Here is a 144,179-nt window from a genome sequence, read left to right on the forward strand (position 1 = left end):
AAGACAAATATTTTTTCTTCAGATAGAAGCAGGCTGTCCCCACATCCTCCAGAGGCTCATATGTATTCCAACCACAACACAGCTAGTTAGCGAGGAAACTAACAGAAACAAGCAAGATAATGAGATACTTTCAATAAATGCTATCAAGGAAATAAAGGGTGGTGATGGAGAGCAGGTGGGGAGGTTAATTCTGCAGCGCTGGTTGTGGAAAAATTCTCTGCAGAGGTGGCACCCAGGGGTGACCTGAGGGGGAGAAGGGGCCTTCCAGGCGGAGGCCCACAGGTTCCAGGTCCAAAGGTGGGAGAGGCTCGGTGTGGCCAAGGGACAGAAAAGAGGCCAGTGCAGCTGCAGCCCAGGGTGAAGGGGAGAAAGCAGGAAATGAAGGGAAGACGAGCGAGGTTTGTCAGAGGCGAGAGGAATTCACATTTATCCTCCAATCCAGGGGAACCCCTGCACATTTTACCAAGGCCACGTCTGAAAGCCTGAGCTTCTGGTTTCGGGAATGGGAATGGACAGAGCTGAAGAAAGGGGTGTGTTTAAGAGGAGGTTCTCGAGCAGGTGAAGTGGGATGCCCACCAGGCACACATGCTCGGAGCTCGACTCCCAGGAAGCCTGGGGAAGGACCAGCCACGGAGTGAGAAGAGGTGGCTTTGCCGGTGGGAATCCATGCACATCCAAAGTGGTGAGACCCAGAGGAGCCAACAAAGGACTGAAGGAGAAGAACAAGGCCAGTGCTGCCCGACTTCGAAACTTACTGTCGAGCTGCAGTGATCCAGACAGTGGGGTGCTGGCTGGAGAGCAGACAAGTAGGTCAGTGTAACAGAATAGGGAACCTAGAGAGGAACCCTTATCAAGAGAGTCACCTGAGCTTTGACAATGGAGCAAAGACGGTCTCTTCAACAAATGGTGCTGGAACAACTGGATGTCCACCTGCAAAAAAAAAAAAAAGAATCTGGGCACAGACCTTACACCCATCACAAGTAACTAAATGGACCATAGACCTAAATGTAAACACAAAACTAGAAAACTCCTAAAAGATAACATAGGGAAAAATCTGGATGACCTTGGGTTTGGTGATGATACAAACCCAAGGTTTGTAGTTTGAGTTTGGGTTGGGTTTAGATGATGATCTGTGAAAGAAAGAAATGACAAACTGAATGCTTTAGTCCGAATGTGTCTCCCCTCCAGGTCCCAGAGCTCGGCCTGGGGGTACATATGCTGGGGGTACATATTCATGAAATGCTGCAAGGGCAGGAGCAGGAGAACCACTGGACAAAGGCCTGCAGCTGACAGCGCCCTGGGGAACCAAGGGCCAGCATCACGATGAAACTTGTGCCTGACACTGTCCCGCTGATGGACTGCATCCTGCCTCACCTACGAAGGGTAAGTGGACAACAGGTATCTGCAAGTTTCTGGGTCATGGCCTGTGTTCTTCAAAAAGACACGTTGAAAGGGAGCTCAGTAAGGGTTTTAAACAGAGTTGCTCATGACTCACAAGGCACAGGGCTGTGACAACTAAATTGTTGCAACTCGCTGGTTAGGAAACTATGACAGAGGGAATGTTTTTAATTTGCTGGGCTTCTGTATTCTCCCCCTGCGGCCTCTCAGTGCACTGATTTCTTTCCCTACAGCATATACTTGTGGTCTTAGGACCCATTTAAACATTTCAAAATTACTGGGGACTCTAAAGAGCTTTTTAAAATGTCTGTCAATATTTACTGGGTTTGAAATTAAAACTAATAAAAATTTAAAATATTTAAATATATTTTTATGTATTTATAACTTTTAAAAAACAAAAAACCCATTACATGTCAACACAAATAACGTAGTTTTATAAAAAAATTAATTATACTGTATGAAAAATAAGAGTGGTACCTAAAAACATAATTTTGCAAATCTCTTAATGCCTGGATTTATAAAAGCATGTCTGCTTCTGCACTTGAGCTGTGGGAAGATGTTTTGGTTTGAAGTGCATGATAATCCAGCTTCACACAGCTATGCACAGCTGGCAAAGGAGAGAGCATTTAATGACTCTTTCAGGTAACTGTGGTTATTCTTCTTTGATACCGTATCAAAATTTGACAGGCGGTAGCTTCTTAAAGGTTGGTTATAGTGTGAACTCTGAAACCGTGCCAACGAACTTTTCATCCTGTTACATTAAAATCCATTGCTCACTCCTGTGCTTTGAATGGATCTTTTACCCATGCATGATTCTGTGATGCTATGCATTGGTCATTTGGAAAATACTGATTTACTAAGTTCTGCAGATCTTCTGAATGTTGAATCATTGTATGTATAATTTTAAAAAATCACATTCATTAATATTACCACCAATCCCATTAGAAAAGCTTTTAAGTATTGGGAAGTCTCAAGCTCACAGTGGCAAATACAAAATCTAGAAAGTTCTAATTTTCATTTGGATGCTGAAATTTTATTATTGCAACAAATACTGTCAGTTATTTTCCTTGAAGTGCCAGGCTCACTTCATCGCTTTTTGAGAAAATGCCAAATACCAAGTCTGAGTAACCAGTTTGTCTATCAGCTGTTTTTTCCCCAAAACTGGCATTCCATGAAAAAAGCTTACCTTGTGACTTAAGTATGCACACAAGTGCTTTTCTTACAACAAATCATACTAGACTACTCAGCAGAGTATTAAGGTTGTGCATGCAAGGGTTGAAATAATTTTACTACTTCTGCAAGAATGTTCTTAAATGAAGCTGGCTTTTTAAAAACTTGAGACCATGTGGTGGTGAAGACTATAATGACTGCTGGTACAGGAGCCTTGATTCTTGCTAAGGGGCTCGTGATTTCACCCACCAGTGCTCTGAGCTCAGTGCAAAAAGCTGACACGGTGAAAGTGGCAAATCGTGTCTGGTATTACGAGAATAGTTTTGACCACCCAGGCTTCCTGAAAGGGTGTTGGGGACACCCTCCCCTCAAATGGCTCCATGGAACACACTTGGAGGACCACAGTGGTAGAGTTGAGAAGCAGGAGTGAACCCGGTGTAGAATTGCCTGGGTTGGAGGTGAGAAGCACCGAGGATGCTGGGATCCTGGTGGGGACAGCAGGGTTGGCCTTACAGAGTATAGTGTTAATAAGGACCTCAACAGACCCACAACGAGGGGACGGCCTGCTGCAGCTACTTCCTTAGAAGAGCAGATGACCCTAGGTCTTGCCTTCCCCGCTGAACTGGTGCTACCATAGCTTTTGTTAAACAGAATTTGTGCCTCTCCTGCTGGGTGCTATAGAGAAAGATATAGATTGGGATGCCTAGTCTTTTCAACCAGCTCCATTCCTGAGCCCTCCTAGAATGGGTGTGGCCGCAGGCCTCTCTCTCTCCTTCTCTCTCTCCCTCTTTTTCTCCCACCCCCCAGTTCCATACAGCCACTCACCAGCCCTAACATTTACTTATCTACTTCCTTTCCCCCCAGTAAAATGCAAAAACCTTGTCTTAGTGTTATCAGGTTGCTATAACAACATGCCACCCCCTGGGGGGCTTGTTAACAACAGAAACTTATCGCTCACAGTCCTGGAGGCAGGAAGTCTGAGGCCCCCGGGGGCAGCCTGGCGGTGGGGAGGGCCCTCTTCCAGGTTGCAGACTTCTTGTGTCCTCCGTCACTGGATGGAAAGGACCTGGGCTCTCTCTGGACTCTCTTTAAGGTCACTAATCCCATTGATGGAGGATCCTCCCTCCAGAACTCATCACCTCCCAAAGGCCCCGCCGACTAATACCATCACCTGGGGGTTAGGATTTCCACATATGAATTTGGCGGGGGCACAAACACTCAGAGCATAGTACACCTTTCCAGTGGAATATTTATGGGTCAGCTGCCTGTTCATTGGGCGGTTACTCTGTGGCAAGCATGTATCAGGCACTTTCATTCCTATTGTCTCGTGTCTCCACGTTACAGATGAAGGATGTGAGAACTAGCAAATGCGTGAAGGTCAGATGACCAGCAGGCTGAAAACTCAGGAACTAGACCTTCCAAATCCTACAGCTCCCCGCCTGTGGCTGTTTTCTTCGCGGTTCTCCCCAACTCAGTCTTAGACCTTCTTACTCGGCACCTGGAAAACCCACTCGGGAGGCGGGGGACTCACACGCAGTAGGTATCCTCCTTTGTGGGAAATGTTGGGACACACCTGCTGGTGCAGAGCCCTCCTGCCAAGCTCCTTGGGGATCCAGCTGCCAACTGAGCCCCTGCGTTTGATGTTTGGAAAGACCCTCAAAGTTAACATGACAAAGTGGAGCCGTTGGTCCTTATCTGAACCTCCTTCCCCTCAATCTCCCCATCTCTTAAAAAAAACCCATCCGGTTGTTCAGAACCAACCCCAGAGCCACATCTAATTCCTCCCTTTCTCTCACACCTCATACCTCATCTTTCAGCTTCACCTCGATACATCCTCTGCGCCAGGCCGCGTCATCTCCAGGCAGGACCACGGCCCCAGCCTCGTAATGGGTCTCCCTTTTTATGGTATTCTTCAGTGATGTCATTTTCTGCTGAAACACTATAATGGGCTTTCTTTGGGTTTCAGTAGAATCCAAACTCCCTACGGTGGCCCTCTTGGCCACATCACCACAACACTCTGCTCCAAGCACGCTGGCCTACTTTCTGCTCCTTGAACGCTCCCATCCTGATTTCCACCTTGGTATCTTTGCACGAGCTGCTCCATCTGCCTGGACACTTTGTCCCCGACCTTCAAGCGGCCGCTCCCTCTTGTCACTTCAGTCAAAAGTCAAATATTGTTTCATTGCCAAGCCTTCCCCAACCACCCACTTCTAATTAACCACCCTCCTCCACCTCATCCCTCCTGTCTTATTCTTCTCCTTTATTTTCTTCAGAACTTTTACTTCTACATTGATCTTGTCTGTGGACCTGCTTCCTTTCTGTTTCTTCCCATGTAATTTTCACAAGAGGCAAGGCTGCTTCTGATTTCTTCCCCTGCCAAGCCCTCTGCGGTAGGATGGCCCCCGCGCCCAGGAGATACTTGCTGAATGAACAGAGTACAGGAGGGTCAGCCTTGCCTCTACATGCAGGAGGATTGGACCCGTGTCTCTCTTCAAGCCCCTCCCTGTGGTTCAAACCCCATGGGGTGCCTCAAATGCTCTTGCCCGGGTGCCCACTTTATCCACCGTGTGGTCTGTCATCTCCCCTTACTCTTCGCAGGTTTGCCGAGTGGCTCTGTGGGGATGGGTGACCTCTGTGTTGACCCCTGGGAGCAGCTGCTGATGCTTTACCCACTGTACCTCCACCTGTGGCTTCTCCCCAGTTTCACACCCCTGCACTGATGCTAGAAAGGTGCACTCCGCCCCCATGCACACAGTTGTGCTGTCTGGGCCTCAGGAGGATGGACTTACCTCCCAACTCCCTGCAAGCCGTCTGCTACCTGGCACTTTTGTCTGACTTGCTCTCTATTATGGGATGCCGGCCCGGCTCCTTAGAGAGGCCTGGCAGATCCAGTGGAAAGCGGACTTCTCCCCTCAAAGCCGAATGTCCAACTGGAGTGAATCTAGAGGGACCAGGCGGAGGGAGGGCTCAGGACAGAGGTGGGAAAGGGTCCTGGGAAGCAGAGCGTGGCCCAAGGACCTGGGGTAGGGCCTCCACCTTCTCCCCTGTGGCTTTAGGGACAATCTGGAAACTCCCAATAGCTCCTTGGGGTCTCCCCGATTCCAACCCACTCTTCCCAGAGTGAGTGCAGGGCTATCCCTCGTCTCAGGCTGTCTTTGGGGTGTCTGGTCTCAGCAGCTAAAGTTCCTACCTCTGACTTTCCATCCCTAAATCTCCCAGAAATGACGAGACAGGCCTGGGTTTGCAGAGAGCATGCAGCTTGCATTGCTGTTCTGGGATCTTTGCAGTTTACAGTCTAAGAAGCAACAAGACTGACAAAGACAAACACAGGACATGGTGATGAGACACCGACAGTCGAGTTCAGGCTCACCTGGGGACAGTGGTGGCCTCTGTACCGCGCACGTAGTCTTGACCAGCTCCTCTCCTGCTTCTTACTTTCCAAGGCCGGGAGGGGCTGGTGACGCTTTGCTCTACTTTCCCACTTATATTGACCACGGGAAAAGCAACACCTTCTTAGTCACGCTCGTTGCCAGGAGAGGGTCTTCTCAGCTGGGGGGATGGGGGGGCTCTTTGTGTGGGAACCAGGGGTCCTGGGCCATTCTTTCTCACCTCCCACCGAAGGCCATTCCAGCCTCAGAGCCTGAGCCAGCTCTGGGAATGACGTTTGCTCACTCTTGGTCTTGTGTGAATCATCAAGATTCCTCCAGGCCTGTCCCGGGCTGGGCTGCAGTTTCAGTTCAGGGAGGAGACCATTGATCTGGATCGGAGCTGTGCATCATTGAACTGAAGTCTGACAAATAACCAGGTACGTCATCTTCCAGGGCACAGGCACTGCCTTGTGCCTCCTGCTCAGGGATCATACGCTGCCAGGTGGTTTGTGTTTATGATTCGAGGCCTCCCCTGCGGAATGAAGTCCACCAAGTGTGGAGGCAGCCAGAGGCCTGGATTGTTCTGAGCGTTTCCTGGGTCTTCCTGGGTTGGCGGGTCCTCCTGGCAGGTCCTGCTGCTTTCTCCAGGCGTCTGGTCTTCAAGTCAGCCTCCAGGGTACCCCCCGGGGCCCCACCTGCCTTTAATCCTTCCACCTGCACCCTCAGTGTCTCTGGGGGCCTCATCGTGCTTTCATGCCCAAGACGACACAGGGACATAAAGTGGCCTGTGTTTAACTGCTGAGAGCCACTTTGATTCACTCATGATTAAACCATCACCCAAAACCAAAGCACATCAGTGCTAAATCTCACAGTAAAAGTAGCCGAACAAGTCAAAGTCTGCTTTCCTGGGAAAAGGACGATGTTTTGTGATTCCTGAGGGCTCAGTAATTTTTCCCAAGTAGCTCGTCCTACAGTCACTCACTGCCTGCCCTGTCCGTGGGCAGGGGAAGGGGTTCTGGCCTGGCCTTGGGGCAGAGGCCAGAGGAGAGCAGGCTGAAGGGGCCAGGGCTCACGTGTATGACCCACCCGCCTTTCAAACTTGTATCTGATGTTTTGAAAAAAATTGACAAACCGAAACTATGACAGGGACTGATGTTGCTGAGGCGCTAGAACTCCGTGCTACAAATCTTTTGATATCAAGACGCACTTGGTAAGTGGTTAAGGAGGCCCATCTGTTCCTCTAAGTCCCCATCGCCACTGGGTGGGGTGGGTGGGTGGTGGTGGTGGTGCTAATTACATTGAGGAGAACAAGCTGCTCTCCCCCGAGGGGTCTGGGACTCACTAAGAGGCCAGAAAGGTGTTGGTTCCAAGTTCCAAGCCTTTGAAGTTTACGGTGGTGATGAAAACCTCTGTGTTTAATACGGGAAGATGCGGGTGCGTGCATGCGTGAGGACATGCACAAGGCTCAAGCCTTCGTGTGTGAACGTGTGTACCTAATGGTGAGCCCGTGAGGTGTGGAGGAGCAGGAGGCTTGGGGCGTGAGCTGGGCACCTGGACAAGCCATCAGAAGGAGCAAAGTGGCTTGGAAAAGCACAGTTCCAGCTCCCTTTGAGGTCATTCATCCAGTGGATTTGAACTTGGTCTTGGAGACCCTTGGACTCTGCAGAGGTCCTTCCAGAGACACCAAGGAAGCAGGAGAAGGTGAAGTGGAGCAACTCGATTTCCTTCCTTTCCCCACCGCCAAGCAGGAAAGTCTGCTTTTAACCGCTTCATCTGTGTTGGCCAAATTGCGGCTCTCTGGTTCATGGTCCTCACCTGTAAACTGGGCGCAGCGTGGCCCAGGGCACTGTGCATCAATGCATGGAAGGTTCAGGAGGGTAGCTGGAACAGTAAGAGCGCAATGAATATTAACGATTATCTGTCATACGAATAGGATTTCATTTGCAACGTGGCTCGACTGCTAATGAAATTCTGAAAGCTACCACCCAGTGCAACACCCTCATTTTCCAGACGTTGTAACCCATCAAATGTGAGCAGTTACCCAGGTCTGTACTACTGCCTAGTGAGGGACAAAAATGGGCCTTGCAGTAGGATCCCCTGGCTCCAAGACAGGTCCTCTTTGTGCTGCCCAGGACGGCTGTCCCTGGGGAATGGACCCGAGGGCATTTGCAGCTGCAGAGGGAATCTCTCTCCAGCCCCAGTCTCCCTGGAGGAAGGGAGAGTGTCTGGTCACTGCAGGCTCTCGAGGTCCAGCTTGGCTCCGGCACATCTGTTGAATGGATGACAAAGTCTCTGACCAAGGTCACACGGCTGGGTGGAGGCTGTGCTGGGATAGAACTCAGGTCTCCTGGGACGAGTGACCGACCGGAATTGGGTGAAGGTGGGGGTGGGAGGGCGGGCTTGGTGCCACACGTGGCCTGTGTGATGGGGAGGATGGGGCGAGAGGGCTTATGATGCTGTGTCATCAACTGTGTGGTCCCAGCATCCCAGGGAGAACCAAGGTCCAGTCCTGGCTCTGAGAGCCACCAACAGAAAGCCCTCCATGCGCCTGCCTGGGGACGTTGAGACAGGAGGGGTGAGCTCAGTGCAGGGTCTGTCTGGGGACCTGACACCCCACCCCCAATACCCCCTCCATCCTCCATTTCCTCGCCCAGACCCCAGGCTTCGTACCTGATCTGAGTTCTTGGGAGAGAAGGGACTAAAGGCTGGAATCGCTATTTTCGCTCGTGGGGCGCGAGCAGAACCAGCATTCGTGTGGTCTCTGTAACCAATTGGATGCAGGAGAGATGGGCCTCCCGGCACCTGGGAAAGCTGGCTGCTCGGTGGTCAGCTCTGGAGAGCATCCCAGGGCCTGGGCAGCCCCTGACCCCTAGACCTGACGGGGTGAAAGCCAAGGCAGCCTTTTGGAGGGAAGCCTCGGGAGAGAAGACCCTGGGCGGGCACTGTTTTCATTCCAGAAAGGACATGGACGATGCATGATACGTGAAGTGCTGGGGAAGGGGAGGGTGCTCCGGGTTGTGGGGGGAGCTCTTCATGGTGGCCAGTAAGAGAAAGGGCCCCCCAGGCTGTGCCCCAATCCACCCAACACCTTACTAAAAATGAAACAGGGGATTCCAAAACTGTGGCTTCTAGATACAAATAAAGTCCACTTGGAGGAAGGAATTGCGGATGCATCTCAGGGGTAAGTGGTGTAGCTTGAGGAAACAAACAAAAAACTGTGAACCCAATATTTAGAACTGGTTTAGAGCACTTTTCACTGTAAATGATAACAGCTTGGAATATACTCCAAGGGAAATGGGCCAGTATAAATGACAGGCTCTACTAACAAGAAAAAAAGAGAGAATCACAGAACAGCAAACACCTGCCTTTTCTGATCCTGCTGTGCTGTGGAATCAAGCAGGAGAGTCAAGCCAGGATCTGGGGGAGGGCGTGGAGAGCAGGACAAGGAGAACTCCTGCCAGAACAGAACAGAAGGATGTTAAAATTATAATAAAACGGAGGATCAAGGAAGGAGAAAAAGCTCCACTCTCTTTTCAAGATGCCAGAAAGTGGTCAGGCATGCTTTTAAAAAGTGAAGAAAGCTCTTAAAGGAGAGTTAAAGGCTAGAGATCTTCAAAAAACCTGCATTGTTTCCACATGTTCAGCAAGCACAGCCATTACTAACATGGGTGAAGAAATTGGAATAAAATTAGGGCAAAAACCTCAAGTTCAAAGAAATCTGCGTAGCCAGAGACCGAGGGTCTCAAGATAGAGAGGAGGTCAAGCTAGAATCAGAGGGCAGCTTGTCACACAATGTTCCGGAAGATAGGAGAACAATGGTAGACTTAATGAATACTGACGGCTGCCCGTGATGCTGAAAGGCTATTGCAAAATGATGGCGTTCTCGGTAAAACTGTTTCCAAGGACTTCACAGAGATGTCCTGAGAACTGCCTGTGTACCAAATCCACTGACCCAGTTAGCTAATTTAAAATGTAAAACTGACTCGAATCAGGTAACCAGCATCAGCTGGGCTGTGCCGCCCAGCCAGGTACTTGGTGAGAAGCAGAGAGCGGGGATTGAAACACATCGCCTTCAGGCTCATCTGTGGTCCTACCATCCATCCACAGCCCCCGCCCTTCTGCCAGAGCAAAGCCAGGTCCCTGAGCAGAGCTGTGCCCGTGCTTTGCCACAGTTCATGCAGTCAGGTGTTGATGGAGTGGTCAAGCCTGGCTGCCAGATCTCACCAGGGCTCCAAGGGCTGCAGGGGCAGGGCCTGGCTGTCCTCAGCGGCTGGCTGGTGTGTGAAGGTCGGTTATCAGAAGCTGAGCTGTGCTGTGATGCGGGACAGAAAGGGTTGGGCTCTGCAGTCGGGCGAACCCAGATGCAAATTCCCGGCTCGTCCATGAACCTGTTTTGTGACTTGTCTGAGCCTCAGTTGCTTCATCTGGAACATAGGAATAAACAGTGAGGACAAGATGAGATCACCCTTTAGAGCCCTTTGCATGACACCTGGCACACAGTAGCTCAGGTGTGAATATGAATGTCATCCTCTCCCCCAGATAAATGGGGCAGAGGCATGGGCGTGGCTCTACCAGGTTAGGCAATGAGGTATTGACAGGCGGGGATGGATGTCCAAGGAAAGGGTAAAGCTGGTGGCAACTGACATCACTGAACACAGATGCAAAAGGTCCTCATCAACCCATCACCGAGGGTGGCAGGAGTACCAGGGGCCATGTTGTATCGTGCACAGAGCTCTTCCTCACTGTCTACCAGTTAAAGCTGATACGAGGCTCCAGAGCAGGAAAGAGCAATTTCCCAAAAGAAAGAAACAGTATGAGAAACACATTGTTTCTAGGAAACTTGGTTGGCTGGACAGGATTGTGGGAGGGAGACCACAGCTATGGTGGCACAGAAAGGGCTCCTAGGGTCTCATGATGAGGGAGGACGGAAAGGAGACACACCAGCTGTGGAGGTAAGACAAAAGCCTCAGGGCCAGCGGACGACAAGCACTTCTTAGAATGTAAAAGAGTTAAGAGAGGAGGTGGGTGTAGGAGTGAATCCCATCAGAGGAAAAAGAAGGCTGAGATTCGAGTTAGGGGTGAGAGGTAAAGGGCGTCTGGATTGGTGAGACCGTGAACCACAGCGGTTGGGAAAATTGCAATGATGGATAATCATTGCAAATATGTAGATGGTTTTAATAATTAAACATCTGTCCAAGAAGAGACCTGGAAATGTATCTGTGGCTTATATACAGGCTTTGGAAGCAAGATGCTCAAGGGACCCAGGGCGGTGGTGCTCAGACGCAGGATAACAATAAGGGTGGGTGAGCCTGGGAACCATGAGACGGCTGGTGGGAAACAGGACCCAACATCTACCACAGGGGAGGCGAAGTTACCCGCCCCAGGCTTGTGGGGAGCCAGCCCTGTACCCACAGCTTCCCAGGTCCAAAGCCCGTGATCAACCACCTGCTTTGTGGCCTCGGTGGGAGCGCTGTGTTCAGGGTGTGGGCCCAGCAGGGCTCCTGGGAGGGCAGCCCGATCACCCGCCGTCTCTACTGCCCCTGAAGAAGGGCGCGGAGCCAGGGGTGGTCTTGCGGGATGACAGCGACTCCCACGCGGTGTCCTCTCTCGCTTCCCAGGGTGGATCTCCCTGGGCAAGGGCAGGGCAGGGCTGTCCCCGGGGAGACTGGCACAGGGGGAGGGACAGGCAGGTCCCTGCAAGTCGAGGGAGGCAGAGGAGCCTCCAAGACCTGTCCTGCTGTTTCCTCGGTGTTTCACCCACAAAACCCAAACAGCAGTGGACGCGCTGGCGTGTGTTCCTGGGTCAGGGCCCTGGGAAGCTGAAGCCACCCGCCCTCGCGCTGGCTCTAGAGGCCTGCACACACTCATGCACACACGTGACTCTCACACAGACACACGGCTACTGCGCATGAAGTCTCTCCCGCCCCAAGGGCTCACCCAGCCGCCTTGGAGGGGGTCACCCGTCCTGTCACAGCTGCAGGGGACTCAACATCCTCCAGGAAGGGGATGCCCCTTCCTCCTGCAGGGTCCCCACGACCCAAGCTCTTGATCTAAACTCTGCTATGCAGAGCAGTGGGAAGAGATGAAACAGGTAAGACCGTGGGTCCAAGGAGTTTCCTAAACAGGTTTCTGTGCTTAGGGCTGACTTAGTAAACCCACGAGCCAGGCCAAGTTCACAGCTTCAGCCACCCGATTCTACATCCTCCTACCTCCTGGCATCTTCAGGGGCTGCCTACTCCAGCCCAGTGCTTTCCAGGCTTCCCGCAGCTCCCAGGCAGGACCCCTCTGGGATTGTAAATGAAGGGTCCCCTCCTTCCTGGTGTCTCTGTAGAGAACCCTGGTCTTAATAGAACGGAATCAGAGAAACTGGGGAGCTAGAGGAGGAGTATTCTGCAGGGACACAAAGCCTTCCCCTCAGCTCTGAAATCACACTTTGAACATTCAGTTAATAAACAAGTCTCAGCACCACCTGTGCACCAGGCTCTGCATGCAACCGGCTCCCCGCTTTCCCGAAGCTAAAAGGCAGGCAGCCGCATCCCCGCCTAAGGATCTGCCAGCCACGCCGGGCTGGAGAGTGATGACGCCCGCAGTGCCATTCTGGGAGAATCCCACTCAATTCTACCACCATCTGCCCTCCACCAGCCCCGCCCCATGGGATGAGGGCTGGCCAGCAGCCCCGAGAGAGGACAGGAACGCTGGACACAGCCCTCCCACTCCTCCAGGGCCTGCCACGTCCACTGCGGGAGGCTCCTCTCCCCTTCCCACCCCTGTCTCTAAAACTGGGGAAGCCCTCTTGAGCCCCCCTCCCCAGCTTGGCCAGGGTCCCTGTGAGAGTCACATGGGCAAAAACCTCTGGGGTGCCGTGGCTGGCCATCGGGAGTGGGTGAGGCCAGGGTGCCTGCCACCTCTCCTGGGAAGACCGGCACCTCCAGTTCCTGCATTTCTCGTCTGTGGCCGGCTGTCCCTCCCTAGGAGGAGGATTTCACCCCAGGACGTGGGGTGGGGAGGGAGTCTTCCTGCTCCCTTTGCTCGGATTTTCAGAAAAGGAGGGGGTTCCCATCCTGTGGCAAGGCTGCCGCTGGAGCTCTGTCCTCAGACCGACACAGCCTCGGTCCCGCCGCTTGTCCCAGCTCCGACGTGAGCCCCTTGGGCGGGTTGGCAGCAAGCTCAGAAGGAAGCTCCGTAGAAGGTATGAGAGACATGGCTGAGCAGCTGTCTAAAGAGCAGGTGGCCGAGTTCATGGAGGCCTTCGACAGATTCGACAAGGACAAAGACGGTGCCATCGACACCCAGGAGCTGAGCGCCGTAATGCAGGAGCTGGGCCTGGACCCGTCGGAGGCCGCGCTGAAGAGCTTCATCGCCAGGGTGGATGCGGACGGGGATGGTGTCATGTGCTCCCAGGAATTCCTGGCAGTGATAGCCAAGGGGGTTCAGGCCCGGGCCAGAGCGGATGACCTGAGAACAGCCTTCCACGCCTTCGACCTGGATGGCGATGGCCACATCAGCATCGATGAGCTCAAGCAGGCCATGACCCGGCTGGAGGTGTCCCAGGAGGAGCTGGACGTCCTGATGCAAGTAGCTGACGTGGACCAGGACGGGCAGGTGAGCTACGAGGAGTTCGTGCACGTCCTCAGCCCGAAGTGAGGCCTCCCGACCGCCGCCCCCTCTTGCCCGACGCCGTGCCTGCTGCAGGGTCCGGCCCAGCTTCCGAGGCGGGGACGCTGAGGGACAGTCTAGGTGGTGGGTGGGAGGGGCCTCCCGTGGGGACCCCTGGCTTCTCCTAGGCCTGGGGTCTGCTCTCTGCCCGGCGAGACCTCGTGCACTCGTGCAATGGGGGTGCTCCCTACCTCGCAGGGCTGTGGTGAGGACCCCAAAGTGATGTGGTGATTGGAATAAAAGGGATCTGAGCTCCGAGGTGGTGACGCTGTGCTTGAACGGAGGGGGGGGGGCGGTGTCCAAGGGCACCAGACGGTGGGGTTCTGTTGAGCCTCTCCCTCTTTCACTTGGCCTTAGTGGGGGACACGGCCAGTAGACCTCCCTCTGATGCCCGTGGACGAGGAGGCTGGCGAGCGCCATGGGGTGGGAGGGGGACGGAGGGGGACGGAGGGGGACAGAGGGGACCCGAGGGTCTTCCTGAGCTTCTGGTCAGGACCTGAGGCCAGAGCCTGGACCAAGGGCTGGGACATACCTGCACCACAAACGAAGTTTATCATTCTTTGCATGTAGCCAGCTATTCTTCAGGCTCAAGTTGAAAGAAAAAAGTGCATGCGTGCCTGTGTGTGTGTGTGAGCACGTGCACGCACACGTGTGCTCGTCCTGCCTTTGAGACATGGGATCTTCTACAGTAAAGGGGGCGGCTCCGGAGGACCGGCCCTGCCCCAGCTGAAGGAGGGCAGGACAGTCGGGAATGGGAAGGACAGAGATACTATGATGGGTAAAGGGCAGGGGCTGCACTGGGGGGCGTTTCCCAGTCAGATCTGAGGAGGACCCGGCTCAGGGAGGAAGGGGCCCCCCAGACCCCTTGGCTGCAGCCTCTCAGGGCCTTTCTGTGGTGGGGGGCTCTGAAGTGGCTCCCAGGCTGGGGAGCGCCCATAGAGGAGCTGGGGGGGAGTCCAGACATGGAGATGGGAGACGAGGGTCTGCCTGCAGCACCCACCCCCCCACGTCAAGCTGAGGTGCCATTTGAACTTGGGTTTCTGTGCTGTTGCTGTGTGTTTTTTAAAAACTATCTTAGCCGGGGAATTCCCTGGCAGTCCAGTGGTTAGGACTCTGTGCTTTCATTGCCTAGGGTGTGGGTTTGATACCTGGTCGGGGAACTAAGATCCTTCAAGCCATGCAGCACGGCCAAAAGAAAAACAACAACAACAACAAAACACAAACCAAAAAAAAAAACCAGCAACGAAAACTCTCCTAGCCAGAGCCAAGGCAAAGGTTCTCAGCGCAGGGTGGGGAAAGGCAGAGCCCGCTTACCTGAGGAGTTATTGCAAAGTACCTGCCCGGCCCTTTACCGCCCGCCTCATTCCGGCACGTGGGCGGGTGAGTGACATCACTGTCCCAGTGCAGTGGGAGCGGGATCAGGCCACCCAGGTGCAGCTATGGTATCGATGAAGTTGTTCCATTTGGGGACATTTTCAGTGGGTCACTCAGTCTCCCGTGACCACACAGAGGGCTGCCGCGTCCATCCTAGCCCTGACTCAGGGTCTGGCCGAAGTCGTTTCCTCAGGCCTGGGTTGGAGGGTGGGAAGACAGAGAAGAAAGGCAGGAGGCTCCTGTCCCTGAGGGTTCCGAGGTGGGGGAGGGACTGTAGCATCTGGAGGAGATAAGATGGGAGACAAGAAGTGGGGCACAGAGCGGAGGAGGACGGCAGCAGCAGGCACCCATCCTGGATGGGGGTGGTTCCCCCTCCACAAGAAAGTCCCCATCCTCTTAGGGACGCAGGTCATAGAAGTTAGTTTCTAACTGAGAGGTTCCTAAATGCCAGGCTGGTCCAAGAGGAAGTGTTCCAGGCTCTGTGTGGAAACGAGAAAAATAAAGACGTTTTGATGAACCTAATGTATTCAGTTTTTTAAATTCTGAGAATATGCTCTTTCTATAGTTTCTGTGTTAAATGTCCTTTCTTTCATGAAGCGACTATGATGGTAGGTGATAATTTTGTGAGTTTTTTTTTCTTTTATGTACTTCCTCTGCAGTGTGGGAAATTCCACAAGTGCCCAACATTGAATTTTGACATCTTACTGTCCCATGAGACCCAAAGTTCTGAGGACAATGGCTCAAGTCTGTGGAGTATAAAACTGGTTTTCTTTCCTTAAAAACACTATTCAGTAAACTCCAACTTTAGGACTAGTGCTTCCACTGGAGGAGGAGGAGGAGGAGGGATCCAGGAGGCTCTCAATCAATGCCTCAAGGTTTTGTTTCCTAGGCTGCCTGGTTCTAGGATGCTAATACAGGGATGCTATTTTATTCTCCATATTCTCGTGTGTGTAAAATATGTTCTACTGAGAACAACGCAAGCAGTTCATGGACGGTTAGAACTTAAAGAGGGAAGGAGAGAGGTAAAGCCACCAGCAGCCCAGAGAAGTGGGGGTCAGGCTGGGGTGAGAGGCGGGACCCCTGAGGCTCATCCCTGCCGAGCTGTTGCCGAAAAGGGTTCAATGGGGCCACAAGGCAGAAAGAAAGCAGCAGAAATACCTCTTCATCTATTGCCTGGGGAACAGAACGGGAATCTGGGGGTCTGGGAGAGAAAGTGACTTATTTCAGGCCTCGGATGAGAGAAGGACCTTGATGGACCGCAGGGCTCCACCTGCACAGCTGCTTTCCAGGGGGCGTCCCGGTGGGCCCACCCTTGGAGGGAGGAGCCCTGGGGAGGGGTCTGGTGGGGACCAGGGCTTCACCGTCTTCTTAAATCTGCCGGCCTGTGTTTTAGTGACTTTCTCTTTACACCTGATACTGCAGGGGACAGAAAAAGAGCTTCACATTGGCTCCAGGTGGCCTGGATGACCTTGGTGGGGGTGTGTGTGTGTGTGTGCCAGGTTACCCAGCCTCTAGTCCTGAAGCTTCCCTGCCGAGAGGATAAGGAGAGCAAGCTAGAAGCCTCCCAGGAGCCAGTGCGGCTCGAGGCCACATCAGGAAACCGGGGGCTCTGAAAGCCACCTCTCTGAAAATCCATTTGCTGAGACTAGTTCTGCAAATGGTCCGCTTGCTGGTATTTCCCAATTTCCCAAAAAATTATTTCTAAAGACACTTCATAGGATTACAGAGATTCACATTGGATAAGATGTTCTTAGCCTTTGCTGAATATTTCTCTGAAGTGCTGTTTAGTTTGATATTTTATTTAGTTGGATTGTGGCTTGGAAATTGTTCGAGTTAGTGGCAGTTCACCTAAACATTGAACGATAACCTGACAGAGATGAACAGTCTTTTTTTTTTTTTTTTTTGGTGGGGGGGAGGATCTGATTTTGGGGAAGGGGAACCAATTCACTTCAAGACGGAGTAGTTAAACCCTTGGAATCAGAGATGTGTGTAAGGATTATAGATGGGGTGGGTTTCTCTCCTCTAATAGGTTTTCAACACAGACTGCTGCTTTGTCACTTCTTTCAATTCACAGATTTGTTAACTGGCTCCATCAAAGGGATATTTTTTGCATGGGTTTTAAGTATTTGGTAAATATACCAAAGTGCCTGGAATGTGAATCACACACAAAACTGACATTTGGCTGAGCAGAACTGAACTGATACATTTACGGGAACTGGTTGGGGTGAAACCACTTTGGTGAAAACAAAACTAATCTCAACTAAAGCAAAAATTCCTCCAAATCCTTCCAGGCATTAATTTTAATGAATTAGGCTACCTCCGGTCAAAACAGATGTTTCAAATTCTATATACTAAATAATACATTTTCTTCACTGAATTGCCCCTGTATCTTCTAAATCTTAATTTAAACCTATTCCTGACAGGCCTTCTGAGGGCCATATCAAATGCCTCCTCCTCCAGGAAGCCCTCCCGAACAGGACCTAGCATGTTGTGGATCCTTAACATATACCCTTGGAGTGAATGACTAAACATCTCCCTCATAGTATGAGTCTCTCAAGGTGCATCTCGTATTGTAATTCCTTGTGAACAAGGCCAAGTCTCCTTCCTCAGGACCCCACATAACACAGTAAAACTCATCAACATTTACCCTACATTGTAAACCCATTGAGCCCAGGGCGTGTGGGTTTCTGGATTGGGGTTGGTTTAGCACAAACCCTCCCACCATCTGCACTAGATGCCAGGAGACCTGGCAGGCTCCCTCCCACATGAGGCATGACCTCTGCAGGGAGGAGGTGGCTCCCGTGCTGCCGATGGGGTGAAAAGAGATCTCTACAACTTCACACTCGACGGGAAGATGTGTGACTGGAGAGAGAGGGCACCTTATGCCCCGGCTTCTAAGAACCATGAAGACAGTCTGCATAGGATCATAACATCCCAGCTGTTCTGTATTCCGGTTCTCCAGAGAAACAGAGCCACAGAACCGGTAGGATCTGTAGAGACACAAGGAGATTTGTTATAGGAATCAGCTCACGCATTACGGAGGAGGCGGAGAAGCCCCAGGACCTGCCTGCTGTGGGTGGAGACCCAGGAGACCTGGGGACGTAGTTCAGTCCAAACCAAAGCCTGAACCTCGGGAGCTGACAGGGTAAATCCTGATCTTAGTCTGAAGGCTCAAACCAGACCCGTGTCCGAGGGCAGGAGAAGGTGGATGTCTCAGCTCAAACCAGGGAGTGAACTTGCCCTTCCTCTCCCTTTTTGTTCTGTTTGGGACCCTCAGTGGATTGGATGATGCCTACACACAATGGGGAGAGAAATCTGCTGAAGCCGGTCACATGCTCACGGCTGCTGGACACACCCTCACACACACACCCATTAACACTGTTTCCCCAGCTCTCTGGGCATCGTTTAGCCCAGCCAAGATGACACATTAAAGTCAACCATCACAAAGTTCTTTCCCTCTCGGTGTAGGAGGGAAATAGATTCCAGGGCAGGTAACTGGTAGGACAGACAACGATTTAGATGTCAGGCCACTTGTACCAGTTGATAAGATTTCAGATCAATGCTTCTCTCTTCACAGTACCCCAAACCCCCCCAAAAAAGTTGTTAAGAGTATGTTCTCAATAGATACAGGCTATGCTCTAGATTCTCAGGAACAATCTAGATAAATTATCCAGCCCCATTTTCTGTGAACCTGTTCGGGTTCTGAGTTCTGGGGTCATGAATACGGCTGCCCTACCCCTCCCCTTCACCAGGACTCTGCTGGGTGGTCACGCTCCAGAGGGAGCAGCCCACGCCTGGGAAACCAGGGCCTGCCTCCCCGCCCCCCTCCCCCGGCATTGCCCAGCACAGGTGACCTCACCTGCCCCTCCTGTGCTCTGCTCTGGCATTACCACAACTTGGGAAAGGGCCCGAGTGCCTCTGCAAGCTCCGTCTTGCTCACCTGCCGCTGTTTGCTATCTCGGGCGCTTGGGTCTCTTTCCCACTCAGATGACCCCGCCCTAGCGCGCCGGCACGGGCTTCCTGCGTCACCTCTGCCGTTCCAGCCGGAGCCTTCGTTATAAGCTGTGATTCTCGCTCCTGGTTGCCAACTAAAGCACTGGAGAGCTTTTAAGAAAGGCCACGTGTGGGCCTCCCCCTCCATGATGCTCTCACCCTCTCCTTGGTCCAGGGGTCCCAGGCTAAGCCACCTGCTTCATGCTCCCAGGTGCTTGTGTGGCCAAGGTTGAGAAGCCAAGAAGAGCATGAAGCCCTTAACCTGCCCCGAAGCCACGGTTCTGCCCAGTGCCCCAGGCCTGAGCCTCCTCTGGCCCGCTGGGCAGGGGGCGCAGTGCTGGGGGGCAGAGCGGGGCGGCAAGCACAGGCTCTGCAGCCCACACTGGGAGGCTGCTGTCGCCCAAATCCAGTCTGAGTCACTTTGGGAACAGATGGTGCTCTGCTGGGTGACCCATGTCCCCCCACCTGCTCTGCCCCCAAAAGCCAACATGGAGCCCCCGCCTTTCTGACCTTTGGCTCAGACGGAAGTCAGTTCTCGGGGAGGGGGTGCCAGTGCTCTCGAGGAGTCTGGTTTTCCTGCATCCAGACCCGTGGGGTCACGACAGCGTGGTGGTGATGGCGGTGACATTCACTCACTCACTCATTCCTTCCACGGTGTTTCCTTGAGCCCCATGCCTCCCCGTGGGCCTGTGAGGATGGGGGGAAGGTCACAGCAGGCTCAGGGGGAGATGGGAGCCGCCCGAGTGTGCAAACAGGAGCCGACACTCCCCCCGAGAGCCGGGCTCTTGCTGGAGCTCAGGGATTCCTCTGTCCTTGCATCTTCCCTTCCTTCCCTCTTTTCTTCCTTCACCGTTATTTCCTGACACAGTGTCAGGCGCTGGTGATGCAAGAAAGCCTCTACTTTGAAAGCTCCCTGTATCGGGGACCAACGCAGGCACAGACGATCGCTGTTGGGGAGGGGGTGCCCACTGGAGAGCTGGTACCCCCTGGGATGGGGACTCATCCTGCCGGGGGCAGAGGCAGCTGGACATGACGTCTCAGCCGGGTCTCTCAGTGTCCAGGGCTTTGAAGACCACGTGGGTAGTGGGCATTTCAGGCCTGGGGAGAGTTCGGGGTTCACTAGAGCCGGGGCTGCAGAGCCTCCCTTTTAGGCACCCTCTGTGCCCACCTTTGGGCTCGTGGTTCATCCTGCTCAGAAGCAGCCTCATACCTTTGGGGAGGGCACCAAACATCCGGACCCCATGTTTATCCAGAGAAGTGTGGGCTGCCTAAACTGCTACATAATCCTCTCTCCTTGAAGCCACTGAAATTCTGGAATCTCTGTCTTTAAGGAGGAGCCTCCTTCCCAAGGTGATGACCTTGGGTGGCCCCGCAATGGCTGAGCTGCCCCTGGGCTGGCCCTGCTTCAGAGGCACCTGAAGTCTGGAGAGAGAAAGGAACCGGTGGGGCCTTTGGGAAGGGGGTGCGCAGGAGGGGGCTCTGCTACCTTAGGGACTTTGCCTGAGCTGCTATCCTTGTCATTGGATCTCAGCCCAGAGCGCCTGCCTCACTATTGACGGTCGTGCTTCCACTCCAGGGAGCAGGCTCTGCTCTGGCCCTTGCTTGTCCCTCTGCACCCACCATTCCTCCCCCCCGCCCCACCCCCGCCAGCTGGAACATGAGCATCAGGACCGCTGGACTCCATGTGTCCTGCTCGCTGCTGTTATCCCAGCGGTGGGGCTGATTTCATAGGATGGATGAACAGCATGGACACGGCCATCGCTTTCATTTCCGGGCGCCTCACTTCTCAGTGAAGGGTAGAGACGGACTGGAAACTGCCCAGAGAAGGGTGACCAGGAAGACACTGCAGGGGGGGCGTTCAGCCCGGAGCAGGAAGACCCGAACAGCGGCTGCTGCACAGCTGAAGAGCCGCCCCTGGAAAGGGATTTGGACCTGCTCCAAGCGGCCCCAGGGCCGGCATGTGTGCTGGGGGCAGGGGGTGAGGTTGGGCGGGGAGCCGGACGGCAGCTCTGCAGGACGACGCTCCCAGACCTCAGGGCCACCTGAGGGGTCTGGGGCTGCCTCGGGAGACGGGGGACAGAGGCGTTCCCAAAGATGCTCGGGAAACATTTGGGAAGGACCGTGGAGGAGTCTCACCCATCCCGTGGGTCCTGGGCTGGATGGACGTTGATGTTCCTCCCGTTTCTGAAGTTCAACGGTTCTGTAGTTTGGGAATCGTTTACGAAGGTGGGTCTAAAGATCCTTGTTTTACTGGAAATACTGAGTGTTACGGGCTGCATTTTGTGTCCCCCCCCAGATTTATGTGTTGAACTCTAACGATGTGTGAATTTTTCTCTGGGAAACAGACCCTGGACAGAGTGGGGAAGGCCAGGGATGGAAGGGTTGCTGCTACAAGCCAGGTGTGCCGAGGATGCTAACAGCCACCAGCACCCCGAGAGGCGAGGAGGAGACTCTCCCCGGAGCCTCATGCCAGGGACCAGCCCCGCCTGCCCACAGACACCTGGCCTCCAGCTCTGTGAGTACAGAGCCACCAGGCTTGCGGTCACTTGTTCCAGCAGCTACAAGAGACAAATATAAGTGGGTAAAAAGTGTCCAGCACTTGCTCACAAATGCAGGTCGAGGAAGGAGCTCCCAGGCTCTCCAGGGCATCACCCAGCAGAGCCAGCAAGGTTCTCCTGATGCTCGGGGACGTCTGAGCAGCTCCGCCCATCCTTGATCACATCTGGAAAACAAATGATGCAGCAACTGTGGTTTGTTTGGTAAAAACACAGTTTGGGGAATAACAGGGGTCCGGGGTGAGAGAAAAGTTGGGAGGCATTGGATGCGAGATTCTTGAAGACGCTCCACTGCGAGGCCACTGCAGTGGGGAGGACAGAGGCCTCCCAGGCTGTGGGGCAGCCACACGCCAGGCCCTGGAAATGAGAGCCAGGGGTTTGAGAAGGGCTGGGGGGGGTGGTCTTCACCCCCCACACACACCCGAGGCCGAGCCCCGTTTGCCCCGGGCAGAGGGGTTGGGTGGCAGGTGGTCTTTGACGCAAGGACCCAACCCTGTAACTGGGGCCCAGCTGTTCCCTGGGGCTATGCCCCAGGCAAGGACGGGGGTCACGGTCCCTGATGGGAGAGAAGGCAGGACAAGGCTCCCCGTCACCAGGACAGGAGGCCCAAGGAAGTCTGTGGGCATGGCGGGGCGGGCTGGGGGCACCAGGGCAGAGGCCAACCCAGGCTCTCCCCCTGCAGCTCCTCAGAACCCACGAGTGGCCTCGGGGTTCTAGAAGGAAGGGCAATACACTTGGTGAGGACTTACTCATGCCCACTGTGGGTAGGGGAGCGAAGCTGACCTTGTTAGATCTCTGGCAGAGCTTTGGCCCTGGTTTTCTCGTTTACAAAATGGAGGTAGCAACAGCTCTTCCTCTGTGGGTTTTATCAAGTGGTAGTTGGACTCCAAACCAGCTCAGATCTGGTAAAACATGGTGCAGAGGCAACCGCATGGGGCCTCGGTGGTGTGTGTGTCTTGTCGCAGGCTCCCGGGTCCCTGCAAGTATGTACAGAGTCCGTGGGCTTCCGGGCCCGAGAAGATGGTCTGGTTTCACTCCGACAACTTGGGGTGGAGCCTGAACAGTCCTCGGGGCTCCACTTCCTCCTCTGGGTTTTCCATGAGGCAGAGGGGATTTCCTGGCAGGAACCACCGCGGTATCTGTCAGGGCCAGTGGGCAGAGATATTGGAAACACAGCCTGTTATCGCTCCCCAGACAATGCTGGTGTCTTGCTCCGTGGCTGGTACTAGCAAAAAAAGAAAAAAACCAAAACCACTTTTTTGGCATATGCATTTTTAGACCAGAGGATTGTGTTTGCATGTGTGTTATGATTATTACTGGGGGGGGTGCGGAAGAGAGGGGAGAAAGAAACAGAAAAGTAACTGGTAGATTTTTTCTTTTAATTTTTTGGCCACGCTGTGTGGCACGTGGAATCTTAGTTCCCTGACCAGGGATCGAACCCGCACCCCCTGCAGTGGAAGCGTGGAGTCTTAACCACGGGACCACCAGGGAAGTCCTAAACTGGTAGATCTGAAAGGGAATCCATTGTTGACCAAAGTTTGGGGCCTGATGGTACCTGAGATGATTTTAGGACTTAACCTGGCAAAGAGTAACAAAGGAGAGAGGTGACCTCCCTTTCAAGTCAAGAGTGTCTCGGGCAGGACTTACCGTGTTGCTTTCAGGATGCTGATTGTTATTGTTTCCTTCTGGTTATAGCGAGGGAAGCTGGTTTTCCACTTATAATCACCATCTTTTAAATACATTTACTAAATGCAGAATGTGTCGATTAAAGAATAATGGGTAGAAAATGGTTAAAAAAAAGCAGAATTGTGACTGTGGCTCTAAATGACTGGGCCTTGGAGACACGGATGTGCTCCAAACCTTCCATTATACTAAGGATGGGCTGAGGCCACGGAAGGGGTGGGCTTGAGCCGAGTCCCAAGAGGGAAAGATGGGTGGGGGGGATGGTGTGTGAGTGCCTTGGAGAATGAGAGAGACAGAGGATAAGTGATAATGAGGGATGCGGGAGAGAACTTCACCTACATAGACTCTTCCAGGGGGAGCCGGGGGCAGGGCAGGCGCAGGTGGAGGCAGAGGAGCCCTGGGCCTCAAGCTCCTGCAGGTGCAGCCAGCCTGCCTACCTTGGCTCTCCCTCTGGGGAGGGGGCACAGCACAGCCACCTCCTGACCCTTTCTCAAGACCAGAGGGAGCTCAGGACTCAAGCCAGGGGCCAAAATCTGGCTGCAGCCACGAGGGGACCTTTTTAAAGATTCAGCTTTCAGAACTTCTGATTCATTTCCAAAGCTTTGCAAAAACTCCCCGAGGTCTCAGAACTTGTTTTTGCTCATCAAGAAGAGCACCAGGGACCACTTCCTACCTCGTGACCTGTAGGTTTCCATCCAACCCAAAGGGAGGCGGAGAAGCAGGGGCTGGGAGGGGGATGGGCACTGTTTGGCCTGAAGTGAGGAGAGAAGAGAGAGGACTTGTTCTTCAGGTCCAGGGGAGGCGGAGAACGAAGGGCTGGTCCAGTAACTCCAGGAGGGAGCTCGGAAGGCATCCAGAAAATGTTCTCAATATGAATGAATAGGTGACAGCCGGCAGGTCATCTGGTAAACCTGCCCAAGCTCTGAAGCCAGGGGCTCAGCCAAGTCACTGCTGGAAGCTTCTAGTGTACACAGAAGTCTGGATGGAAATGTAGTGTGGAGGTACAGAGAGAGAGAGAGCCTTCCTGAGACTACCTTGCAGGCTCTCCTCTGCATCTCTTTCTCCTGCTGGGCCTCCCAGCACGATGGTGACATGGCTGCAGAGGCTGGGAGACAGCCCTGCTTCGGAGGAAAGGGTCTCTCCAGAGACTGAAGAAAGGACGTCTCCAGGGACTGGGTGGTGAGGGTCCTGCCTGGGCCTGGGGGTGGGTGGGAAGCTGTGTAGCTGAGTTTAAGGGGTCCCTTGGGGAACACCAGGTAGAACCTGGGAGAGATTGCAGACACCGCCCAGGCTGGATGTTGAGTTACCTCCGCAATGAGGTGCAAGAGCCACCAGAAGCGTGAAGGACAGGCCGTTGGGGGAGTGACTACCGTCCTGTCCAGTAGGCAGGGGCAGGTGAGGCGTGGGTGAGGGAGGCGGTCAGCCTTGAAGCCAGTCCGTGGGGAAGTGCAGCCCGGAGCAGCTCGGCTAGAGTCAGAGGAATGGGGCGCAGCTCTCAACCCCGCGGACAAGTCAGTCCTCCGCTGTAAAGTCAAGAGATTGAGTAAGACCGGGGCTTTCAAGGTCAGCTTGTTTGCCTTGTCCAGTGGGATGTAGGATTCAGGGACAGAGGGCAGCAGGCCTTAGACCACAGCTACATCTGGTTGATGTTTATGACCTACTCCCCTGTTTGGGGCCCCGGGAGACGAGCCTTGGTTTCTCTTCCTGAGGTTTGCACTAACTTGCTCTCTCGTTTGGTCCTAAACCCCAGGGCCTATGAGCCCCCTCGGACCGGGCTCTCCCCAAATCTCCCCATGACAGCTCCAACCTGCTGTCAGGGTCTGTACTTACCTATCGCTACGATAAGAAATTCCGTAAAAACTGTTACTAAACCAGGCTCAGTTTGCGTAGCAGCCAGACACCGAGGCACTGAGGTTTGCAGCCGAGAAAGGGCAGAGACAGCCAGGCGAGGAGACCAGAGAAAAAAAGCTCAAATCTGCCTCCCTGAAGGCGAGGGCCTGGGGTATTTATGGGGTAAGGAAGCAGCGTGGTCTGAGGCATGGGGCGTGGCGGAAAGGTGATTGGAAATAAGAAAAAGGTGAGTTTCATTGTTGTTCTGAGCAGGTGTTAAGCTGCAGGCTTTTCCACGGGAGCTGGTTCAGAAAAGATGGAGGAGTTAGCAGTTCTGAAGGTGGCGTTTTGGGCTCCTGATGACAAAAGGTTACCAAGCAGATACTTGTGCCTGCCCAGTCGGAAGGTCAGTGGTCCTAAGCAGCCTTAAGTGGCTGGGGCTTGAACTAGACACAGCTGACTCCAAGTTCCTGGAAAACAGCTCGGGCAAACGTCTTATTGTTTGGGCTCCGTGACATGTGGAGGACGTTCAAGTCTTTCGTGGCAGCAATGAAAGTGAGCCTCCTAGGTGAGGGCAGGTACAGGTGCAATGGACTTAACTGGCCGTCACCCTCGGCTTCAAAACCTTCATCAACACACACAATCTCACGATTTCTCCAGGAGCAAATTAAAGAGTGGTTCTGGCCCAGCATCTTTGATGACGTTGCAGTCAAGAAGCCAGCGGCTGAGGCTGCATCATCCAAAGGCTTGGCTTGGGGCGCAAGGTCTGCCCCCCACCCCGTGTCTCCCGCACGCGGTGGGCAAGCTGGTGTTGGCTGTGGGCACGAGGCGTCAGTTCCTCCACCCGCGGGCCTCTCCACAGGCCAGCGTGAGTGTCCTCACAGCATAGTGTCTGGCTCTCTCCAGGACCGAGTAAGGCAGAAGTGGCTTTAAAGTCACATGCTGTTGTGTCCATCTTATTCTGTTGGTCATGCAGACCAGCTCGGATGCATTGCGGGAAGGGGCTGGAGAAGGTCTGAATTCCAGGATGGGGGCTCACTGAGGCCTGGCTGCCACAGGACCCTCGCGGGGCTGGAAGTCTTCAACCAGATCGTTTCCTGTAACACTGACTCTTGCTGAGGCAAAGCTGAGATACTTTAGCCTTCCTGGTTCCTTTAGCAAACACGTCTGAGCACTTTCTCTACGTCAGGAGAACTGGTGGGTAGGACACAAAGACCAGTAATCTTACAGACGAGTAGAGAAGGTGATGCTCACACTGGAAAGTGTTAAATGTCTCAGGGGCAGCCACAGACCCCGGGTGCCCTGGGGACGCAGCGGGGGGATGGGTCTACAGGGGTGTCAGGGGCGGCTGCCTGCAACAGGGGAGGCCTAGCTGGGTCTGAAGGATCAAAACCGAGGGTGATCATTAACTAACTCCATCGCACCAGCCTTTACTAATCAAGGTGGTTTTAATTGTTGCTACAAAAAACTTGCTTGTTCTCCAGGCCGCATGGAGCCTAAACAATAAGATGTTTGTTCCAGTTTTTTTCCAGAAAGTTGGAGTCAGCTGCGTCTAGTTCAGCTGAGCAAGAGTCAGCTGTGTCCAGTTCGAACTGAGCTGGTTAAGACTGGGTGGGACCACTGACCCTTCAACTGGGCAGATGCACGTGTCCACGTGGTGGGTGACCTTTTGAACGTGCAGAGGCCTGAGCTTAGTTACCCCTGCGCAGAACGACTATCATCACACCTTTTCCCAATCAGCTCTCTCCGCGCTCCCCATGCCTCAGCCCACCCTGCTTCTTTAGTCCTCATCCCTTAAATGCCCTGGCCGCTTGCCTTTGGGGAGCCGGATTTGAGATTTGTTTTCCTATCTCCTCGCCTGGCTGCCTTGCGAAAAATCCCTCTCTTTGCTGTAAACCTTGGCGTCTCAGCATTTTGGGTTGCTGTACACGGGGCAAAACAACCCTGATTCAGGATGAGTAGGAGGTCACTAGACAGAGGGAAGGAGAGAGATGGGGAGGGAGGGGGGAACAGCTTCCCAGGTTGGGGAGCCAGCCTGGCTGCTGCAGAGGAGGGAGGCTCAAGGTGCCGGCATTGCCGGGTTAGGGTGTCACTTTTCACTGTTCTGATTTCAGCACCTTATTTCCCATCCCTTGGACCCATGCTGTTCAGCAGGCATATGCCAACAGCTGCACTTGTTTGTTACTGCAACAAAGAAACTCACTGGGAAGTTTTCAGAGATCCAGCCCCGGAGGACCTAGCCTGTAAGTTAGAGCAGCAGAGAATGACTGCAGAAATAGTTTCCTCTTGTAGAAAAGATTGTTTCACGCCCCTGCTGTGCAGGCAAACATCATTTCGTGTTGCAGGGACTCTGCCTAGTTGCTCTCAGATGGGAGGTGCGGGAATGTGTATTTACCTGCCTGTGTGTCATTTTCCTTTGTTTTGGGCGAGTGTGCTGCCCGCTGGGATCAGGCGTGCATAGGTCTGAGGGAACACACCTGACTCAGGCCTGCCGGTCCCCGGACCGCGTGAAGGCTGTGCTGGGTTTCCAGCTACCTCTGCTGCCCTGTAAGAGGCATGTACCTTTGATGCTGCAGAAACATCACCTGCTGGCTATTCGTCTATCCCTGTGGTTTGTGACGTTTGTCCCGTGTGGGTTTCATTGCTGGCTGTCTTGGGCCACACGTTCCTTTGGGGCAGAGACTCTGTGCGAAGGTGCCCCCTGCCCCTGTCCCTTGCCTGGAGGGCACTGAGTACAGGCCCTGGAAACAGGAGAGGAGCAGGAAGAAAGTGGGGGCGAGGGCTCCACCCTACACCTCATTTGCCTGTATCTGCAGCGTCGACCTCGGGGAATCGCCTGCCCTTCCCCCCTTCCCCATCATCACAGCTTCCACGTGTTTTCTCTGACAATTGGGTGAAAAGCCGAGGGCTGAGCATCACACCTGGAGATGGCCCGAGATGAGCATCCAGGTGGGCCCGTGGGGGTGCCTGGTAGGCAGAAGGCGGACCAGCTTGAACTCGATGCTCGACGGTTGGCGAAGGTGCGCGATGTCAGATAACAGCCTTTTTCCAGTCCTGGGGCAGTTTCTAGGAGCGGAGGGGGGCCTGGTGCCAGCCTCTCAAGTCACGTTCAACAGGCAGCTATAGCCCGAGCAGCTGGAGGGGGGCCTGGTGCCAGCCTCTCAAGTCACGTTCAACGGGCAGCTATAGCCCGAGCAGCTGGAGGGGAGAGAATTACTTCAACCAGAGGGCTGCAGCCTGCTCCTTCCTCATCCCGTCCCCCAGCGCTGCCGGGGAGGGGGCGATTGGCAGCCCTGGGCCTCTGTCCACGGGGCACGGAGGAGAGGTCCCACTCGGGCTCCAGGCAGAGAGACAGAAGAGGCAAGGGCCTCTGCCCGGGGCTGGTCCACCCCTGCTCAGCTGGAACAGAGGCGGCTCCAGCCCAGACTCAACAGGGGTGGACAAAGGGCAGTTTGGAGCCCCTCCCACCCAGACTGTGGGCGCCCCGGGCACATGCATGCCTTAGATCCTGACCCTTCAGGAGCTGGAGGTGCGGCTGCCCTGGGTGGGCGCAGCCTGCGAGTAGAGCCTGAGACCTGGCCTCTGGGTGCACAATGTCCCCGAGCAGCCGTGGGCTGAGAGCAAGGGCTCCTGGCCCGGTCACCCAGGCAGACGGGCCTGAATCCCTGTGCTAGGTGCTCGCCGGCAATGTGTGCAGAACGTGTGCTCTGTCACTCCAGTTTTGATCTCTGTAGACAGTCCTTGAAGGATGTGTGCTCCTAGTGGCACATTGGGTCTGGGTAATTTTTTTCTTTCTCTTAAAAAAAAAAAAAAAAGACTATTTTCTTAGAGCAGCTTTAGGTTCACGGCCAAATGAGGTGGAAAGTGTAGAGTTCCTGCATCCCTCGTCCCTCATACCCACGGCCTCCCCCACCATCACCATCCCCACCAGACGGCACATTTATTATAACTGATGAACCTGCATGGACACGTCATCCTCACCCAGAGTCTATTGTTGACATTAGGGTTCACTCTTGTGTTGTATATTCTGTGGGTTTGGACAAATGTATAATGACAAATGGATACACATTTGTATAATGTACAAATGTGTATCCATCATTACAGTATCATTCAGAGTAGTTTCACTGCCCTAAAAACCCTCTGTGCCTCACCTATTCCTCCCTCCCTCTCCGTTAACCCCTCAAAATCAATGATCTTTTTACTGTTTGCATAGTTTCGCCTTTTCCATAACATCAGTATAGTTGGAATCATACAGCATGTAGCCTTTAAGTTTCCTCCATGTCTTTTTCATGGCTTGACAGCTCATTTATTTTTAGCGTTGAATAATATTCCACTGTCTGGATGCACTGTAGTTTATTTATCCATTCATCTACTGCAGCACATCTTGGTTGTTTCCAAGTTTTGGCAATCATGAATAAAGATGCTGTAAAAGCATCCATGTGCAAGTTTTTGTGTAGACATAAGTTTTCAACTTCTTTGGGTAAATGCCGAAAAGCATAATTGCTAGATCACGTGGTAGGTTTTGTAGTTCGGTTAGACTGCCAAAACTGTCTTCCAAAGTGGCTGCACAATTTTGCCTTCCTGCCAGCAATGAATGAAGGGTTCCTGTTGCTCCACAGCCTCGTCAGCATTTGGTGTTGTCGGTGTTTTGAACCTGGGCCATTATGATGTTGAATATCTTTTCATATGTTTGCCACCCGTGTATCTTCTTTGGTGAGGTGTCTACTCAAGTCTTTTTAAACTGGTTTGTTCATTTTCTTATTGCTGAGTTTTAAGAGGTTCTTTTTAAGAGGTTTTTTTTTGTTGTTGTTGTTGTTTATTTTTTTGGTATATTTTTGGGTAATAGTCCTTTATCAGATGTCTTTTACAAATACTTTCTTCCAGTCTGTGGAGCCTGTGGGGTCTGAGATGAGGGTCTTCTCATTCTCTAGAGGCAATTTCTTTTTTATACTTTCCTGAGTTATCAAAATTTTCCATGATGAAAATGTATGATTTTATTTATTTATTTATTTTAGTTTGGGCTGCGTTGGTTGTTCGTTGCTGTGCTCGGGCTTTCTCTAGTTGCGGTGAGCAGGGGCTGCTCTTCGTTGCGGTACACGGGCTTCTCATTGCGGTGGCTTCTCTTGTTGCAGAGCACGGGCTCTAGGCACGTGGGCTTCAGTAGTTGTGGCTCATGGGCTCCAGAGTGCAGGTTCAGTAGTTGTGGCGCATGGGCTTAGTTGCTCTGTGGCATGTGGGATCTTCCCGGACCAGGGCTCGAACCCGTGTCCCCTGCACCGGCAGGCGGATTCTTAACCACTGCACCACCAGGGAAGTCCAAAAATGTATGATTTTTAACAATAGAAAAAATTATTTTTAGAGCTCTAACATTTTGCTTTGAGATAAATATATATATATATAAAAATATAATATATATATATATATAAAAATATATATATTTTTTGAAGAGCAAATATCAATTCTCAGAGGAAATAGTTAAGTCTTCTGGATTGAAATAAGGACTATACCACTTGAAACTAAATGTGAAAACAAGAGCAAGGAGTTAAAAAAAGAGGATGTTTGTGCCTTACAAATAAAAACCACCCAGACAGGAATGAACAGGAGAGCAAATATAAGGACTAGGATATACAGCTGGCATAGACTATCACTGACCTACTTAAGGAAGACTATTATTGTTGTCTAGGGTAGAAACATGACCTTTAAATTTATTATAAGACTTAGAAGAGAGCCTTATGTAGGAAATATACAGTTCAGCCCACCTCCAATTTTCCTTTCTTCAGGTACCATTCTAGCAAGTTGCTAAGATGTTTTGAAGGTGCGTTTTAAAGGTTTCCCTTAAAGACTTAGTGTTTAGGATAATGGCCTTGTTGTTTTCATGAAGTGGAGTACACAAAACCAAGCGATTTGATAACTTATCATGATCTGATTCTTTAGAAAGATCATTCTGGTTGCTGTATGTATGGAGGGTGGATTGAGTGGCGAGGAGTGGAATGTAGGGACCAGAGCTTACTGCAGCTCACCCTGGGTGGGATTCTGAATGTGATGTGAAGTCAAGGTGATGCGGCTCAGAGTGAGTGGTCATGGCGTGTGAGTGAATTAGAGGAATCAAGGGTGGATGGACGGTGGTGTCATCTACTGAGATGGGGGAAGGTTCAGGGTGGCGGGGGAGAAGATTAGGGGTGGACAAGCAGTGGTCCTCTTGGGTCACGTCAAACGTGAGATCTTAGATTTCCAGGTGGGCACATGGGAGAGGCTGCCATGCCAGGTGGTGAGTCTGGAGCTCACGGGAGGGGTGAGGGCTGGAGGTGTCCTTTGGGAATTGTCAGGCACTGGTGACAGTAAAGTCATGGGAATGGATCAGGTTTCCCAGGAGCATAGAAGAAGAGGTCTGGGGACGGAGCCCTGTGGCTCTCTGCCATTTCAGGTCTGGAAGAGAAGGGCCCAGAGAAGAGAAGATGTGAGGGAGGAGGACTAGGGGAATGTGCTGGCATGGTGGCTGGAGGATGAGGGCCTTCAGGAAGGAAGGTGGCGCCTGCTCCCAGGGACCGAATCTGGAGAATTAACCCAGAGGGCGAGGCCTACCGGGGACGGGAGGGATGGTGGGTTTAAGTCGGCTCTTCTTAGAGGAAGCTGAGGGGTAAGGCACATGCTGCTCAGGGCCACGTGGGCCGCAGTGCGAGCTCCAGGTGCTCAGGGCCAGCGTGAGGGGCAGACGAGGCCTCCCGGAGGGGACCCCAGACAGTGGGAGCTGTGGGGACAGACGCATATGGTCCTCGAGCTGTGCCCGCTGGTCTGCCGGGGGCGTGGGGCTGATTTTGCAGAGTGCTCGGAGCACAGCAAGAACAAAGACTCTCGGGTTCCGTGTTTGGGATTTGGCAGAGTGGGTGGGGGGAGGCACTGGAGACACCCTCCACCAGGAGCGGCTTGTGCCCTGGAGGGAGCGGGCTGGGGGGAAGGCAGGCTGGGCAGGGGCGGGCGGGCACCAGGCAGCAAGGCCTGTATTCAGAGGGACGAAGGAGCCACCTGATCACATAGGTTGTGGGTAACACAGCGGATGACATCAGGCGCTGGTCAAACCTGAGGGTGCGGGTCTCTAAACATGCAGAGAAGCCGGTGTTTGAGGGGAAAGAAAGGGAGACGGAATGTCCGGTTAAGCCTCTGCTTCCTAGTTCGGGGGGGCAGCACCCTGGTTGGAGGGCTGGGATCAACAGGCCTTGAGGCCTCGGCACAAGCAGAGAGCTCAAGAGGCCAGGGCTGTGGAGCCCAGGTCAACCCACCCCCCATTTTCTAAACCAGAGAAACGGGGTCACATCTTTTCTTCCCCTTCACCCCCAACACTTCTGCCAGCCCTGCGCCACCCTCTTCCCTTTCAAACTGAAAGAGCACCTGCGGCCACCTGGGTGGGGGGACACCGACAGGCCACCCTCTGCCACCCCTTCCCTACACCCCAGCTTTAACATCCCTCCACCCCCAGACCTCCTGGGACAGGAAGTTGTGAACACAGTGAGTGGAGTGAACAGCACCGGCAGTCCGAGCCCAGTTTCCAGCTCCATCTTTGTCACCTGCCAGCTATGAGGCCCTGGGTGATGCTTTGACTCTGAGCCTGCACCTGCATAACAAGGAAGGTGGCACTGAGTCTGAGAAGTATAAGGCATCAAGGCTGGAGAGAGCTCTGGTTTTTGGTTTCTGATTTGAGAACAGTGTCAGCTCCTGGGAATAGAATGAAACCAGTTTCTGCAGAGCTGTGTGAAGAGGTGAACTGACCAGGGTCGTACCTGCTGCCTATTCGAACCAGACACGAACCTCTGCTGTGGTCACTACTCATGACACACTCGTTTCCAAGGTCTGCAGAAGTCCTCCAAGGCGGGTCCTCTGAGCCTCCGTGGGCTGGCAGCAGAGGCGGCATCTTCAGGGAACACACACAGGCCGGCACAGGCCTTTAACCTCAGCTCTGCCGCACACCCGCCGGGTGATCCTGGGAGAGTCATGTGATGTTTCCAGATCTCAGATGCCTCAGCCGGTGAAGAGGGGATCAGACTAAACTCTGTGAGGTTCCAGGCCTAACTTTATTGATTTGTCTCTCCTGGCCCTGCCCAGAGAAGGAGGGAAACAAGACCTCCACCCCTGCCCCCAGCAGCAACTACAGAGAAATCTGAATTCCGTGGAAGGTGAGCTGAATTCTTCAAAGGTAGCTGATTTTGTCTCACCTTCTGGGCTACGCAGCAGCACAAACGTTACCAGAGACTGTCATGCTGTCTCCTAAGGGTCAGGGATGTAGTTAACCAGCTGGCCCTTGCTAGAAGTTCTCAGGGTCAGGCCGCATGGAGTGGCTTCACTGGGGACCTGGGAACATCTTTCTCACTGCCTCAGCTCAGGGTGGAAAACACGTTCGTGTGCCTGGGAAAGAGGGCAGGTGAAGGAAGCAGATGATGGCAGAGGGAGGAAAAGGCTGTGTGGATTAAACCAGAATCCAGATTAGTCCGATCCTGTTGCCAAACTGTAACAGAGGACACATATGTTGAATTTAGGCAAAAGGTTTGTGTATCTGTGAGAGGGTAGAGAGCAAATCATCTACATTTGATAAACGTTCTGCCTTTACTTTGAAAAGTGAAGACTGGGGGTTCAGAGTGGGTTAAGAGATTGAGAAGTTGGAAACATTAGGATCCTGGAATTTCATTAAGTTGTTTTTCTTTTTAACTTATGCTTTTGTAGTGAAAAATTTCACTTATCTTCAAAAACATACGCAAAGAATATAATGAATTCTCATGATCTCTCATCCTGTTTAAGCAATTCTCAACTGCTGGCCAATCTGGTTTCATTTTTATCCCTAACCATGCTCCTGCCCTGTAATTTTGAAGGAAATCTCAGACCTCATACAATTTTATCGGCGCAGTGCCCACGCAGGAGACATGGGTTCGAGCCCTCGTCCGGGAAGATCCCACGGGCCGCGGAGCAACTAAGGCTGTGTGCCACAACTACTGAGCCTGCGTTCTAGAGCCCACGAGCCACAACTACTGAGCCCACGCACCTAGAGCCTGTGCTCCGCAATAAGAGAAGCCCCCGCTTGCCGCAACTAGAGAAAGCCCGCGTGCAGCAATGAAGACCCAACACAGCCAAATATAAATAAATTTATATAAACCCCCTCCCATATCTAGGGGACTTTAAATATCCAGTATATCCTGGATATTTCGGATTGTCTCATTTAAAAACAATTTGATTTAGGATCCAAGTAAGTCCATACATTGCAATGGTTTGACATGTCTCTTAAGTCATAGATACCTCCATCTTTCTCTTTCAGTTTTATTTTGTTGAAGAAACTGTCATTTGTCTTAATTTCCTGCAGATGCAACTCAGGCTGATTTTCTTGGCAAGACTACTTAGGTGCTGGGGGACACCACTGTCAGGAGGTACGCCGTGTCTGGTGGTCTTTATTAATGGCTGAAATCTAGATCCATCAATCCACCAGGGCTTACAAAATGGTGATATTCTATCATGCCTTCTTCACTGATTAGCTGGGCTACTGCTATAAAGAAAATCTTCTCTTCCTCAGCTGTTCAGTTACCCTGAGATACGGTTTGTAGAGGAAAGGGCAGAATAAATGCTTGATTTTTTTTTTTTTTATCAGTTCTCAACAGAGTAAGTTGGTTTCATGAGATATTCCAAAGGCGATTTAAAAGGTTGTGCTTTTTCTTACAGAATCATTTTGAAGCTATGAATTTAAACATTTATTTGTTACCCTAGTGGATGCTCCCATTGTCTCAAAGCGCGCATGCTAAATAAGATTACGTACCACCAGACCTGAGGAAACCACCATATCTGGTAAGTTCCTCAGACTTGCAGTTGGTTCTGGAGTTGCTCAGATATGCAAGCAAAACCCCAAACTCCTCTGATCTAGGAAGTTCTAGACTCTAGGACTGAGGGAGATTTTCTTTGCTAGGATATTCCTCTCACGGGTATTAGCTTCAATGGACAAAGGAATGCGATTCTTTCAAGGGTGTTCGCTAATGCTGATTAAGAAAAGCCCAAGTTTGCAGGCTGAGGTATCACCTACTTTGAATTCCAGGATTTCTAACCCTAACAGACAATACTACCCACCAGTTTCCCCTTTAGGGACAGGCAGGAGTTCTAATAAGGAAGAGAACTGGAGAGATGCCCACTTTGGTCTGTATCTCAGTCATCAAGACTGACAGATGGTAGCCTTAGCCAGGCATTTGCAGATGGCTGTAAAATGAATTCAGTAACATTAGCGTTAGCCATACATATACTGTAGAAAACCAAGTACTGTGCTGGGTCTGCACGTTTACTCAAGCACTAAACATAAAGTAGAGCTAAGCCAGCACAAGAGTGGCCAGTCGCCTCCTGGATCAGCTGAGGAAATGCCAGTCTTAATAGATTCAAGGGTGATTTAGTGACACTGGTGTCCCACTGGCTGACAGTTAATCCAGATACCCGAGCTTCCCTTCCCACCTGTGTGCACACATCCTAGGTTGAGCCCTCAGTTTAGAGAGACTACCCTTTGCTCAAAATATACAAACACACTCATGGAAAGAAGTTAAAAGAAAAACTGTACTTACTTCAACTCAGACTCTGAAGAGTTTAAAGGCAAACTGAGAAGCTAATAGACATATGTCAGTACTTATTATATAGCATTTACATAATGGCTACTGGCTAGACCAGTGATTACTAAGTGCTGACCCAAGGAATTCACTGTATCAGAATCACTAGGGGGAGTGTTTACAAATATAAATTATCAGCCCTCTACTCCCACCCCCCCAGATACTGACTCAGTGAAACAGGTGTGGGAACTGGGGGAGGGGAGCTAGGGGGTGAGGCCCAGTTACCCTTATTTTTTTCAAAGTACCCCTTGTGACTCTGATGCCCAAACAGGCTTGAGAACTACTAGGCTAAATCATCAGATGTTCTCAAATATAGATGCAATTTATGAAGAGTGTTCATTCTACACAATTATTCAGTTTCTGGGTCTTATTTTTTCCCTTGAGTGAACCCAAGGAAGCTAGAGTTTTCAGTAAAACATCATTTCATTAACAATATTAGAACTACTATTGTTTCTACAACTTGAGGCTGATCAAGGTAATTCTGGAAGAGACTGTATCTTATAGCATCTCTAGAAATGATTAGAAATCTTGCTGATTTTTCAGATCACAACCACTGGTATAATCTACACTACTGACTTTGAATTTCCAGAGTTAGAAACCTGAGATACCTAAGTTAAAGTCTGAAATTAATCAAATTAATGAGGATGCTTTGCTAATAGCTTTACTATTGTATCCAGAAAGTGGCCAGATGTTCAGCTGTCTTCAATTTAACTGCTATTTCTGATTATAATGTGTTCTAAATGGTTTAATAAGATTCAAAAAACTTGACCTAATTGAATCTTTCTCTTACTTTCCAATGAATTTCAAAGGTGTAAGTATTTATGACTTTTAAAAGAACTTTGTGAGGCTTGCCATCACCTCCTTTGCTATACCAACGCATTCTGGCAAACGTCCCCCAAACATCCACCAGCCAAGAAACCTTTAAGGGTGATTATGTGTGTGACTTTCATTTTTTAATTGTATAATTCATTTATACAGAGAAATCATTTGGATGTAACTATTTACAGTCTTTTTCAATTTTCATTTCCACTGGCCAAATATAGTTCACATAATAGTCAACATTTACTTGAGCTGATCACCATTACAAATCTGCCATGACACAGGGCTTTTAGCATCCCCGCCTTAAAGACTACGATCTCATTTGAACAGAAACATTTCATAGTAAAAGATTCACCAGTCTCTTATGAATACATCTGCCAAAACTGATCTCATATGGTCAAATTTTCAACACATTTTCTTTTCAAACCCATTATTTGCAAGTATTGTAAACCAAGGCAAATACAGTTCACTTCCCTCAAGCCTTCTACAACTTACTACACACTCTCAAGTTTAGCTTTTACTATCTTTCATAAATGTCTGACACAACCAGACATTTTTTACTTTAAGACAAAACTACACTCTTTTTCCCTTTTTTTTTTAATACTTATTACCAGCTTCCTTCCCTCTTGCTTTTCAGACAATATTAACTTTCCATGAAATCCTTAAGGTGGTTTTCTTTCAGTAGTCCAGAATATACTGAGTCATTTCATGTATGTTCTAACCCTGAAATACTACACTTTAAAAACTGCAATTTTTTTAACTGGCTCAAAAACAGTATGGCTTGATTTCACTTGGTAAAGTTAATATGATTTAAAAATACACACACACACACACACACACACACACACATTTTTAATCAAGGAACACACACACACACACACATTTTTAATCAAGGAAGAAAAACACTTTAAAGACATGCCAATTTGAAAAGGCATCAAAGTAAAAAAATAAAAGCAAATACTAAAAACTACTTTACAATGAAAAAATTAAATAATTGGCAGGTTAAATCAATGAAAAATGAGGAATGTGCAGTGAAAAACAAACTAATAAAAAGCATTCCAGTTGGTAAAATGGAAAACCTATTAAGTTTTGTTTTTCCAAGGAACTTATGTTTCAACATAAATTCTGAAATATTACAAACATATATTCCAAGTAGATCTTAGATGCCGATGTTAAAATTTCAAATTCTGCATGCAAAGTTTATCAAATAAACACTGGTAAAATCCTGGTATTTGCAAAATTTTAAGCTTTGGCCAATAGTATAAATATCACAATTGGTATTAAAAAGTCATGATGAATGCAGAATGAAGAGAAAACCCATTTCATAAGTATTTCATTTGATTAAAAATACCAGACTTACATGTTCTAGATGATCTGAGGAACAAAAAAGACTGCAGTTTAACAGTAATCTGTATATATATCTTTAGCTGCCATTAAAAAAAATTAAAAAAATAAAAAACAACCACCAAAACCCAACCAAAAACACAGAAAATGTGAAGACTGGTATTAAGTAACCCTGCAACGCTCCCATACTCACATTACAAGAAAGAACAACTGTACACAGTTATAAAGTCTCTCCCCTGGTTACCACAGAGATTCCTTTACACCAGTGTCTCTTTCCGCTTGCCACCGACCTGGGCTTTGTCCCTGGCTTTTCGGAGGCCAGCCTGGGCTCGGGGCGCTTTCGCGCCCTTAGCATCGTCTGCTGTGTGCACCGGGGTGCCACTTTCGGAAGTGTCTCCATCAACTTCCACCTGAGTCACGCTGGATGCTGTGGACGCCCGTCTCTGGGCCCTGGCATTGCTGGCAGGGGGGCAGTTCTCTCCGTACTCCTCGTGGGGCTCCGGCAAGCCCTGCAGCTCGGAGGGGCTGGTGGCCTGCCGGGAAGGGGCCATGGCAGCTCGGATACAATTGAACCACTGCTGCTTGTGGAACACATCATTAGCTTGTAGAGTATGGGACTGGCCTGGAGAGGGATCTTGGAAGCGAACTCGAAAGATATTTTTAGCTAGATAAAGAAAAATTAAAAAATGGAAATCAGACTTAAAAAGTTTATTCTAGATAAAGTGAATATGGGTGCTGGTATTTATACAGCATGCACATCTGTTAGATACATTACATAGTGCCTAGATGTTACTTATTAGGTACATGTGCTGGTGTCAGAGCAGCACAGCACCTGCCAACTGAAGGAGTGTTAATAGGTATAGGATGATGGAACCCATTTCATTTTTAGTTTTTTGTGTGGGGACAGAATTCTTAAAGATTAAAACTGAGTTTATGATTATTGAAACTATTTTAAAGCGTGTATTTTTACCTTTATCTGAATTGCTGAAAGCCCCTCGAAAGGACCCTCCCATCCTCACATCTCCATCCTGCAGGTCTTCCAAGACCAGCTCCTGGATTGGGATTGGCTGCCGGTAAACCTGGTAAGAGTGACGCTCGTTTCGTGTAACAGGCCGAGTCAAAACCAAGATGTCTTGAAACAGGAAAATGTAGAGTTTCTGGAGAAATGAGAAAAAAAAAATGCTTCCTAAATATGGAACTTTGTGACTTTAAGTGACTGAAATCCACTGTAAAAACAACTTGATTTGATCTTACTAATTTCATCAAATTGATTTACTAAGATCCCCCTTACAAATGACTTCATAACGATGGTGATTTAAAGCTATGCATGTTCTCCTTGGAGAGCTTTTGTCATCACAGACTATATGCAACTTTTTTATCCATGTGTAACATTAGATTCAGCAGCAGCTGAGCAAACGCTATGCACCACAAAGACCTGACTGTCGGTGGTAACGTGACTGGAAACACCAGCACTATACACCACAGTCTTCTAACAGGGTGAGAATTTAAAAATGTAAGCTGGTAAAAATGTTAATTGTTCTGTTTTGTCCCACATAAATTTAAGCTTTTATAGAACAATGAGGCCTCATGATAGAAATCAGAGATGAAAGATTAACTCTTTTCCAAAAAAGAACCTCAGCTTACAAATTGGGCTTCTGAAAAGCACATAATGAAATAAAAATGCCATCCCATGCTTATACTTAGTTCTAGCAGGTACCTTTGTAATTAAGATTTAAAAAACAAGTTTGCTCTCATTCAATCTGCTGCAAAAATTTGTTTAGTAGTGCTAAAAACTACTTCTATTACTATAAACTCTTCAAAATTTTTTTTGAAGGATACGCTTTTTTATTAAACATCATAAAACTAATAATTTAGAAAGGAACCCCTAGCCAAACAAGTTGATTTATGCTTCAAAACTAAAAAATAAATGATTACTGATTCTCCACCAAGACATTTAACTTATTCGGTAATGACAGAAACCAAATGTTTCCTTTACCAAAGCTGATAACATAAAATCCACTTACCTTCTTTCAGTATGTGATGAGTTTATTTTACAAACCTGCTTCATAATCAATGTGGAAAAAAATTAAACAGTGGGAAAAGGGCAGTAACTGCTCACTTCATGTTAGTGTCCAAATGCACTTACATGTCCATTTTTATTTTTCAGTTCCCCATGGCAAAGCAATACTTTGCTTGCTTCAATTCTAGGGTCCTTCTGCTTTTCATCCAGATACTCCAGCTTGTCAATGTAATACTGGCATTCCGATTCACCTTTCTTCAAGTTGATATCAGAGAGAACTCCTTGTATTATCAATATCTAAAAATAATCAAAAAAATTCAATGTAGCATTTTCAGCATATTAGTTTATCCTGTTTCCCTACAGGACTAAAATGTCACATTAAAATGATAAAATGTTAAAGCTTGAAGGGACTCTAGAAATCGGGTAATTCAGCCGTCCCTTCATTTTACAGCCTCAGCCAAATGGGTGATTTGCCCAAAGTCACATAGCTAGCTGATGGAAGAGGTCAGATTAGAATCCAGTCTTCTAACTAAAATATAAATATAAAATGTGTTATGTGTTACACATCTCTTTATTAGTGCACAGTGCAGTAACATACGAGAACTTAAAATGACTACAGAAAACTTCACTGTGCTGATTCAACATGCAGACAGTGTGAGAGTATCACTGTATATCTTTCTCAGGCAAGCTAACATGTAAACTTGAAAAACATAAGAATCATTTATTGGACTACTTACAGCTTCCTCCAGAAGCTGAACATCAGAGTGGTCTTTTGGAGTGTGTCTAAGAATTTCTTTCAACAGTAAAGGGTATTTAACGAGGCGGCTTCGAGGAATATCTAGGAAGCTCCAAAGATCTAGTTTTCGACTGAAGGGAGACTCAAGACATCGCTGGAGGAAGTCTTGGACTCTTGGATCCTGTTTCTTTTGATCAAGAAGAGCTTTGGCTGCCAGCTGGTTACTGCAGTAGCCTTTGTAGGCATTCAAGCCTGGCAACTGAAGAGTAATAAGAGAAAACAAAGTATAATGAGTTCCTGTTACAATTTAGTCCATTAGTAAGACTGTGCATACAAAACACAAAACTTATAGCTATTCTTTTTTTTTGTTTTAATCAAAAGCTTATTATATGATCCTTTGAGGTTTATCACAGTAGTTCAGAATCAGTTTAACATTTGAAAAACCAACATAATTTACCAAAGAATACTTATAGCTATTCTTGAAAGTTTTAACAAGCTGTAAAAATTCTCCTGCAGGTGATAATGGGGGTTGGATAGTATTTCGGGCCAATCTGAGAATGCCCTTTTCAACTTCCCTAATATGGCTAAATCCAAACAAAGACTCCTGCCTCCTACTTCCCCCAGCCTCAGTTACATGCCGGTCTCCTGTATTCCCAGGACACCTCAGTCCTCCTCTCTCACATTCTTCACCAGCCTTGAGACTGGTTATTTACTGACTGTTCTCTCACTTGACTATAAATGTAGAGACCATCTTTTATCACTGAATCTCTAGTCACCCCTCCTAGAACAGTGGCTGGCATCTGGAAGGCACTCAAATGTTAACTGAGAGAATAAAACAGATAATTGATGGTATATAATATGGGAATTCTGTCTAAGGAGGAACATATTCTTAAAACAAATGAAACTGCATCATTCATGAAATATTTTTTAAACAGAGACTGTAACTTCCACAGCTATGTAAATTTGTTCAGTTTTAATGCCTTATTTATCTGATTTTAGAATCTAGTAACTGGATCAAATCAATGTGATATTGATCACAAATGACAAGTCTGGCACATCTGTATAAACCTATCTGAAGGCAACAACTTGCTACATACCCAGTTCACAAGAATGTGACCAATCTGCTCTACTGTTCCACCAGGCTTGGTTGCTTCTCCTATTCTTGCCAACAAATCTGAAGTGTAAAGAAGCAGAAATGCCAATAATAGGTTTATTTAAAAAATAATTCGGGGAGGAGCAAGATAGGGGCAGGGGATTAAGAGGTACAAACTACTGTGTATAATATAAATAAGCTACAAGGATATATTGTACAGCACAGGGAATATAGTCAATATTTTATAGTAACTTTAAATGGAGTATAATCTATAAAAAATCTTAATCACTATGCTGTACACCTGAAACTAATATAATATTGTAAATCAACTATACTTCAATAAAAGTTTTAAAAATATTCAGCACTAAGTTAGAAGTTTAGATTTAAAATTACTTGTTACTGCTGTTCAGAATCCTACGAAAATTAGGTAGCATATCTTACCTTCATGCAGGGGTATATAAGCGTCCAAATCACCAAATATCTGTGTGAGTTCCTCTTCTGACATAATAGACAACTTTAACATGGGGTCATGGTAGGCCTGTCAGAGGGGAGAAATGTGTCACACAAAGAGATCAAGCAAATAAAACATGATGAGAGATCTGTACTTGAATGCAAGCATGACTAACTATGTAAAACTAGTGTGGATTCTATTTTATACATAAAAGAAATTAAAGTATATGTTAAGCCCAAAATAGACTTACTGATATTCATATTTGAAGAGATGCATCTAATAAACCTCATCTAAAAGAAGTATTCACCAGTAGATATTCTCTACTTTTCAACTTCTAAAGGTAAGAAAATCATCCTTTAGAATTTGTGAAATGTAATTTTTAAAAACTATGGCGCATGATAGAAAGTTATTTACTGACCTTTCTTGCAAGCTTGAGATCCTCAATTAAATCCTGTTCACCTCGGGACATTTCATATATTGCCTAAAAAAAAATCCAGCAAACATCACAGATCACTCCTCCCTTTGAGAAACAAAAATTATACACAACTGATATTTACCATTTAACTGATGTTTTGAACGGCACTTTTTAAAGTGACTCAGTCTAAAAACTGTAATTCAGAATGGAATCTCAAATTAGAGGATGCAGTAGGTTTCATAATTCTACCCCATCCGAGTTGTTAAACTGGATGTTAAACTGACCACCCCCCATCACAGGTGCCGCTCAGCATGTGTTATGAACGGCATTCAAGTACAAAAATGCAAGTTTATCTTGCCATAGGCATTAGTTTGCTACTCCTCTGGCAAAACATATGTTTAAGAATCAGGGTCTATTTTTTTTTAGTTTAAGCCAGTACACATGGTCTTGCTACTGAGCATGGCACACCTCCTGACGTTTGATCTCTCTGGAGGTTAAAGACTGCTTCATGCTGATGTCTAACATCTCCGACCACAGGGCACTGCTTCTCCTTTTGGTGGGCGCCGGGACTGTCGATCTGCTGGATAACTTCTGGGCAGAAGCGGGGGATCTGTTGTCACCACGAAGGGTAAATGACTGAAAAGAAAAGAAAGAGGTGAACGAGAAGAAGGTTTGGAGGATACAGGAATTATTATTTTTTTTCTTTAAAAAAAAAAAAAGACAAATTAAAAGCAAGGTTCTGAGAATTTCTCTATGCATAAAACAATCATTTATCCAAGCTTCTATCCAGCAGTATTCTAAAATATTTATCAGTCAAAATTCTCTCTGGGAATAAAAATTATCCAAGATCTTGCTTTGATATAAGATACAAACTAATATAATGAGGTTATATAAATATTGTTCCGGCAACAATATGCCTTACCAGCATATTCCAAAAAAGGAAAGTTATGTTTAAGTATAATAGTACAAACCTGTTTGTATGACTCAAAGAAAATGCAAATTTTAGGCTTCTATAAAAAGTCCCCTCACTACATTACTTGTCCCTACCTGTATGGTTTGACCAAATCGTCTGACGGCTCCATTTCTTACAGGAGAGATTAAATTTGCCAAGGATGTGACCCGAGCTAGAGGTCGAACTCTTTTATTGCTTGGCTCCTGTGAAAACAAAAACAAGTTATACTAAATGTGTGTTTAGGTGTAATGATTTCAAACAAGTTTGGACAAAGTTAAGCCCTCTCAAAAACCAGATATTTGTACAGTATAAAATGCAGAAACATGGAACTCTGAAAATGAATGTTGTTTTTCATTGTTGAAATACAAAGAACACTAATGAATAACAGTAATTTATTAAATAATAAATGGTATAAGAAAGGCCAGTCAAATATCTGAACATCACTCTGAGAACATAACATACTATCATTAAACAGAAAAAAAACCAAAATTAAAACAAACAATTAGATTCTAAAATCCTTTAGAACCTTTTAGCTTAATATAGAGAGTAACTTTTAAAAAACACTTCCTTATTTAGAAAAATTTCAAACATACACAAAAGGGGAGCATAGCATAATGGACCTCATGTACTTATCACTCAGCTTCAACGGTTTTTAGTATAACAATTTGTTTCATCTCTGCCTCTACTGAAATATTTTAAAGCAAATGCCAGACATTCTATCATTTTACTCCTGAATACTTCAGTTAGAGAATAGCTTTTAAATGAATGCATCTGACATTGGAATGGGTCATCTCTAAAGGCAGTGAGGTAGGTCCCTGTTGTGGAGGTATTCTAGCACCGTTAGGACAGTGGTTAAGAAGACACTCAGCCTCTGGAATCACTGACTGGGCCCAAATCCTGGTTTGGACACTTGATAGGAAACATCCTGGGTCCCAGTTTTCTCATCTGTAAAATGGGGTTAATATTAGAATTTCTCTTATAAAGGTGTTATGAAGATTAACGTATGTTTAAAGGGCTCAGAACAGTTCTTGGAGCATACTAAGTTTTAGCTATTACTAACATACTTTCTTAGGAATATTTCCACTTACTATGTAAACGTTGGTATTTATAAATAATTAGATCTTCTTTCATACATTTAATTAACTTCAAGGAAAAAAATATAAAAATTCAGAAGACATATTATTTTACATGTATTGTTTTTAAAATAATAATATAGCAAACATCATTTATCATTCAAAGATCTAAAAATTTTACAAATTGCATTACTCTAATTTTACTGCTAGGAAAATGGAGGCATACCATTAGGTGACTCACACAGCTATTGAGATAAAGAAGGCCAGATCATAAAACAGGCCTATCCTTTATGATGTCTATGGAGCATAATTATTTGTTTGTATTTGGTGCCTTTGACAATTGTGGCATACTTGACAAAATAATTTTAATGAGACTTCAGAAGGATATACGATAAAAAAATATAAAAATTACCACTTAAAAATAACAGATAAAAAATTTTTTCTCCTAAGAATTCTTTGATATGACCAATCAAAGAATTGATTGGTCATAAAAAAGAGACGAGGAAAGTGAGTAAAAATAATTCCCTAAGAATAATTTAAAAGTAAAGTGGCAGAAAGGGTTAAAATCCTCTGGAAAGAAACTTAAATGATTTGAATATTCGAAGAAGCAGTTGGACTTATTAAAGCTCCTAAAGGTATATACACATATGAGGAGGGAATGTGACCCACTAAGGTAAGGAGACTTTGTGGACAACCAACAGAGTTCAGGCCCCTGAGTCCTTAAGAGGTGGTGCTGTAGACCAACCCTCCCCTGCCAAAATAATTAACTCCAAAGTAAAACTGTGACTATAAAGCCACTAATGTGCCAATGTTAAATGAACCGAAAAAGAAGCCTCCGGGATATGTAGTAAAATGACACACTGTGTGGCCAAGGCCATGTGTGGATGCCTTTACCAGACCCATCTGTGCGAGACTGAAGCGACACATGCATGGGCAGAAGGCGGCAGAAGGCATTCCTTTCTCTTGAGTAAAGACAGGACAAAGACGCTTCTGTTTGAATGGGGATATAATTACCTCACAAAGTAAGATATGCCAACGCCAACTAGAAACAAAGCAGTTGTCAGAAAGTTCTGTTCCATAGTTTGGAAAGAGGTTAATTCCTCTTCCTTGTTTAGAGCGTAACCAATTTGACTTCCTAGTAAATCATAAAATATTTAATTTCAATTTAAAAGTCTTTGGAAAGGTGCTCTTCCCAGTGAATTTGAAAGGAAACGTTAGTTTAGCTGGAAGGAAAAGAAATTTTGATATCTAATTTAATACATAAAATCAAAAAATTCTTATCTTTGGATCAGTACAACTATTAATTTCCTGGTAACTTAAAACTGTGATATTTAAAATTAAAACTACAGAATTTAGATTTAGATAATTAAATGTAAATATATCTAAAGCATCTTTCTGAAACTAAAACTCCGAAATGTGGATTCTGTCTCTCTGGGGTGGCAGGATATAATGCTAAGCAGTATTTTGTTATTAAATATGTTCCACAGTCCTTTAGAAACCCACCTATAATCTCACTTCTTCACAAAGGAGATGTTAGTCTCAGGACTGTATCTAATCTAAAACGTCTGGTAAGAGCGCCTGGCTAGCTCAGTCAGTACAGCATGATACTCTTAAATCTCTCTGTACCAAAGTAGTGCTGAATCAGGAAGTACATGGGGGAGGGGGTGGGGTGGGAGGACACCTTGTACTTTTCACACAGGCTTTTAAGATCCAAGAGTAACTTTCCTGCCTTACTAAAAGTTCATATGTGATGAATGTTTGGCAGACGCAACACAAACTTTTAGCATATATATTTATTTCAAAAGTATGAAGAATTTTAATGAATAAAATAACTCAAAAAGTATGACTGAAATGTAAAGGCATAATACTGAATATGGCTCACGAATTTCAGGATAAATACATTATTTGAAAAAAATCATACAGACAACTTTTGTGGAAAAGTGTTATGAACTACGCATTCATAGGTCACCTATAGGGTAGGGACAAAAAATTGTCTCTTTATAGGTTAGAATTTGGTCCATGTGAGCTACAACCAAAAGCAGTTTTTCTTTAGAGGTCTAGATGAGCCACTTTATCTTGGTTTCGTGTTTTGAGAGCTGGGATTCTGCCCATCTCTGCCCCTTTGCAGACACAATGCAGGTACAGGGTTTGGAGGTAAAGAAGGAAGAGAGGAGTAGGACTCTACCTATCTTACCATCACCCAGAATAGGGCTTTCATAATGGTTTTGCTGCTGTGGTTGTTTATTTTTGTTTTGGAGCATTGTTAACAGCATTATGGTAAATACAAGAAGCTTAAAGAACGAGTACAGATACTGAAACTACACACCCTCCTCAAAAGACAATCTGAAAACCTCCGGGAATAGATAAAGAACACCAAGAAGTTTTACATGCTCAAGGAACTTTCTACTGTAGGCAACCTTTCACCAGGGCTAGAGTTCACTTTACGAACTGTAATATTCATTTATGTTGTTTACTTAGGTTACCTTTTAACCACACTATCTAGTTTAGCCAGGCAATCACATGCATTGTTATAGGGAATCTGACTTGAGACGAGTTTTTAATCAATCTATTTATTTTACTAATCCAGTTGTAGTCAGATTTTATGCCTTAAAATATTTTCTGGATATCTATAAACAGAAAATTGTTAATATCAATTTCAAGTCTTTTACTGGAATGTACCTTGCACATAAAAACAACAACATGGAAAAATTCTGTTGTGAACGCAGTTTTTTTGTAAAACCGTTTTTTTCTCCTAATGATGTCACATAAGAGAATATATTCCAGGAGGGTCTCTTCTAGAGTCAACCAAATCAAGACACACAAAAAAACATGTGTCTGGGTTTACTCATTTGGGTTACTAGATAAATAATTTTCTCCTCTACCTGGCGAGAACTTTAAGAATGAAAAGAAAAAGTTATTTATAAAAAGATAAAGATGAGTTATCTCACAGGATGTCTTCCCTTTCCTCTTAGTAATAGAAATAGTCAAATTTAGTTATTTATTTAAGGCTGTGTTGCTAAAAACCTGACCACATTCCTGGTGTTTTTAATCTTTGGAATAAAGGTATGCCAGAACATGGCCGGTGTCTGATACCAAACAAAAAGACAAGTTCAAAAGACTAGTTCAGTTTTAGTATTTACACTGATGACCACTTTTGAGAAAACAGAAACATATAAACAAAAGCCCAAACCAAACAAATAGAAAAACAAAAACAAAGCCAAATCACACCAAATAAAAGCAAACCTTTGAAAGACGGCAGCTATTCTAACTACCAAAAGGTGTGTGTATGTATGATACACAGCTATACTGAGACATACAATACATTGCACATATTTAAAATGTATAATTAGATAATTTTGATATATGTATACAGCCACAAAGCCATCACCCCAGTGAAGATAAGAAGTATAATAATATAGTATAACCATGGAGTGTATATATATTGTGGTGTGCTATATAAATAGAATGCCCACACAGTATTAAGTCAACTATCAAAATTAAATAAAATGGCATAAAAATCACTTATTTTGATAAATGTTCATAAAGACTTTAAAAAAATACAACGACTTAGGTAATTAAAGCAAGGAGGGCAGAAGCACCTAAATAATGGTTCGTTGGCTTAAATACTTTAACACATTTTGCTTTCTTAAGAACAAAAGTCACACATAATGAACTTATTAGACGTGGAAAGAAAAATGAACACTAGGTCAGATGGCATTTTGTTCACTAGCACTAACTTGCAAGGAAGGGATTCTTATTTTCCTCTTACTCCACAAAGCAGTTCTTAAGACTTACTAGGTAATATAAATAAATGCAGGTCAAAACCCCTCCAAAACCAAAAAATCCCAACCAAACAAAAAACTGTATTAAGCATCAGAAATGTGACCAATTTAACCAAACTGAACAGCATATACATTTAAAATGTTTTTCTTTTGTATAAAAGTTTGTGTACACTCAAGCTACGCTAGGCATAAATAGTTCCTAAACACATTTCAAACCTGCATGTAAATCAAAGTCATACATTTTAATACTCAGTGAGATCAAAAGTTAAGTTTAACAATATACTGTTAATAAACTGTTAAAAAGTTCCGTGGAGTTAGAAACCTTCCTTTGGCTTTTCAAGTCTCACCTCCTGCTCTCTGAAGGACTGGTTGTTCACATCGAGGACTCGTATAGTCCTTTTAATAGGTAGGAGACCTCCGACCTCATCGTGTGCCACCATGCTTTCCGAGTACCCTCACGCCCCCAGCCTGAGTCCTCCCGGAGTCGGCCGCCTGCAGGGAAGTTCCCGGCTCGGCCCGGTTCGGCTCGGCTGGGCGCTCAGCTGCCCCGCGCAGCCATCACCCAGTCTCCGGCGTAGCGTCGGCTTCTGCGGGCGCTCGAAACGCCAGCAGCACTCCAGGCTCTGTGGGCAGGGCCGGCTGGGCCGGGTCTAGTGGGCGGGCACCCGAGGGGCACGTGACCGCCCTTAACTGACAGCGGGGCACACCTAGGCCTCTCCGCTTTCTCTGCCAGAGAAAGCTCTTTATCAAGAGGTTTGGAATTTCTATAGTGAGACCAGAGGGGAAAAGGAAACCGGGTTACTGTAAGGCTTTTCCTGATTTAAAAAGCATTCCCAAAGACAAATGAATTGCATATCTAGGTTACCTTTCTTAGTACTTAGCTGCACACAGGGATACTTTTTCTGTAAAACCCTATTTCCTAGAAAATAATTTAGAATGGACAACTCGACAACTTTAAGAAAATTGTAATTCAGAGTTAAATAATGTATATACTAAAGGAAAGCCTAATTATCCAGGGGCCTTGCTTTTATATTATGTAAGTGCAATTTCTAGTCTAAAGCCTTGCCTCTATGAAGCAACCCTACTTCTGTTGGTTTGGTAGGCCTGCAACAAAGCAGATTTTCTTCTTTAACAGTAAGTACTGTATTCTATTTCAAAAAGTAGGATTTCCTCTTAACCATATGCTACTATGAATGATATGATGCTGATAATTGCAAAAACATTTCTATTCTTAGGATTTATTAGGGTCAGAGAAACCTGAGAAATCTATGTAGAAGGCACTATTCTAGATGCTATGGGTGATAGAAAAAAATAGGTTTCATATACACTCCTAAAGTGCTAACAGACCATTGTGTAAAGCTAGGCCACACGAAGAGATAAGTAATGCAAGACAGCTTTTGACAAGTCCAAAATAAGCTGTACAGCTAGCAAGGAGTTCAGGAGAAGAAACCACTTCTGGGAGATGAGATGAGGGTGGCAAAGACACTAGGGAAGAGGCTGTAACATGTTGTTTCAGTGCCTTGAAGGCCATGTTATGTTTTTCAAAGGTCTGAGCAAGGGAAAAGTGCAAGGCTTTCCCAAAGGGGCACGAAAAGCGAACTCACAGCCTGAGGTCACAGGCTGTGGATAAAGACAGACGAGCAGAGGGTTTTACTGAGCACATGAGAGAGATAATGAGAGGTATGTTGTAAGGTGGTGTTTAAGATGGCTTAAAAGATGGCTGGAACCATAATGCAAAAATCACAGTCAGGGATCAAGAACTTTGCCTAAGGTAGGGCCAGCGGGAAAGGAAAAGGATATATACAAGAGACAACATATGCAAGAAGTCAAAGATGCCAACGACTGTAAACTTAGGAAGGGTAACTGTTAATGCAAATAAAGAAATACAGAGGAATAAGCTTTGAAAGAAAATTCTGGGTTTCATTTTGATATACTACTGAGTCTTCGGTGGTGGAATAACATGCAAATAAAGCCACTGAGCTAGAACCTGGAAATGTTGGACAAGGACTTAAAGAGGTCAGAGGGTGGATTTAGACTGGGGAGTCAGAGACACAGGGATCAGAGGTGAAGCTTTGGAAGTGAATGAGATGCCTGGGGGAGAAAATCTGGACAAAAAGAAAAGAGGCCCAAGGATCTAACTTTGGAGAGATGCCAAGGGAAGGTGTTAGTTACAGCAAAAAGATTAAGATGGGTAAGAAAAGATTCATGGATTTAGTGATTACAAGTTTAATGAAGACCTCAAGTGTGCTAGTTCAGCAGAATAAAGACAAAAGAGAAGCCACAGAGGTTTGAAGAGTGAATAGAGCAGAGTAACAGTGGGCATAGACTATAATGACAATCTATAAAAAACAATTTACTAAGGTTCGCAGGACAGTGTTACTTCTTGCAGGAAGGAAGAACGCTGCCCTTACATAAACACCAATGTGTTTTGCATTTGGGATGATGTTCTTAATTTGTCTTTCTGCTTTTAGACTTTTGAAAAAAGTAATGGTGATTGGTTATATTTCATCAACTATTCTTTATTACCAGGTCACACCTGGGCAACATGTGTGATGCAGTTGGCCTTAAGAGGCTGTTTGTGGTAGGTAGTTCTGTGCTATACAGCATTAAAGTGGAAGAACGTTAGAGATCACGGAATCCAGTTCCGTAATTTTACAGGTAAGAACACTGATCTGCTTAAGCCCTCAGAGCTAATAAGAACCCAGTAGTCTGGTTCAGTTAGTTTCATCAGTTAAAAAATGGTTGCAAGTAAGGCCAATACTTTATGGCTACTCGCTTTCATAAGGGAATAAAGGACTTATGCAGAGTGGGAGTGAGGAAAGAAGTTGCTAGGGCATTCTCATGGTCTCTTACCTGATGTCTTTCTCCAAACTATGTTTTTCTATTTAGTTCTGATAGAGGTAAGGCCAAGGTAACCAGGGGAAAGGATATCTCTCATTTCTCTCCTTCAGTAAGGATCCGAAGGGTAAAGGTAGAAGTCTTAAATGCAGAAATAGCCTGCAAAAGCCAAGTAGGGTCTAATAGTGATAGTCCCAGTAGAAAAATCCCAGCTCACCAAACCTAAAATCTTAGTTTCATTTTGGATGTTCAGGTTTGTGGTCTAAATATAATTTAGACAACTGTAGACAGCATCTATAAAAGCAACAATGGACAAGGGATGTTCAGTTAGCACTCTGAGCCATGAGCCTGAGAGAATCTTGACTCTAACAATGCTCTATAAAATACGAGGGCTGAAAAGGTCCTTTGTGATCATTAATTCATCCTCCTCAGTTTTCTTAGGAGGAAACTGGACAGTGAGGAAAAAGAAAAAGGAAATGTGAGTCCTTACTCTGTGCCAGGAGCTTTATGCATATTATCTTATTCAACCAACTTTATGAAGTATGTATTATTACCTTCATTTTACAGATGGAGGAAACTCAGAAAGTTTAAGAAACTTGTCCCAAGTTGCATGGGTCATCAGTGGCTGGACAGGTTTGAATCTGGTCTGCTCAACTGTGGCTGCAACGTCTTTTCCCCGTGAGACAATCCGTGTACCACCTTCAGCACCAGTCTGTACAGCTCAGTGCTCAGGCACTGCTAGTTGTCATTCTATGAGTTAGGAGCAGGGCTGGGTTTAAAACCCAATCTCCTAGTCCCAGGCTAGTTTTGCTAAATAACTGCCAACCGCTTATAGAGAAGGAAAGCATAAAACCACAGTAGAGAGATTACTTGTATTACAGGCAGGTAAATAAAATGATAGTAACAAAATAGTTCCAGCTGCTTAAGTTTTAGAAGAGATCCTATTTCAATCAATGGTTTACTTTACTGATTACGTTATTAATAGCAATTATTTATATGACTTTCTACAATTGAAACACAGATTGGCTGAGTGTCTTTGTGTAGAAAATCTAGAGTTTATCAACTTAAAAACATAACTGTGTTATCTAAAAATAATAATGCAGCTTTGTTTAAGAAATCAAGTTTTTGATAAAATTACTGTTCTCCAAAAACCAGGTTTAGTTATAGCCTCTGTTCTTCTGTTTGTATGGAGCCTTCAATGCTTCCTTTCCTAAAATTTGAATAAGGTAAAGAGAAAGATGTTTCCATTCTCTACAGAAAAAGGACTATTACCCTACTTACCTTTTTTCTCCTTTTAATGTGAAATTAGAATTCTAGAATTTATAAATAAATTAAAGCTGAAGAATAATCATTACTTTTTTGGTATAGATATTTGTTTTTATTTACTTTTGTCTGGAACAATAACAAGCAATTGGAACTTAGGCTAGGAAAGCCTTATTATGGGTAAAGAAAAAACAAAAATCTAAGCTCTCTGCTGCCCTCTACAAGGGATATTGTGAAGTGCAATTGCCAACCTACTTTTTTCCACTTTATGTTTGTAAGGACCTTATATTGACAGTAAAATTTTTATCTTTAGCCTTGTGTAGCTCTCATGTTTTATATTAAATTTAATTTAAATTTAAATTAAACATATTTTTAATTAAACATATATATTTAAATTAAACATATATTTTAAAATCGTACAAGTGTATAAAAAGATTCCACAGTTCACAAGAAATATTTTAAGGACTTTTTCTAAATATAAAAAAACGATGTTCCACTTTAAAACTCTAGAGTTCAAGATTACAAATGACTACTATGTATCTCACTAAAAATAGGTTAGTTAAAAATAGAATTTCAAATCTTACTAAAAAAGGAAACACTGATTGAAATATTAACAAGATGGAACTTCTGAGGAATGAGAGTTCCAAAATATCTAGTAATGAGTTTAAAAACAACACCAAAACAGGCAGTTACATTTGGATGAGATGAGTATGAAAGAAGTTAGTAATGAAGTTATATGTGGATTTGAGTTCTTAAAAGTCATTTGGATTAAAATTTGAGTATGTCCAAGCTTTACTAAGAATTTACTTTGGGAAAAGATCAACTCAGATCAGTTAATACTATTAGAAAGACTATAAAAAGAATAGCTGACAGGCTAAGAAGCTTGGTGTTATCAAAACCATGGTTCTTTTTGCAATGATAATACAAGCAGCAAAGGAAATTGGGGATTGGTGCTGTTAGTGATGACTTTTTATTTCAAGTACACAGGGATCTTCCAGTATCATGTAAAGATGGCTTACACTTATGTAACAAAATGTTGAGTGGGATTTTCTGCCTTTTTTCCCTGAAACTCAGCTAAGGTCAAAGCCTGAAGACCAACAACACTGTCTCGCCCCCGGCCTCCAGTTTTCTCAGCCCATTTCTTACTCCAGTTGTTGCTGCAGCAACCAGCTCCACCTCCAACAGCTCCTGGCCTCAGCTGCGCCCCTCTTGCTTTCCACCCTGGGATTCTCGTAAGCCGAGTGTGGCATTTACACGTGTAGCCTGGAAGTGTGAGGAATTAACACCCCATGGGACAGCCATTAACTAATGGAGCACAGGAGCTAGTGGATAAAAGCCCCTCTTCAGACCCTTGAGAAGACAATTGTGTGGTGTATTTTACACGGCTCTTTAGAAGGTCCCATAATTAGACACTTCCATGAGTTGCCCCCTTGTTCCCTGGCACCACACCTGAAAACAGACTACCTGTCAATTATCTCGCGTCTCAGGCTCTGATTTCTGGAGGGAACACCGGCTAAGACACTGACACTGAAACTGGCCCTAGAGATTAGACACACCGGATGGGATTCTGGAGCTGGTCACTCATTGATAAAATGGTGATAAGGACCAAGATATGAATTGGGTACGGATGGAGCAGTGAAGCAATGACATATGTAGCAGTGGTGACAAATGAACAACATGGGGGCAACAGTAATTTTAAGGATTGCAGAATTGGCTGGCTTTTGTTAATTGCTTTAAAAGTCTGAAAAAGCAGGTGGTAACCTTCAAGTTCTCAGAGTCATTACAGAGGGAAAGGCCAAGTGGGAGCCTCCGAAATTTCACCCCCTACACCTGGGCCAAGGTAATAAACCGAAGCAATAGAGCACACCGAGAGAAAACGCAGAGATGGCCATCAGAATTACAGCAGGTAGGAGTGGTAGTCTCTACTGTATCTCCATTCAGTTGATCTGTGTGCCTCCTACAGCGAAATGGACTGTGATGGCTAACAGTGGACCACTGAAAACTTAAGTGGTAGCTTTAATCTCAGCTGTTGTGCAAGATGTAGAACCTTTACTGGGACAGATCAACACATCTCTAGTATTTGGTATACAGCTATTAATCTAGCCTGTGTGTTCTTTTCAATAACCATTAGTAAGGAGCAAAAGTAGTTATCTTTTACGTGGTAAAGACAGCACTCTACATTTCATGTCCTGAGGCTGTTAACATTTTTGTTCTCTGTCACAGAGTCCACAAGGACCTTGACATCCCATAGAGCATCATGTTAGTCTAGAATATTGATGACATCATACTAACAGGATGTGGTGAATGGGAAATGGCAAGTATTCTGGACAGTCTAGGAAGTCAAATGCATGCCAAGAAAATTCAAGGGCTGCCATATTAGAAAAAATTTAATAGGTCCAATGGCCTGAGGCTTTCTGGGATCTCCCCTCCTAGGTAAAGGTCAAATTGTTGCACCTTGCATCCCAGCACTGAGAAAGAGGCACGGCACTAGGTTGGAGAGAGCAGATACTGCACTTGGAAATTCTGCTCTGACCCATTAGTGAGGTAATCTGAAACGCTCACAGTTTTGAGTAGGATCCAGAGCAAGAGAGGCCACTGTAGCAGGTCCAGGCTGGGTGTCAGGTGCCCTGCAGGCCATGTGAGCCAGTGTATCTGATCAAGCTTGAGATGTCTATGGTAGACGAAGATGCTGTGTGACGTCTTTGGCAAGGCCAGGAAGAGAAATTCAACGCAGATTCCTAGGGTTCTGAAGCTAGGTATGCTTTCCATGGCAGGAAACCACTTGCTGTTTGAACAGCAGCTCCTGGTGCGCTAGCAGCCTTAGTAAAGACGGAGGACCTGCCCATGTTACATCATGTGACTAATGCAATTAGAGCTGCCCCAAGTGAACAGGGCCAAGTATACCAACCGAGTCACAGGACTGGCCAGGTACCATGGAAATGGTCTATTTGGAATCAGGCCTGAGCCAGTCCAAAGGGCATAAGTAAATTACTGAACAGATTGCCATGTTACCCGGTACATTACACTGAAATTTCCCCTTCAACTCCTCATCTGTTGGTGGGGGTGGGGTGGGGTTCTCAATAATCAACTAACAGAGGAGAAAAACTTGGCCCTAGTTCACAGGTGGATTAGCTTCATCTGTTGTTTTGAGCACCATTACGGACCCATTTAGGGATAGTCCTGAAGGGGCATGGTAAAGGGAAATACCTCCAGTGGGTAGAGCTGTAAGCAGCACACGTGGCTGTTCACTTTATACAGAGGGAGAAAGGGCATGAAGTACTGATCCATACAGGCCCCTGAGAAGTGGTGAATGGTCTGGCTGATTGGTCAGGGACTTGGAAGGAGCAAAATCAGAAAGATTGAGACAAAATATTTTGGAGAAGAGGCATGCAGCTGGACCTTTGGAGTGTGCACAAAGTGGGAGAATCCCTGTCTCATGTTAGTGCTTATCAAGAGTATAAAGGTGCTAGCATCCTGGAGGCACTAGGTAAACAGGATGATTTATCTCGTGCATATCAGCAGGTCTCTCCCTGGGACTATCCCAGCAACATAAGAAAAGGCCTGAGAAGTAAAGCTGTTTGTTGGTCTTTGGGGGCCTGCACTTTTCATGGAAAGAGATTATTCTCTCTTCTCCTCAAGCCCTCCTTCCTTTAGGGACTCTCAAGAGCAGAGAGGGCCAATATGGCACTGACTCCACATGAGTTTCTGGTTCTACCAGTATGAGGAACAGAGAAGAGACTGGGGAGATGGTCTTACTGGCATGGTTGCAACAGGGTAGGCAGACGCTACCCTGGGATGGTAGCATGCACTGGAAGGGCTGTTGGTATGCTGCTTGCTAAGGTCATCAAAAAGATGTGGCTAAATCTTGCAAGAGACTACCAATACCTAGGGGAGTTTCACAGAATGGATTCCTCATTAGCCATCACTCATTCTCATTGATCCCACAGAGGGAAATATAGAACAGAAGTTACAGTCAGCAATGAAAGGGATTGTAATCTCATCCAGTAAGGTAAAGAGACTATCTTATTTCCAGTCCTTTCTCCCTGCCTAACATCCTGGAGGGGACTGGGTCTTAAGGAGGTGAGGAGAGGTATTCAAACAGTAGAATACATGTCTCCCCCACAAATTTCTAGAGTCACAGACAGCTATAATCTATGCCCCCAGTAGGATGTAAGCTTCATGAGGGCAAAGACTGTTTTGCTCTCTGTGTCTGGCACATAGTAGGAGCTCCAAAATATATTGATAGAAATGAATGAGTGAATGAATGAATGAAGACCGAATATGCTGGGGAGTGGAGAAGAGCTACGAATCAAGTTTGAGACTAAAATTTTATCTTTAAGTACAGATAACAGAGGCTTAGAATGGCTATATAAGTTATAGTCAAACAACTAGTAACACACAACTGGTAAGTCCAAAAGTTAGAGTTCATAACTTCTAAACAAGCTTCACTGGCTGTAGCATAATTTCATTTGATTTATGGCTTATTTTATATTAGTTAGTAGAGCAAATAGAAGATGTTAAAAGAAATATAATTAATATCCCCAGAAAACTAATAGAGAAAATATATTAATTAAAAAAAGACTATTATGAGAAAACAAAACAAAGAACTAGAGATTGTGGAAATTAAAAAGAAATTGTCAAAATAAAAATGTCAATAGTTAGGCTAAATAGCAGAACAGACACTAATGAGAAATTAGCAAATTAAGGAATTCTCCCAGAAAATAGCACAAAAGACTAAGAGATAGAAGAATTAAAAAAAAGAAAAGAAAAAATGGAAGAATAAAAGAGAGTAATAAACATATAAAGTAATTCAAGATGTTCCAGATATTCAAAAATCTTCTGAATAGGAGTTTTAGAAGCAGAGACCAGAGAATAAAAGGATGAAAATAAACTAAAAAACAAGAAAATTTCACAATGCTGAATTAAATATTAATCTTTAGATTAGGTAGGTTGGTAGGTTGTGTGTTTCTAGAAATTTGTCCACTTCATCTAGGTTATCCATTCTATTAGTGTACAATTGTTCACAGTACTCTTGTAATCCTTTTTAGTCCTGTAAATTGGTAGTAATAGCTCCACTTTCATTTCTAGATTTTAGTAATTTGAGTCTTCTTTTTTTTCCTTAGTCAATTTACCTAAAGGTTTGTCAATTCTGATCTTTTTAAAGAAACACATTTTAGTTTCGATTTTTCTCAATTTCTCTCGACTGTTCTATTCCCTATTTTATTTAAGTCTACTCTAATCTTTATTATTTCCTTCCTTCTGCTAGCTTTGAGTTTAGCTTGTTTGTTTTTTTCTGGTTCTTTAAGTGTGAGGTTAGGTTGTTGATTTGAGATCTTTCTTTTTTTTTAATGTGAGCATTCATAGCTATATATTTCTCTCTTAGCACTGCTTTTGCTACATCCCATTAGTTTTGGTATATTTTGCTTTCATTTTCATTTGTCTCAAGGTCTTTTCTAATTTCCCTTGTGATTTCATCTCTGACCCATCAGCTGTTTACTAGTATGTTGTTTAATTTTTACTTACTTTTGATTTTCCCAGTTTTCCTTCTGTTACTGATTTCTAGTTTCATTCCACTGTGATTGGAATAGTACTTTGTATAATTTCTATCTTTTCAAATTTATTAAGACTTGTTTTGTGGCCTAAAATATGGTCTATCCTGGAGAATGCTCTATGTGCACCTGAGAAAAATATATATTCCGCTGTTTTGAGGGAAGATGTTCTGTATTTGTCTGTTAGGTCCAATTGGTTTATGGTGGTGTTCAAGTTCTCTATTTCCTTATTAATTTTCTGTCTGGTTGTCTATCACAACAATTGGAAAAAGATTTTAAATATTAATAAAATCCAGGGCTAACAAGAGCATAGGGATATGTTTATTATCATAGACTGATGGAGAAGTGAAAATCTATCAAATTTTTCTGGAAGGCAAATGAACAGTATTATCAAACTGAAATTTGCAACCCAGCAATTCCACTTCTGGGTAACTGTATTAGAGACATAAGCATGGTCCCTCCTTTGTGCACAGGAAGAGGTACATTAAGCATTATTTTTAATGTGGAAAAAAAAAAGAAAAATATACTAAAGGGCCATTCTTAAAGGACTGGTTAAGTAGACTACGGTACTTTAATACTATGGAATACTATTTAAAAAAAAAAGCACGAGGTAGCCCTGTATGTATTGATAAGATATAAATAGCAAAAGCAAACTATAGCATAAGCACAGGATAATCATATATATGTCACCATTATACACACTGTGTGAAAGTAGGTAAATAAACAGAAAAGAACCTGGAACACATAAAATAATAACTGGTTACTTCAGAAGATGGAGGTGCTAAGAGGGGACTTGAAAAAGTTGTTTTACTTTTGTAAAAGGACAATGCATTTGTGTGTTACTTTTACAATTAAAAAGCACACAAAAGTATTTAGATGCACATAGCAGTCTAGGAATGATTCATAGCTATCTAGGAATGATTAAGTTTAAGGATAAACAGCTCTGGATTAATGGCTTTTTAGAGCATTATCAGGAAAAATTGTTTTATATTTAATTTTTATATTTTAGGTTAAGAGGAAACATTTTGATATACCTTTGGTTTCTCTTAACTTTTATCACCTGTACCAGCAGTTGGCTTTATTTTCTGGCCTTTTGTCACAGAGAAACAATGTTTTATTATTTTACAGGGCAACCAGTAGAGATCACAAGTTATATCAAAATGCAAAGTGAAGGGCGGTAAGGTAGCCTTATTCATAAGTTAAGTCACCAGCTTTTGTGTGCCAGCTAGCTTCAAACTTTTCAAATCTGTGCCCCAGGAAAATAACCAATTACCTGTCATAGTTATTAAGGAATAAAATACATAATTTAGTATTATGTTTAATCTAAAATTGCAGAGTACAGCAATACTCAAAATATAACACTTCAATAGGCTATTTAACTTTTAAGAAAATGAGATCCCCAAGTCTGAACATTGAGAAAAAAAACGAACCAGTCATATATTTTAAAAGATTTCTTCTGAAGTGTTTTGGTTTGTTTTTTGATCATTGACTATCAGAGTTAAAGAACTTCAGTCATAAAAATATGGCTCAGTATTACTCATCCCAGTATTATTTCACATTAATAAAGTAAACAGTCTCTTTTGACTCTTCCTATCAGAAGAAAAAGGCAAGGTTATGGCTGCTAAGAAACAGAGCTGAGAAACACCTTTGGAAAACAAATACTGTGTTCTTTTTAAAATGAATAAACTTATACATACCGCAGTAGTAAAACAACCTGATAAAAGATAGTGCTGAAATTTTACTTAGAGACAAATTTGATAAGCAATCACAGCTTCATAGCCAATGATGCATCACATGATAATTCAATTAACATTAATATTAAATTCTTCATATAAGATATCCTAAGTCAAAATACATAACACAATGCTGTTGCATCCTTACCCAAATCCAAGGTCTTCTTTCATTTATTTGACCAATAGTACTTATCTTTCACTCATCAAACAGATGGCTATGAAATACAGAGGTCAATAAAGTGAATGATTTTCAGCAACAGGCATTAAATGATCATACGAACTGATTACATTTAGCTTATTACATACTAACTATTGTACTTAGATGAAAGCCCATGCAAAAAACAGGGGTTGGGGAGTTGACAGAGTATCTATTTTTGGGGGAGGATAAGTTTAAGAATGCCACACTCTAACTCAGTATAAGTAAGAATCACCTGGACATCTTAAAAACAAACAAACAAAAAACCCAACAAATTCCCTCCTCCCCAGATGCTCCTAGGTCCCAGTGTCACCCACCCTCATTCCTTACCCCATCACCCCACTTTCACATAGTCTGGGATAAGGCCCAGCAGCACATTTCTTCCCCTAAAAGCTCCCAGGTGACTCTGACCTGCCGCCAGGGTTGGGCACCTCTGTTTTAGCCGGTCATTATTTTCAAGGTATAAATACAGCTTAATGCTACTGTGAACTTCATTGCTAACTTCTTTCCTCCTCATGGAATCCTAACTTGCTCCTTCCCCATTCACTTATCCCTACCAAGGGGCATATAGGAGAAGTAGCCACCCTAGGCGGGTGGGGGCATGAAATACACAAAGAGGGGTAAGACTCTGGGAAGGGCTCCTGGAGATAATGCCTGAATAGCAGATAAAGAGGCATAAGCCAGGTAAAGAAAGGGAATGAGGATGTGCAAAGGAAAGGGAATAGGAAGTATGATACGAAAAATTCTGGAGTAGGGAAGCTCATCATAAAGGGGTTTATATGTTAAGTGAAAGATTTGATTTTTATCTTTAAAGCAATAAACAGCTTCTGAAAGAACTCAAGCAAGGTACTAAAAAGACCAAGTTGTGGAGAAAGATCAATATGGCACCATAAAGAGGCTACAGGCAGGGAGGCCAGTTACAAACCCCTAGAAGCAATTGGATAAAAAGTTCTGAACATCAGGACTGTGATCTGGCTTAAGGATTCAGACTAGGAGTCATCAGTTTTAGACAGCAGCATCTACTGAGTGAATGAGTTCTCTGAGAAGGATTAACTAAGAAGAAAAGATTGATAAAGATGGAACCTTAGGAATGCTGTTTTCATTTCCACAGCCATTACTCCAATTCAAGGCCTCTAGACTATACCAGACCATTACTAACCTATACCAGACCATTACTAACCTATACTTTCTATACAGATGGAAAGACTATACTTCAGAAAATCATTTCAAGAATCCAGAACGTTGTTTCTGTTGATTTTCATGGGAGATCAATAAATTCTTCAGCCTATCATTTATAGCCTTCAACTAAGTGGCCAATTAACCTTCTGTACTTCATTTCTTAGTTCTCCTATATTTCTTTGACTCTTTCCACATCATTTGTTCATCATTATATTAACATAACTGATTTTAATTCTTGGTACTTGTAGATGCCCCTTCTCTATCTGGGCTGGTCTTCCCAAGTTTACGCTTGCTTTCATAAAAACCCAACTCCAAACCAAGACCTCTAAAATATCTTCTATTACTCTCATTCCTCCTTCTAATACCAACTGGTACTTCTGCACAGTCTATTGTAATCTATGCAGGTATGATTTTGTCAGAGGTTCTTGTTTCCTGTTTGTATATAATCTTATCTCTAAGGTCCAGTATGGTGCTTGGAACATTGTGGGTGCTGCATGAATGTTTGTGGAATTTAAAAAAAAAAAAAAGAGGGCTTCCCTGGTGGTGCAGTGGTTAAGAATCCGCCTGCCAATGCAGGGGACATGGGTTCGAGCCCTGGTCTGGGAAGATCCCACAGGCTGCGGAGCAACTAAGCCCATGCGCCACAACTACTGATCCTGCACTCTAGAGCCCGTGAGCCACAACTACTGAGCCTGCATGCTGCAACTACTGAAGCCCACGTGCCTAACTAAAGCCTGTGCTCTGCAACAAGAGAAGACACTGCAATAAGAAGCCCGCATACCGCAACGAAGAGTTGCCCCTGCTCACCGCAACTAGAGAAAGCCCATGCACAGCAACAAAGACCCAGTGCAGCCAAAAATAAATAAATAAAAATAAATTTATAAAAATAAAATAAAATAAATTAAATTTAATTTAAAAAAGGAATAAAAGAAAGAATTTAGACCGACCCCAGTGAAATTTTGAGTATACAAAGATGATACTCAGTAAATAATTATTTCAAATTCATTCTTTCCTTATTGTAGTCGTACATGAATCCTTAGCTTTGGAAGAAACAGAGGCTGCATATCACTGCATCATTCTCTTTGCAGATGGGCATGTGTTTAATGTAACCAAAATTTTATAAGGATTTCTTTCTTTCTTTCTTTCTTTTTTTGCGGTATGCGGGCCTCTCACTGCTGTGGCCTCTCCCGCTGCGGAGCACAGGCTCCGGACGCGCAGCCTCAGCGGCCACGGCTCACGGGCCCAGTCACTCCGCGGCATGTGGGATCTTCCCGGACCGGGGCACGAACCCGCGTCCCCTGCATCAGCAGGCGGACTCCCAACCACTGCGCCACCGGGGAAGCCCAGGATTTCTTTCTTGAATATAATTACTCAATTTAAGGAAGTTAACAATAGTACGTGCAAAGGTACAAGGACTGCCCTAAAATGTACTAAACTTTGAAGGACAATAGAAGCCTATCTTTGCCTAGTTGATGAGTATTAGTTCATAATATAATATCTACCCTAAAAATTACAGTAATTCAAATAATTCCAGTAAATTCAATGTCAATAAAATCTGCTAAAATTACATTAGGTTTAGAGGAATGCTGAATTTGCCTTTCACCACACTGGGAACAAAATAACATGAGGCAGAATTCTGGGAATAAGGAGGTGGCAGTGGCATAGTTTTACAACTTTTCCAATTCCTTCCATAAAGACATGTAGAACAAGCACAGCAAAACCAAAACCCAAAGTCAATATGCACAGCACTCTGTAACAAGATACACATCTCCATGAATCCAAAAATACATGTTAACATGGATAAACTAACAACAACTCTAAGACCTATATGGTATTGGATGAGAAAGCAGAGAAAAATAACAAAGCATCTGTCAGATCTGAGTAGAGAAGAATCCCCAAAACTATTAACAGCTCCTCACTGCAGTGAGGCAAGCCATTCTGAGAATAGCAACTGAAACTGGAAAGGGTTTTATATACTCAAGGGTGACAGTAAGGAGCTTGTGACTAGAACACCTGAGCGTAATGGACTTCCAAAGCTCATTCCAGGACAAAGCCCTACACCATGGAGCAAGTTCTGGGAAGAGGTTTCAAATACAAACACAGTAGAGAAGAGCTGACAGATACAGGAAAGAAAAAGTTCAGATAAAAGTTGAGGAGAAAAACAGATCCTGGAGAACTCAGAGAGTATATCTATATATTTATCATTTCTTTCTTTTTTTTGGCCAGACTGTGCAGCTTGTGGGATCTCAGTTCCCCAACCAGGGATTGAACCTGGGCCCTGGGCAGTGAAAGTGCAGAGCCCTAACAGAAGAGGAATTTTTAGAGTCATGAAGCTCTCCTGACTCATTCCTTCTTTCTAAAACTATTTTCACATAACAATGACCAAGAAAAAGAATCATAGTCAAATCCAATACAAAGTTTTTATATTAAAAAAAGATATAGGGGAAAAAACATCCCTACAAAAAATAAAGGCATTGGGGCTTCCCTGGTGGCGCAGTGGTTAAGAATCCAACTACCAATGCAGGGGACACAGGTTCGAGCCCTGGGCCAGGAAGATCCCACATGCTGCAGAGCAACTAAGCCAGTGTGCCACAACTACTGAGCCTGTGCTCTAGAGCCCGTGAGCCACAACTACTGAAGCCCACGTGCCACAACTACTGAAGCCTGCGCACCTAGACCCTGTGCTCCGCAACAAGAGAAGCCACCGCAGTGAGAAGCCTACGCGTTGCAACGAGGAGTGGCCCCTGCTCACTGCAACTAGAGAAAGCCCGCGCACAGCAATGAAGACCCAACGCAGCCAAAAAAAAAATTAAAATAAATAAATAAATAAAGGCATGGTAGAAAAACATACTCACAAAAACTGTAATATTCCAAAACTAACTATGAAGGAACATAAATCAGAATTAGAAAGGCAATAAAATTAAGGAAAGAATGAGGCAGAAAATACCAAAACTTGAAACCAGACAAAAAGGATGCCCGAATGCTTTTTCATTAGATTATCTCATTTTCTAGGGCTGTGTACCTTTTGCTTGATTCACTATTTGCTATTAAGTTTTTTTTTTTGTTACAACTCTGTAAGGGTAGATGTTAACTCTGTAGGGACTGATAGCAATGTAAATATATTTGGTAGGCAGACATGTAGATGAGGCTATTAATCTATTTTGTATCAAATTTAGCGATTGTACTCCACCATTCCTTCTTTCAGTGATTAGAATACTTCAGTGTTTCCTATAGTCCTTTGACCAGCTTTACCATTCTGTTGGCTTACTCATCAATACATTAATTCACTAATCTTTGACAGGTCTTCACTCTTTAAAGAAAAAGAAAAGTCAGATAGAGTGACTACCATAGCAAAACAGAAAACCCAATATACACCAAAAATGAGAGTGCTTCCCCCACACCTTTTGTTGGTCAGATGGAGGCAAACTGAACAGCTTTGAGACCCACATGGTTTCAGCATTTGTGCACAGAGAAGCAAAGGGAAGGCAACTGGACTTGTCTGATGGCCCCGAGAATAGGGGAACCCCCACAGTGGTGCACTGCGAACAGTGGCCTAAACTGGGAAGGATTCCAAGGATCAAAGCCTCACGCCACGGGCAAGAGCACTTCCAAGTAACAAGGTTTATTGGTGTTGGAGCAGTCTGGGCCACAGAAACTCTTGAAACTAACACGGCACTGAGAAAAACTTCTAGGAGTAGGATCCAAATTGAGCAGAACAGGGTAACAGAAGCAAAGACAAGAAACAGTCCAGATAAAAGAGAAAGGGAGCAGAAACGAAAGATTTCAGAAAACATGAGGCCATACTTTTTTTTTAAATAGATCTTTATGGGAGTATAGTTGCTTCACAATACTGTGTTAGTTTCTGTTGCACAACAAAGCAAATCAGCCATATGTATACACGTCCCCATATCCCCTCTCTCTTGAGCCTCCCTCCCATCCTCGCTATCCCACCCCTCTAGGTCATTGCAAAGCACGGAGCCAATCTCCCTGTGCTAATGCTGCTGCTTCCCACCAGCCAACTATTTTACATCCGGTCGTGTATATATGTCCATGCTACTCTCACTTCGTCCCAGCTTCGTCCCCCCACCCCATGTCCTCAAGTCCATTCTCTATGTCTACCTCTTTATTCCTGCCCTGCAACTAGGTTCATCAGTACCATTTTTTTTTAGATTCCATATATATGCATTAGCATATGGTATTTGTTTTTCTCTTTCTGACTTACTTCACTCTGTTTGACAGACTCTAGTCCATCCACCTCACTACAAATAACTCAATTTTGTTTCTTTTTATGGCTGAGTAATATTCCACTGTATATATGTGCCACATCTTCTTTATCCATTTATCTGTCGATGGACATTTCAGTTGGTTCCATGTCCTGGCTATTGTAAATAGTGCTGCAATGAACATTGTGGTACATGTCTCTTTTTGAATTATGGTTTTCTCAGGGTATATGCCCAGTAGTGGTATTGCTGGTCATATGGTAGTTCTATTTTTAGTTTTCTAAGGACAAAGGAGGCAAGAACATACAATGGAGAAAAGACAGCCTCTTCAATAAGTGGTGCTGGGAAAACTGGGCAGCTACATGTAAAAGAATGAAATTAGAACACTACCTAACACCATACACAACAATAAACTCCAAATGGATTAAAGACTTAAATGTAAGACCAGAAACTGTGAAACGCTTAGAGGAAAAACACCCTTTGACATAAACCACAGCAAGATCTTTTCTGACCCACCTCCTAGAGTAACGGAAATAAAAAGAAAAACAAACAAATGGGACTTAATTAAACTTAAAAGCTTTTGCACAGCAAAGGAAACCATAAGACAAAGAGGCCATACTTTTAAAAATCACTTTGTGAAAACAACACAAGAGGGGCTCTAGAGTCATGAAGCTGAAAACAGGCTACCATGGCCCACTCCTCTCACCTAAAAATACAGGAAAGGAAAACTTAATGTACTTCATAAAAGAATCATGAAACCCATTTAAAACTACTATAAGAAAACAAAATGTGGAGTAGAATAATGTCTTTGTAGTCTAAAATAAATGAAAATTATAGAAGCTATGAAAGAACATAAAGTTCAGAAATTAGGTAAGTGGAGAAAGGAGGATTTGAAATGAGGTGATAGAAGGAAAGAATTAAAAATAAAATTATTTCAGAATAAAAAAAACCAATGACTAATGCATTAAGAGAAAAATAAGGTAAAAAAGGAAGATGAATTTAAAAATAAAAAAAGACCAAAAAATGTTTTGAAAGAAAGTGATAAAAAGATACAAAAAGAAGACCCAACCTAAGTATAAAGGGCAGGGAGGAGAGGCAAAAACAATAGAATAGAAAAAATAACAAAAACTATAATTCAAAAAAAAATGCTCCTAAAACAAAAGATGACTTGAAACTATACACTTATTATAACTTTTCAACAGTGGCACTTTATACCAGAAAACAATGGAGTAAAATATTTAATATATTCAAGGAAAAAAAATATGAGCCTTAGATTTCATATTCATCCAAACTAACCTTCAAGTATAAAGGCTGCAAACAAACTGATATGAACATTCAATAACTCAGGGAATACTGCTCCCATGAACACTTCCTCTGAATTTACTCAACTCTAGAGCAGGGTCAGCAAACTTTTTCTGTAAAAAAAAAAAAAACAGTAAATATTTTAGCCTTTGCAGGTCACATGGTCTCTGTCACAACTACTCAACTTCTGCCACTGTAGTGTTTTTAAAAGCAGCCATAAACAATATGTAAATAAATGGGCAGGTCAGATATGGCTTGTGGGCCACAGTTTGCTGACCCTTGTGCTAAAGAATGAGCTTCAGAAAACCAAAAACCTAAAAAGGTATAGATATAAGGACTGGTGCTGATCATTAAATATATATTTACCTGTAGAACTAAGTCTAAATGGTGGTTATCAGGGTACACAGCATAGTTTATAATGGCTCAATGTGCTGACCCTGGAGATACAGCAAAACTATTTTTTAAAAAATGGAGAATGATAAGTGTACATGAAAAGTAAAATAAACACTTATTACTTTAAATATATTAACTTAGAATAAAGAGAGATTACTTCAGTCAGAGGGGAGGAGAGGAGGGAGAAGAGGTGCTAGTTAATTAAAACAATGCTCACAGGAATGAACAAATCTACAATAGACAAAAAGAGGGAAGTGAAGGCATCAGAGAAAGATAACCAACAGAACAAATAGATGGATCTTCCTAAATACTGAAAGATCTAACAAAGCTAAAACATACAAGTAAAACAAAAAGGAGAGAATAACACAGAACACATAAGGAAAGATAACATGCTATTGTTTACCCAAGAAAGTGGGATATACAAACATATGCAATTACTTATAATTTTAAAAAGTGGAAGTATAAACCATGAAATTAATAAAAGGAAAAAAAAAAACATTTTGTATAGAAGAAAGAAGTAGGGTAGAAGAGCCAGGGATAGAAATAAGAATCTTGTAGAACTGACTTTGAAATTCTACACAATTTTGTTACATGGTTATAAGAAAAATTAAATTTAAAAAGCAGTAATTCTTAAAAATTGCAAATAAAGTGAGTTGGCATAATTACACATAGAAAAGAACTAGTTCAATAATTTTAAAACATAAAATTTATATATCATCACTATAACTTATATATAAAAACAAAAAATGTGAAACAAAATATTTTCAGTAATTTTATCATTTGTAGTAATGTGGTAGTAATTTGTAATAATGTAGATTTGTCTTTGAACCAAGGGTAAATCAAGTGAGTAATTATGTCAGTGTCCCACAGAAACCAGATTTTCAGTGCAGATGAAAGAGATCTAGACAGTAAGATTAATGAGATTAAGTAAAAGATCCTTTAGAGTTGAATTTAAAATATCAGTATAAACTCATAATTTATTTTATCTTAAAAATTATATATATATTTTTAGCTCTGTCCATTAAGAAGGCCTAAAAACAATGATCAACTGCTAGCAACAAGTGTTCAAAATGCCCAGATTTTAGCCTCTAAAATCAGGGCATTTAGAAATGACTGATTCCAGGTATGGAGCAGGAAAAAAAGAAATGTACAAGTTGGCTTGGAATAACCTGTCATCCAGGAAGAAAAGGAGGCCATTTAGCCTCTAGATATAAGGTGAGGGTCATGTCAAAAGGACATAGGGAATCAAAACGTTGTACACCTTAAATTTATACAATGTTATATGTCAATTATATCTTAATAAAGCTGGGGAAAAAGGACATAGGAGCCCTCCTGAGGCAGCACCCAGAGGCCAAAGATGGGAAAATTTGAGCATAGTAAGAGTAATAACTAAAATGGATCAAAACACAAAAAATGTGTTCATATCCATGAGTTCATAATAATATTAAAAAGAAAAATCATTAGTTACTGTTAGAGCATTTTAATGAATAAAACTCATTATTCTTGAAAACTGATAAACAAAAAAGGAATCAAGCACTTGTCCTACCTTTATTATAACTCAGTACCTTTGAGTAACTAAGGCTGATGAGGGGAATTTTCTCTTTACAGAAGTATTCCAGTTAATAAACAAAGGACTGACAAAGGCACAATATACCCACTTTGCAACCTCCAATGAATAAATGGATCTAGGCAATGATAATTAATGTTTGGAACATCACAAAAAGACATTACATACCTTCTGAGGGAAGTACATAATAGCCCCAAACACTCTCTAGATCTAACTACCAATTTATCAGAAATACAGAGAAAAAAGGAACACAGGAAATGATACCATGGGGATGCAGTCACAACTCTTCAGGCTGTGGAAAGCTCCCCAGGAAAAAAGACATGGTTCCCTCAACAACAACAAAAATTTGCAAGAAAACAAAGAGCTAAAGAGGAAACCTATTATTAAAAGGTACTAAAGAGATATAATCAATCTCACTGTATGGACCTTATATGAATTACAATTCAAACAGACAAAATGAACAAAAACAAAACAAAACATGTTTAAGACCATCAAGGAAAGTGAGAACAATGAATCTGATGATACAGATGAAATGATACAATGTCTAGGATTTGCTTCAAAATAATCCAGGGGAGGGTAGGTGAGTGGATAGATGATTTGAGACTGATCTGATGGTATATTAATTATTGCTGAAGCTGGGGTGAAAAAAAGGAGGATTGTCTTTAAGTAGATCTGACCATGGATTTTACTGTAGCAAACTCTTATTTCTGCGTATGATTTCATTTGAAGCATACCTAAAAATACTCAGGGTTGCCATTCACACCTTTTTCTTTCTTTGAAAACAAGATTTTAAAAATGTAACTAAAACTGTTTTGCAAAAAGCCTAACACTTAAAACACATAATTCTTCTGTAAAGACATGTACACATACCCACAAAATCTGGATTGCCAGATTTGCTAAAATGTTGATGGGCAGACTTATAAAATTTTAATTTTTAGAAAACACCTTGTCTTTAAAAAGAAGCAGGGACTTCCCTGGTGGTGCAGTGGATAAGAATCTGCCTGCCAATGTAGGGGACCCAGGTTGGATCCCTGGTCTGGGAAGATCCCACATGCCATGGAGCAACTAAGCCTGTGCACCAAAACTACTGAGCCTGCGCTCTACAGCCCATGAGCCACAACTACTGAGCCCGCGTGCCCATGACTATTGAAGCCCGTGAGCCTAGAACCTGTGCTCCGCGACAAGAGAAGCCACCGCAAGGAGAAGCCTGCACAACACAATGAAGAGTAGCCCCCGGCTCACCGCAACTAGAGAAAGCCTGCGTGCAGCAACGAAAACCCAACACAGCCAAAAATAAATAAAAAATTAAATCTTAAAAAAAAATAAAATTTCCAACCCTTTAAAAAAGAAAATAAAAATAAAAAGCAGCAGCTGCCATCATTAAACATGATGTCAAACATTTTTTTAAAATCTTACTTTAAAAATGTATAACTTTTCCATAACAATCTTTTTAAAAAGGTTCCTTAAAACCAAGATGGTTCTGTAAAACTTGCCTACTGACAAAAATAAAATAAGTAATTTCAAAGATACCAGAGTTTTGGACTTAACTACAATTTTACAGAAAAGGATTATTTTTTGGGGGGGGCAGTTTTTAAAAATTATTATTACATTTTTCTTATTCTTTTAAAAAAATTTTATTTGAGTATAATTGATTTACAATACATTATTAAATATAATTACTTACATAATTAAATAATTAAAAATAATTATTACAATTATTAAAAATAATTATTTTTAAGTTTGCACTGGGTTTTAGTTTATCATAGATCACACATTGGAAACCCCTGGGCTACATTTGGCTCGTAGACAAATTGTTTGGCTTGCATGGTTTTTTAGAAAAAATTTGATCCAACATTTAAAATTTAGGAGATTTCACACAAAACCCCAGATTTGGGGGCTAGAGCACAGGAGCAGCTACCTCTCTTGAGGAGAGGCATGGTGCCCTTCTGTTCACCACAGTCCCCCACCTACTCCTTTCTCTGCATAGACTACAGAACAGGCCTGGTCTCCTTAGGCATGTGAGTCTGTGTTCACTATTATTTTGAGGGAGGTTTTCTACTTGTTCTTAACAAAGAAGTAGAACAGAAAAAGGAGGATCTGTAACAGCCAATACTATTCAGTTTTGCACTTAAAAAATGCAAAATGCAAAAATCCCAGCATTCATTATTTTTACAGCACAGAAATAAAATGCTATCTGCATACTCTTTTTTTTTTTTTTTTTAAATTTATTTATTTTTATTTTTGGCTGTGTTGGGTCTTCGTTTCTGTGCAAGGACTTTCTCTAGTTGTGGCAAGTGGGGGCCACTCTTCATCATGGTGCGCGGGCCTCTCACTGTCGTGGCCTCTCTTGTTGCGGAGCACAGGCTCCAGACGCGCAGGCTCAGTAGTTGTGGCTCACGGGCCCAGTTGCTCCGTGGCATGTGGGATCTTCCCAGACCAGGGCTCGAACCCGTGCCCCCTGCATTGGCAGGCAGATTCTCAACCACTGCGCCACCAGGGAAGCCCTATCTGCATACTCTTAAATGCTTTTCCTTGCCAGAGCAGTAAGGCTTACCTTCAGATCAAGGCTGCTAAGGCTTATGACATCATCATCTTTTGCTCTTCGTTTTCTTTTCTATAAAAAAGAAAAAATTTTATTCTTATATAGAAGGCATGCATGTTACTCCATTAAACAAAGACCACATACAACTAGAAAAATCAGTTTTAAAAAGTGAAGTCTTGGGCTTCCCTGGTGGCGCAGTGGTTGAGGGTCCGCCTGCCGATGCAGGGGACGCGGGTTTGTGCCCTGGTCCGGGAGGGTCGCGTGCCACGGAGTGGCTGGGCCTGTGGGCCGTGGCCGCTGGGCCTGCACGTCCGGAGCCTGTGCTCTGCAACGGGAGAGGCCACAGTGGTGAGAGGCCCGCGTACCGCAAAAAAAAAAAAAGTGAAGTCTTAGGCTGTATTCATAAGAAAATTATTTTTATGAGGGATGCCCATAAATTATCGCTAGCACATACTATATACTTTCTAAAAAGTCCCCTATGACTAAATCATCCCTTGCTGTGAAGTGATTCCACCCTATTAAAAAACTTACTTATCTAAAGTTTTTCAGAACAGAACTCTTATGTAAGTCAAGTCTATACTTGTTAGAGAAAAAGTAAAATATGTTTTATATATAAAGATAATAAATTTCTTAAAAAAGGAACACATATTATTTATCCTATGGGGGGGTTGATTTCACTAGGAAAAAAATATCCTTTTCTCATGGCCCAAGTAATTAAGATTTGTTGCCTGAAGCAGGATTTATCAGGTGGAAAATGAACATGCATGTACCGGGAGTACCTTCCTGTTATCATTCATCACCTTCATTCAGCCCTACTGGTGCCAGTAGTGACAAAACTGTGTATATAGCTTTAAGTTCTGGTCCTTAATCAATACTGAAAAATAATCCTTAAGTAACGTTTCTTCTCTTAAGCCTCAAAATAACTTTTCAGATTACTTGTGATACAGCCTAGCTCTTGTAAACTCTCAAAACTGACAAGCCAGGGCTCCCTTCCAGGACCTGGCCCCACCCTGAGGAGAAACTGTTGAGAGCAGAATGGGGGCAACTGAGAAAAGGAAAGATAAAGTCCAGATAGAAGTGGGGGAAATATACGGAGCCTGGAAGTCTCAGAAGCAAGCCCCATGAAAACAACAAAAGAGGGAACTCTATGAAGATAGAAAAGCTATCTGCACCAAGCCTCTTTGTAAAAGTTCAGGAAAAAAATGAACAGAAAATTCCCCAAGTCAAATTCTACACAAAATAACTGTAAGAAAAAAGAGAGAGTAAGGGGCAGAATATCATCCCTACAGGGAATGAAGTCACCTCAAAAGGAAATGCTCAAAGAAGCAGAGCAAACCTATAAAATACTATTTCAAATTTAGCTAAAAAGACATTAAGAAAATGATACAAGACATGGAAGAACAATATAAATCAGGACTGGGAAAAAATTAAAAATGAGGTGACAGAACTCAAGAAATCTCTACTGATTCTAAGGTTATATCCAGAAGATGCAGCAAAGTATGAATAATATGATCCTAATTTTGAAAAGCAAACTAAACAAAAATCCTGCTTATGTGTATCTTATCTGTGAGGCTGCGTATTTGTAAATAATTCTATGAGCAAAATATAGAGGGATACATACAGTGTTGTTGACATGGGTTAGCGTGGAACTGGGGGAATGGAAGGACTTACATGGGGAGAAGAGAGGAAAGGGGGAGGAAACTGCCAAGCAAAAAGAAGATTGTACTGAGGGAAAAAAGACATGTACAGGATCATACTTGTGTATTTATATAAAATCTATACATGTGTGGGCATATGTATAAAGAAATTTAACAGATTTTAAAACATTCTACTGTATTTTCTTTTAACTATTTTAAAGTTTCATTTTTCATATTTGTATATTCAACCCATCTAGAATTTATTTTTGTATGTATGTGGTATAAGGTAATTTGGCCAACTGTCCCCACCCCTAACATCCTTTGCTGAGAGCACCATTCTTTCATAACGCCTATGATACAATAAGTTCTCATAAGTCGGTTTCTGGGTTCTCTATTTCATTCCAACGGTCTATTTATCTACACTTGCACCCATATTATGCTGTGTAATTTCTGTACCTTTGGAGTGAGTCTTAATAGCTTATACGCTCAGTCATAATGCTCCCTGATGGGTACACTACTTTCCCTGTCCTGGGCCTTCTATTTCTCTGCATGAATTGGGATCTATTACATTCTAATGAGATTTCTATCAGAACAGCATTGCCTTTATGAATTAATTTGGGAAGAATGTACATTTTTATGCTGTTGAGCCTTTCCTTGCATGAAATGGTATATCTGTCCATTTCATTAGGTGTCCTATGTTCTTTATTAATGCTTTCCAGTTTTCCCCGTAAAATTGTCACACGTCTTTTCATAGATTTATTCCTAGTCTAAAATTTTTTTATTTCAATAAAAGCATCTTTAAAAATTACATTGGTTGGGCTTCCCTGGTGGTGCAGTGGTTGACAATCTGCCTGCCAATGCAGGGGACACGGGTTCAAGCCCTGGTCTGGGAAGATCCCACATGCCGCGGAGCAACTAGGCCTGTGAGCCACAACTACTGAGCCTGCGCGTCTGGAGCCTGTGCTCCGCAACAAGAGAGGCCGCGATAGTGAGAGACCCATGCACCGTGATGAAGAGTGGCCCCCGCTTGCCACTACTAGAGAAAGCCCTCACACAGAAACGAAGACCCAACACAGCCAAAAATAAATAAATAAATAAATTTTAAAAATTACATTTGTTTATTACTAATATACATACATGCTATTGATTTCTTTTTATAACTTCTATAACCTTGCTCAAACTCTTATTAGTCCTAATAGTTGCTATTAATATTCTCTTGGATATTTTATGTAGACAATCATATTGTCTCTCAGTAATGAAATCAGACTGTCTCTTCCCTTCTAATTTGTGTACCACTTGTTTTCCTGTCCTACTGTGTTGGCTAAGAGCGCTAGTACAATGCTGAATAAATATTATGACAGCATGCTTTTTTCTAAATTTAAAGGGACTGCCGCTCTCATTTTATCATTATGTATGTTGTTTGTGGTAGGTCTCAGGCTAAGGAAGTTCTATTCTATCCCTGGTTTGCCAAGAATTTTATCATGATTGGGTGTTGATTTTACTTTTTCCACTCTTACTTGTCCTCCTCTTTTCTTTGATTTACTCTATTGTTCTTTTTCTCACCTCTTGGATGCTTAATTTTTATTCTTTTCCCTTCTTAAACTATGTATTTAAAAAGTTATAAATCTCCCTCTAAGTATTCCTTAATCACATTCCAAAAGTTTTAATACATGAACCGTTAGATATTTCTTTTGTCATGGAGACCCGTACAAAAGTGCTTTCCCAAGTGAGATGCATCTATCCCAGACGACATGCATGGTATCTTTCCTGGAGTACAGGAGGAAAATGTTAGAACTTCATTTTTATGTATTTCTTAATCCTTAAAAAATAAGCTTTACTAAAATTTAATACACAGATGATGAGCTCATCATCAACCACATTTAAAAATGTGAGTTAAAGATAATGGCAATCTTATCAAATCCATTTTAGAAGTCAGCCCCAAACTGAAATTATCCCAACTATTTGAAATATACATTTATGTCCACTATCATTAATCTCACCCTAAGTGGGTACTGAGCTTTGAGATATTAGCTAATAAAGTTGCTACATACCTAAAAATTATAAATAAATATATCAGGGATAATGCTCAAAATATTTTTGCTGATAGGCTTGCAAAGTCAAATTTGGAGACACTTCTCTACTAGTTTTTCTGTTTAAGTTTAGCTTCTTCAACTAGTAAGGGAACGGGACCAAGATGAAAAAAGTTTGAAAGGAAAATGTGGAACTGCATTAAAAACAGGAGACTCTTACCATGAATGCTTTACTGACCACTTAATGTATGTAAATGCTATTATTCACAGAAATCTCAAACAGGAGTCCCCAACAGAAAAACAAATTAAATACAAATGAAATGGCACATCATCAATACATGCACACATAGGTAAAGTTTGGCAAACTAGAGGCAGAATCGTTTTTGCTATTTCCCCCAAATAAGAAGAGCATAAGAATCATGTTCTATTTGTACATACTTTATTTATATGAGTATTGTGAAGTAATGAGTATTTAATTATAAAACCCCCCAATTTTCTGGTGTCACTTCGCACAAGATTAGATGCCTCTGTAAAGTTTCATTCTAAAAATAATGGAGTCCCTCTATACTAAGATGACTAATAAAAGAAATGATTCATTCATTATATATATTATCTACAAGCATTTTTATATTTTTCAACCAAGAAAAAAGCTGTTAGAGTGTGTGCATAAAAATAGCCTCACGTTTCATTAATATAGTCTCTTAATTTTAACATGGGTAGGGATGAGAGAAAGAATTGCATAGAGTTAAAGATGAATAGATCTGATACTTTTCAAAATATATTTTATATTTAATTGAAATAAAAATTTCTTTCAGTTTGTTAGCAGAAAAGAATTAAATTAGGCTGCCAAAGATGGTGATAGAAACTCTGTACTTCAAGGTTTTCAGAGAAGTACAGACAACTGAGCTGTACACCAGACTGAAACACAACCCAGGAATTAACTAATGTCTTGAAATAAAAAACCTAGGTGTCTACTCACCAAAGTGAAGTCCCAATGGGGGCCAGGTGTTAAAAATGTGAAGGAGCTACCTCTCTGAAGGGAATATCTGTTAACAGAAAATTCAAACAATAAATACACTGAGAGTAACTTCAGTAAAATAAAGCACTAGACAGATAAAAAGCTATCTTCTTCATAGTTTCAAAACTGTTCAAAGTAGCCTTATTAGTCATTCAATTGTAGAAATAAGAGGAAGGATATGTAAAAAAAAAAAACCCCACAAAAAGTAAAAAATCAGGGTATAGGTTCTGGTCACTTTCAGAAACTTTACAAAAATGAAAGGACCTATATAAAATTAGTGAACAGATTAAGAGTACTTAAAGAAAATAATTCAAAACAAATAGAGTTCATTCTAGGAACATACACATGGCTCAATAATATGAAATATATTTATACAATATACTGCACTAATAGGTTAAATAAAAAACAGTAAATGATGCAAAAAATTACTTGATAAAATTCAGCATTCATGCTTACTATTTTAAAAATAAGAATAAAAGAATACTCTTAACATAATAAAACCTAAATGCATTTATTTTGTATTTCATGTTTATATCTCTTCCATGTACTGATTTAAAAAAAATTATGATTTAATAAACCAAACAAAAAACTTTGAATAACTATATCTGAGACAAGGGTCTCAAGTAAGATTAAAATTTGACTAGGATTTTGTTCTTTACTACTAAGTTACACATTTTTATTCTGTGTCATCTTGTCATTCAATGTAAAGAAACAAAAGAATCCTTATGACAAAAATCTGTCTTCACCTTTATAAAATATAAACCTTTATGTTTATAAAACATGTAGAAAATCACAAAACATAGCTAGCATAGGAAATAAATTTTATAAACTATACTTATGAGAAAAGCAAAGGCTATTTATTCAGAGCTTGCTACGGCAAGGGAGATGGCCACCATCACTTACATAAGGCAGGCTGAGTAATGAGAAAGCTTTACAGTGGAAAACAGGGAAGGCTTCAGGTGTACCCTGACTGGCAGGGGGAAGCTGTAGGCAGGCTAACTAGGACTAGGGCATCCTATGTGATTTACTGGGTGCAGATTTGATTTGCTCTAGTTGGTTTTAAGTTGGAAGCAAGGACAAAAATTAGGGAAGCTGGCAGTTACTGACCAAGTCCTGGCCATCTGGGGCCGATTATTACAGAAGTTACTGCACTTAGCTTCCTGCATTGTCAGGCCATTGTCCACTTGTATATTCTGTCTCTCACCCTTGACCCTCATAAGGGGTCTATAAGTTACAGAAAACCACAGATGGCTGTTATTTCTACAAATAGTTAGAAGCTTAAATCAAACACAGGGGCTTTTATACTTTTCTAAGCTAAATATAAAGCAGAAGTTTATTTGACAAGGAACACAAGTGAAAATGGCTACAAGGAGAAAGAGGATAGCAAAATGGCTTCAAAGAAGAATTAATATTAACTAATACTAAAGCTGAATCAAAGAGAAATAGCAATTAGCAAAGCATACAAGAGGGCTTTCCTGGTGGCACAGTGGTTGAGAGTCCGCCTGCCGATGCAGGGGACACGGGTTCGTGCCCCGGTCCGGGAAGATCCCACATGCCGCGGAGCGGCTGGGCCCGTGGGCCATGGCCGCTGGGCCTGCGCGTCTGGAGCCTGTGCTCCGCAACGGGAGAGGCCACAACAGTGAGAGGCCCGCGTACAGCAAAAAAAAAAAAAAAAAAAAAAAAAAGCAAGCATACAAGAGCCAGGAAGGCTCTGTGGGGAAAGGGAATAGTACATGTTAAGGGGGAGTGAAATGAATTATATTCAGGAAACGGCAAGTAGTTCCTTATGTTTGAGTATCAAAAGAAATAAAAAAGGGCTAGATCATGATAAAAGGCCTCACATACAATCCTTAAAGAGTATGGACTTGATCTTCAATATGTACGGCAACTGTCAGCAATTGAGTTCTAAGAAACAAGATTGGAGGAAGGCCACACTGGTCAGGTAGACAAGTTAAGAGGCAGTTCCAATATTGCTTACAACAGATAGTAAGGGGCAGAGGGACAGCAGCAAGGTGAGAGAGGAAAAGCAGACCAGAGAGAGGGCTCAATGGCATCACTGGATGGAGAATTCTCCTTTTCCTCCCTAGGCCTGTTCAGTTACTATTAAGGTTCCTGACATAGCGAAATAGGATGACACTAATAATAATTAGAAACAGATGTACAAAGATCTTAAGATATTTAAAGCAATCATTTCCTGAATAATTACTTGGAGCTCAAATAAATTTTTGAGGGCCTCTTTAGTGGAGCAGAATAACCTAAGGAACTGATGATTTCTTGCCGCTGCAGAAAAGTCAAGCAACAATGAAGAAAATAGCATGATTTTTGATAAAACACTAAGACATCAGCAATAAATTATAATTCATATGACTAAAGAATACACGGGGGGCTTCCCTGGTGGCACAGTGGTTGAGAATCTGCCTGCCAGTGCAGGGGACACGGGTTCGAGCCCTGGTCTGGGAAGATACCACATGCTGCAGAGCAACTAAGCCCGTGTGCCACAACTACTGAGCCTGCGCTCTAGAGCCCGCGTGCCACAACTATTGAAGCCTGCGTGCCTAGAGCCTGTGCTCCGCAACAAGAGAAGCCACCGCAATGAGAAGCCCACCCACTACAACGAAGAGTAGCCCCAGCTCGCCACAACTCAAGAAGAGCCCGCACACAGCAACGAAGACCCAACGCAGCCAAAAATAAAAATAAATAAATAAATAAATCAGAAAAAAAGAATACATGGATATAGTATTATAGTATACATAGATAATATCAATAATATTATAGGCAAATGCCAAAAGATTACAGGGAAAACAGGACCTTCATACCTTATGAGTCCATAGAGCACACTTTTTAAAAAATACTGCTCTAGGTAAGTGCTATCACATACTACACAGTTAAAAAGAGCCACCAGTAGGGACTGGGTTGAGAAGCAACAATTATGATTTTTCAGATTATTTTTAATGTAATAAAATATTCATTACAAAGTAGTAATCATAGTGGCACTTAAAATAGTCAATAAACACTTCCTTTCAGGTATAAGACAAGTATTAAGGAGAACACAAAACCAAAGCTATTCATTTCTTTATTCCCTAGAATTGTCCATACTGACCTCAGAATGAATGTGATGTTTGAAAGCTGGAAAGAATTAGCTGTTCGGAATTTTAAACAGGTCAACAAACTGGAAAAATATTTCCAATCAGATGGCAAGATTCTTTCCAGCACCAGTTGTAATCAGCTTTACAGTAATGCTATTTTTTCCTATTTCAATAACAAGTACCTATTTATTTTGAAAACTCATGTAAAACAGGAACCCAAAAAACAAATTGTGCCCTGAAAGCATGTGAGTCAGTGCCAGCTTTCAAAAATCTCGGAAAGATATATAGTCATTTTTTTCACAGGGGTCAGACTCAAAATGTAACACAGCTATTTTAAATCCTTGTGGGAAAAATTTTTGATTTCATAAAACATTAAAAATGGCCTTTCTAGAAGGTACCCAGTACAGTCCATTTAAAAGGGAGCTCAAAGGCTGAAATAAGAAGTGACACTTCTTCATCTTTTCAAGAATTTTTGTCCAATCCCCTTTCTTCATATATCCAAATAATTATAACATTTAAAGCATAAAGTAAACTAATACCTAAAGGAACTAGCTTAGTATATTAATTGTGTATCCTATTAACCCCACTATGATTATTCCTTGGCCTCTAACACATTTCCTTTTGTATCATTTGCTGTGTTTTCAAACTCTTATTTTTACACTAAACTAAATTTAGTCTAAACAAAGCGTAATTAAAATGGCAAAGTTGATGTTCAAAAGAAAATCATCCTGTTATTTCATTCTTAAACCAAATTGTATTTTCAGAGATTATGACTTGTGTCACTGCCCTCCTCTATCATGGCAGGTAATTAAGAGCTGAATTGGATTTATAATGGCAGATTTATAAATGGCAACATTTTCATAAAGTGGACCAGACAATATAAGTGACTATTCTAATTAAAAAGGAAAATAAACCACAAAAATATAAAGATACTGGCTTATATTAAGATAGGTATTTAAGGTTTTACAATGAAAATAACCAAAATGAGTAAGCAAAGTAATATTTTTTAAAAAGCAAGCAAAATAGAAGGGCTAATGATAGGAGTATAGCAGAGTAGGTCACTGAAATTAGCAAAAAAGAAGACTTGAGGCATAGGGGCATTTGAAATATGACAAAGTATAATTGAAAAGTTTTTGGGATGCCTCCAGATCTGTTAAGAAAAATTACTTCCTATGTGAAAACAAGAAAGAACACAGTAGTACTGATATGCAGCTGTTGGGTGCAACTCAAACACATTTCTCAGCCTGATTACAAACAACTATACGTAACTCACAGATAGCTAAATTAAAAATGTAATCTGTAAATGCCAAGGGTACCATGAATGCATCAATCTTATAGAATGAATGGTGTAACTATTCTTTATAGATAACATTTGTTGGTATTTGGGGTGCTGAACTACTCAGGGTCTCAAGTGCTTTGCAAATTAGACAAACAATGACAAAATTCACTTATTTGGGTCTAATATCTGAGGAAGCTGACATCTCCTACTGTTTTGACTGCTTAGCATCTTAAGGGATTGTCTCCTCTCCACTTCAGAAAGGGCCTGGTGGAGCTGATAATCATGTAGACTATCTCCTCTACCACACTGGGGTTTTCTCACCTGTATCTGAGAGTCCCAAATAACAGATACATCTTGGAACATCCCTAGTCCAGAACACAGCTGAGCATCTAGAAACCAGCATGCACACACACATTCCAGACATCACAACGTCCTACACTAAAGCTCAAGACTATCATTCAACGCCTTTGCGTTACGAATTTCTAATATACTTATCAGGTTGCCTTGCCCACAGCATCAGATTCAGGAGAGAGGGTACAGGGGATAATGCCAGCAGCAAGTAATAGTGAGGTAAGAGAAAAATATCTAAAAGCTACTTTGTTAAAAATCTAGTACCCTTTGGAAAACAGTTTGGCAATTCCTTAAAAAGTTAAACATAAGCCTACCATATGACTCAGCAATTCCAGTTCTAGGCATCTACCCAAGAGAAATGAAAACGTATGTCCACACAAAGACTTGTATGTAAATGTTCACAGCAGCATTATCCATAATAATGAAAACTGGAAACAATTCAAATCTCCAGCAACTGGTAAATGGAGTAACAAAATGTGGAATATCCATTTCATATTATGGAATACTATTTAGCAGTAAAATGGAATGAAATACTGATACATGTCATAATATGGACAAACTGCAAAACATGCAAATGCAAAAGATTATATATTGTAAAATTCTATTTATATGAGATGTCCAGAAATAGACATTATAGACATGGAAAGCAGATTAGTGGCTGCCTAGGTCTGGGGGTAGGAGCAAGGACAAACTGCAAACAAACCTGAGGGAGTATTTGGGATGATGAATGTTCTAACAGTGAACTGTGTCTATAAATTTACTAATCATCACTGAATTGCACACTTACAATGGGTGAATGTTATGATACGCAAATTATATCTCAATAAAACTGTTAAAAAGTACAGTCATTTCAATGTGGGAGGAAATAGCCTTAGGAGCTAGTGGGGGCATCCTTTTATTTTCAGCAACTCTTAATATAAATAGTAATAATAATGACAATCCGGGATTATCAAGGATTGGCTCAACTTGTGTTTATATGCCCTAACTTAGTTTTTTTAATGTTTTGAAAAATAGTCCACCCAAGAAGTTAAATTCCCTTAAAGGCAACAGGAGGGCTTCCCTGGTGGTGCAGTGGTTGAGAGTCTGCCTGCCGATGCAGGGGACATGGGTTCGTGCCCTGGTCCGGGAAGATCCCACGTGCCGTGGAGCGGCTAGGCCCGTGAGCCATGGCCACTGAGCCTGCGCTCCGCAATGGGAGATGCCACAACAGAGAGAGGCCCGCGTACCGCAAAAAAAAAAAAGGCAACAGGAATCCTCAGCTCTAAGTTAACAGAACAGCTAGCTTGGCTTAAGAATATACCTTTAACCCTGGATGTCCATTCTACAAATTCATCAGTTTCACTAGGACAACAAAAGTCAAAGATCTAGCATTGGGGGCTTCCCTGGTGGCGCAGTGGTTGAGAGTCCGCCTGCCAATGCAGGGGACGCGGGTTCGTGCCCCGGTCCGGGAAGATCCCACATGCTGCGGAGCGGCTGGGCCCGTGAGCCATGGCCGCTGAGCCTGTGCGTCCGGAGCCTGTGCTCCGCAACGGGAGAGGCCACAACAGTGAGAGGCCCGCGTACCGCAGAAAAAAAAAAAAAGATCTAGCATTGTGCTGTTACCAACTATACTGTACCACCTCTACAAAAACTGACAACAGAGCTAATTGCTAAATATTCCTTGATAGAGGGTAAGTAAGTTATAGCTCTAGTGCTTCCTGCAGAAAACGAAAATAATGACACTTAAGATTTCTGGAGTATTTGCTGTGTCTAGGTACTATCCTAATGTTTTACTTGAATCATCTACCATAATTTTCACAACCTTATGAGACAGATACTATATGAAGTGAGATTTAAAGAGATTAATCACAGCCTTATGAGATAGATACTAATGAGCTAGACACTATGAAGTGAGACTTAACAGAGATTAAGGCCTCAAGAGCAAGAGTTTGAACCCAAGGAGTCTGACTGTAAAGCCTAAACTCTTTAAACACTAATGTTTTATTTGGCTGTGGGTCACAGTCTCAAAGAGTGTACATTCCCAGAGAAAATAATTAGCTGAGTCAAAGCTGGGGCTAGAACAAACTCAGTGTCAGGAAAACTGGGCCAGAAAAGCAAGCCGCCTTCTGAGCTATGGGACGCGTGGTGGGGCCTAGGGCTGCCTGAGGACAAGACCCTGGTCTATTACTACCCAGAACAAAAAGAGAGGGACGGTGGCGCAGGGGTTGAGACTCCATGCTCCCAATGCAGGGGGCCTGGGTTCGATCCCTGGTCAGGGAACTAGATCCCACATGAATGCCACAACTAAGGAGCCCACCTGCTGCAACAAAGACCCAGTACAAATTAATTAATTAATTAAATGAAATAAAATAATAACTAAATAAAAATTTAAAAAAACAAAAAGAGGGACAGAAGAGTTTTGAAAAAGGAGCAAGAGGCCTGCCACGTAAGAGGCAGCCGCACAGAAAGCTTACACCCCAGTGGATTCCAGATGTCTCCACTCTTTTCTCCCTAATTATCTTGCCCCTGCCATATCCTATAGTAGTCATCACACACATTATGTTCAAAAAAATTTTTTTACCTCAGTGTGAAGCAATCCCCCGTATCAATATTTAGCAGAGGCAAATCAGCTTAATAATCCGTTATTTAACTTAGTACAGATTTAAAACAGTAAGCCATCTCTCCTAGGCTCTGCACATCCTAGCCATTTCTACTCCCTGCTCATTCTCTAGTCTAGCCAGTTTCTTGCCTGGATGGCTGGGATTAATAATTAGCAACGGATGTGGCTGGAAATGAGCTCCAACCACGTGGGTAGGTTGACTAAAGGGCAGGCCCTGTAAACAGTAATATGCATGCAAATGTGTACACACACACACACACACACACACACACACACACACACACACACACACACACACACACACACACACACACACACACACACACACACACACACACACACACACACACACACACACACACACACACACACACACACACACACACGCTGCCTAGTTTCACTTTGAATTCCTGACCACAAATTTCAAGTGATCCTCAGTTCTGCTCAGCAATGCTATTAGACTTCCCTTGTCATTTCCTCACCTACCCTCTGAAATAACTATTTCAAACGTTTCTCTCTTTACTCTTCCAATACTCCTTCCCCACCCCCACCTCACTAACAGCTTTGACTCTGCACCTTATTATATCCCACATATTTACACTGTCCAGTCTACCAACCATAGACCTTTTCTTCTCTCTTGTTATAGTGGATAAGCTCTATTATTTAAGGCCAAGCCCTCCACTTGTACACTGGGTCATATATCCTTGGTTCTCTACTCTTAAAAGCAGCCAGAGACAAAGAATAAGAATTAGATATTAAATATAAATGAATCAATTGTAACAATACAAATTCCAGGGGAATATCCCTTCTGAATAAGGGAAAATGGCCAGTGTAATAAGGTTGTCTTGAGGAAAAGCAATTGTGTGATCAATCAGGTTGTCAACCAAATTAGCTTTGCAGAGAACAATATTTTTACTTCAGAGAATGACTAACAGATAAACTGTCATTCGGACTTGAGTATTTTGCGGACATTTATCTATAATGAAGTACTGCTGCTGCCAATGATAAAAATTTGAGCTTTCAAATGAAAATTAGAATTGTTTGAAAACTGTACCCATCACTATGAGTCTGGCATCCTCCCAATACTTAAAAGCTTTCACATGAGACTGGTGGTACTATTAATAATTGTGATTTTCTGATAGCATGTAACAGTATGTATCAACCTTCAGAAGATCTGCTTAACTCCCTGTGCCAATATTTTCCAAATGAAAAATGCATAATGTCACAAAATCAAGGATGGGTAAAATAGATCTATTCAAAGTTTTAACAGACCAATGGATTTTAATGTAACAGAGAATGAAAAGTTCATTGCTATGGCTTCAGATTCTAATTTGCAGCCACCTGTTAAGAAACTACCACTTTTCAAGCTCTGGTGTATTATCAAAGAATATCCTCAATTATCTGAAAAGCCTATTAAAGTACCCATGCCTTACTGAACTGAAAATCTATGTCAGGGCAGATTTCCTTTATCTACTAATATACTTCATTCTTTATATACTTCAACTTTATACACTGCAACACATTATACACAAGGCGATATAAGAATCCAGCCCTCCTCTGTTAAGCTAGATTATCAGTGATGTCAAACTTATAGAACTGCTACCCTAGAGGAAACCTGCACAGATACAGAGGAAATGTACCAAAAACAACAACAAAAAAGAAACTAAAAACCAAATATACTGTATACAATATACCAAATAAACTCCATCTGAATTATGAAGAGATTTTAAAAACTATTATAGCTAATGATATTTCATTGTATAAAAGTATAATGTATTTAATTTTCTCATTTTTTTTAAACTTTTTACTATAAAAATGTGTTGTGATATACTTCCTTGTACATACATCTACATATGCTATGCAACTGCTTTCTTAAGATCAATCCCTATAATTGCTTGGTTTAAATATACACCTTATTAAAATGTTGTTTTATCTACCAGATTTCGCTCCAATATACATGCAGTGAGAGTACCAGAAGGAAAGGAGAGAAAGGAGCAGAGAAAAATATTTGAAGAAATAATGGAGCAGCGGAGCAGTGAGAGGAGGAGGCAGAGGAGGGAGCCCTCGAGGGAGCGTCTGCCTGGCACCGTCCCCCTCGCCACAATGCCCGAGCTGCCATCATGGCTGCCGCTGGAGGAGGAGCAGAACATGGCTCTACATTCAATACTTTGCAATAAACAATAATGGAAAAGAATCTGAAAAAGAAGATATATGTATATATGTATAACTGAATCATTTTGCTGTATACCAGAAACTAACACAACTTGTAAATCAACTATACTTCAATTAAAAAAAAAAAGACAACCCACAGAATAGGAGAACCTATCAACCTGCAAACAATGTATCTGGTAAGGGACTTGTATCCAGAATAAAGAGTTCTTATATCTTAATAATAAAAAATATAAATCACCCAATTTTAAAAATGGGCAAAGGATGGCTCACTAAAATTGGCCACATGATTCTATTCATGTGAAATGTCCAGAAGAGGGAAATTCATAGAGATAAAGTAGATTAGAGGTTGGGGTAAAGCAAGAAAGGAGTGTTGGGGAGGGGGATGAATAACTAAAGGGTACGGGTTTTCATTCTGAGGTGAAGAAAATGTTCTAAAATTGCCTGCTGATGGTTGCACACGTCTGTGAATCTATAGGACAACAATGAATTATACACCTCAAATGGGTGAAACTACAGTATGTGAACACTGTTTTTAAAAAAGGTGATATTTTCCTTTTCCTGTATGTTTTTTGTCTTCCAAATTAGTGTACAGTGAGTTTGTCTAGAAAAAGTTTTAATATTTACCTTGTCATATACATCAATCTTTTTCCTTATGATTTCTGGATCTGATGTTATGCTTAAACAGTTATGTCTTGCCCCACTATTAATTCACACTATCTTGTCACACTTCACATGTTCTTGTAGATGATCTTACATCCTCTCCCTCCAAGGTTCTTCTAACTTCATTACTCTCCTCATGCTGCCTTTGCCACCACCCTTTTCTCAGCTGACACCATTTCCAACCTCACACAAAAAACAGAACCCTGGTGGGAAAGCCCTCAAATTCCTGCTTACAACATACCCCATCCCCCAAACTTACCTAGCTCTTAGCCAGGCTAGATTCTCTACCCTTAATTTGGATTCCACCCTTTTCTGCCTTGCTGGTCACTTGTTTCATCATCTCTTCTCTCTTGTCTCTTCAACCTCTCCCTGTACTTGCTTATTCCCCGCCGCCCCCACCCCATATCAAGTTTACCCCTTCTTAAGATTCTACCCCACAAGCTTGCGTTGCCTCCATTATTCTTTCTTGCTCTCCAGTTGCAGAGAGAGTTCTTGAAAGTGGAACCCACACTGAGCGTGTCAAGTTCTCCTATCTCATTGCCAGCCATCAGATTCAAATACTCATCTAGGCTACTGCAGATAGAGTTCCCACCAATTCATCATCTTCACTTGGGGGTTTTTAACTTCGTATCCATAGTTGGGCTGCAAGGGTCCACAAATCTGAAATTTTATGTATATGAGCACTTTTTAGGGAATAGTCTTCCTAAGATTTACTGTCATGGCATACAAGGTCCCTTCATGATGTGACTCTTACTTCTTCAGTATAATCTCTCATCACTACCTCCTCTGGGTCTGAGTCCTCTCTCCTACACAACTAGCGTCAAGCCACAGTGAACTAGTTATGATATCTAGAACTCATCATGCTCATTTGCTTAAGGGCCTTTTAACATTTAACATCCTTCCCCCATATGACGTCACCCATTTACACCTACGCTCTAAACTGGTCCTCCAAGACTTGGGGATTACTACAGGGAATCATTTCCTGTCCTCTCCAGTCAGGGTAAGTTCTCCTTTTATTTGCATCTATGGCATCATATATATACAGCTATAGTAACTGTTGTCATACACTATTATAATTATTAACTTTCTTCCCTATACCATTATAAGTTCTTCCAGAGTAAGGACAGTATTTTCCATCTCCATACTCCTAGTGTCTAACGCTCACATATTTCCAGAACAAATCACACCTCATTCTCTTCTCAACCCACTACAAACATTCTAAATTCAATATTTTAACTTTCATGGAAACTATCCAAGGTTAATGGTCTTTTCATTCCTTATCTAACTAAACTTTCCAGTACTTCCTTATAAGTCACATTTGACATAGTTTACCATGTCCTTTCTCAAAATCCTTTCTTCCATTTGGTGTCCTGGATCCTGAGCTCACTTGGCTCTTTCTTACCTCACCAGCTGCTCCTCTGAGCATCCTCATTACCCCGACCTTTAAAGGTGGGAGTGCCTCATGGTTAAGTCCCCAATCTCTTCATTTTTTAAAAATAAATTTATTTATTAATTTATTTATTTTTGGCCACGTTGGGTCTTCATTGCTGCATGTGGGCTTTCTCTAGTTGCGGCGAGCAGGGGCTACTCTTCCTTGCAGTGCGTAGGCTTCTCATTGTGGTGGCTTCTCTTGTTGCGGAGCATGGGCTCTAGGCACGTGGGCTTCAGTAGTTGTGGCATGCTGGCTCTAGAGCGCTGGCTTAGTAATTGTGGCACACAGGCTTAGCTGCTCCACGGCATGTGGGGATCTTCCCGGACCAGGGCTCGAACCCGTGTCCCCTGCATTGGCAGGTGGATTCTTAACCACTGTGCCATCAGGGAAGCCCCCCAATCTCTTCTTTATTCAGACTCACTATATAGATGACTTCGCAATGCTGTGATTTCAAGTCTGCTTGCTGACAACCCCCCAATTTATACCTGGTTACACAGATGCATTCACTTCATGAAATTCCACTGAGCAAAAAACACTTATGATTCATGTCCTCTTTCATTTGGCTGTTATACTTCAATAAAGCATTTTTTTTAAAGAGAAAAAAGCAGAAAAAAGAGAAAAGAAAAAGGAAAAAGAAACTGGTGTGATGAACTCCTTAATAAGAGTCTTATAACATATCCCAGGGCAAACTTCTCCCCAGGTCTTTCCTTTGTAGGAACATGGAAACCCATTCTTCTGGTCCTCAGACCAAAAACCTTGGAATCATTCTTCATTCCTCTATTTCTCTTAACTCCACATTTAATCCATTTGCAAATCCCGTCAGCTCTCCTTTAAAAATACATCCCAAATATGAATATTTTCCACCACATCTACCACTCAGATGTCTCAACTGCAATAGCCTTAGCTGGTCTCCCGGATTCTATCCTTGCCACATAACAAAGCGATCCTTTTAAAAGACAGATCACATAATTTCCTACTGCTTCCCAACCACGGATTCAAATTTAAAGTCCTTTTGGCAGTCAACCATATACACCCCATCTGGCCCCAGCCATCTCTCCGACCTCATCGTCTACCTTTCTGCCCTTTGTTTCACTCCACTCTAGTGACCCTGGCTTCTCTGCAGTCCTTGAACATACCATATAGGATTCTACTTGCACTTACTGCCTTTCTCCCCAAATATTCACATGGCTTTGTTCCTTAATTTCTTCAGATCTCTGCTTAAATATCATCGCTATCGTCAGAGAGGCTTTTCCTTGTGATGTTTTAAAAACAGCAACATGACCCTCTCTTTATCTCTATCCCCCTTAGTATGCCTCTTCACAGCATGACCACCTGATATTTTATTATTTATTTCATTATTGTCTTTCCTCCCCAAGCAGACTTTAAGCTTCAGGAGAGCAGGGAGATCATCTGTTCACCAGAATTCCCAGTATCTACAACAATGTCTGGCACTAGGCAGGCGCAATGAATTTAACACTGCCCCACTTGATGTTTTTGAAATTCTATGTTCATTTTCCCTTAACTAGGCTTTCCTGATTCTTTCCCGATTTTCCTATTTCTCAGTCTCAGAGATGATGACATCTCTCTCTCTGCTCTTTCACTTCTTAAAATAGGCTGTAATCAGTATAAAAGTTTCAGGCAAGGGTTATCGTAAACTTCAAAATAAAAATCAGTATCTAATGAAAAAGATACTGTTCTCTCTGCATGATAACTTACAATGAGTTTATAAATGCCTTGTCCATGAAAGTAAGCTGTTTTCCTTTCTCTCAAAAAGGGATCGGTGGACCTCCCCGGTGGTTCAGTGGTTAGGAATCTGCCTGCCAGTGCAGGGGACACAGGTTCGATCCCTGGTCCAGGAAGATTCCACATGCCGCGGAGCAACTAAGCCTGTGTGCCACAACTACTGAGCCTGCGCTCTAGGGCCTCTGAGCCACAACTACTGAGCCCACGCACCGCAACTAACGAAGGCTATGCGCTCTAGGGCCCATGCTCCGCAAGAAGAGAAGCCACCGCAGTGAGAGGTCAGTGCACCTCAATGAAGAGTAACCCCTGCTCGCTGCAACTAGAGAAAGCCTGCACGCAGCAACCAAGACCCAATGCAGCCAAAAATAAATTAATTAAAAAAAAAAGGGGATTGGCACATCCAGGAATGACTGGAATGTAAATTATGTAAGGAACTGTAGTTTATCTCAAGTAATAATGTGAAGTGGTCCACACTGCTTCTGAAAAGATGGAGGTGCGGAATTATAGATAAAAATCGACAAATAACAGTTAACACTTGTTGAGAGCTCTCTGTGTACAGGGTTACACACATGAGCTCACTGAATTTCACAACTTACAGGAAGTGGGTACTATTACAATCCTATTTGACGGATGAGGACACAACTTCAGGGATGTAAGGTCCAATCGCCAGTCACTGGAAACCCACTCCCTGCAAAACCGTGAGGGGAAAGCCACGCCTTTAGCACTTTTTCACCCTCTCCTCTTGCAGACACAGCCTCTGAAACCCTCGGCTACTGTCCTTCCTTTGCAGACACACGGGACAGAATGTGAAATGTGTCAACAGCTAAAAAGTCAGCGACCATCCTCTTCGCTCTCTTTACCCAGGAGGCTGGGGCCGTGAGCTGCGCTGAGCCCCGACTTGGCCAAGGCTCCAAAGGAGGGACTCTGACCTCGGCAAAACTTTTCATATTAATGCTCGTTTTTAGGTTAAAAGTTTGCTGTCTGGTAGAAGTCCTCTGGCTCCAGGGACGATTCCTGTCCTCCGACCCAGCAGTTCCCCGTGGGCATTTAGGAACCTTCCCAATTCCAGCCCGAAACCTGCCGGAAGTTTAGAGGATCTCCAAGGCCCATTAAGGGAGGTGGGGGAGGGGGAGGGGAGGAGACTGGAGGGAGGGGGCAGGGGAGAGGTAGGAAGGAGAGGAGTGGGAAAAGGAAATAAAGGACGAGGGAGAAGATGATAGGAAGAGGGGTAGGAGGGTGAGAGGAGGGGGAAGAGGAGGAGGAAGGAAAAGAAGGGGGAGAAGGAAAAAGAGGGGGGAGAAGGGGGAGGGGGGAGAAGAGGGAGGGGGAGAAGGGGGAGGAGAGTAGGCAGCCCGGCCCTCCCCTCCCCTGCCCCTCCCCTCCTCCCACCCCCTCCCCAGCCTCGGACCCGATGCTAGGGGTCCCCAGGCGCCGCCGCCCCCAGCGCTCACCTGCCGTCTGGCCCCGGCCCGGGGGTGTCGGCCGAAGGCTCTGCGGCGCCGCCCGCGCTGAGTCCCGAAGCCCGGCGGCTTCGCCTCCGCGGCCGGCTCTGCTCCTGGGCCGCCAGCTCGGGCTCCATGGCGTGAAGGGGGCGGCACGGTGGCCGGGTGCCCGGGAGGCCCGTTGGGAGCCGCACGGCGCCCGGCCGCTTCGGCCCGGTGAAGGGTTCCTGTCAGGAGGGCGCAGCCACCGCCGCCTCCGCCGCAGCCATCGCCATCTTCCGGGGTTTGAAAATGGCGGCCGCGCGGCGACCAGCCAATCAGGGGACGGCGCTCGGTTGCTAGGAAACGTGGAGTCCCGCCCCTCTCCTCCTACCTCCAGGCGCTTAACTTCATAGAAGCTGGAAGGGGAGGGTAGTCGAGGGGGTCGCCCTGCTGAAAACGCGTGACCTGGGATTTAGTTCTGACTTCATTCCTAAATCCCCAAAGCCCGATTAGTAGTTCACAGTTCATTAGGACTTTCACCACAAGCCAAGGCAAATTGGAAGCATTTTAGATCTTTCTTAGCATGTGGGGAGAGGTTGAAAGTAAAATGAGGTTTGCACACGCTGAATTATTCATGTGAGATAAATCCCTGGTCACCAAAGGTACTGGAAAAATGTGTTCTCAGGGCTGTCTCTAGGAAACCAGTAAATCTGATTATGAGACCTCCTGTCTCCAGAGCAGAAGAGAGTCCAAGTGCCTTCATCCTCTAATTATAAGAAGGCACTACAGCAAGTAAAGGACCTTCTCAAATAAAAAGGAAAATTGTTAAATAGCACATTCTTTGGTTTAAAATACTGCTTTCTTTATGTCAAAGGCTTTAAAAATCACCTCCCCTTTCACACTCTGATTCCCTTTCTGGGAATCTATCCTAAGAAATAAAATTGTATATATATTGAAGGGTGGCAATATATGCCACCCCCAAACATGCCGCTTTGGCAGGAGGATTATTTTTAGCTGCAGGCACTTGAAGAACACCAGGCGCAAGAAGGGCCTTCTGACCTCTCCCTTTCTCCATGAAAGCAGGAGATAAATCTCCCCTGTGATAGCGGCCCTCCCCATATCAGGAGGATGGGGGGAGTCAGGGACAGAGAATTCTCTACAAACAGAACTTGTTTAAGTAACTCTTATCTTCCTTTGGTCTCCCCGTGTATTTTACTTACTCTTCCACAATTCCCTCTCATTGTCCAACCTCTTACATAAGCACTAAGGTTTTGCTCCTTCTTTGGGTTTTTATTTTCCTATGGAGGCTCCTCTGTACATGTAAAAATCTGTTTGCTTTTCTCCTGTTAATTCAAATTCTGTCTTTTTTTTTTTTTGCGGTACGCGGGCATCTCACTGTTGTGGCCTCTCCCGTTGCGGAGCACAGGCTCCGGACATGCAGGCTCAGCGGCCATGACTCACGGGCCCAGCAGCTCCGCGGCATGTGGGATCTTCGCGGACCAGGTCACGAACCCGTGTCCCCTGCATCGGCAGGCAGACTCTCAACTACTGTGCCACCAGGGAAGCCCAAGCTTGACCTAACTTTTAAGATCAAATCCACAAATGGCAGAGAAACGTGCCCAAAGCCAGGTGCTACAGGAAAGAATATTAACTCAGTTTTCAGAGCCATTTTGATTGAACTTCCATTTTTTCCATGTGTTCTCTGTTAGTCACTTAAACCGTAAGAGACACTCTTTATGCTTTACAGACAGGTACTTTTCAAGTTACCTTCTTAGATGTTGCTTTAGATTTCTTTGTGGAATAGCCCCCTCTTTCTCTTAATATTCTAATCATCTTGAATGTTTAACTAGAGCATGGGCATTGCTCAGCAAAAAATGAAACTATCCATTTATTTAGTGCTCCTCGTTTTGTACACTTGTTTTAGGTGGTTAAATGACAGCGCATTGTGTGGGAAGAGACAATGTCAAATGATTCCTCAATAAAATTCTCATTATCTCCTTAATTATAGAGCAGGAAACGTGCTTTCTTGAGAGTATAACTGAGGTCATTTATTATGAAGTCATGAAAGATTCAGGATTTACTGTGGTTTTCCATTAACTTCTCTTTTGATATGCTTTTCCTTCTGCCAACTGTAAAATTATTACTTTTCTAACATATAGCTATTTGGAGAGTGCTGACATAAAAAGGAAGCATTTTTAACCATAAATAGTTTTAGAAATTACAGTATAAAAGTACAAAATAAGTAATTTCTGACTTGTTCCTCCTTGTTTATTTTAAATAAAATCAGGCACACTAAGAACAGATGGCAAAAACTGATAAGTGGTAGCCCGAACATGTTTAAAGAGGGGAGAAAGTGCCTGGACTCTCCAAAACTAGAGCATCCTGGGGCAGAATTTCTAATCCTTTGTGTGTTTTAAAAGTGGTCACCTGGGGCTTCCCTGGTGGCACAGTGGTTGAGAGTCCGCCTGCCGATGCAGGGGACACGGGTTCGTGCCCCGGTCCGGGAGGATCCCATATGCCGCGGAGCGGCTGGGCCCGTGAGCCATGGCCGTTGAGCCTGCACGTCCGGAGCCTGTGCTCCGCAACGGGAGAGGCCACAGCAGTGAGAGGCCCACATACCGCAAAAAAAAAAAAAGAAAAGAAAAGTGGCCACCTGGATCCTACTACAGACCTATTGAAACAAGGTCCAGTGGCCTCGAGACATATATATTGAAACAGCTCCTCAAGTGGTTTTGTTGCCCCCTGAAAACTGAGGAAGAATCAGCGTCCAGAGCCATTTAATGTTAGTCAAATGCACTTCAGTGAACAGAGCACAACAAATAACACAATTTTGGCTTAGAGTCATCTCAGATTACGTGTGGCGTATTTTGTTTGAAACTAGGGAACTTATGCTCTATGACCCCTGAGAGAAGAGGTGAGCAGACTTGGGCCAAAGGGCCCCTCAGGCATTACCTGTTGTCTCTGTACGTCACTGCGCTGGCACAGGTGGGCAGCTGTGACTGAGGTCTGGCCCTTCACAGAAAAAATGTGCCAACCCTATCTATAGTATTTTGAATTTAAAAATTTTGATGCCTAAAGAAGAAACACTGGAGGTGTGTGGATCCCCAGGATCCTAGATAATTAAGATTTTACCCTGTGGTTTAACAAGTAGTTATTTCTGGCCAAGTATAGTTTGAGAAATTGTGTGTGTGTGTGTGTGTGTGTGTGTTTAGGAGGGTGGTAGAAAGAACGGCAGTATGAAGCAGCGACTCACACTCTACATTTCCTCACAAATTCCAGGCCAGCCATATTGGGTTTCTTCTCTATATGAACCATTTTAAAGGTATTAACTAAATTACCTATAATTCAACATATATGTTGTCACTGTTTCTCAAGTGTTTTAATTTCATCCACTATAAGAAATATGTTTTAGGGACATCCCTGGCAGTACAGTGGTTACAACTCCACACTTCCAGTGCACAGGGCATGGGTTTGATCCCTGGTCAGGGAACAAGACACCACATGCCACACAGCGGGCCAAAAAATGCACAACAACAACGATGTGATTAAACCAGCCAAGATGACTAAATATAATACCACAAAAACTCAAAAAAAAAAAAAGAAAAGAGATATGTTGTATATTGTAGTCCAGTACACACAAATTCATACATACTGAAACAGAAATTTCAGAAAACATTTACCCTAACTATGTGTAATACAATCTTATATCTTCTGTTTCATTTAATAAAGAATTCTGGTTGCAGCCCATTAAGTTTATTTTATAATACACCCATGGATTATTGCATGCAGTTTGAGAAACATATCATTGAGTGATGCAAATAAGCAGGGCAGTCCCTGCAGGATCACCTGTTTCGTGTTTCTCCTTTTCCTCGCAGGACCTAGGTTGTGAGAGATGTTCCCCTCCTGCCCGTGCACACCTTACGCTTCCCCTAGTCTTGATCATCTCATCTTATTTTCTTTCTCTTCTTAATTTAGTCTTAACAATTTTCCTGCTTGACTTATTTTGCCTTTTTTTATGCTAAAAATTTTAGAAATTGTAACCGGTATAAAATCAGAAGTCTTACTCTAAAAACAAATAAAACTGCTGCTTTATTGCCTTTAATAGTTCAGTAGGGAAGAAAATAATTAGACCCAGGGAAATGTACAACATTAAGAGAGTCTAAAAGCTTTTTTAAAAAACCATTTAGTTTTCTGACCTTCAAAAGAATAAAATGAAATTGGTCTCTTTTCTACATTTCACTAATAACCATCACATTCTGAAAGTGTTTAATATGTTTCCTGTTCTCATTAATTAGAAATAGTATTTTCCATATAATGTGATTTTAAAATATTTGCAAACATTCACATGTGTGATTATTTTATATAGTCAGTGGGGAAAACGTTTTCACAGGGAACATTTATTAACATTTTTTTTAACTCTTAAAGGATTGAAACACTTTCTGCGTGTGATACAAGCAGGTGGTTAATAGTTTTTTCTCCTCATGTGCCTCCATCTTTAGTTCTTTCCTTCCTTCCCCGTGAGAAGTAAAGCTGAGCATTTTGTAAGAGAAATGAGCAATTATAATAGATTTATAGGAAGTTAAATCAGAAGAGGACTTTCTTCAATGTACCTTCCTCTGTCTTAAGAGATGATTTTTCAGGCAGTGTTAAAGCTTTGATATTTAGGTGTAGTGAAGGAAAATATGTAAGATGGCTCTTTGTGAACCTACAGTCTCTTCTCTACAGTGTGATCATGGTTTTAACCACATGGCTTTATGGGAGCTGTGTTGCTTTTGTGTAAATTGAATTATCCGTCACCCTGTGCTGTGAGCTAACATGTTCAGCCTTACCTGCCACATCAGTCAGCAAAGTTTATGGAATCTTTTTAAAAAATTAAGTCATGCCTTGTTTTTATAAAGTTATTACTCTGATATTTTTCTCCTAATCCTAATTAGGGATATATACCAACACTTAGCAAGCTCAAAAGTCTTTTAATGAAATACTCCAAATTTTATATTTTATTCCCCCTTATTAAAGTTACCCCCCCAAAACAAATCAAAGGAAAGCTATGCTGATAAATATGTGAGCCCCCTACCCCTTAAAAAACGGTGTCTTTTCTGCAGGAGGTGCTGAAGTGCTGACTGCACAGTTTGGACAGACAACCAAACTGGATAGGAAAAACCAAGGAGCTCCTATTTCTAAAGATGTTCCAGTGTCAACGAATGCTAAAAGGACAAGGAAACGAGAGACATCTTCAGTCAAAACTGTTCCAAGGGCTGAGCCACCTGTGAAGAAATCTCCACAAAAACAGAGGGTAAATATAGTAAAAGGCAATCAGAATCCCAGAATCAGAAAGCAGCCACAACCTGGTAAGAAATTTCTCTTCCTATAAATTTCAACACCGTAATACAGACTAATCGAGATTATAAGATAGCATATTGAAACAGTATAAGATCAGTTGAAATCTGTCACGTTCTTATGGTCTTCTTTAGGTCAGACACTGACAGGACAAGTAACTTGGTTTCCCATTGTGAATAAATCAGAAAGTGCAAAGATTCATACCTTCACAAATTAGACCCTACTTTTCATCTTGCAGAAAGCCTGAACATGAACTGTTTAGCAGAGTTAAAGTATAAATGACCTTTTTTATGACTAAATTCACAAGCAAGTAGCATCTGGCAGTATTTTTCTGGACCATAATCAGTTATAAAAAGGAGATTATAAGTTTGTCCAGAGGGAACTGTAAAGACATGGTTCAAAGCAGTCAGTAATCCCGAATCCTGTATTTCGTTTGTTTTTTTGTTTTTTGGGGTTTTTTTTTGTGGTATGCGGGCCTCTCACTGCTGTGGCCTCTCCGGTTGTGGAGCACAGGCTCCGGACGCGCAGGCTCAGCGGCCATGGCTCACGGGCCCAGCCGCTCGGCAACATGTGGGATCTTCCTGGACCGGGGCACGAACCTGCGTCCCCTGCATCGGCAGGCAGACTCTCAACCACTGCACCACCAGGGAAGCCCCAAATTCTGTCATTTTAACTCTCATGCCCAACTGGATACCCTAAGAGGGTAGAAGTAAAGTTTTGTTACCCCTAAAACATGAAGATATTAATGGCATTGTTGTTTATAATATCAGATAAAACAAAGACATCTAAATAAACAATAATAGGAAAATGATTAATTATGGTTGATCCACTGGAAAGAATATTTCAGCCAATAAAAGTTAACTATGAAGTGTGTAATAGAATAGTATATTGTAATTTTAAAAGAAAAACATGGAATATTGAGGTATATTCAGTTAGGAATTATAGAGATTTAACAGAGGAAAACGATGAAATCAATGTATTAAAATTTCTCTAGGTGGTCAGATTTTGGGTATTAAATTTCTTTTTTAAACTTTCCTGTGTTTTATAATTTTTTTAAATCATGAGGTACTGAACTTGCACTACAGTTATGACACAAGGAAAAAAGTTACAGTTTTTTTAAATTGAAATATAGTTGATTTACAACATCATGTTAGTTTCAGGTATACAGCACAGTGATTCAGTTATATATATATATAATATATATATTATACATACATTACTTTTCAGATTCTTTTCCCTTATAGGTTATTACAAATATTGAAAAAAGTTTTAGCTTTAAAAAGGGTAAGAAGTTAGAGAGCAAGATGCCCATGGCTAAGAATCACTTCTATTCTATCTCTCCCCCAAAATTAAGGAAGACAGTATTGCTTTGTAGCAGTTAGAGTAAAACAGTACAGAAATGTCATCTAAGGAGTTGGTCTCCACCAGACAGAGCTTCATAGGATGCAAGGATTTAGATTGTACCATATGAAATTGCTGATATTTGACCTTTTTACTCACAGAAAGAACAATTTCATCCTTTCGACCTAGTACTTAGTTGAGATCATCCGAAGTTAGAATCTGTCCTCAGCTCTTCGATGGTATAAAAGATGATCAGTCCTTTGGGAACTTGTGATAATCAATTCCCACAGTGATAGGTAATCCAGAATGTTGATGTGGGGATTCTCAGTGGGGAGGGATTTCTTATCAGTGACTAGAATACTGTTGTTTTAGGCAGAGCATCCCTTTCCAATTTTCAGACACTTGTGAACTTACTACTTTGTTCAATTACTCACAAGTATTGTATTTACTGAATTACTATTATAAGGTGCCCTGGCCTATACACTAGGAAAGCAATGAATAGAAGACAAATTTTAATCAGAAAATTGCTGGGTACCATAGAAACAGAGCAAAGGGTAGTGGATTATTCTGAGGGTTGGCTATTCAAGACATGAAAAGTCTGGTGAACTGCCTTGATCCTACAAGAGATCAACATTCTAGTGTCTGAATGCCCCTGTCCCCAAATGCAATGTCTTACCCTGCCTAGGAATACATGACAAATGTTCCCTGTCATATTAACGTATGAACAGGACAGGGTTTGAGGAAACTGTTTAACATATTCTTCAGGACAGAGTTTGAGGAAACTGATTAAATTTCAGTCCCTATCTATCTATCTATCTATCTGAAATCAGACTCTAGATTTCCCTCCCTGAGAAGATATTCCTGTTATCTTTTTTTTTTAATAAAAAAATATATATTTATTTACTTATTTGGCTGCTCCGGGTCTTAGTTGCTGTGCTCGGGATCTTCGTTGTGGCATGTGGGATCTTTAGTTGCAGCATGCGGGGTCTAGTTGTCTGACCAGGGATCAAACCTGCTCCCCTGCATCAGAAGCACGGAGTCTTAACCGCTGGACCACCAGGGAAGTCCCTCCTGTTATCTTAATTGGACCTAAAGGTTACCCAAATTTCTTTAACCATAGATTTACAACCATAGATTTAGAAGTATTCTTAGGGGGGGATTTCCTCAAAGATTATTTCCAAAATCTTCAGCAGTTTGCAATGACACCGATCACTATGCAGGTTGATATTACATATATTCAAGAACTAGTATATGAATATAAATTAATATGTAAATCAAGCATTCTAAAATCCATTCCCTTATATTATCTAAATAAATCAAACTCTGTTTTTGTAAAACTGCTTATCAAGCAATACATATGCTGGTTTTCATACATTCTTAATACAAGAGGAGGATTCTTTCTTAAAGTCATTTGTTATTTTCAACCTAGGTATACGTCACAAGCAGATTTGGATAAGCTTTAGAGAATTCATCGGTACTTGTGCACAGACTTTATCACAGGGTGTTCAGGCAGGCCCATCACAGCTCCTCTGACACCAGAGAATTGAAAAACTGAAAAGAGGCTGTGCTGCTTTAAGTGTCTCAGCCCTCAGGTGGAGTCACTTCCTGCCCTTTGATAAAGCTCACCTGGGTGGCTCCTCCTGTCAGTACCACTGGGCAGTGGGGCACCTGCAGATCAGCATGGTAAGTGGCTTCTATGTTGCTGACAGTGTTGCTGTCAACAGTTGTAGCAAATTTTTTTCATCGTGTGTGTCTCTCTTTTCTCCCACCAAACAATTCTTCATAGATTCCTGACACAAGAGAAGAAATTTTTAAAGAGGCATTTGTTTCTTTAAATATCTGTGTTTGGATCAGATTTGAATTTGCTCTGAATCTCATCTATTCATCTACAATTCTGCTGCTTTTAGGACAAGCTTTGTTGATTTGTAGTGGTTCACTGCCTTTACATTTGCTTTAGACTGAGTGTGCTGGTTTTTCTGTAGAAATCAGTGGCTTCGTTTTTAGTTATGCTTTCAGAGTTTCTAGGGACTTCAGACCCAGGTCACCATTGCTGAGCTCATAAATGTGAGGCTGGGTGAAGGGCAGGGACCTCTGTGTTGTCCTCTCTTGAGTCTAGTTCTTTGGGGACAATAATTAATACAGTTACTTACAATAATTCTGTTTGGGGACCACCTCTTATGACCCACTTTGCTTTCACTCTCTTGGTTTTTTATTTCTTTTGTTAATTGACTTAGAGTGGCTATACAATATTATATGTTACAGGTGTGCTATATAGTGATTCACAATTTTCAAAGGTCATACTCCATTTGTAATTACTATAAAATATTGGCTCTATTCCCCATGTTGTACAATGTATCCTTGTCACTTATTCTATACCAAATAGTTTGTACCATTTAGTCCCCTACCCCTAAATTGCCCTCCCGCCTTCACTCTACCCTCTGCTAACCACTAGTTTTTCTCTATATCTGTGAGTCTGCTTCTTTTTGTTATATTCACTAGTTTCTTGTATTTTTTTAGATTCCACATATAAGTGATATCATACATGTTTGTCTCTGTCTGACTTATTTCAATTTTCCAAGTCCATCCATGTTGCTGCAAATGGCAAAAATTTGTTCTGTTTTAATGGCTGAGTAATATTCCATTGTGTGTGTGTGTGTGTGTGTGTGTGTATACCACTTCTTTATCCATTCATCTGTTGATGGACACTCAGGTGGCTTCCATGTCTTGGCAATTGTAAATAATGCTGTTATGAACACTGGGGTTCACGTATCTTTTCAAAGTAGTGTTTTTGTTTTTCTCAAATATATACCCAGGAGTGGAATTGCTGTGTCATATGGTAGTTCTCTTTTTAGTTTTTTGAGAAACCTTCCAACTGTTTTCTACAGTGGCTGCACCAATTTATGTTCCCACCAACAGTGTTATTATCTCTTATGTTCCAGTCACAGTAATTTTTAGTCTTAGAATTTTTAATTCTTAAATGGAAGCAAGCATTCCGGAAACAAAATTGCTTTTTCATCTTTGATCTTCTCACCCCATTGGACTCTCTCTCCAACATTTTAAGGATGTTTATTTTATATTGTGTTGCTCTTAAAAATTATGCCTTCCTACATCAGGGATCCTTGGAGTAATGGAAATGCTCTGTCTTGACTGTATCAGTTTTTATATTCTGGGTGTGATCTTGCAAGATATTTCCACTGGAGGAATACAGGTAAGGGATCCATGAGCTATTTCTGCATTATTTCTTATAACCACACATGAATCTACAATTCATATTTATCTCAAAATAAAAAGGTAATTAAAAAATTGTGCTGTCCTAGTAATTCCCAATAAGCTTTAAAGCAGCATTTATTAATGTGCTGTGACATCATACTGATATTCAGTGGGCATTTTACAGTCTTTTTTTTTTTTAATATAGTGTGACTAATATTTTAACAGATAGTTTGGAAAGGAGGAAAAGGCTAAGAATAAGGTGGAGATAGCCTTCTGTCCCCGGGACACAGTTATGAGATAAACTCAGCTGCTTCTCAAACCAGGATGGGCAAGATAGGTCCTTCTTGGGCCAAGTATTCCTGCCAAGTTCAAAAAGCTCAGTTTCCCTCCTATGTCTGTATCACTTGGGAGAACAGTCCCCATGAAGAGCAGCAAGTGTTTTTCATGTTGGTGATTATTTTTACTGTGAATATTAAGAGCAAGTACCCTGTGTGCATGCCCTGTTGGACTGGGTGGGAAACAGCCGTGGAAGGATGTTGTGAGAGAAATCTACACGCAAGTGGTTTTAATGACGCAGAAGCAAGGAATTCGCCGCCCCCCTCCACCCCCACCCCTCCGCCACTTTTAAGTTTGTACCTAAATCTAGGAATTGGGGTAAGTTTGGATCTGATTACAGTAGCTAATGTACTGAGATCATCTTAAGTCCTTTGGGAGGAGAGAGGATGGAAGCTGTGCTTTGCAGACTCAGGTGTTAGAAGGCTGTTGATGATGGAATATGTTGTTTTGATTTTTCTGTGCCAGATAGAGGTTGGAAAAATTGGTACTAAGTGAAGTGCTTTGTAAACTGAGTTCACTGCCTTTGTCATGAGAGATATGGTTGTATACAAAAGAAATGAGAGGGAAGTTCTACTCAGGTAATTAATTCCTCATAAAGCACAGAGCGCTGTGTTATGCCCGTGACTCAAGGAGACAAAGTACAGGGTTTGTACGGCTGAGCACAAGCAGAGTGAGCAGAGTCCAGGTCAGATGGCAGGGCTGTGACTGGCCACGGAGACCTCCCTCCCCTCCTCCAATCGGTGGTCTTTTTGTGGTTGAATCTCTGACCTTGGGAAAGTGCAGCCACGGACAGACAGAGGAGGGCGGGGTTGCCTATCAGCATACCAGGCAGACAGCCTGAAGGGTCCTGATGATGCAGTAAACAGACTTCTCACCCTGTAAGACCCTCTGCACAGACTTGTTCCATGACCACTGGCAATCAAAACACAATGATATTAAAGCCAGCAATTGCTGTCCCTTTAGATTTTTAGGATTTAACTTTTTCTCCCCTCTCTTAGATGAGTAGATATTTAAATTACAAAAAAAAAGTTGTTTGCCTTAAAAAAAATAAAAGTGAACAGTAATTTAAAAGTGGGAGAGGACAGGGGAGGCTAGTGAGGGTGAAGAAAATAGGTAAGTTTAAACAGGAAAAAAAATTCTACCCAGATGTAACTAGAGTTAATATTTTGATGCATTTTAAAGACTTTTTTCTGTGCTTATTTTTAGTTTTATTTTATTTGTTTATTTTTATTGATGTATAGTTGATTTACAAAGTTGAGTTACTTTCTTGTGTACAGCAAAGTGATTCAGTTATACATATATATATTCTTTTTCATATTCTTTTCTTTTCTTTCTTTTTTTTTTTTTGCGGTATGAGGGCCTCTCACTGTTGTGACCTCTCCTGTTGCAGAGCACAGGCTCCGGATGTGCAGGCCCATCGGCCATGGCTCACCGGCCTAGCCGCTCCGCGGCATGTGGGATCTTCCCGGACCAGGGCATGAACCTGTGTCCCCTGCATCGGCAGGTGGACTCTCAACCACTGCGCCACCAGGGAAGCCCTCATATTCTTTTCTATTATGGTTTATTACAGAATGTTGAATACAGTTCCCTGTGTCATACAGTAGGACCTTGTTGTTTACCTTGTTGTTTATCTATTTTATATGTAGTAGTTTGTATCTGTTAAACCCAAACTCCTAATTTATTTCTCCCCTCTTCCCCTTTGGTAACCATAAGTTTGTTTTTTATGTCTGTGGGTCTGTTTCTGTTTTGTAAAGAAGTTCGTTTGTATCATTTTTTAGATTCCACATATAAGTGATATCATATGATATTTGTCCTTCTCTGACTTACTTCACTTAGTATGATAATCTCTAGGCCCATCCATGTTGCTGCAAATGGCATTACTTCATTCTTTTTTTATGGCTGAGTAAGCTTATTTTTAAATGTATTTGACATCATACTTTATATACAGTTATATAACATACACTTTCCCATAACATTTTAACATAAGCATTTCCCATGTCATACAATTTTTTGTTAACTATTGAAGGTTTTCATAGCATGACATTGTATCAATGTACTTTCCTTTAAATGCCCAACAATAGGTAGATGGTTAAGTAGATTGGTTCTTGGTTTTTACTCTTATAAATAATGATACTGTGAATGCCATTGTGCCTAAATCTTTGCATTTTAGATCATTTCTTTCTTTTGTAATTCATTTGTTTATGTCATTTTCCTGTTTATCTAATAGATGTCTCAAGTATTTTTAATTGATGTATATAAAATTGCCTTATGTATAGCTCATATATGAAGGGCTATACATAAATCCTTTTTTATATACATCAGTATTTTTGTTTGTTTATTATAGTATGGAGTTTTTACATTTTGGGGTTATTAAATCTATAGCATGTTTCCTTGGTAAATTTTGCACCACTTTTAAGCTTAGAACATCCTTCCTTATTTAGAGCACATATGAACAGTAAATGTAAAATCTCAAGATATGAGATTTACTGCAGTGGGTTTTAACATATAACAGGCTGTACATTGATTTTGGTTTTATTCCTTTCCAATAACTAATTTTTTTTCCAGGTGAGAAAGCTTGATTTTATTCATATATGATATGTCTTAACTCATTCTTAGCCCGTTACACAATAGGTGCTTAATTTATGTTGTTTGAACTGGAGCCCTTGGTTTAATTGTTCCTGAAGCTTACCTGTACTACCTTGGTTTTTGGTTTCCATGAGACAGTTTTCATTAGCTTTATCACAAAGTTCTCTTGCTGGCATACGCTAGCCTGCTTTCTCTCAGCCCTGAGTGGACCTACTGAGTGATGGAGCTCGTGTTATCGTGTTAGGAAGATGCACAGCTGTAACTTAAACACTACGGCTCATTTCAGAGGGAGTGCCTGTCTGTCCACATCGGCCAAGCTGGCGTCCAGATTGGGGATGCCTGTTGGGAGCTCTACTGCCTGGAACACGGAATCCAGCCACATGGCGTTGTTCTTGACGGCAGGCAGGATCTGCAGGCACGTGCCAAAACGGAGCCTATGGGTGCATCTTTCGATTCCTTCTTTTGTGAGACCAGAGCTGGGAAGCACGTGCCCAGAGCACTCTTCATGGACCTGGAGCCAACTATTGTAGGTAATGTACATTTTACGTTCTAGTGTACTTAACCGGGTCCACAACCCAAACAAGCAAGTATCAGTGGGTCAGATCATCAGATTATATGAATCTATCTGAATGGGATCATATGGCTCTTTTCCAAATTTAGAGTATCTCTCAGTGGACACTTGGGGTGATCAGCATGACAAACAAACCCAAAGGGAAAACTAGCTTAGCCTTCTTTTTCTGTGTGATGAAAAGAATGAAAACCTTGTTAGTTTTTCCACACAATCTACTGTAACAGAACATTAAATCTTTTCCTGGGTTTGAAAGCCAGTTGCTAGAAGCTTCTGACAAAGAATCTGAAATTTGGCATTACCTGCTTTTAGAGAATAGAATAGTTGAACATGATTCCAAAGAAGGAAGGAGCTAAATAACTCATCTAATTGTGGGGAAATGATGATTAATGATTATAAGATGATTACTTATGATTATTAACAGCAGATGTTGTAGTATCTCATGCAAAAACACTTGAAATGGAGCTGGCGAAATGCTGGGGAGAGAAAGGGTCTTGCTGACTTCAGAGAAAACTACAGAGGAGGGTGGGTTTGGGTTTGGTACTCTATATCAATTATTTTCTGCTGTGTAATAAATTGCCTCCAAACTTAGTAGTTTAAAACACCAACGACCATTACTTTGTCCATGAATCTGCAGTTTGGACAGGGCTCAGAGGACAGCTCCTCTCTGGTCCATATGGTCTCAGGAAGGTAGACTCAATTGGGAGCCGGAAGATTCACTTTGAAAGTGGCTCACTCACTTGGCTGGTGATTTGGTGCTGGCTGTTGGCTGAGAGCTAAGCCAGGGCTGTGGGGTCTCTGTGGGCTGCTTGGGCGTCCTTGTGGCATGGCAGCTGGGTTCCAAGAACAAGCATCCCACGAGAACAAGGCAGAAGTCCATGGCATTTTTATAACCTGGCCTCAGAAGTCACATTGTGTCACTTCAGCTGTCCTCCATGGGTTGAAGCGGTTACAAAGATCCATCCTGGGAAGGGATATAGACCTCACCTCTTGATACAGAAGTAGTGAGGTTCTAGAAGCACAAGTGAGATAGGAAATATCATTACAGTCATCTTTGGAAAATACAATCTGGATTGGAGTTCATGTCCTCATCAGAACAAAGTCAGAATCAAGTAACAAACTGATGGAGAAAGTACGTTGATGTCAATGTGAGGGAAATGATAGAAAGGGTTTTTTTAATTAATAGGTGGAAGTTAAGAAATGACAAGGCCAAGATGTGTACTGATTCAGTATTACTCTGCTAAATGTTGTGAAAGAATTAAAAATAAGGAGCTACTGATGGTTTCAAGAACAGGCAAGACTAGTATGGAACCTGAGAGAGGCAATCACCTCATATTCTGACTTGAGTTATAAGTGCCCTAAGAGAATATCTGAATTATTGTTTCAAACTAATGGGAGCTTGCACCTGTGAGCTTTAGTTGGAGTCTGGTGTGCCATGATCCTGGGCAGGGTAGAATACGTCCCCAGAGGACCTTGGTAAATGTAGCTGAAGGAGCAACGTGAGAGGCCACATCCTAGCATTATGAATATTGTAGCAGATATTTTAACTTGTGCTAATCCAAAGACCTAGGCAAATAGGAAAACCCAGGATCAGAAGCTAAGCAAGCTGGAGGAGAGACAGTCAGCAGGCAAAGACCAGAAGAAATCCCCCAATCCTCTAGAGCTCAGCCTGGAGGGAGGGCAATTTTGAGGATCTTGAGCTGGTCCAAACAAAGCACCATAAACTCCAGGGTTTAGAGAGGAGGCACTGATTTTCCTTGTTTTATTCAACATATAAAAGTGCCTCGGGCTTCCCTGGTGGCGCAGTGGTTGAGAATCTGCCTGCTAATGCAGGGGACACAGGTTTGAGCCCTGGTATGGGAAGATCCCACATGCTGCGGAGCAACTGGGCCTGTGAGCCACAACTACTGAGCCTGCGCATCTGGAGCCTGTGCTCTGCAACAAGAGAGGCTGCAATAGTGAGAGGCCCACGCACCGCGATGAAGAGTGGCCTCCGCTTGCCACAACTAGAGAAAGCCCTCACACAGAAATGAAGACCCAACACAGACAAGAATAAATAAATAAATAAATAAATAAATAAATAAATAAATAAATAAATAAGTGCCTCATATGGCTAGACACTATCTTGACATTGGAGAGATATATAGTATCAGTCTTCCTGGAGCTTACATTCTAGTGGGGTGCAGACCTATAAAAGCCAAATAGTGTGTCTGGTGGCGATTGGAGCATGGGGAAAAACAAAGCAGGGCCATAGGGGAAGGGAATATTGCATGTGGGCTGAGGGGGCTGTTTTTCAAAAGGAACGTCAAGGAAAGCTTTACTGAGGAGGTGGTGTGTAGGGATCTGAAGGAAGTGAGGCCTGAGCTTTACCTCTATGGAAAAGATCAGAAAAGACCTTATGGACCAAGTGATAGTTCCTCTGAGTCTGGAAGACTGGGCAGGAGGATTTTAATAGTTCACAGGTGAGAGAGAATGGAAACCATGAGCAAAGACACATCCAGACACCTGTGAGTGTTGTTTCAGCTTGAAAATGAGGAGGACTTTGATATAGGGGAGTCCTAGAAGGCTTAACCTGGAATGGAGGTAAGGAAGCCAAGGAACCATCAAATAATAATCATGTTTAAAAACCACCAAAGTCCCTGTGGATGCTGGTTAAGGATGCTGGGCCAGGTCTCTGAGCAGGGTGGAAACATGGCAGAAATTTGTGTACTTGTGAATGGTGGTGCTATATCACTAATCTCCCAGAAAGTGGATTTTACTGAAAGAATTTATGGAACTAACCACCCTCAAGAACTCAATTGGACATTGTCTTGAAGAAGCAGGCTTCCATAGATTCCTTACTTAAACTGAACTCAGCCTTATTGCTTCAGGTGAGAAGGAAGTAGTCTACCTGGAATTATATGCCCACTTGTTCATAAATATATCTTTAAAACATCCCAACTTTGGTGGTTGTTTTTTGGTGTGCATATGTTAGTTAAAAGTAATTTCAACTCAGTTTTATTAAATTTAAACATGTAGGGGTGTACCAAATTGTGGTCATATACATGGTCATACACAGGAGAACAAGGTGTACTGAGGGGACCACCTTGCTCTTAGAAAATGAGTGCTTTTCCTCTTAGGCAGGAGCTTCTAGGTATCTGATGCCAAGGCCATTGGGGTACATCTGCATAAATACATGACATGAAGCCATTATCATTATTATTTATAATTGTTATATAGGCCATGCATCATACTCTGTGGTCTTTAATCCTCATGATAACTCACTGGGGTAAGTCTTGCTATCATCCTCATTTGTGAGAGGATATAACTGGGGCTTAGAGACACTAAGTAACTGCTCTATAGCTAAGTGAGGAAGGCCAGCCATGCACCCAGGAAATTGATTCTTGAGCACATGCTCTGAACTGCTATGCAATGCATATCCTGCCCCCTGTAACCAGGGCAACATTCTCAGAGCCTCCCTAGCCCTCAAATGCCCCTGTGTCTATCTTCAGGAATCACGCTGTTTGGATAATTCTAAGGTAGGATAGTGTGACCTGGGCCTTGCACATACTGTGGTTTGATGTTTTCTTGTTTTAAAAGGGAATGAAACCAGCAAGGGTTGTGCTTGGTTGTATAGAATACTGACATCTTCACGCTATTTCACTGCTTCAGGCATTTGTGTTAACTGCACCGAGTGGTGTGGGCATTTGAGTTTGCATGCTTCTTTGTGAAAGCCTCTCTCTCTCTCTCTCTTTTTTTTTTAACATCTTTATTGGAGTATAATTGCTTTACAATGGTGTGTTAGTTTCTGCTTTATAAAAAAGTGAATCAGCTATACATATACATATATCGCCATATCTCCTCCCTCTTGCGTCTCCCACCCTCCCTATCCTACCCCTCTAGGTAGTCACAAAGCACCGAGCTGATCTCCCTGTGCTATGAGTCTGCTTCTCACTAGCTATCTATTTTACATTTGGTAGTGTATATATGTCCATACCACTCTCTCACTTTGTCCCAGCTTACCCTTCCCCCTCCTCATGTCAAGTCCATTCTCTACATCTGCATCTTTATTCCTATCCTGCTCCTAGGTTCTTCAGAACCATGTTTTTTTCTGTTTTTTTTTTTTTTTTAGGCTCCATATATATGTGTTAGCGTACGGTATTTGTTTTTCTCTTTCTGACTTACTTCACTCTGTATGACAGACTCTAGGTCCATCCACCTCACTACAAATAACTCAATTTTGTTTCTTTTTATGGCTGAGTAATATTCCATTGTATATATGTGCCACATCTTCTTTATCCATTCATCTGTCAATGCACACTTAGGTTGTTTCCACGTCCTGGCTATTGTAAATAGAGCTGCAATGAACATTGTGGTCCATGACTCTTTTTGAATTATGGTTTTCTCAGGGTATATGACCAGTAGTGGGATTGCTGGGTCATATGGTAGTTCTATTTTAGTTTTTTAAGGAACCTCCATACCGTTCTCCATAGTGGCTGTATCAATTTACATTCCCACCAACAGTGCAAGAGGCTTCCCTTTTCTCCACACCCTCTCCAGCATTTATTGTTTGTAGATTTTTTGATGATGGCCATTCTGACTGGTGTGAGGTGATACTTCATTGTAGTTTTGATTTGCATTTCTCTAATGATTAGTGATGTTGAGCATCCTTTCATATGTTTGTTGGCAATCTGTATATCTTCTTTGGAGAAATGTCTATTTAGGTCTTCTGCTCATTTTTTGGATTGGGTTGTTTGTTTTTTTGATATTGAGCTGCATGAGCTGCTTGTAAATTTTGGAGATTAATCCTTTGTCAATTGCTTCATTTGCAAATATTTTCTCCCATTCTGAGGGTTGTCTTTTCATCTTGTTTATGTTTTCCTTTGCTGTGCAAAAGCTTTTAAGTTTCATTAGGTCCCATTTGTTTATTTTTGTTTTTATTTCCATTTCTCTAGGAGGTGGGTCAAAAAGGATCGTGCTGTGATTTATGTCGTAGAGTGTTCTTCCTATGTTTTCCTCTAAGAGTTTTATAGGGTCTGGCCTTACATTTAGGTCTTTAATCCATTTTGAGTTTATTTTTGTGTATGGTGTTAGGGAGTATTCTAATTTCATTCTTTTACATGTAGCAGTCCAGTTTTCCCAGCACCACTTACTGAAGAGGCTGTCTTTTCTCCGTTGTATATTCTTGCCTCCTTTATCAAAAATAAGGTGACCAAATGTGTGTAGGTTTATCTCTGGGCTTTCTATCCTGTTCCATTGATCTATATTTCTGTTTTTGTGCGAGTACCATACCATCTTGATTACTGTAGCTTTGTAGTATAGTCTGAAGTCCAGGAACCTGATTCCTCCAGCTCCATTTTTCTCGTGAAAGCCTCTTTTGAAGCATATAACTAATCATTTAGATTGGTATGCTTTTCCAGCACACAGCTGGCTCTTTATCTTAAAATGCAAAAGTACCATGCATGTGTGGTGGGTTGAATGTTGTCCCCCCAAAACTCTGCATCCACCTAGAACCCCAGAATATGAGTTTATTTGGAACTGGGGTCTTTGCAGATGTACATAGTTAAGATGAGGTCATACCTGATTAGGGAGGCCCTATGTCCAATGATCTGGTTGGATATATGGATGATATATGGCCCATATAACAATTATAAATAATAATGATAAAATTGGCTTGATGACATGTATTTATGCAGATGTACCCCAATGGCCTTGGCATCAGATACCTAGAAGCTCCTGCCTAAGAGGGAAAGTACTCATTTTCTAAGAGCAGGGTGGTCCCCTCAGTACACCTTATGAGAAGAGAGAACACACGGACAGGAAAAGGGGGCATTGTGATGGGGGCAGAGATGATGTGATGTAGCTGCCGGCCAAGAACTCCAAGAACTGTATGCAGTCACCAGAAGCTGGAAGAGAAGCATGTGGCAGTTTCTCCTCCAAAGCCTCCAGAAGGAACCAACCCTGCCGACATCTGGACATTGAACTTATGGCCTCCTGAACTATGAGGCAATAAATCTCCCTTGTTTTAAGCCACCAAGTTTGTTGTACTTTGTTACAGTAGCCCTGAGAAACTAATAAAGGGTATATGATGGAAAAGTGTGCTTTCAATTTATATGGGGATAATTATACCTTCTCCTCGATTAAGAAAGGCCAGTTGGGCAGTTTAAATCCATTTCTTTATAGGACATTAGCAGAGAGAAAGCGGGTCAGGGTACAGGGCTGTGAAAGAGTTAGGGGTGGGATGGAGTAGACTGCACTGACCTCCTTTCCTCTTGGCAGACGAGATCCGTGTAGGCAGGTACCGCTCACTCTTCCACCCGGAGCAGCTCGTCAGCGGAAAGGAGGATGCTGCAAGTAACTACGCCCGTGGTCGCTACTCTGTGGGGCCGGAGATCCTCGATCTGGTGCTGGAGAGTCTCCGAAAGCTGGCAAGTGGCTCCTCTCTCCTTCCACAGGCAGTGCCTGTGTGCCTGTGACCCTGCAGGACCCGCCCAAGCAGCACTTTCTACCTACGCCTCCATCACCACCCAACCTCTCCCCTGGGAGCCTCCTGTGCATGCTCAAAGCTGGGCTGGTCCTGATGTGGGCACTGACTGCCTTCCTTACTAGGCAGGGGAAAGAAGCCTTTGCACTTACTATACAGCCCCCGTCGACTATTTTGTTTTTCTTTTTATATTTATGAGGAAATGTTTTATTTTATTTCCCCCCATTTTATTGAGGTATAATTGACCTATAACACTGTGTAAAGTTAAGGTGTACGTCATGGTGATTTGACACAGGAATATATTGCCAAATGACCACCACAATTAGGTTAGTTAATACATCCATCCCTCACATAATTACCTTTTTGTGTGTGTGGAGACAACAACATTTAAGACCTGTTCTCTTAGCAGCTTTCAAGTTTACAACACAGTGCTGTTAACTACAGTCACCATGCCGTACAATAGATCCCAATAACTTAATCATCTTATAACTGGAAGTTTATACGCTTTGAGCAGCATCTCCCCACCGACCCCAGTTCCTCACAACTACTATTCTACTCTCTGTTTCTATGAGTTTGGCTTTTTTCGATTCCACATATAAGTGAGATGATGCAGTACTTTTCTTTCTCTGTCTGACTTATTGCACTTTGCTTAATTGCCCACAAGGTCCATCCACATTGTCATAAACAGCAGGATTTCCTTCTTGTTAATGACTAGCCCCCATCTACTCTTGCTTCTGCTGACTCATGGCATATCTTTTTATCAGAGACTTCCAAAGAACTCTAAAACTTGTCATTTTCCAATAGTTACTAAGATCTGTAAAGTTAACAGGAGGCACATCCCACCTGGAGATCAGTTACTCTTTACTGACAGTTAATTCTTCCCTAAGGACCTGTGTCTGGAGAATCCTTTGTCTAGTAAAAATTTTGATGTTTGACCTAATCATTAGGGAATACAGTACCTTTTACACCAGCACAGTAGACTGGGTATAAAAATGAAAGGTACTTCATCTACTGGCGGAGGGGGATTATATGACTTCAATATTTTGCTTGTCATTTTCTTTCTTATTGATAAAGACCTTACTTTAGATCACATACAGATAAATTCATCAAGTGTAGCAAAAGACAGTTGAATATTTATGTTTTGCTTACAGTAAAACTCTAAGCACTTCTCCTACTCCAGAAGTAACTTCTCAAGTATGTTTCAAAGTAAATATGTTTGTGATGAGTTAATGATGGTAAACCAGTTCTTTCTGAAAGTTTCTGTTTGTTTTGGGGTACTAGTTGTGTCCCACGGTTACCACTGCTTCTGGGTTTATTTGGCTGAATTCTTACGTCCCATTTACTTTCCCCAGGCGGAACAGTGCAGTGATCTTCAGGGATTTTTGATTTTCCGAAGCTTTGGAGGAGGCACTGGATCAGGATTTACGTCTCTCTTAATGGAGCAGCTCTCCATAGACTACAGCACGAAGGCTAAACTGGAGTTCTCTGTCTACCCAGCCCCCCGGATCTCCACGGCTATAGTGGAGCCTTACAACACCATCCTCACCACCCATTCCACTATAGAGCATGTGGACTGTACCTTCCTGGTGGACAACGAGGCCATCTATGACATATGCCATCGCAAACTTGACGTTGAACACCCCTCTTATGCCAGCATCAACAGGCTGCTGAGTCAGGCAGTATCTTCCATCACCACTTCCCTCCGGTTTGAGGGGGCCCTGAACGTGGACCTGATTGAATTCCAGACCAACCTCGTACCTTACCCTAGAATACACTTCCCCATGACCAGCTTTGCCCCCATCATCTCTGTTGACAACGCCCATCACGAGGAGCCCTCTGTGTCAGACATCACAGCTGCTTGCTTCGAGCCCTCCAACCAGCTGGTCAAGTGTGACTCTCGCCTGGGGAAGTACGTGGCCTGCTGCCTGCTCTACAGAGGGGATGTGGTCCCCAAGGACGTGAACATGGCAATTGCAGCCATGAAGACAAGGAACTCTGTCCAGTTTGTAGATTGGTGTCCAACTGGATTCAAGGTGGGCATCAATGGTCATCCCCCCCGGGCAGTGCCGGGAGGGGACCTGGCCGAGGTCCAGCGGGCTGTCTGTATGTTGAGCAACAACACGGCGGTCGTGGAGGCCTGGGCCCGCCTGGAACACAAGTTCGACCTCATGTATGCCAAGAAGGCGTTTCTGCACTGGTACATTAGGGAAGGCATGGAGGAAGGCGAGTTTGTAAAAGCCAGGGAAGACTTGGCAGTCTTGGAGAAGGATTACGAGGAAGTGGGGCGAAGTTTCTGATGCAGATCTGACTGGTGACAATGAATGCTAAGCTGAAGTGTTACACTTTACACTTAAAGGCTAGAGTTCCCTTGATGATCAGAAAAAGGAAATTAAGTCAAGCGAGACCCCGAGTTCCAATCAAATGGGTCAATATTAATAAATGAGCCCACATTTCCTTGTCTGTTAGTGTCACTCAGCACTGCTCCCTGTGAAACTTCTAAGATTTGGAGTCCTTTGAATTTCTGGGGCTCATCTTTTTTTTTTTTTTTGGTCAGAATGGAAACCTGACTTTATTCTTTGCTTTTTCAACCAAGTGACTGTGAAACCCTAAAGTGAATGCTTTCCCTTTCCTGTTCCTGAGGTGGAAAATAGCATGTAATGATTATTAATGTTATTTCCCCACATATATATTTTGTACATTGATTAAATAATGAATATTTTCAATATGAGTCTTTTCCTTCTTCCAAGGCCTTAAGGTCTCAGTTTGCTTTTTATATAGACAAACAAATAAACAAACAACAAGAATATTCTTGGGGTTTTCAGAAGTTTGAATCTGTGTGTCCTGCAGGTCAGAAGGTGAAAGATATTTCTTTCAGCTCCTCTGTCCTTGAGGACGTGTTCTGGAAGCATGGCCAGCAGAACCCTGCATGGGAGCCATTTAAGACATTGAGAAAAATTGCAGATTCTTGAGCTTCATTATGGACTTGCTAAATGAGAAGCCCTGGGAATTGGAGGGAGGGTCATCTGAGGATTAAGTTCAAAAACCACTTCATGGAATTAACTTTGGGTATTAAACTGACTCATGTTCAAACAGGTGATAATTTAAAATGGACGAAACAGCTATAAATGCACTAAAACGACTAGCTAGATTCTAAAGATCCATGATGTTTAGTCTACTAGTTGGAAGTAAGATAAGACACTGCAGAGGTGCTCGCTTGGGCTTAGGTGTTGCTCTCGAGCTGATTGTAGGTAGGTTTCACGTGCCTTATTCATCTACAGGGCTGACCTTTCAGCCTGGGCCCTCCAGTTATGCTCTCTTGGTCTCCACGTGGTCAGTGCTTTTGGTCCGGCTGGACAACTGAAGGTAACAGGCTCTAAAGCCTTGGCTGGAGGCCTAACGTTGTGGTTCTTGTTGTGAGATTTATCAAAGTGCAGTGCTACCACCTTTTTGCGTGTGCCACCGGGACCCGAGAACTGCCGCTCCATCTTTAACACTTTCCTGGTAGATGCTTTTACGAACCAAAATCACTGCGCTGAGATGTGGCCTTTAAGAGATTCATTCCAACAATGTACCACTTTGCTTATTTTCAACGCACACTGCCGTCACCACGGAGGCTAATGACTGCAGTTTGGTGGAAGTATTGTTTAAACTCTCTTCACCGTGTTCGCACGCATTCCGTTCAAGCTAGACGGCTCACCCCTTCCCAGCACGTTTCTTTTTCCTTTTTTTCCTCTCTCCTCTGCCTCTGCTCCTTCTCACTACTTTCTCTCTTCTTTCCTTCTGTGACCGTTGGCTGTAATTCCGACTTCAAACCCAGATCAGATGTCACCTGTTGCCTGTGGCCTCTTGGGAATATAGGGAGAATGGAGATACACTATGAGGTTTCTCACTATATTGAAAATACTGTAGTAAATTCTCATTGATGAAATATATTTTTTCATGTGACTATCCTACATAGTAGTCTGAACGTTTAGTAGGCTTTTACTAAGAAAAAATGTTTTTATGTACATGTGTTATTCCTCTATTTGGACACTGGAGGGCGCCAGTGAAATGCTTAAATAATTGCTGTTCGTATTTTTTTTTAGTGTTCTGGAGGGCATTTGAGTGTGTGTGTGTGTGTGTGTGTGTGTGTGTGTGGGCGTGCGCACATGTGTGAAAAGACATTTAGAAAATTCAGAAAAGAACATTTAGAAGTTTCCTTTTGTTTTTAAAAATTAATAAACTACTAAAATTAAGATTAAAATCCTAAACATTTCTTACATTTTTAAGTTCAGCTTGTAAATCTTATTATTTCTAAGTTTAGCAAAGTTAAATAATCACTTTTAAAGGGAACAAGTTTGAATTTTTGGTGCCCTTTGCAATCTTAGATAAATGCTCAAATATTTTAGGTTGTATTTACAAATTTATTTTATTTTAAGACTTTTAATTGTCTGACAAACTTTCCCAAGTACTCTAATTCTTTTAGAATTTGAAAAAGAATAGATACATGTATATGTATAACTGAATCACTTTGCTGTACACCTGAAACTATCACAACATTGTTAATCAACTATACTCCAGTATAAAATAAAAAGTTAAAAAAATCTAATTCTTTTAAAATCGAACAAAGGAAACTATAAATATGGTGATTCGTATTCCTATATGTTCCAGACTGTCTATAAACTAGTAAGATTTTTATTTAAGATCACAGGTGTAAATTATTTACTCAATTGACATATTTAACATTGGAATTATAAGGCTGACTATGATTCTTTTAGGCCACATACTCTTAAATATTATACATACTGCACTTTATTTTATCTTATTTATTTATTTATTTTATTTATTTATTTTTATTTTTTATTTTTTTATTTTTTTATTTTTTGCTTTATAACAAATTAAATCAGTTATACATATACATATGTTCCCATATCCCCTCCCTTTTGCGTCTCCCTCCCACCCTCCCTATCCCACCCCTCCAGGCGGTCACAAAGCACCGAGCTGATCTCCCTGTGCTATGCGGCTGCTTCCCACTATCTACCTTATGTTTGGTAGTGTATATATGTCCATGCCGCTCTTTCACTTTGTCACAGCTTACCCTTCCCCCTCCCCATATCCTCAAGTCCATTCTCTAGTAGGTCTGTGTCTTTATTCCTGTCTTACCCCTATGTTCTTCATGACATTTTTTTTTTCTTAAATTCCATATATATGTGTCAGCATACAGTATTTGTCTTTCTCTTTCTGACTTACTTCACTCTGTATGACAGACCCTAGGTCCATCCACCTCATTACAAATAGCTCAATTTCATTTCTTTTTATGGCTGAGTAATATTCCATTGTATATATGTGCCACATCTTCTTTACCCATTCATCCGATGATGGACACTTAGGTTGTTTCCATCTCCGGGCTATTGTAAATAGGGCTGCTATGAACATTTTGGTACATGTCTCTTTTTGAATTATGGTTTTCTCAGGGTATATGCCCAGTAGTGGGATTGCTGGGTCATATGGTAGTTCTATTTGTAGTTTTTTAAGGAACCTCCATACCGTTCTCCATAGTGGCTGTACCAATTCACATTCCCACCAGCACATACTGCACTTTAAATGCTAATTATGCACAGATTCCTTGTCACAAGAACTTTAATCATCCTTATTTAATTAACTCATTCACCAGTTATTTACTGAGTGCCTGTCATGTGTTCCTCATTATTCTGACCACCGGGGATAAACATTAAGCCCTCCCGCCCCGCCCCCCCAAAAATCCCTGTCCTCATGGTTTATATGGTAGTGAAGGTGGGGTGAAAGATAATAAACATGATAAATAAGTAAGTTATATTGCATGTTAAAGGTGATGGGTACAATAGTGCACAAAGAAAATAATAGAGCCTGGTAAGGGGAAAGGAGGTTACAGTTTGAAATAGGGTGGTTACTAAAGGCCTCAGCGAGAAAGACGCATTTGACAAGGAGTTGGAGGAAGTGACACAGGGAGAATGCAGATGCCTGGAGGAAGAACATACCTGGCAAACGGATAGGGAGGATCTATGAGAGGTTTGAGGAAAGAAGAGGAGGGAGAGAGTCTAGGACAGTAGGCATGTGAATGGTGTAGAGAGACGTGGCCTAATTGCTGAACAACTTTAAGAGCCCATTTGAGGCGTCTTGTCAGGATTTTAAAGTGAGATCAATCAGTGTGTGTGTGTGTGTGTGTGTGTGTTAAGCTGTGTTCAGCTTCAAGGTGCAGGGGCGGTATGGTGGAGTGTTTGAATTTCTCAGGGTTTAATGAATTAGGCAAAGCAAAAGTGGAACAAGAGAATGACAGGTGTCTACAAAAAACAATGATAATGTTTGACCACGGGGTTTAAACTGGTAAAGAGTGAAGAGATGTTATGAGCAGAGGGTGAGGGACAGTGAAAAGGTGGCAGGATCAACGGATTACTGGTTTCAGTGGGGCTGAAAGATCATTGGAGTTGGTGTCCTAGAGAAAGCGAGCTGGAGAGACAGGAGGGGCCGGTCCGACAGTTTATGATCTGTGAGGATGAAGTCTGGGGTGTGGCCATGGGATCGAGTGGCCGAGAGATGGTGTTGGACGGGGTCAGGGAGTAGACCTGAGACCTGGGATGTGGGGCGGGTCATCTTATGCATGTCAAAATCACCAATCGTCAGGGCAGGAGTGGTGTCAGAGAGGTTGGTGAGCTAAAATGATCAGGAACTGAGGCAGGCTGACCCAGGTGCTGGTAAAGAACAGTGCCAACAGGGTGGTTAGGCTGATTTGATCCTAAGACATGAGGTTCAAGCTGGGGGATGATGATTTAGGGAGGAAGGAGACAGGACTATCTCCTGGGGCTAAAGATGCTCGCCCCTTAAGAAAACACCATGTCATCCCATAGGCTTGGGGTTACCTTCCCAAGATAACTTTTTTGTCTTTTGCCTTCCCAGCTTGCCGAGGCTTCTAAGGGATGCTGACCAGGCTGTGACAGGATCTTTGCAGCTCTCATGGACGTGCTGAACCCTAGGCAACAGTCTATAACAGAAACTTCTTAATTAAAGGACGAGATGGGATCATTGCGCCCTATGCCTGAAACTAATATGACAGTGTATGTTGATTACACCTCAATAAAAATACGTTTAAAAAAGAACGAAGTGTCCCATAGCACACACTTAGATTTGAGTCTAACTGACCTAACTAAGGTTAATTTTCAAGTCTGATTCCATCTGTGGTTCTTACTAAGGTAGCTAGCTACACCATTTGATTAGGTTTTGTCTTTCTCTGGCTCTTAATATATAATCAATGTGTTTTAGTTTAATACTACATACTTTGTAGCTCATGTACTTCCCATTTCTTGGAATTACTTAAAATATCTGATTGAATTCTGGGTATCACTCGGCTTTCACTGATTATTTGGTTACAGCTTCCAAAATTATTCCACTGCCATGAAGCAGGCACCGTTGTCAGCTGTTGGTATTTGTTTGCGGGGTTTCTTGTTGGGTAGAACATTTGGAGATCCTGTCATCCATGCACTTGTCTTCTTGGAGAAGGTTCACTTGGTGTTTGAGCCTCACTTTATTTTAAAAAGAGCTTAAACCCGTTTTTTTCAAGGGAGCTCAATACAGTTCTCCCCCTTTCCCCCACCCCTGCAAATGATTTTACAAAGTGAATCTTGGTTTTACAAGGTGAACTCAAGGGTGGCAGATGGCAGCGGTGGTGATCTCTGGATGTGGACTTCTCCCTTCCCACATGTCGATGTGACTATGATGGGGTCCATTCTGGGGACTGGAGCTCGGACAGCAGAATGCTGGGCTCAGCAGGAGCCTCTGACAGGAAACCTGTGCTTTCCCACTGTTCTTGGTGGGTCCAGCTTTGGCAAATTCTCCTTAGTTTATTAAGCAGATGCTTCTGCTCACATTTAAATCACCTGTAAGGCTCTGAGGGCATTCTAAACACCAGACCCACCTGCTGAAGACATAATAAGTCCTAGTATCTGTGTGGGGCTTTCCTAGCTGCTTCCACGTTTGTGGTTCACTGGGGCTCGTGCTAGCCCTGTAAGGCAACAACATGGCTCATGTTTTCCTGCCCTTTGTGTATGTGAAGGGCCAGCTCTGCATGAAGGGATGAGCAGAGGCTTTGTGGCCAGAGAGATCTGACTGTCACTTACCAGCCGGGAGACCTTGGACAGTTCCCTCACTTCTCTGGGCTCCAATCTCTTGTTTCAGGTGCAAAGCTGAATCTTCTAGTATTCTGTTACAAATATGCCATTCCCCTTCCCCTGCCAGTAAACCTCACCACCTTAGATACATTTTAGCTTATACATGATGGTGTATTTGCAAAAAGAGCAAGAGAAAATCTGGCATTTGCAATGATCTGTGCCTTCTTTTATTTTTATCACCCTTTTGATTGGATCTTTTGTGATGCAGGTACCGTGATTCAAAACAAAACTTTTTAAAGCCGCTTATCAAAGGCCGCTAGAGGCTGCTGTTATCAAGGCTTTGCTCAGCTAGCCAAAGGTCCTGAGGAGACAGCTGTGAACTTGGGCATGCTTGGGGGTACCAGCTGCAACCTTTAAGTTCTCCTAGTTTTCGGTTGTTCATGGAAATGGCACACCTGCTTGATTTTTTCCTTAGCCAAGCTAATCTCCTGCTTCGTGTCCTTTGCACCTCTGGCGTGAACAGAATATGCACTATTAAAACAAAAATAAATATTAAATGCAAATTTTAAGAAATCTTCAAAATGGAAAAAAATAATAGTTACCTTAAAATATACTCATGAGAACTCCGTGAGGTCACATTCATAAAGAGATTTCCTGGAACATCAGCACTGAGGCAAGTTAAAGGATTTGCTCAGAGGCACATAAGAAAAGGAACCCAGACTCAACGTAGGTATTCTGAGTCTCGGGCAGGATTCTTTCTGCTCTATCACGAAGTTTTTTTCCCAGGATGGAAACAATGGTTGCATTTCGGTTTTTTGAACATTGGTTCTGTTAAGAGATGGGGTATTTTTCATTTCAAGTTTAGCTTAACATTTCAAAAAATGCACAGTTTCGCTTTTGCCAATAATGTCCACCAGAAGCAGGATTGTTGAGTTAAAGGTAAAGTGAACTTGTGATTTTAATAAGTATTTCCAAACTGCCTCTCAGAGTTTATATTCCCACCAGCCAGCAGTGGAGGAGGGTGGCTTTTCATCTCATCAATCACCGTGTGGGCCAATTGTCAAACAGGGACATTTGCCTATTTGATGGGTGACAAATTCTATATGAGTGCAGGTTTAATTTGTTTTCTTAGCAATGAAGTTTAGCATCTTTTCATACATTTAAGGATCATTTGTATTTGTGTGTGTGTGTGTGTGTGTGTGTATGATCTATTCATCATGTCCTTGCTTATTTTTGGGGGGGATTGTTCTTTTCAGTTTTTAGTAACTCTTTATATATTTGATCAGTAAGCCATTTGTGTTTTACATGAGTGGCAAACATTTTTCAAATCTGTCATTCATTTGTCTCTTGACTTTCTGTCTGGTGGTGGTGGGGTTAGTTGCTGGCGTGTGTGTATGTGGTTTATTTTACCATGCGGAAGTTTCTTTTATGTATTCATGACTTGTCACCATGCAGAAGGCTTTGCTGCCAGAGGCCATCAGAGTTCTTGCCAATGTCCATTTCTAGTGAACTTTTACTCTATTAAAACTTCTCATCTTGCTCTGAATTCCTCATGGTTTTTTTTACACTAATTGCTATCACGTTGCCATTCATCACTTATATACTCCCTGGTGGTATCTACTTCTTTTCAAATTTCGCTTTTGTCTGTTCACTTAGACTGTTGAGTCATGGAGAGCAGAGGCCTTGCCTCCCACATCAATATCCTCTGTTGGGTCCAGCACTGGGCTGGACAGTGACCATGGGTTCAAGAAGCACCTATTAAAGATTGGTGGCCCAATCCCTAGCAAGCATGGGGGAGCTGGGGATGTCTCCCATTAAACCCAGGGGCCCACTCAGTAGCCGATCCCAGGCTGTGTCCCTGGGTGGGACCAGGCCATGTAGATGGTTCTTGATCGAATGACAGCCGGCACAGTCCTGCCATTTGGCCTTTCCCAAACTCTTCTTCAGCCCCCCTAAAACCTCCAGGAACCATTCCTGTCCTGGGAGAGTTGGAAATGGACTCACATGTAACCTCCCTCACTAGCTGTCCCCTTTCCAAGTCCGGAGGCCTGAAAGCAGCCGGCTGAAGGAAGAGGAATTGAAACCAGCCAGGGGTTCAAGAAACCATCGGTTTTAATGGGGGTGAGAGGGGAGGGAAGGGAATGCTGAGTGCCCTCATCTTCTTGCCTTGTCTGGGGAAGGTGGGTGTGTGGAGGGGAGAGGGGCTCTGCACGACCTCTTCTCGGGCATTGGGTCATGAGGGAGCAGCATGGAGGGCAGGAGTGCATGACCTTTGCCTCTCATCGTGGGGAAGAGAGAGGAGATTCAGAATGTAGATGGAGACATCAATGGCCTGGTATCTGTGAAGCGGGGACTATACTGCATTGGTGTGTGCATGTACAGAGGAGCAGGGAGCTGGGCCAGAGGCAGGAAGAAGCAGAGAGGTTGAGCAGTGAAGCAGCCTGGAAAACAGGGCAGATTCTTCCAATACGAACCAACCCTCCCCTCCACCCTGACCTCTGTCCTTCTCCCAGATGGGCCGCCCTCCTGCTGGCCTCTGCTTCTACTTCTTCCGCCCAATCTGGGCCATCAGGTGGGCGTTGGCAGCTGCCTTGGCTTGTAGGTTCTTGGCCTTGGCGATGTTGAAGAGGATGTTCATGATGTTAGTGGGGACATCGAGGGACAGCGTGAACTTGGTGCGTCGGTCATTCTTGGCCTTGTCCTGGTACGGCCTCCGCCGGAGCTGCGCCTGGGACAGGTATTTGTGCCGGGTACTTGTAGCCCCACTGCTGCCCCCAGAGCCAGGGAAGGTCCTTTTCCCCTTGTCTTCCTCCTCCTCCTTCTCCTGGTCTTCTCCTGAGAGTGAGTCTTGGCTGGGCAGGGGCGGGAAGCTTCTCTTGCTCGGCAGGGGCGCATCCTCCAGCTGGTTCTTCTTGGCCTCAGACAGGGCTGTGTTGAGGCAGCTGAAGATGGGCTTGGCTTTGTACAGCTTTTGGGAGAGGCCTGTCCTGGGGGACCCTAGGAGCAGCAGCAGTAGCAGCAGGAAGTGGGTTGGTATCAGCATCTCTCCCTGTAGCAGAAAAGAGCAATGTGGGAAGAGGGTGTGAGAGGGGGCTTAGGGCTCAGGAGGAAATGGATCAAATCCAGTAGGGCTTTGTTCACGTTCAACTTCACTGGTTGTCAAAGTGTGGTCTCTGGACCAGCAGCATCATGTGGAAATTTGTTAGAAATGCGAAGAATTCTCAGGTCTTGCTCCAGAGCTAGTCAATCAAAAACTCTGGGGCCAGCAATCTGCACTTTCACAAGCCTGATGATGACTGATCCTTGCTTTAAATAATCCAAATGTATGAACTAGCTGCGTAGCATGCAGGGAAAGCAACACAGACTCTGCAATTAGTAAGGCATAGGCTCAACTTCCAACTTGGTCCTTATTTGCCTGAGGGCGGTGGGCAGATTGGTTAACCTCTGAGAACGTCAATTTCCTCATCTGAAAATCGGGGATAATAACAACTACCTCATAAAGGTTAAGTGAAAGATTAAATTAAAATGGAAAAGCTCCTGGTCTAACCAAATACTTAATGAAGACGGTTGGTTCATAACTGCTTATATATAAATCATCTACAGGTCCTATTAGGATAAGGTTCAGTACACACACAGCCATCTCAGAAGTGATCTGTATATATCTATATATCTATAAATATACTATAAATTATATAAATAATATAATATAAACATAAATTATATAAATTATATCAATATAATATAAATATAGATATACAAATATGCCAGGTAATTGGATCCTGCAGACCAGTATCTTTGTTGTGTTGTGTTTCTGGCTTTTCCTTTTTGTCTATACACCATTTGCTCCATCCTAACCCAGACAGACTCTCCTTGCCTTGAACTCATTCTAAGTCAGTGGTTCTCAAGCTTCAGAGTGTTTAGAATCATGTGAATGGATTGTTCAAACACCAGCTGCTGGGCTCCATCCCAAGAATTTCTGAATCAGTAGGTTTGGGGTGAGGCCTGAGAGTCTGCATTTCTAACACATCCCTAGACGATGCTGATGCTGTGGGTTCATGGACCACACTTTGAGAACCACTTTCTCAGTGTTCCAATCTATCTCTGAGCTCCTTAGAATTGTGTGTCCAATTCCCTGAGAACATTTTACAGGGGTGTGTGTTGACTGTGGAAAAGTGGACTTTTTTTTCTGTCAATATTGTATCAATAACCAGACTTCCTGCTTTATCATTTACCGAGGAGCTCCTTAGTAAAAGTAAAAATAAAAGTGGCATGAATTGTGGCTTAGCTTAGAATTAGCTGCCTCACACCTTGGAGGCATCTTAAAGCCTGGAAGAACTTTCAAAGGGCTTGTTAAGGCTGAAAAGATTTAAAAAACCAAAAACTAATTGACAAAGAAAGGGTTAACACGGGTGGAGAAGTTGTCTTCTCTGTCACTCTATCCCTTTGTACCCTGCTCCTTTCATGGACCAGACTCAGCCCTGGCCTCCCACTAACTTGCTCAGCAATTAAATGCTCTGGGTGTCAGTATTTCCATCTGTGAGATCAGGGGATTGAGTTCCAGGCTCTTCCCTCTCTCTCTATCTCCTTGTTTAGTTTTGCTTAGCATTTGCAGTATAAAAGAACCGAAATGTCCTTTTCTCCTCACTAAAGTATGATTCCTAAGCAAGTTTCTCATCTTATGTTCTTTGGATTCTTTTGCCGTTACCCTAGTGCAACAACACAAAGGTTTAAGATTTCCCTCCTACCTGCTCTGAAAACAAGTGGTCCCCACCTAGTTAGATTTAAGAGGTAAAGTTCTACATCTTTATTTTTCTCATTTGGATACCTGAAACTGAGCCATTCTTTGGCGTTATTATAAGCAGCGCTTCTCTGAAGATACACGCTTACTTCTGAGAGCTGTGACAGCCACGTCACGCCCTAGGATGAGAGGCACTGAGGAACTTGGGCTGGCCTGAAATTCAGAGCACCTGCAAAGGAGAGAGTGCGTGAAGGAAAAAAGTGAAGCGAGAAGGCAAATGCACGACTCTGTGGCTTTGCCCAGTGCCAGCCCCGTTTTCTAGCAGTGAGGAAGGCGGAGGTAGTCCCCATGTTACCCAGCTCGTCTGCAAACACTGATAAGACGTTGAATTAGAAAACACTTTATAAAACGTAACTGCTGAACCTAGGGGGCATTAAAGCATTTCAAAAGGTATTATAGTAATGAGCTGTGGACTCGTGGAAGCGCTTATGTGTCACAAACACACACACAGACTTCCAAGCAGTTCACCCTCAAGTGAGCAGAGAGGGTTCACTCATGAAAGACCCTTCCCCCCAAGAGGGAAGAGCATCCGGGAGAAAGTTGACACGTTACAGATAACACTTGTCATTGGCAGCATTTGCATTCATGTTCTTACTTCATTCATTCTCAGAAGAGGGGTGTGCGTGTGTGTGCGTGTGCGTGTGTGTGTGTGTATGGGTGTGTGTTTGCTGGATTGCTATGTTAGAGGAGAACATTGCAGACAGGATTTCTCAGAAGACTTGGACATCAGATGGAGACAGCAAACATCCATCTTTAGGGTCCCCCCTTCACAGGTGGCACCTAATCATTACAGACATCTGTCCCCTCCCTCCAGTGTCCCCAGTATAGCCAGGGGAAAAGGGCTCTAGGCTTTGAGGGCAGAAGACCTGGGCTGGGAAGCTCTCCTACCCTCAAATGCCTTCCATCAACCACTTAACCTCTCAGTTGTCGCATCCTAAAAAGGAGACATTACCTGCCTCACAGGTGCATCAAGAGAATGAAAGGAGATGCCCTTGGTAACCAATAAATGCAAGCATCCTCCGGCTCGGGCAGGCAGCGGGGCATTGTACCCTGACGTTTCTACCCCACACCTTCCCCCATCCACCCCATCTGTAAACACGATTTTCATATTCACAACTAGACTCTGTTCAGAAAAATACATTTGTAAGAACACATTCTGCCTCCAGTCTATTACCTTTTGCAAAGCAGGTCTCTCTACCAACGAAGGGAGGATCATTTTGCCCCCCCTGAGAAACTTCCCTATGGTCCCTTTAGAGCCAACTTCTTATTTAAAACACAGACCTTTGCATTCAGCATGGTGCCCCCAGGGGCTTTTGCAACTCTCATCTCTTACCCCGTCCAGTCCCCAGCACCTCCTGCCTAATTTAGGGCAAATCAATTTATCCTTCATAAAGAAGTCCCCAACAAAAACCTTACCTGTGAGTGGACTTCCCTCCGGAGTGGAAAAGCGCAGTGAGATGTGCAACAGCTTCAGGGCCGAGAGGTCTGCCCCAGGACCATCCCCCCAAACTTCTGTCTACGCTGGGGTCGCTGGCTCCTTTTCTTGTATTGTTCGTAAGTGGGCCGTGATATTTCCTCTCTATGGAAACCACTCCACTCCCTCGTGTGTGTGTGTATATAAAAGTGACAGATCACAGGGTGGATCGTAAATCCAGACGCAGTGTCTACACTGGGATGCGATTCCGTTTAAAATACAACCAAAGCAGCTGTCCGCATCATGGAGATGACAGGCTGCCGGCAGCCTCGACCCCTCCTATCCACCTTCCCTCCCAGCCCTCCCATCACTTCCCCCTGCCCTTCCTGCCCTAGCAACTTGATTCACTGATAAAAAGGAAAAACACTCTGTTGAACTGAGAAGCAGCTTCTTTGAAGAGTTTTATTACTCACCTTAGTTCTCATTAACTTCAGCTTTCCCGCATCCCTGTCTCTCTACCCCTCCTCTTGGAAACCTGGCACCAAGACCTGCTTGAAAGTAGAGAAGAAAGGTCCTCTGCTGTCCTGTGATTCTTGTGGGTTCTGACTTGCAGGGTTCTCTCTGGCTGCTTACAAGGCTCTAGATGTTTGTGTTCATCAAAGGGCACGCAGAGGGGGTAGACACCTACCTAGAGCTTTTGGTGGGAAATCACTGGAACTTTATCCATTTTATTTATCTATTCATCCAATATCTTTAGAGCAACTGCTGTGTGCCAGGTCTTGCCAGGACCCTCAGGAATTCAAAGTGAATTAAGACCCCGGTTCTTATAAGGTATCGGCAGTTTAGAAAGATATGTAAAAGCAGGATAATTTCTGTGTGGCAAGTGCCCTAGCATGGAAGGGAGCATCCCTGTCCTGGAGACTCGAGACAGGTAATGTACCAGAGCAGAGCAGAGGGACTGCAGACAGAAAGGAGGTCTGGGATGGAGAACGCAATGCAGAGAGCGACCTGCAGGAGGCAGGTGGGCAGGAGGTAGGGGGACTGCATGCGGCAGAGGCCAGGCTCACACTGGGAGGTACTATGAGTTGAATTTTACTCTAAATGTAATGGTGTAGGTGTAAGGGGATTTAGGCAGGTGACCCCCTATTTTCACAGCTGAGACTGTGAGAGAAGTGACTTGTGGGGATTACACAGGTGCTTGGTGACTGAGAATCCAGGTCTCAGGTGGGCCCAGATCTCTTTTCACAACCACCTTGAACCTCGGGCTTAACCATCATGAAGGGCCGTGCAAGACCTCGTTCTCTCCAGGTCTCCAGGCCAGAACACGGCTCCCATCCTGGATGGGCACTTTTAGATCTTGAAATTCCTCTATGATGATGAAGAGGTGAGTGGACTTCTGGAATTATCAAAACTCTTCAATGTTCACAGGTATCTGTGTGAAACACACGGAAAGCCCTTATCCAGAAGGACCCCAAGCTCTGGCAGCTTCAGCCGTCATTGTGGCTCCGTGGGGATTGGACCTCACTCCCACTCCTTCTTTTGGAGCTGCCTGTCTCTCTGGCCGGCCTCCTCTTGAGATTAGTGGCAGCATGAAACTAGGACATCTAAATTCATTCGTTCGTATATTCTGGTCTTTGGGAGAAGGTTGTTGTTTTTGTTTGTTTGTTTTTTCCATTTCAGATCCTGAGGCAGTAATGGAATTTGTGTGGGCTGAGGGGTAGAGAGATGGAAATTTGAGTTTCACTCCTTCTTCTGCCTTTCTGAGCTCTGACATGGCAGGAGGGCAGTCTTGTGAGGATACCAGATGTTGCTCCACTAGAGCAGGGATCCTCAGTCTTGGCCCTCCTGACGTTTGGGGCCAGGTGATGTGGAGGGGCTGTCCTGATGTTTGAAAGCTTCCCTCTAGCTACTTAATGAAGTATCAGCCCTCCCCTGCCCTGCTGTGATGACCAGAAATATCTCCAGATATGTCCCCTGGGGGCAAAATTGCTCCCTGCCCCTCTCCCACGCCATGAGAACCACTGCCCTAAGGTATGGGGTTTAGAAGGAGAGACATTGGACGTTGGCTTCTCTTTTTGTGATCTGCCCTGACTCCTCTCAACTTCCTAGGAAACCTCCCCACTTGACGCTGGAGCTCCATGGCACCAAACCATCTTTGTGTCAGGGGCTGGTAGCTGTCTGCTGAGCCTGTTGGCCCGTGTCCAGACAGAGATGGGCTCCTGCGTTCCCACTGGCCCATCCCAGGTCACCTTTGGGATTGGCTGCTGGCTCCCGGGAGCTCTGAGGGTGTGAGCAGGCAGGCTACAGATGGGATGCTCACAGACCTGGGCAGTGGGGGAGGGTCCTAAAGGTACTTTTCTTAGAGAAGAAAACTTCAAGAAGCAGTCTGTTTGCTTTATAGCTTGAAAAGTGCTTCTGGCTGCATCTGAGGGAGGATTGGAGACAGTCTTGGAAAGAAAGAGGACGATTAGTGAGCAAAAATCGCCAGCGTTTTGGTTCATATAAATGATGATTTCCCTTCCCACCCTTCTCTGAAGTGCACGTGAAGCATTCTGCTATGCTGGCCCATTTCTCTGGCCTTGGTGAGCCATTGGTATTGAAGCCGAATCCAGCCTCCGTACCCTGACACCGAATTAATTCTCAGAGCAGAGTTTTGCGTGAAGAAAAGAATAGCTTTATTGTTTTGTCAGGCAAAGGGGACCACAGCGGGCTGATGCCCTCAAAACTGTGTGTCCCAACCTGGAGGGGGTAGTGAGGAGTTTTATAGTAATGGTTCAAAGAGGGCGTGATCAGCTTGTGGACATTCTTCTGATTGGGTCGTGGTGAGGTAAGTGGGAGTCAGCATCATCGACCTTCTGGTTCCAACCGGTCTGGGGTCTATGTGCTTGTGGGCAGCACACAGTTAACTTCTCCCACCTGGTGGGGGCTTCAGTGTCTGCAAAACAGCTCAAAGGTATTGTTATGTGTATCCCTCGAGGGGGAACCAGGACCCTGACCCAAGGCTGCACTATTGTTTCTTGACTGCTCCTCCCCTGTCTCCCAGTCCCCTCCCTTCCCAGATTAGCATCTGTTTGAACCTACCCGTTGGAACTCAGGGAAGGTCATGGAGGCTGAATGAAGCCTATTTTCTGTTATCAAGAAATGGGGGACACAGAAAGGCTTTTGTGCCTAGGAGCCCCACAAGGCCCTGCTCTGTATCGGTATCTTCCATGAAGTCATCTCTATGAATGAGGGATGTAAATACTCGGTAGAGAGTATGTGGAGAGCCCAGGTGGGGAGAAAATCTGATCAGCTTCATATATAGATAGAAATGGCTCTTACTTATAAAGCTCATTTCACCAAAGTGCCTGAAGCACTTACACATAATAACATAATTATTTTCTTAACATCTGAGCTAGGCAGGAAAAGAAAAAGGTAAGAAAAAGGAATTAGGGAATTGGAAGGACGCTTCATTTATAGGAGAGAGGCTTTACCTTGGTGTCAGGAGAAAGGGTTTTCACTTCTGCCTCAGTTTCTAGCTTGGTGACTGGATTGGGACGGTCACTTACATTCTCTGCTCCTGTTTCATAAAATGTAGATGAGTGTATCTTCCTATTTTTCTAAGGTCAGTGTCAAGATAGTATTTGTAAGAACTTGATAAAGTTTTACGTGGACACAGAGTATTATTCATCCTTATTTTTCAATTCTCCCCTTATTTCCCTTTTACTGATTTTTAGTTTACTTGACTCCTCAGTTTTCGGAGGGTGTGTGTTAATCTCCCATTGTATTTATGGGTTTGTCAATTTCTTTTTGTAAGTCTGTCCATTTTTGCTTTATATATTTGGAGTGTTGGGTACATACAGATGGCCCCTTTTATCATTTTACTATAAACACTTTCATGCCAAATAAGGGTTGCCTTAGAGTCTGCTTTGTCTGATATCAAAATTGCTATTCCAGTTTTCTGTTGGTTAACATTTGTTTGGTGAATTTTTTCCAGTTTTTTTCTGTGTCAAAATTCTTTTGTAGATGGCATATACTGAAATTTAAAAAATCCAATCTAGCAATCTCTGTATTAAAAAGGCATTTGACACATTTGTACTAATAGTGATCACTGATGTGACACATTTGTACTAATAATGATTACTGATGTATTTGGATTATTTTCTGCTATTTTACAGTGTGCTTTCTATTTGCACTGTTTTTTTCCTTTGCTTTATTCCTGTTTTTCCTTTTTCTGTATTCTTCTAGATTGATTAATTCTTCATTTCATCTTTCCCTCTATTATTTTATAATACAAGCATTTAAAGCTACAATTTTTCCTCTAAGCACTGTTTCACTATATCCCACAACAAATGAACAGGGCCCCCTTTAACCTGCTGAAATTATTCTGGTCTGTTGGGTAGGGGAGACCCTTGCCTTGACTCACATTTTTCCCAACAGGCAGGAGTGATTTAATTACTAATATTAGTACTTCTGCAATAATAGCACACCCATTACACTGCATTCACATTCAGTCCTTTCTGATATGGGTTCTCCAATGCTCTCTCCCATGGACCTATCAGAAATCAGTTTCATTGGACTTTGCATCCACCTTGCAACCAGCAGCAGTGGAAACAGGTGGGGAAAGTTCCAGCCTGTCTCCATGTCCAGGTGCCCTGGCAAATCACAGACATTTTATGATCCTCTCTGATGGACTTTTAGTGGCTGATTGATTCCTAGAACGAAGCTCCTGGGGGCCGCTGGTAAGAGGCAGCTGCCTCCTCATGGCCACGTGAAACAGAGCATCAAAGCTCTCTGTCTCCCTCCAGGGAAGGGGGGACGTTGCCTTCTTGGGTAACCTTGCAGGGCTGTCCCATTGTCGCCTTCCCAAACGTGGGCCCAATCACAGCGCTCTGGTTATGTGACGTGTGGACAAGGTGATCAATACCAACAGATCCACTTAGGGGATATGTTTTCTCTAGTGACAAGGTGACTTCTCTACAAAGCAGCAGACTGGGCAGCGTGCTCCCAGGCAGCGGGGCCAGGATGGTGAGCTCACCCATGGTTCTGCACAGGGGCCGAGTCAGTAGTCATGGTGGCCAAGCAGTCCACATTCTTCCAAGGGCAATAAACTCTCCTCTGCCACCCCCAACCCTAAACGTGTTTTGGAACCTCTGTCTACATGCCTGCAGGTTAATCAGGTACTGCACTCAATCAATCAGAAATAAAGCCAGTATGTTCCTATCTGCTGTGAATTTTAATCCGTTTCCCTTGTCAAGCCTAGGCTTTGAAGCTGGCTGTGGTCCATTCCTGCCTGTCTCTGTTTGTCTGTAAGCAGCTTGAGACTGAGATTTATGCCAGGAAAGGTACAACTAATACAACATCTGAAGTTTAGTAGAGACTCAACAAGGAAAGCTGATTCTCCTTATTCAGTAGCTGCATATATATATATACATATACACACACACACACACACACAATTGCAATCAATTACATATACCTGAACAGATATTCCTTAGGTATTTTAAATGCCTTTGTTTCCATGAACTTTTCTAGAATCATAGAGTGTTTGGCCTAAAAGAGAGGTCATGCTCTAGTTTGATCACTTAGCTCAGGTCACACACAGGTTACCCTCATAGCTCAGGCCCCCGACACAAACATTCTCGAGGGTCATCTTCTTTTGCAAAGCTGAATGAGGCTGCATTTCTGACCATGAGGAGGGAACAGGACTTGGCCTTGAGAGTGAGGGATTGTTTCAGACATGGAGCCCATAATTGAAGATCATATTATTGTAATGAAATTAAAATGAGAGATTATTAGGGATTTATTCAAAAAGACAAGCTGTAGGGAGTCAGACTGCATTGAGATTCCATTTTATCTCTAATAATCAAGGAAGGGTGAACAATGTATGCGTGGGTCTCCACAGCTCAAGGCTGGGTTAGCAGGGAGTGGTACCTCTATAGTCGGCTTTCGAGAGTGTGAAGTCATACAATTAATTTCCATTATAGAAGCTGAAGGAGTAATTCAAATTTCAAGGAGTACGCTTGTGTGTATATATATGTGTACAAGACAGGGAAAGTAGGGGGAGAATAAACAATGGATAAATCTGCAATTTTGGCCAGTAATTGTTAGGAGGTTAGGGAGAGAAGCTGCTATAAGCAGGTTCATCCCATGATGCCAGATCACTGGCCAAATGGGCAGGGTCCTCCACTATTGATGCTCTCTCTTGTTTTGTTCTACAAGTCAAAAAATAAACACCACGTTGCCACTTCTGCCTCCACCCAACAATGCCCCAGATTCCTTACTCCAAGTAAAAGGAGGATCATGAGTAGGATGAAAGGCAGCTGTCTTGATAAAGCTTCCCCCCTTTATTCTACTATTGTAGAAACATTCAATAAATTCAATCATCCCTCCAAATCAGGTTCATTGGAAAACTACTAAGGACAAGGAACATAAGTGCTAAGTACTTAGTACTAAGTATTATAGTAAGTATTAAGTACTACAGGAGCCTGCTGCTCAAAGTGTGGTCCATGGACCCCCAGGCTCAGCATCCCTGGGAGCTTGTTAGAGATGCAGAATTTCAGATCTCATCCCAGACCTAATGAATCAAACTCTTCCTTTTAATAAGAGCCTCAGGGGAGAAGAGCAGCTATGGGAAGCACTAACCAATGGCTTTATTTTAATTAATTAATTAATTAGACCTTGCTGGGCTGCTTGCGGGACCACCAGGGAATTCCCACAAATGGCTTTATTACAGGAATATTTTTGTTGACATGTTTGAGGAATCAGGTGATTGAATGAGAAGAGAGCCTCGCAAGAATATTAGAAATGATGAGCTTTTTAGTCCTTTGTGGAACACAGCTTGACTTTACTCCAGGGAAAGCCGAGGGGAATAGTGTCATTTTGCTCCCATTAGGGTCTGTAGCTTTGGGAAGGACACCATGTTACCATGGTGGGGGGCTGAAAGTGGATGAAATTAAAAGTACTGTTCAGTAAGACACCCCAGAAATAGCTCGTTGGGCCTTGGGGGCAGTGTGGACAGTAGGTTCCATGTTATCAGACCAGAGCATGGGAAATTGGACTTGTAACCTGAGAAAACATGGGTACATGTATTTGTAGCCATAGCATAGATGTTATTTTATATTTTGCCCTTTCTCCCCCTCCCACTGCATTTTTGAACATTTAAAAATCTGCTTCTCTTTCTGCTCATCTGAGACTTACTTTCCCACCCACTCTGTGTCACAGGGACAATAACATCCCTACCCTCAATCTCACACTCTGTGTACCAGGTGGATGGCTCTCGGGGTTGCTCCAGTTCCCCTGTGGGAAAGGGAGGTCTGAACAGTCATCTTGGTGAGCAGCAGGCACCTGCTCAGGTCCCAGGGTTTGCAGAAACTACCACTAACGTTGTACCATACAAAAGACAGAGAAGTCTGGGTTGAACTTGAGCTGCTAACGAGAACATCACTGCTCTGTGGAGTCTCCCTATGGCAGCTCGGAGGTGAAAATGAGATCGTCCCAAACAATAATCTGTTGTTCATTCCAGCTGGCTAGTCCTTCTCTCCTAGGCTTATTTTCAAACATCCAAACTTTGTTATTGAAGAGATGGCTGGCTTCTCAGTGCTCTGCCATGAAGGCAACTCCACTATCTCTGTTGTAAAACAAGGGAGTTGCTCAAATAACCCTTTGTGCACTCTTTTTTGACCCCAACTTTTTTTCAAAAATTTTCTAGAAATGTAGAAATAACAGTGTGATGAACACAGGTATACCCTTTATCTAAATCAACCAATGTCAACATTGTGATTGCACGTGTGTGTGTGTGTGTGTGTGTGTGTCTTGTGTATGAAGAATCCAGGCCAGGTATCTTGAGGAATGCCCCACATTCTGAATTTGTCTGTTTCCTCATATTTAGATTCAGGTTAAACACTTTGGGCAAGAATATCACATTGACGATGTTGTGTACTTTTTATTGCATCATATCAAGAAGTGTGTGTTACTGGTAGTGCTAATTTTGATCATGTAGTTAAGATGGTTTTCCTAGATATCTCCTTTGTAGTCAATAAATAATCTGTGTTGACTTTTTTTTTTTTTTTTTTGCGGTACACGGGCCTCTCACTGTCGTGGCCTCTCCTGTTGCAGAGCACAGGCTCCGGACGTGCAGGCTCAGCGGCCATGGCTCACAGGCCCAGCCGATCCGCAGCATGTGAGATCTTCCCGGACCGGGGCACGAACCTGTGTCCCCTGCATTGGCAGGCGGACTCTCAACCACTGCACCACCAGGGAAGCCCTGTGTTGATGTTTTGAGAGCATGTGAATATCCTTTTTCCCCCATACCCTTTCACCCAATGGTTTTTAGCATTTATTGACATTTGATTGAATAAATTATAACATTGGGGGTTGCAAACATTAACTTTCTAATTCCATAATCCTTCACATTTCTTGGCTAACATTCTTCTGCAGAGAAGAATTTCTCACCCCCAACTTTCCCCTTTTTTCTCTCCCTCTCCTTTTCTGTTTTGTTTCTGAATATCACCACAGACACAGATTCGTTGTTTAAAAAACTTCCATGTGTTAAAATCCATCACTATAATTTTTAAAAGTTCTCAAATTAGTCAAAATTTGTCCCATGGTGGGCCTTCAAGCTCCTATGTCCTTTGACATGTCCCTATTAGTTTTTTAAAAAATATATCCTTACTTTCTGGTAAAGCAAGATGTTCTAGGTTTACCTTGTAATTTTACTATCCAGCTGTCTTGGATCAAATATTGCTCCAAAGAACCCTGGTTCTTTTTAGTGGGAAGGGTATATAGAAACGGTATTTAGTGGGAATGCTTCTTGCTACTAGGGCATCATTGTTTCTAAGCCCTTTCTATAGGCAGAGCTAGGAAATGTATTTTAAGAAATAATGAGGCCTTCCCAAGTTGATCTATGGATTCAGTGCCATCCCAATCAAAATCCCAACAAAGCATTTTGTAGACATTAGAAAGCGGATAATAGAAATTTTGATAAATGATGTGTACCAAGAATACATAAACAGCACCTACGACTCAATAATAAAGACAACACCCAATAAAAATTGGCAAAAGCTTGAACAGACATTTCACAAAACAAGATATCAAAATGGTAATGTGCAGATGGCAACATTGTTAGCAATATCAGTCATCAGAAAAATGCAAATTAACATCGAATTGAGAAACTTCCAGCTTCTGCTTAGGATATAGGAATTTAATCTAAGAAAAAACAAGTTCCCCTATCTTACTTTGGGCTGCTATAACAGGATACCACAGGCTGGATGGCTTATAAACAACTAACATTTATTTCTCACAGTTCTGGAATCTGGGAAATTCAAGATCAAGGTGCCAGCATGGTCACACTCTCATGAGGGTCCTCCTTCTGGTTCATAACTGGCACCTTTGTCCTCCCACAGTGGAAGGGGCCAAGGAGCTCTCTGGAGTCTCTTTGATAAGGGCACTAATACCATCATGGGTCTCCACCCTCATGACTGACGCACTTACCAAAGGCCCCACCTGCTAGTGCCATGAACTTTGGGGGTTAGGATTTCAACAAATGAATTTTTGGGGGACACAAACATTCAGACCATAGCAACCTCCAAGAAGAGATGATTGTAAGTTCTCCTCAAACCTCATTGGGTGGTCATGAGAAAGATTAGACAGAGTGAGACATGGAGAAAGCCTGTTTCATGGTGTAGAATTAGAAGAAGCCACCTTGGGAAAGATACAAAGTGCTGTCCAGATGCTTTGGTCCATCTCGCCCACAGAACAAAAGCTCTCTACTCACAGGAGAGGGGAATATATGCTGGGCCCAGATCATTGGAAGCCCCCTACCAGTAGGGGGGAGGCAGGATCATTGAGCAACCCCATCCCTGACATCCAGGCAAAATTCTATTTGAAGGTAGAATATAATTAACTAAACCGTATATTGTAAAATCTAGGGTAACCACCAAAAACATTTTTTAAAAGGATAATTAATAAGGTAAGAGTGGAGATAAAATAAGATCATAAAAAATAGTCAATTCAAAAGAAGGCAGAAAAATAGTTTAAAAGAAATGAGGAACAGATGGAAAAAATAGAAAATGGCTAGCAAAAATTAGATTTTACTCAGACAATATCAATAATTATGTTACATATGATCAGTATAAACACATCATTTGAAGAGTTTGTCAGGTATGATAAAAAAGCAAGACTCAACTACATTCTGTCTGAAAAGTACCTAGCTTAAATGTAAAGGCATGGATAAAAGAAAAGGATGAAAGAGATCAACTATACAAACATTAATGAAAAGAAAGTGGGAGTAGATAGATTAATATCAGAGAAAGCAGACTTAGAAGAAATATTACCACAGATAAAGATGGAGGTTACATAATGGTAAAGGAGTCAAATCACCAGGAAGCTAGAATAATCCTAAATGTGTGTGTGTCTAACGACAGAGCTTCAAAATACATGTAGCAAAACTGATAGGACTGAAAGGTAAAATACATAAATCTACAATCACAGTTGGAGATTTTAACCCTTAGGTCAGTAATTGATAGGATAAGTAAAGAGGAAACTCAGTATGAACTGGTGACTTGAACAATGGTCTCAACCCATTTGACCTAATTCACACTTTAAAAACATTCCACTTAACAGCAGAATACATATTCATTAAAACTGTACATGACTGAGTCACCAAATACACCATATTCTGGGTCATAAAATAAGCCCTAATAAATTAAAAAAAGGAAATATTACAAAGTATGTTATTAGACTATAAAATAATTAAACTGGAAATTAATAACACAGAGATATCTGGAAAAATCCCCCAACTTTTGGAAATTGAACAAAAACAATTCTAAATAGTCCATTGATCAAAGAGGAAGCCCCAAGGAAAATAAAAAAATATTTATAATTAAATGAAAACAAAAAAACCAATGTATTAAGAATTGTGGCATGTATTTAAAGCAGTGCATAGAGGAATTAAATGCTTATATTGGAAAAGGAGAATGGTCTCAAATCAAAGATCTAAACTTTCTCCTAGAAAACGAAAAGCAAATTAGGTCCAAGGCAAGGAACTTAAGCAGTAAAGATAAGAGTATATATCAATGAAATTGAGACTAGAAAAAGAGAGAAACAATGAAAATAAAAGCTGGTATTTTAGGCATAGCCAAATAAATAAATAGTTTTTTTTTTTTAAAGCTGCGTTTTTAAAAATTTGTTTATTTATTTATTTATTTTTGGCCGCATTGGGTCCTGGTTGCTGTGCGTGGGCTTTCTTTAGTTGCGGTGAGCGGGCTTCTCATCGTGGTGGTTTCTCTTGTTTCGTAGCATGGGCTCTAGGCGCACAGGCTTCAGTAATTGTGGCATGTGGGTTCAGTAGTTGTGGCTCATGGGCTCTAGAGCACAGGCTCAGTTGTTGTGGTGCATGGGCTTAGTTGCTCCGCAGCATGAGGGATCTTCCCGGACCAGGGCTCGAACCCGTGTCCCCTGCATTGGCAGGCAGATTCTTAACCACTGCACCACCACGGAAGTCCCCAAAGCTGGTATTTTTAAAGATCAACACAACTGATAAACCTCTAGCTAGACTGACCATGAAAAAAGAGAGAAGACCCAAATTACTGATATCAGGAATCCAAGAGGGACATCATTACTGACCCTTCAGGATAGTAATGAATATTACAAACAGATCTATGCCCATAAATTCAATGACTTAGAGAAAATGGAAAAAGGTCTTCTGTGTTCTTTGCATCTTTCAGTCACAATGCATAGTTCTTTGCTGAGTTCCAGGACAGGCATCTGGTTCCTTTGTCTCTTTCTTCATTCTGACTAATTGTCAATTAAAGCTTTGCATTCACTTGATTCTTTGGCTGTCACATGTCTCTGATGCCCTAACCTTTGCTAACACCCCTCCACTGAGTGTAATCTGAAGAGAATTAGATGTAAATGAGGAGAAATCTGTCCAGAAAAGAATTTTCTTCAGAAATATTTGCAAAGGGGGAGTAGGTGGGAGCAACACTTAAATATCAGTAATAAATATGTTTCAGTTATCAACAAAGGAAGTGCTTCAGAGATGCCCTGCTTTGTGATTTCAAAATTATAGGACTAGTTAATTGTCCCATTTGGAAGAGGAACATGTTGGGTTTGTAAAAATAGATTTTACATGATGAAGAAAATCTGAATTTTTAGTAAAGTCATTTGTTCACTTAAACATTTATTGAATGCCTATGGCTGTGAGGGACAGTCTGGATTTCCGGAGATTAAAGATGCAGCAGGACAGTCATGATTCTTGCCTTCAAAGCAGCATCTCTCAGAACAAATGATGAACTCATTTCCTGTTGAGAAGGGATAATTCTTTTTCATCCTTGACTTCAAAGATTAAGTGTTAGGTTAGATGTCTAAGAACTGCCAGATCAAAGAATCTGTACTTTTATAATTTTGAAAGATACGATAATATTTGAAAAATATTGCCAATTGTCCTCTGTAATGACTGTAGCAATTTGCAGTCTTAATAGCAACATATGAGAATGCGAGTTAAGGTCTGTTGAATCTGAACCACCTTCCAGGTGGGCTGAAGTGGGCTGAGCGTGGATAAAGAGGCAGTGGCCGGACAGTGGGATAACCCACTACTACAAGAGGGGAAGACCAGGGTGCTGTGAGGACATCCTGAGGGGCCCCTCGTCCAGTCTTGGGGTCCAGTCTTGGGGTCCAGTCTTGGGGTCTGGTCTTGGGGTCCACCAAAAGATTCTTAGAAGTCAAAGCTCACATTTAGTATGAGAGTTGAAGGATGAATAGGAATCACCCATTTCCAACAGGAAATAAGTTCCCTGTTTACTCTGAGAGAAGTTGCTGTCTTGTTCAATCTCTAATGTATCTTTCTCCAAATCCCAGATGAAGATAAGATTTCCTGTCTGTCTGCGTACTTCGGGGGATCATTTTTTCCCCTCCTGCCCTGATCATGCACCTAAAAAGAAAGCACTTTTAACAAATACATTCTTTATGATTGAGTTTCCTTCAAGCAAAGACCTTTGATGGATTGTTTAATATCCTCCCCTAGCATCAGCTTCCGATAGACTGATGGAGAGCAGAACTTTGTGAATACCAGTGTAACAGGACTGCTTCTAAATATGCTCCTTCAAGCCTTAACTCCAAAGCATATTACAGCCCTGACATCCTTAGGAGATTCAAGAACCTTTGCCCCTGTTTGGCCTGTCCAGGAAGAAACATGAGCAAGCTGCCCTGAGGATAATGAAGTAAGGACAAGATTGAGGGGAGAGAGAATTGCTGAGGCTCAGCTGGGCCCAGACGGATCAATTGCTTCCTTAGTAGCTTCACTAAGAAATGTGAGTGAGAATCTGGTTCAACAATATTCAGAATGCATTTTCTGGAACACAGTTTTGTACCAGGTTCTGTTTATGGGTCCGCAGATACCAAAACAGAGGTGACAGAGCCACTCCACTGTCCTCCGTGACCCACACACAAATGGAGAAAATACAAATAACACAATTCAGTCTATGAGACATACCATTATTTTTTTAAATGCTATAAAAATTGAGCAATTATGATATGAGTTGGGTGTATATCAGTGTCCTTATTAGGAAAGACAATACCTATTCCGTCTCCAACTAACCACTCAAGAAGGAGAAAGAAATATACTTACAAAGCTCAGGTGTATTGACAAAGTGGGTGAGTTATTCCTCTTCTCAAAGTTTCTCCCTCTCTGGACATTAAGAATTGCTGTTTCAGAAAGTGGTGCTGGGAAAGTTGGACAGTTGCATGTAAATCAATTAAGTTAGAACACACCCTCACATCAGGCACTAATACACTCAGAATGGCTTAAAGACTTATACATAAGACATGACACCATAAAACTCCTAGAAGAGAGCATAGGCAAAACATTCTCTGACACAAACTGTACCAGTGTTTTAAGTCAGTCTGCCAAGTCAATAGAAACAAAAACAAAAATAAACAAATGGGACCTAATCAAACTTACAAGTTTTTGCACAGCAAAGGAAACCATAAAAAAAACCCGAAAAGACAAACTATGGAATGGGAGAAAATATTTGCAAATGATGCGACAGACAAGGGCTTAATCTCCAAAATATACAAAGAGCTCATACAATTCAACAACAAAAAAACCCCACAAAAAACCCAGTTGAAAAGTGGGCAGAAGACCTTAACAGACGTTTCTCCAAAGAAGACATACAGATGGGCAATAAGCGTATGAAAAGATGCTCAACATCACTAATTATTAGAGAAATGCAAGTCAAGACTACAGTGAGGTACCACTTCACACCAGTCAGAATGGCCATTATTAAAAAGCCTATAAATAGCAAATGCTGGAGAGGGTGTGGAGAAAAGGGAACCCTCTTGCACTGTTGGTGGGAATGTAAATTGATACAGCCACTATGGAAAACAGTATGGAGGCTCCTCAGAAAACTAAAAATAGAATTATCCTATGATCCAGCAGTCCCACTCCTGGGAATATACCCAGACAAAACTATAATTCAAAAAATACATGCACCCCTATGTTCATAGCAGCACTGTTCACAATAGTTAAAACATGGAAACAACCTAAAGGTCCATCAACAGATGAATGGTTAGAGAAGATGTGGTACATATATACAATGGAATACTACTCAGCCATAAAAAAGAACAAAATAATGCCATTTGCAGCAACATGGATGCAACTAGAGATTATCATACTAAGTGAAGTAAGTCAGAAAGAGAAAGACAAATACCATATAATATCACTTATATGTGGAATCTAAAACATGGCACAAATGAACCTATCTTCAAAACAGAAACAGACTCATAGACATAAAGAACAGACCTGTGGTTGCCAAGTGGGAGGGGGGGAGGGAGGAGGTGGACTGGGAATTTGAGATTAGCAGATGCAAACTATTTCATTTAGAATGGATAAACAACAAGGTCCTAATGTATAGCACAGGGAACTATATTCAATATCCTGTGATAAAATATAATGGAAAAGAATATAAAAAAAGAATGTATATAGGTGTATAACTGAGTCACTTTGCTGTATAGCAGAGATTGGCACTACTTTGTAAATCAACTATACTTCAATAAAAAAATAGAATTGCTGTTTCAGTTGGGACGCTGGCATTTCCAATTCAATCAATGTTTTTTGAGGACATACCATGTGAGAGGTTCTGCAAGGGACACAGAGATGAACAGGGTTGGCACCTGTCCTCAAGGGCTTACAGTGTGTGTGTGTGTGTGTGTGTGTGTGTGTGATCACAGACAAAAAATAGCTACCAGAAAAGCTATTGTAAATTGAGTACTTCCTATATGCCACGCACTACTCCAAGTTATTTTTAATCTCATTTAATCCTCTCAACAACGTGTGAGGTAGGTATTATTCTTGATTTACAGTTAAGTGACTTTCCCGGGGTCATGTAGCTAATAAGAGAAGGATCACAAGAGAATTCCAAACAAAGTGATGTGGGGGCTCAGAGGACGAAATATCACATTCAAATAAGAGGATATCCAAAGCTTTATCGTAGAGGGGGTTTATGCAAGGCCTGGACATTGGGGAAGAATTTTGAAAGACAAAGACTGTGGGTGTGGGGTGTGGATGTATTCTCGGTGGAGGGAATATATGAGCAAAAGCCGAGGGTGTTCATGGAACAGCATGGCTGGTGGGTTGGGAGGTGTTTGGGTGCAGTGAGAGATGAGGCTGGAAAGATGGGACCTCTTTTGGGAATAGCAGCTGCAATGTAGGGAACACTAATGGCTGAGTAGCAGACTTTGTGATGCAGTCTTAGCTGTGCTTTGAGGAGGACCCTGATAGGATTAATACTGGAGACCAGGAATGTAGGAAGCAGTGAGACCCGTGAGGAGCGCGCCCCAAGAATTTCATTAAAGGTAATGAGAGTCTTAACTAGGGCAGCGGCTTTGGGAGTGGACGGCATTATGATTTTTAAGATGAGCATCATGTGGGTTATTTGGTTTTAGGACTCCCAAGGAAGAAACTGTGACTGTTTCCAGCAAGTAAACCCTGACTATAAATACTTTGATGGATAATATGGTTCTACTAATTCATCTAGAAATTATATATGCTAATACTTTCCAAGGAATGTTGCTTCCAAATAGCTCCAGTAGCCACCTGCTGATGCTTAAGGCAAAGCACAGGTGGTAACATCAGCCCTCAGCCCTTAGTCCCATGTGACAGGCTAGTAGCTCAGCCCCTTGCTCACAGGCTGCAGCGGGCAGACCAGGGCCGATGCTGTACCTCCAGGTGCTGACGTCACTCAAGGAATTAATCACAGGGGGGACCATGCCAGGTCATACAGGGGTCCTTCTTTTGAGAGGTCAACTAAACGTGGTGGAAAAGTAACTTCCTCTACAAAAGTTTTCTGGAGGCTGGTCTTTTCCATCTTGATGCTCCCTATCACCTTGTACGTACTCTCATGAGACCACTTATCACGTTTCACTGTTATTATCTCTTTACCCAGCTCACTCCTCTATTATCTTGGGAGTTTCCCAAGGGCAGGGACTGTGCCCTATTTACCCCAGGACATTTATCCCAAAGCCCAGCAGTAAGGAGGTGAAGCACTCAATGAGTGTTGACTGGATGAGGATGAGTGAATGTTAGAAGGAGCACTACATCTTTGGGATCCAACTTTGATCACAGAGACCAGGATCAGAGTGAGAGAAGCCTTGTGGAGGAGGGCAGACAGTGGGGGGGAAGTGTCAAGACCTCACGCGCGTTGAACCCATCCTCTCCTTCCTGTTCCCTAGAGCTTCTCCTATCCACCAGTCTTCTGTTCAAACCTCGGAGGGTTTTCAGTTTGGTTTTTATCACAGAGATCATTTCCCTTTCAAAACTGGAGGGGTTTGGCAGGTTGAACATGAAAACTGCTTTTCACTGTGTTACAGCCAAACTCCTCCAGCCATAGTGGAAGGAAGCTTTTGACCTTCTTGGTGTGAAAATGAGGAAGGAGGTAAGTATTGGAGTGAGGACAGCAACAATTAAAATCTGTGGGGTGCCCACCTTTCAATCTGGGAGGAGACATTGGGCAGAATTCATCTGACCAAATTTTATTCTTGGGAGCAGGTAAAGTTTTGTCATCCTTATTTTACTGAAGATGTAATTAGACCCAAGGTTAAGAGGTTAAATGGTTTGCCCAACAGCTAGTAAGAACGCAGATCTTATGACTTCTAAGGTAAGACTCTTCTCAAACTCTCTGAAGCTACTTGAGCAATAAAGTAAAGAGATCACTTGAGCTTCCTCCAAGGAGTGAGTCAACTTCCCAGCTCTTTCACATTGATGTAAATGCCTTTCTTTCTTTTCTGGGCTCTGGAATAATCAGAAGTCATCTTAGATGTAGACACATCAGGTAGTTTGGGTTAAGGGAAGGGGCTATGGACCCTCCACCCCCAGGGTAAAGCAACTTCCTGCTATCCCATCACCCTTCCATAGGAAGGCATTATATAGAACAGTGCTCTGGAGAAATGACATACTGTTCTGAAAGTTCAATATCTTTTAACTTTGCTAAATACTCACTAATTCTATGTTTTTTTGTTACAAACTCCATGACAAACTCATTAGTAGCTTATTAGCCAGGACTGTTGGAGCTGAACTGATGCTAGTTAAGGAAAATTTGTTTGTGGAAGTTCAATCAGTGCTGGAAGTGACCCTTGTGTGGGCTAACGAGAGCTTGATAAATGTCACAGCACCAGTGACAAATGTCGGCAATCAGAGGCAATAAAACCATTAATGAATTTCAATAATTCTGTCAAAAAAGGTCACATATTAGTCAGGGCTGGGATGAGCAGAAGGAGAATGTAGGAGTCAGAGAGTAATCTCATCAGGAATTCAATAAATTTGCCAGGTTTTGGAAAGGAAACAAGCAGATCTTTTTTTAAAATTTAATTTTATTTATTTTTTTATACAGCAGGTTCTTATTAGCTATCCATTTTATACATATTAGTGTATACATGTCAATCCCAATCTCCCAATTCATCACACCACCACCCCCGTGGCCACTCTCCCCCCTTGGTGTCCATACGTTTGTTCTCTACATCTGTGTCTCCATTTCTGCCCTGCAAACTGGTTCATCTGTACCATTTTTCTAGGTTCCACATATATGCGTTAATATACGATATTTGTTTTTGTCTTTCTCACTTCACTCTGTATAACAGTCTCTAGATCCATCCACGTCTCTACAAATGACTCAATTTCATTCCTTTTTATGGCGGAAACAAACTGATCTTGAAGCCCAAACTTCAGGGCAATGGTAAATATATTAAAGGAATCCTGATGTTAAATGTTAAAGAAGTATTGATATGTTAATTCTTGATAACGTTATAGTCTTGGGTTCCTTACTGATATGATAGAAATGATAGGTAAGTTTGGATTCACAGTGAAAGGGAAGAAAAAGAACACTTTCCACTTGTAAAGCTCTTAATTCTGTTCTTAACCATTGCCCCTCTTATGTGATTCCTAGACATTTCAGTCTAGGGTGGCTTACTGTGTTACTTAGAGGCACAATGGATGGATGACTAGGTGACTGGACTGTGCCATCTTTGAAGGCCCCATCCAGCCTCCAGTTTGGATGTTATAAAATTAGATCCAAGAACCTATAGAATGAGTGGACTTTGTCTTTGGCTCAATGAGACTCCAAATAATTTAATACAAGTAATAAGGAGAAGCCCACAGTCACAGCCACCCTACCTTATAAATACCTGCCCTTCCATCTTACCTGAAGAGGTCATACCTTCTCTTTAGGCTGTCTGGTACCTTTAGAAACTTCAAAGGCAGAATTTGTGAGACTCAGGCATTAAAATACATATATTTTATATAAATTTACATACAGTAGAATTGGCGCATGCGCGCGCGTGTGTGTGTGTGTATGTGTGAGAGATGTTTCAGCTCTGCTCGCCAAATAGAAAAATTTCCATCACATTTTACAGAACAACAGAAACTTGAAGGCAACCTATAGGACAAAATAACTACTGCCAGAAAAAACTTGCATGCCTGGTGAGGAGTATCACCCAAACCCAGAGCAAAAACCCCTGCTGGATAATAAACATGATAGATAATCTGTCTCTATGTGCTCTTTGTCCTATATGGGAGAAGGGACAAGCATTTTGCACGTAATTTTGAGATCTATTTACTCTTGTATACATACGTTCTTAAGAATGTTTTGTCAGCTCAATTTCCTCCGGTGCCGATGACTCCCACATTTATATATTCATATCTTCGGGTGCTACCTGTCTTCTAATTCAATTGTATACAGTCCTTTTCAGTGTCTTCTCTGCATCTCACATTTCACATGTACAAAACTGAGCTCTGATTTGTAAACCGCCCCCCTCCCCCCGACCAAAATCAAACCTTCTCCTTGCAGCCTTCCCTGTCTGGATTAACGGCAATTTAATTTACTCGCTTGCTTAGGACAAAACTTTCGGCATCATACCTGACTACTCTATTTCTCTCAGAGTTTGTTGCAGCAAAAATAGAAATGAAGTTTTCCCTCTCCTGAGAACAAGGAAAATA

The 144,179-nt window shown here is 43.1% G+C and overlaps 5 protein-coding genes across 6 annotated transcripts in view; 2 read left to right on the forward strand and 3 right to left on the reverse strand.

Annotated features, from left to right (window-relative positions):
• The window catches only part of CALML3 (calmodulin like 3), a gene marked incomplete at its 5' end in the record, with an annotated part of 2,629 nt that extends 1,265 nt beyond the window's left edge, over positions 1 to 1,364 (reverse strand). The window contains one exon of the mRNA XM_081228228.1: positions 1,292 to 1,364. Coding sequence (XP_081084354.1) covers positions 1,292 to 1,364 — 73 coding nt within the window. The remainder of the gene's footprint in view (positions 1 to 1,291) is intronic.
• An 11,772-nt stretch (positions 1,365 to 13,136) lies between these two features.
• LOC308614308 (uncharacterized protein) lies at positions 13,137 to 13,580 on the forward strand (the record flags this gene model as incomplete). Its single annotated transcript, XM_081228630.1, has 1 exon — positions 13,137 to 13,580. One exon carries the CDS (start codon positions 13,137 to 13,139, stop codon positions 13,578 to 13,580), a length of 444 nt encoding a protein of 147 aa, XP_081084756.1.
• Positions 13,581 to 36,501: 22,921 nt separating this feature from the next.
• NET1 (neuroepithelial cell transforming 1) lies at positions 36,502 to 90,855 on the reverse strand. 2 transcript variants are annotated; one of them, XM_081229228.1, is made up of 12 exons: positions 90,569 to 90,855; positions 75,757 to 75,823; positions 71,123 to 71,182; positions 43,569 to 43,676; positions 42,990 to 43,157; positions 42,525 to 42,587; positions 42,097 to 42,193; positions 41,660 to 41,736; positions 40,564 to 40,821; positions 39,953 to 40,123; positions 38,777 to 38,963; positions 36,502 to 38,470 (listed from the first exon to the last, which is right to left on the reverse strand). In XM_081229228.1, exons 1-12 carry the CDS (start codon positions 90,694 to 90,696, stop codon positions 38,064 to 38,066), a joined length of 1,791 nt encoding a protein of 596 aa, XP_081085354.1. In that variant the 5' UTR covers positions 90,697 to 90,855; the 3' UTR covers positions 36,502 to 38,063. The 2 variants fall into 2 exon arrangements, with proteins under 2 accessions (XP_081085354.1, XP_081085355.1); XM_081229229.1 differs by lacking the exons at positions 71,123 to 71,182; positions 75,757 to 75,823; positions 90,569 to 90,855 and adding an exon at positions 48,676 to 48,928 and having other exon boundaries at positions 36,503 to 38,470.
• Positions 90,856 to 103,583: 12,728 nt separating this feature from the next.
• TUBAL3 (tubulin alpha like 3) lies at positions 103,584 to 112,679 on the forward strand (the record flags this gene model as incomplete). Its single annotated transcript, XM_081229168.1, has 3 exons — positions 103,584 to 103,881; positions 110,178 to 110,326; positions 111,735 to 112,679. Exons 1-3 carry the CDS (start codon positions 103,788 to 103,790, stop codon positions 112,677 to 112,679), a joined length of 1,188 nt encoding a protein of 395 aa, XP_081085294.1. The 5' UTR covers positions 103,584 to 103,787.
• Positions 112,680 to 121,044: 8,365 nt separating this feature from the next.
• Positions 121,045 to 121,545, reverse strand: UCN3 (urocortin 3; the record flags this gene model as incomplete). Its single annotated transcript, XM_081227855.1, has 1 exon — positions 121,045 to 121,545. The coding sequence occupies one exon, from the start codon at positions 121,543 to 121,545 to the stop codon at positions 121,045 to 121,047; it is 501 nt and encodes a 166-aa protein (XP_081083981.1).
• Between the last annotated feature and the right edge of the window lie 22,634 nt (positions 121,546 to 144,179).

This window comes from Mesoplodon bidens (genome assembly GCF_964165515.1).
Source record: "Mesoplodon bidens genome assembly, chromosome: 3".
Classification (NCBI taxonomy): Eukaryota; Metazoa; Chordata; class Mammalia; order Artiodactyla; family Ziphiidae; genus Mesoplodon; species Mesoplodon bidens.

What these genes read in the sequence shown, in the direction of transcription:
- NET1 (XM_081229228.1), bottom strand. Translation starts at nt 90,696, where the DNA reads ATGGAGCCCGAGCTGGCGGCCCAGGAGCAGAGCCGGCCGCGGAGGCGA. An exon ending in TTAGCAGCCTTGATCTGAAG is followed by an intron (nt 43,677 to 71,122) that starts GTAAGCCTTACT and finishes TTGTTTTCACAG; the next exon opens with GAGCCAAGCAATAAAAGAGT. An exon ending in ATCTCAAGCTTGCAAGAAAG is followed by an intron (nt 42,194 to 42,524) that starts GTCAGTAAATAA and finishes CCCCTCTGACAG; the next exon opens with GCCTACCATGACCCCATGTT.